Source organism: Haemaphysalis longicornis, unplaced genomic scaffold, assembly GCF_048455015.1.
Source record: "Haemaphysalis longicornis isolate Haplotype H1 unplaced genomic scaffold, Haemaphysalis longicornis Haplotype H1 scaffold_3, whole genome shotgun sequence".
Taxonomy (NCBI): domain Eukaryota; kingdom Metazoa; phylum Arthropoda; class Arachnida; order Ixodida; family Ixodidae; genus Haemaphysalis; species Haemaphysalis longicornis.
This window is the reverse complement of record NW_027526335.1, coordinates 105410840-105547891: the sequence shown is the minus strand read 5'-3', so window position 1 is coordinate 105547891 and position 137052 is coordinate 105410840. Positions and strand designations below refer to the sequence as shown.

Sequence of the window (137052 nt, the reverse complement as noted above, 5' to 3'; positions counted from 1 at the left end):
TGCTGAAGCTGTCAAGGGGATTAACTATGATCAAGGGATGTCCTCCAGATAGAGATGAAGCACGCAAACGAATTAAGACGAGAAATTATGGCTAAGTTATAGATGATGCACTCTCTTAACTCCTTAAAGGAGCCATGAAGACAAAATACAAGTTGGGTTTATTAGAAAGGCTGCTTTGTTCTGATAAAAATGATACCGATTTCATCGCAAACTTCCAAAAAATAACGGAGATATTAAAGAAAACGTGTGAAGCTGTGGCGACTAGCTAGCCAGTTTCCAGCAACTTTTGTATGACGTCACACAATCTTGTAAAGGCGATTGACGGTGGTCGAACTAATCAATCGCCAGGACACATGACTGGACAATTGTAGTGGGGCCGCTATTCGTTTGATCGAATCACTCGAACACTAACGTGCACCTAACCCACTGAAAATTATGTTTTTAGTGCTGGCCCATATGACGTCACTCGCGCCGATAACACGTCACGGTGGCGCGAAATTTGAAAGTTCTGAAGTTTTTCTCGCGTTTTTATCGGTTAAAAAACGTATTTCGTGGCCGTAATGGAGCTGAGTGAGGTACTGAAGCCTAACTCTTCAAAGTTAAACAAAGTTGTATTTTCTCTTCATGGACCCTGTAAACGCATCCGCATACACGCACAGTAAAATGGTCGCTTATGGGCTTGCTCAGCTGCAACCGTCGACGATATACAAGTAGCCTTCCGCTCTCCCGCCTCCTTCCCCTCTCACGCCGTTCTCACCCTTTTCTCTCTTCTCAAAACAAATGCAATGGAATTGTGCTCAGATTGGTCCAACTTTCCCTCATAAGCCCACCAAGAATGCGCGCCATCTGTTGGGACTTTTTCTTTCGATTGTTCTCGCCACCCCATGAGGAAACGTTTGTTTTATTTGTTAATTGTACCTCGTTTTCCTTTACGTCCGTTTTTACCGTGTTTTAATACGCTTTCACTAAAATTGCCCACGCACATTATTTAAAGCAACGGAGCCAGTCAGTTATATACTTAAGTTTTGCCTCCAACATGTTTTCTTTGTTGAGCAATGTACATACGTATATGACGTCGCAAGGTACATTGTTTCAGTACTTTTTAATGGTCTTACCTAGATGTACCTCTTGTTGAAGAATTATTTCAGGTTTTGGTCGGGCGACCAATCGGCAAACACGCGACAATATCGACAGACAGACAGACAGACAGACAGACAGACAGACAGACAGACAGACAGACAGACAGACAGACAGACAGACAGACCAAAGAATTTTTGTGTGTAGGTAGCCTGATAAGACTACCGTCTTTAAAAACCAAGAAGTGTTCAGCATAAAATGACGCAAGCGGAGTGGGATCGGCTTGAGACGATTAACAGGGCAACTTTGCGCACCATTACTGGCCTCCCCCGCCTAATGCCCATTCCACAGCTGAAAACAGAAGCCCAGCTAAACACGCTAGATGAGGTGATTCATCAGCGTCGTATCGCACGCCTGCTGAAACGAGGACAATTGTTCCTGATGCAGCAACTCTCCCCGCGTTTATGGGCAAGCGGCTTGCTAGAATGCCAGCCTTGCCATTAGGCCACCCTGGCTATGCCATCAGGCGACTGGCAACAAGCCTCTGACAAAGCTACATGTCCGAACTCTGTCTTTCCCCAGCCCCCAGACTCCGTCCTTCATGTCCCTGACTAGGTGCCTGCGACAAAACCGCTGGTTGTCCAGGCTTTCGTGGACGCTGGGCCACGCACTACTGCGTCGTCATCACGACGTCGACGTGTTTCTCTTAACGTGCCTTAAACAAAGCTGCGTATGGAGACACTCCGTGCTCTACCTATCCTGTTTACGGAACTTGCTTCCATTCGGGATGATCTGCAGGCGCTTGCGTCGATAGAGGAGTAAAGCTGGAAATTTCCACTGACTCAACGGCAGCGATTCGTGATTCACGTCGCGTTACGCGCTGTATGCCCGCGTGAATTCACGCAATTATGGACACTATCCATGCCGTCTATGTGTTTTGTGGATTCGCCAGGACACGCTTCCTGCCCACACAGCGGTGGATCGCGACTGCCACCGTAGAGACCTCCAATGGAGAGACCTCCACTTGTTCCAGTGTCCACCATAGAAGAACTGCTTGTGGAAATGGAGAACCTTCCCCCCCCCCCCACGCGGGCTCTGCTTCCCCCGAATGGAACAGACATCCACAGTGGGCTTGCTCGCTGGAAGGAGGTCCTGGTGCGGAGGCTTCGATTGGGGTGGCCGTGAACGCCTGGACTGTCCGCTATAACGCGCCATATGCGGACACCTGCTCCTTATTCGTGCTTCCTGAGTCATAAGAGCAGGCGCTTAACACCTGTTGTAGACTTGTCCAGCCCTTACAAACACATTTAATAAACGCCCCCGAGTCACAGTGCTCCATGATGGGATGCCCCCAAATGTTAGGCGCTGGGGGACCTCAGCACCGGTCTCTCTTTGCATTTTTGCGTGAAACAGGTGCGATGTTGTACCTTTAAGAATTTTCTCTTATGCAGCCCTCAGTACTTGAGAAAGTTATTGAATACGCACTAACCAGTGGTCTTTACAAGCTGGTGTAATAACCTGGACCGACACCTCTAAAAATCGTCGCACCTATCTCTTCACGGTTTCTGCGAACTATATGTTCACGGACTTTACAATGCTATCCACCATATAAGGTGATTGAACCTTGAACATTGCTCTTTTTTTTTCGATTATTCCCTCCCTTCCTTCATGTCCCTTTCCTTCCCCAACAGGGCATTCATGCCCCCTCTGATAATAAAGGCATTCCTCCTCCTCCTTATGCAGCAGGGGAATTTCTCGCAAAAATGAAGGGAGCTCCTGTGCACGTGGACTCGTAATGTTGTCGCTGGACAGAAGTAAACAATGCCTCATGGCGCCACATCCCACCATTCACGACGACGAAAGAGTAGCTGGCGCGTACCATGAGCGGTCGCTCTCATGGCCGCCTTGTACTTAAAGGGACCCTGCAACACTTACCATCGACTACTCGGAATGCATTTTGGGGTAAAGTCTCAGCAACCTCCTCCGGCAAGAATTATGAAAATCCGTTCACTATCACCGAAACTACGCGCGATGAAAAATCGCGCATAAATGTTCCCTCTCAACTCAACCGCGGACAACGCGACGAAAGCTGCGTGCTCTCTCCCGGAGAGGGGGTGGCGCGCGGCGTTTTGTTCGGCGGCCTTCGATATGTCACAGGCCGGGGAGTTTAGTCCACGACCGGCTTTATAAAACTATTTATAAAGCCGGTCGTGGTTTAGTCCTTTTCCCCGCAACGTGGACGGGTCTATTTCCGGTCTGGTGCCACAAAAAAGCAGGCATGGTGGCCTGCTCGCAAGCAAGCGCTCAGGCTGGTAGGGCGTTTTTGGAGCAATAAACGTTTGACGTCGAGTGGGCTCGTTGAAAGTGGAATATTTAGTTCGTCCCTCAAACTCGGCGCGCACTCAACACAAAAGAAACACCAAAAGCATGCGGACAGGTTCAGACATAGAAGAGGTTCATACACAGCGCCGACGACGGCTGATCGTCACAGGAAATGCCAGAATTTAGCCACGAAGTTGACCAGCGACAGCCAATAGGACAGCCAGGACAGCCATGACCCGATTGACGTCTCAGAGGCCATGCCAGGGGTGCATAATGAGGAGAATCGAAGAGAGCGCGGTTGGTTTTTCCGCGTCTTTCACGGCGATTTTCGCGCTTTGCCATTATGCCATTATGCCATTACTTAACCACTTGTTTCTTCTATCATTCAGAAATTCACAGTAGCTATTGTGATCTGGACCAACTCTCCGGGAGGATGCTCTCCTTCTCGATTGTGTGCACAATACAGCTGCTCCCTTCCGACTTTTTAAAAAGTGGGATGGGCGCGTAAATCTAATAAAACAAATTCCTACGCTCAGGAACAAGTCGCCCCGTGCACCTCTAGCTCTGTCGGTAAAGGTCTCTGCGAAAGAGAAGGAAAAAAGGTGAACAGACAGCAAGAGAAGTGCATAGTGGTAAATTTTATGAGCTCTAATTATTAGTCGTCCGAAGGTACGTGCCAGCTTACCAAGCACATCATCATCATCATTCTGACGAGCATCAGCATCATCATCCCCTAAACAACAAGGAAGAGGCCTCAAGCACTCGCGCTCTACAGAAGTCGGTGAGGATGTCGTCGAACGAAGGTAAGAGGGATCCGATCGGCTCTGGATGCCGACGTTGTTTTAAGTGCTAATTCATGGCCATGCTTATTTCATTTGTTCACTTGCAGCGGACACGACTGAGGAGTAAGTACCTCTTGATATAAGAGAGAAAGAGAAAAGTCTTCAATGTAGGCAAGGCGGGCCGGTTGGGGGAAGCTGGTTAAATGATGGGGTAAGGAGAAGAGGGCTCTAGAATTGAGAGGGTCTTCGTCTTGTCGTGAGTCTTCTTGGAGGAGGAAGAGTTATTTGGAGGTGTCAAGGCGGCTAGAGAGTCCGAACAGTATGGTTAGGTGAAGCCGGAGCTTCGACGGAATGGGGACTTTGGGCATCGTGGGATCGTTAAGGAGGGTGGCGAAATTTCGAATGCGAGTTCATATGGGGCAAAACCAAACGAGATGGTGCACGTCAGCTTTGGTGGAAGAATCGAACTGCGGTATATGTCACCAGTGAAGATGTCGGCCTGAAAGTATTGAGGCTGCACTGGATGGTTGGTGATCTGCGCGTAAGATACAATTCCTTGACGAAAATGTACAATTACTTTAACTTTACGATTAAGTAACGTGTCGCCTTGTGGGCATTTCATAAGCCTCAGGTTTACACTCGACTTCCCTGTAGCTCTAAGCTATGTTGCGGTGTTACCGATAATAGCCACGTCTTACACTTCAAATTTTAATTTTGAGTAATTCGATTGTCATGAGAAGCTGAACATTTCAGTTGCTACGCCACACTGTAACTCTAGAAGGAGAAGCTTATGCTGATGATTCAAGGAAGGAACCTTAGCGATTCGGGAGCTGAGCCATTGAGATGCGCTGTAGACTCTTCCAGTGATGTGTAAACCAGTGTATTGCAAATCAATAGCTTTTGAGTTTGTCGCGCGATGGAGTTATCCATCTCAGAGATTATTTCGAACAAACTGCTATGCACAGCCATTCCAATGGAATTTCTGATCACTCACGACTGTGTAACAAGCAAGCAGTCGACATCGATACAAGATAGTAGAAGCGCTCGTAATCGCGAGGCTTGTTTCACTAAAATACTACGTCTGACGTAGTGATCGCTGTCGGACATAGCACTTCTATGAATAAGGGAAATAACGCTTGCAGTACAACTCACACTCCTTTCGGATTAGGCCAGAATTTGTTCCCTGGCAATTTTTTTTTCTGCTTAACTCAATGATGTCAGCCTGCATCCAGAGGCTAAAGATAATGGCGATTCTGAGTCACGCTTCTTGTGTTTAGAAACACGATGAGTAAGCACCGTCATCGCCACTAATCTGTGGATGTTTACTGCACGCCTCAACCCGCATCATCCGAAACCATTCTTCGTCCCTAATTCTTTCGTCTTGTTCTCTCAGGGAATTTTGTGTCTTCGCTTATTTCCCACCCGTTACCCAGCCGGATCACCTGCTGTCAGCCCTTCGCGTTACAAGTTCAGTCGAACGTCTCTTCTCTTCCTTACTTTGAGCTAAAATGAATTCTACAGGACGTCGTTCCGTAATCCATGTCACTGCAGGGTCTCAGTTGCCTTATGAGGTTCTTAGTATGACCTTAATATTATACCATTAATGAACTACGCACTGACTGTACACCATTGTCTACAGTGAGAGGCGGAGCCTACGAACCTCTCCTCGGCTTGACCCTGTATCGTTAGGTGAGGTTGCGGTGAGGTCTGAGGTGGCGAACTCCAGAGTGAGTGAGATCGGTGGTGCTGACCTCAATACCAGCTTACGAGCTTGAGACTGAGAAAGGTCGAAGTTTACGCTGAGGGCAAGATGGGCTCCACGTATAGAACGCTTATCTTTCAGCCTGGATGCTCGGTAAATCATGCGGGCTCTGAGAAATCACAACAATATTTTTGGACAAACACTTCAAAAGTGTGTTTCATGGGTTTCAATACTGGAGCCCAGTATTTGTGACTATTCTTTTAAGGGCATGCATGGAGGGTCCCTGAACGCTGTATGCTTATTTGCGCAATCTTTAGACCTCCGCCGTTATGTTTTTGTTTGTCAAAGATAATTGTCCTAGTTAGGAAATGCTTTCGGATATCTACAGTACTCAGCAAGACTCACGAAACGATTTGACCGAAATTGATGGTATGCGTTTAGTAAGTTACAGTAAACTTGGCTGTGTCATAAAAGGGGAAACGTTCTCTCATGAGGGGCCCGTCACATTTGTGCACAAAAATAGCCATTGAACAGGCTTATGTGCTTGATGCTGAGGTGACGACAAGTTTGCCGTCAGCTTATTTAAAAATAAGTGCAGGTTAAAGGGAGATACCAAAAAGATGTTTGGGTTTTTTGTTAGGTCAACGCCAATGGGGTTGTTTGCCCGGCTGTGTTTGAGAATGTCCGATTCTACTTATATATTAAGTTCTTTTTCCTCTCGAAGCTCAGTGAGCACAGTGATACAAACAACACACTTCTAAATATGCGCACCAACCGGGAAGAGTTATCACGGACGCAACAGCGAAAGCTGTCGTAAAATGTGTTTTTGAAAACGGAATCTTCGCATTTGGTCGTCATAGCAAATTTTGCGTCTCAAGCTTCTCAAACAAAGTTCAAATCCCTTCCATTTAGTATTAGAAAGGGCATTGCTTATGTGCGATGTGCGATATTATGGGAATAAGCGTGGTGTTAAAAAAAATTTTAAATACAACTGGTCCAAATTGGAAACATCCATGCCTCATAAAGGCTGTTCGCCCTTGCCATTGGAGCGAGAAAAGCGAGCGATGCGACAGGAGCGACTGTCCCCTCGATGTTCCCACCTCCACACGACACCCGCGATGACGGCGACGTCTATTGCTTTTTGTTGCTGTTTCTAGATTTTAGAAACACAGGTAAATGTGAAAAAAAAAAAAAAAAATTCACGCATATCCACAAAGTTAATGATGGCGAGTGGGCGAAGCTGGGGATCGTTCTTACCGTAAATCACCCGTGGCATTGCCCACTCGCGCATGTAAATAAGTGACAACGCGTGTGTACGGTATATACAAGTCCAATCCAATCCAATACAATATAATTCAATTTAATCCAATCCAATCCACTCTATTTCAATCCATTTCAATTCATTTCAATCCAATCCAATCCAAATATCCAATCCAATCCAATCCCATGCTCCTCGAGCATGCGCAACACTGTGTACACGGTCGCCAAGCCCCGGACAAATTGAGGTCCTAAGGTGCTTCGCCCCTAATAAACCTTTCGGCACGGCAACGACCATCACCGGATAGATAGCAAGAACCACATTCGGGTAGCAGACACAGAAGCTCATACGAGTGGCAGGGGTGTCGCATACATTACTTCGATGGGTCACTGAAGTGACACTGGGCATTGGGGCAATGGGGCAATGGGGCACTGGAGTGAATTCGTCAATTACTGTTTGTGACTCCATTGTGCAGTTTAATCCATCTGACCAATTAGTTGACTAGTACTTAGCGGGTGTCTAGAGCTTTCATTTATCTGTAACGGCAAGCACGAGAGAGAACGCCGAGCGCCACTCACGGCATCCGCACACCCTACAGTAATGATGTCGCATCAATAAACAATGTATTTTATGGCTGTCGCAATGCCTAAAATCCCGATTTTCAGCCATTTTATGGTGATCATCGACTTTTTTGTTGACGCAAAATGTTTCACAGGGTAAAGATATGCTAGCAATCCGCTCAATTTGGAACTGCACGTTTGCCAGTATTTCACCACAGCGACGTCGGCAAATCAGTGGGGAGAATGGTGCTAGGTAAACAGCGCTTTCTAACTTTCTAACTTTCTAATTTCTCTTAAAAAAAACGCACATTAGTAGTCTATTTATTTATTTATTTATTTATTTATTTATTTACAGCGTACTACGAGCAACGGGTTGTACAGGCTGGAGCGGGACTGTTGCAGGGAAGTTAGACCAATTGTACAATTCCTAGTGGAGAAACAACACGGAAGCAAGGCAATGCAAATTTCTTTTGAAACATGTCATAAAGAAAGAGCACTAGAAAAATTATCAGACCTTTCTTTTATACATTTCAGCCCGCTTTCCGGAGAGAGATCGGGTGATAAAAAGGGGATGGGGGCGAGGGGAAGTGAATTTTGGTCGTAGGCACAAATGTTCCACAAACTGTAACACCGTCGTTGCGCTAGACGAACATTATTTACCACACAATCTCACCCTTTAAATGACGGAAATTTCAAAGGTGGAGCGGGATTCGCTGGACAGCAGAACTTAGGATACATATGGCAAAAAAAAATACAAAAAAGATGCGTCGGCCGGGAATCGAACCCGGGCCACCCGCGTGGCAGGCGAGTATTCTACCACTGAACCACCGACGCCGACGCTTCCCGCTCCAAAACACTGAGCTCCGCTCGAATGAAGGAAAATATCGCCGCAGCCGGTTTCCCAGTGTCTGGCCAAATGTAGGTCACCGCAGTGCTTGGCAATGATGTGGACGCGAGCTGCACCACCGCCTTCAATTTATCAACTTTGAAGAATGTGCTATATGACATTTTACTCTGTACTATATCAAAAACTACTCTTGTGGCTTAGCAGTCGTCGCAAAAGTATTTTCATCTTTCTAGACTAGCAGTAGCAATTGACATTTACAAGGCATGCCATCAGGCGCGTAGCCAGGATTTTTTTTCAAGGAGGGGGGGGGGGGGGGGTTAAAGTTATTCTCAAGCCCCACCCCCCCTCCCCCCGCCCCTCGACAGAACAAAAATCGCGGTAGTTTGTAAGCGTCCCTAAAGGCCAAGACAAAATAAATGATTTGTTCATTAAATAGACTCCCTTGTCCGGATAGCAATGATACCAATCTTATCGCAAGCTTCAAAGGAATAGTCGAGATATTTTTAGCAGTCCGTTCGTTACGTTCGTTACGTTCGACTGCGCATGCGCGCGCACGTACCGGGCTCTTTCCGTATAGTGAGACGGAAAACGTGTTTTAGCACTCCGTAGCGTCGTACCGTTCGTTCCGTGTGACGACTGATTAGCCGAGTTGTTGCAAAAATCCACACGCTAAAAATACGTAAATAAAGAACGCAGTTTCCCCTAAAGCATTGCAAATCTAAAATAAATCGCGCTCGGCCGGACGCATTGTGAGGCAGGGGCTGCGGCGGCGGCGGCGACGGCACCAGAGCGAGCGCAGGTGACGACATGGTCGCGCGCCGTTCACGCGGAGGAATGGCCTTGGCCTTGCCCGATTGAAGCGCTAGACACATGTACGATTGGTACACGCGATTCGTATGCGACTGATCGTTACGACTGTCACAACGGCTAGTCGTACGCGTCAGTTTGAGACACATGGCCCGATGCGGGTGTGCGATGCCTCGTCGGCGCCGTTCCGCCCACTGTTTTTGCTCCATGGTCAACTACGACGATCGCTGAGCTGAATTTGTAGATTCCGCGCGTTTGTACGCAAGAAATGGATAAAGCAGGCAATCGTGAAGCGTTTTCTGCATCGGAAAAAGTCCGCGCACACGCCGGTCGCGCCTGCCAGCTCGGCACACTCAGCGGCTCGAACCGGCGCAGACCACGGTAGCAACCGCTTGTCGCTGCTCTTCCGAATCAATCTGATCACTAAAACGAAGTTCCACCTGCGAGAAAGTAGGTGTTAGTGTGGTGAAAAATTGTGCTAGGGATTGTTCTCAGGGCTTATTTTGAAAGCGGCGATCAGATATATCTGCCGCGATGCAAGCCTATGCTGACCGGCCGTGGATGCCGCGGCGCGCGGTGCACCGATATCGGCCGAGAGATGGCGATACCTGCGCGGAAGCATCGAAACAGGCTACGCAGATGTCTCGGTCACCGGTCGCTCCCGGCAGTTGTAGCTCAAATAAAGTTTCACATGCGAGAAAGGGGATGATAGTGTGGTGAAAAGTTGTGTTACGGATTGTCATTCGCAGTTGCACAGATAGCGGCGATCAAATATTTGCCAGGACGCTAAGCCTAAAGTTTCCAACACCCGAGCCGACCAGAGCAACGCAAGCCGGTTGCGGGATGCGGTAACACGGAAGCAGAGCGCCGGGAGAGACGCGGGCCGCGTACGGAACAAATGGCGCATGCGCAGTCGGTTCCCGGTAAACCCGGTAGCAACGTAACGAACGTAACGAACGGACTGCTAAAACTCTATTAGAGAGTTTTAGCAGTCCGTTCGTTACGTTCGTTACGTAACGAACGGACTGCTAAAACTAAACCTAAGAAGCAGTGGCGAATCCCCAGCCACTTTCCGGCAATTTCTTTATGACGTCACAGGATCCGTTTGGTACGATTGGCGCCCAACGACCTAAACCACCGTCAAAAAACATGATCGCGCGATTGTGGAAGGGTCTCTAGTTCAATTGATCCTATGATGTGAATTTTAACGTGGTGCTAACACATTCATAACTACGTCTTAGTGCTGGCCTAAACTACATCACTGCTGCCGATCACTGCAGCGCGAAATTTGCAATCTTTTTATATGTGTTGCCTTGCTTCGGTTGAAAAACATCTGTAACTGGAATGGAGCTGAGTGAGTCACCAAAGGCTAGTGCTTCCAAATTCAACAAGGTCGTCTTCAAATGGGCTGTGTAATGTCTCGCTCATGATATTGGTGTTGATTATAATGGTATTTTAGTGCCAGGTGCAGTTGTAAACGGGGAAAAAATCAGCAGACCATGTGGTGCAAATCTGCGCCCGTGATACGTACGGGACTTATACTGCACGCACGGGCACCTTGTGCAGACATTGCATTGAATGACCATAGTTTCATGTGATTACTTGCTTTATTTCAACGTGTGTGGTATGATGAGTGTGACATCCGCAATAAAACGGCTAGGTCTTAAGAATTAGTTTTTTTATTCAGTTGCTGTTGTCCAAAATGCAGAAGAAAATTTTTTGCTTATGAGCATTTTACGCCCGTACAGCAGCTTCCAGTGTAAGGCCGATGGAGCTCATTTTGTGCAGCCCACATCGAATCTATGCACTTACGTTATGTGTAGCGCTGGTCTGATTGCACGAACATGGATTATCCCTCACGCAAAGCGGAATAATTCAGCCAACGGTATTGTCAAGCCTTGTCAGTTGAAATTTTCACTTTTGTTTTGATTCTGTGACGCAGTCCACCTCGTAGCTTCTAAAGACGCCGGGCGGACATGAGAAGCTGGTTCTTTGTAACAACGTCAATCTGGATAACATTTCTGTACAGCCCAAATGTAGACTCTGCTGTAATGAGTTCCCCCTTGGTGTTTTAAAATGCTTGCATTATTCTCTGTCAAATTTTCAATGCTTCGTGCATAAATGCCCTATAGTCTGCCTGAAGGCGGGTGCTATCCAGCAACTTTTCTGGGGCTGCCATCCCCTTTAGTTGTAGGTACCACTCCTGGATAAGGTAGAGCAATTCACTGCAAATTTCACTATTCAATGCTATATAGAACTTTAAATTTAGCAAGAACAAATAATAATGCAAAGACGGCGTTGTCTGACCATACTCTTGCGGTTGGTCATATTCTACGAAAGTTGAGCAAAATCTTGCTGCGTTTGAAATTTCGTCGTGAGATCTGAGGAAAGAATATAATGAGGTCCTATCATTCTGGTTTGAAACATTAATGAAAGAACATACTGTTTAGAGGACGCGTGCGCTGGCTTTGTTCAGCCGAGTACACACTGTCGGTTTTAAAGCTAAACAATAAAACAGCATGGGCGGGAATGTATAGGGCGCATAGGAATTTTGTAGTTTTCGTTAGCGGCACGGGAAATGTAAACTATGTTGGGAAGCTCCTTGGTCCACCAGAAAACGGAGCATTGGGCAGTTGTACAGAGCCAGCATGACCTTCGGGCGTGGGTCGATGCTGGAAACAAGTTAGCATTTTGTTGCCAGCAGTGCACCAAGAAAACATGCGTATGGGCATGGCCCCGCGTACATAAATGCTACAGACTACCATGTTTCAGCACGAAACGGACAGTAATAGTAGAGTTAAGGCACTCGCTTGGTTGACAGCGACCGTGATGTTCAAACTGAAGCATGGTTTCAGGCTACGACATAATTTATTGGCAAAAAATTGCAAAGTCTACGGAGATAATTCGTGTTTACGGTGATGATTCCTCGGTCACTTTGGTTACTTAAGTAATGCTGACTGTTGCTCAGAATCTAGGCAGAATCACATCAGCGCGCACCCGTATGTGGGGAAAGGGGGAGGGGGGGGGGGGAGCGCGGAAGTGTGCGGGTGTTCTTTGAAGGGACTGTGGTCTGTAGCCTGTTTTTTAAAATGACTACATCATGCCAAATCGATTGAGCATTGAAGGAACGACACTCTTGAGCCCACAACACTTCAAAGAAAGGCCATAAAAAGGGCAAGGAAAATTCTACTAGAAAGACACGTTCGTTTCTTCGGGTCTAGGCTCACTCGTCACAAGTCCACTCGTCATAGGCCAACTCGTCACAGGTAAACTGGTCAGGAATGCCAACTCGTCACAGGGAATTTCACACGAGGAATTCTCGTATCACCGGAATATTCGTCACACGGAAAACTCGCATTACGAGCTTGTTTTGGAACGTTGAAGCGATGTTTCCGCCTGCCATATATACGTCGTCCATTTAAAAATGATGTAGGGTAGCGAGTGTTCTTTGAAAGTTTTTGACGTAGGAAGAGGTAAATATGCCATCATACCGAGTTATTATATTGAAATGACAATAGAATGCAAATTTGTGTTACATGGCAGGCATAAAAAGTAAACAAATTGTTATAAATGATGCGGTGAACATATCGTACACGAAATAAAAAAATGTTTATTGCACTCGCTTTATACTGTTGTACTATTTGTACTATTGCACTGTTGTCTCGCTGTCTCGTTGTGTAGGCGCCTTCAACGCTGGGTTCCGACGTTGTTCACTTCGTCAGTATCGGAAGCGGATGTTGCGGGCAATATTCGGAAGCACATTGACTGGGGTTCAGCCGGCGTGATCAGCCAGGATTCTTGCGATGCGATCGTTGACATCTTGGTATTTGCGTGCAAGCCGTGGGGGGTGCTGTCCGACGATGACTACTACTACCACCGTGAAAAGCGACAACGGAGCATGTTAACAAAAGGCCTCACAAGACTTTTTTGGCTTGGGCTGGCCCGAATATGTATTTAGTGCAGTGAAATAAAGATTATTATTATTAAAAAAAAAACAATTACCCGCCGCGGTGGCGCCGTGGATATGACGTTGGGCTGTTGAGCCCAAGGAAGCGGGTTCGATTCCGGGCCGCGGCGGCCGCTTTCCTGATGGAGGCGAAAAGCGAAAACGTTCGTGTGTTTGAGATTTAGACGCACGCACATTAAACATACCCAGGTGGTCAAAATGAATTCCGAGCCCTCCACTACGGCGCGCCCCGTCACCTGTTTTAGCGTCGGCGCGTTAAACCTCCACAATCAATCAAATCAACAAATAAACAGTTCCAAACCTAATGCAATGCCTGGTGGTGTGCCCTTCAGTGTTTACATAGAAAGAAATCCTCCAGTTTAACTATCGTTAAAGACTTTCGCGAATTAGTGCAAGCTTCGCCATTTTTTTTTTTTTTCGCAGACTGAAAGTGGGGGTGCGGGTTGTATTCAAGGGCAGGTTATACACGCGAAAATACGGACGTACACCGCCTCAACACCCCTGACGATCACCACTTGAAGTGCAGGTCGCCCTGACCTCTCCACGCCCCCCCCCCCCCCCCCCCCCCCTCCCTCCAAAGAAAAAAAATAGCTCTTTATGCACACCTGCTGGTCACACAGACCTCCACACGCCCTCCTAAACAGCCGTAACGAATTTACCATTGTAGAAACCAGCCTCAGACCAGCTTTCAACTCCAATTTACGGTCAGGGCTTCCAGGCTTTTGTTCACCCTGTCGCGGTGTAACGAAATCCATGCGATGAAACGGCGCCTTGCACAAGAGTTCCCATCTCGAGATGGCACTGTACCAAAGGGCCGGTGTGACGAGTTGGCCTATGTCGAGTTTTCCGGTGACGAGTGGGCTTGTGACGAGTGGGCTCGTTCCCGTTTCTTCGCCAGCAGTACGAAAGCCCTTCACTTGCTCACACTGCTATGGTGATTTTAAAATTGGGCGTAGCAGTGGATGCACGCGTCGGTATGTAACGGGGCAACAAAAGTCGCGATGACGGGCACACCATGCAACAGCGGCTACGTTACATGGAGTCGCGTGCCTGTAAATGAAGCAAACTACTAGAACTGCAGCGAGAACAAATATATTTTTAACTCTTCATGCACTTCCCGGACAGTGGTAACTCTTCATGTACGTAATGCTGTCCCGATACGCTCTGAGTAACCCTCGCCAACTTTGTGCACCATGGATATTCAGGTGGATATGAGTTGAATTTACGTTTTCCCTCGTTCAAAGTTACCTATCCGCTTCATCGTGGGCGCTCCTTTCAACAATCAATTCAAACGCAAATATTGCATTTTAAATAAAACGAGATACAATTTTTTTGGCTCGCAGACATAAATGTACTGTGACATCGTGTAAATATTAGGAAGCGATAATTTAAACATTAAAGGACTTTAGGGATAACGCAAGGATAAATCAATGGTCAGGGGAAGAAAATGACTTACAATTGGGGTCTCTGTTGTGCGTTGGCACTTCGCAAAGCCATATCGCCGTTGTGACTCCGGCCCCTGAATATACACTGCTCTGGGCAGCCTCCGCCCAGGGAAAAAGCGACCGTGGACGCAACGGAGGGGCTTTAGTTGTGACCGAGGTCGAAGATGGCCATCGGGTATTTGTTACTGTCGCGACCGCTGTCTGCAGGGCTGGTGACCGTCGTGCCTTCACGTTGAGGATTAAGTCGGGAACTCGGGCGGCGAGCCGCAGTGTGCCGCAGAAAATGACTGTCTGCAACACCGCTTTCAGAAGGGGTCACGCAGTGCGCGCAAGCTCAGACCAAAGAGTTATCCGGGAACGAGCCCACTTGTCACAAGCCCGCTCGTCACCGGAAAACTGGTCATAGGCCAACTCGTCACACCGGCCTTTTGGTACAGTGCCATCTCGAGATAGGAACTCTCATGCAAGGCGCCTTTTCGTCGCATGGATTTCGTTACAACGCCGCCGGGTGAACAAAAGCCTGGAAGCCCTGACCGGAAATTGGCGTTGAAATCATGTCTGAGGCTGGTTTCTACAATGGTGAATTCGCTGCGGCTGTTGTTTTGTGGGGAGGTCTGTGCGACCAGCAGTGTGCATAAAAAGGTGTTTTTTTTTTATTTGAGGGGAAGAGGGGGGGGGGGAGAGGTCAGTGCGACCTGTACTTCAAGGGCTGGTCAGGGGTTTCGAGGTCCTGTACTCTCGTATTTTCGCGCGTATCACCTGCCCTTGCATACAACTCGCACCCACTTTAAGTCTGGGAATAATAAAAAAAAATAAAAATTGGCGAAGCTTCCACTAACTCCCGCAGGGCTTGAACCATAGTTAAGCTGGATTTTTTTTCTATGTAAACACTGAAGGACACAGTTTTTTTTTATTTGATTGATTGTGGGTGTTTAACGCGCCGACGCAACGCAGGCGGTGCGGCGCTCCGTAGTGGAGGGCGCCGAATTCATTTTGACCTCCTGGGAATATTTAGTGGGCGTGCGCCGAAATGTCGAACACACGGGCGTTTTCGCTTTTCGTCTCCACCAGAAAAGCGGCCGCCGAGGCCGGGAATTGAACCCGCCTCCTTGGGCTCAACAGCACAACGTCATATCCATTGAGCTTTGTTGACTTTTTCTGCGTGTTATTTAATGCAAATTTGAATGCAATTATCCTTTGATATAATTACTCGGTATTCACAGCATATTCACCTAACTTCCTACGTCAAAAACTTTGAAAGCACACTCGCTCGCCTACATCACTTTTTAAATGGGTGACGTATATAGCAGGCGGAAACATCGCTTTAACGTTCCAAAACAAGTTCGTAATGCGAGTTTCCCGTGTGACGAATATTCCGGTGATACGAGAATTCCTCGTACAAAATGCCATGTGACGAGTTGGCATTCCTGACCAGTTTACCTGTGACGAGTTGGCCTATGACGAGTGGACTTGCCTCGAGTTGGCCTAGACCCGAATTATCCCCTGAACGAGCCCACTCGTCACAAGCCCACTCGTCACCGGAAAACTCGTCATAGGCCAACTGGTCACACCGGCCTTTTCGTACAGTGCCATCTCGAGACAGGAACTCTCGTTCAAGGCGCCTTTTCGTCGCATGGATTCCGTCGCACCGCGGCCGGGTGAACGAAAACCTGGAAGCCCTGACCAGAAATTGGCGTTGAAAGTCGGTCTGAGGCTGTTTTCTGCAATTGTAAATTCGTTACGGCAGTTTAGGAGGGCGTTGGGAGGTCTGTGCGACTAGCAGGTGTGCGTCAAGAGCTGTTTTTTTTTCTTTTGTGGGGAAGGGGGGAGCGGGGCAGAGGCCAGCGCGACCTGCACTTGAGATGGTCTAATCCCGTATTTTCGTGCGTATAACCTGCCGTTGCTACAACCCGCACCCCCGCTTTCAGTCTGCGAATAAAAAAATAACAATTGTCGTAGCTTGCACTAACTCCCGCAAGGATTGAACCATAGCTAAATTGGAGGATTTTTTTCCATGTAAACACTGAAGGGCACACCACCACGCATTGCATTAGGTTTGAAATTGTTTATTTGATGATTTCATTGATTCTGTGTGTTTAACACGCTGACGCTACGCAGGCGATGACGCGCGCCGTAGTGGAGGGCTCCGAATTCATTTTGATCACCTGGGGATCTTCAATGTGCGTGCACCGAAATGTCGAAGATACGGGCGTTTTCGCATTTCACCTCCATCCCAAAAGCGGCCGCTGCAATCGAACCTGCCTGCTTGGGCTCAACAGCAAAACATCATATCCGTTGAGCTTTGTTTCCTTTTTCTGCATGATGTTTAATACAAATTCGAATGCAATTACCATTCTAATATAATTAACTCGGTATGACGGCATATTTACCTAACTTCCAACGTCAAAAACTCTGAAAGCACACTCGATCGCCTACATCATTTTTAAATGGATGACGTATAGCAGGCATAAACATCGCTTTAACGTTCCAAAACAAGCTCGTAATGCGAGTTTTCCGTGTGATCAATATTCCGGTGATACGAGAATTCCTCGTACGAAATGCCCTGTGACGAGTTGGCATTCCTGACCAGTTTACCTGTGACGAGTTGGCCTATGACGAGTGGACTTGTGACGAGTGGGCCTAGACCCATTATCCCACGTCAACACCCTTCTGGGCTCCACAGAAACGTAAAAACGAAAGAAGGAAGGGAGGACGCACGGAAGAAGGGCATACTTTGCCGCACCCAGCTAAAGCACACATTTCGCCCAATACCCTGACCCATCGCTTGCTTCGGTTAACTTGCCACCGGTTGACTGTCTGCCACCGCCGCTTGCACGTGGTTCTGCTTACACACACAAAGATCTTTTCCCTTACCGGCCTTCATCGTACCAGTCTTCACCCATCAATGGCTGGTGGTCTTTCTTTTTCTACGCTTCCAGTTAGTGCGGACCACTCTTTGCTTCCCCGGCCTCCTCTGCTGAGAACGACTCAGCCGGCCAATTATTCTCTGTGTGGTGACACACACAAAGGGACACAACGCACCCGTTAAGCATCCCGTGGGCTGAGCTTACCCGAGGGCGCCATCGCTTTTGGAGCTGCACCCCTCCGCAATTTTCATGACGCGGACGCTTCGTTTTGTGTAAGAACCAATGCGTTAGGACAGGTGTTGAGTCGGGAATGTTTTTAATAGTGGCACGTCGGAAGGTTATGCGCCTTTGTTCACAGGCGACGTACTAACAGGCAGCACGGCGCGGGCCGGAAAAATTTCGGGGAGGGGGTGGGGGCTGAAGCCCGCTCAGCCCTCACCCCACCCGTGTCTGCGCCGCGTGCCTTCAGGTGACTCATCCACGTACACCCTGGTAGAGAGCTTGCGAGGAATTTTTCCCAGGCCTGTGTTGGCCGATCTTAACAAGTCTTGTACCGAGTGGACTAGTCGGGCTAGAGGGGCGAAAGGCGCCGCGGAAGGAAGCACTTTGCTTACAGTCTTTTTTTTTTATTTCGGGGGCCCCGAAAGCCGCAAGAAAATCACCGTCATTCATAATTTTCTCTTGCTACGAGCCTAGTTCGCCGATTTGGTGAAAAGGAGGCACTATGCGTGGCGCCGTGGGCAGAATATGGTTCCTTAAAAACTACGGAGTGAGGAGGGGGGGGGGGGTTCAGTGAAAATTTCGGGGGGGGGGGGGTTGAACCCCCCCCCCCCCCTTCACTACGCCACGGCATGCCATTGGCATCTACAATGGCATGCCGTGCCATTGGCATCCTTTTCACTGCTTTGCACTACTTAGCAAAGAATGCTTGCAGATAAAGATAACAGAGTGTGGGTGCGAAGTCGCGGAAAGCACGGTTCGTTTCTGGTGCAGATGTCGGTTGAGCAACTGTCAGACGCCAGCGCATACAATTGTTCTTCAGAAGTTTCTTTATGGCCATCTTCATGGTTGAATAAAATCTTATTGCGTTGCATTCTTTGCCGAGTACCCCCCCAGCCAGGAGCGTGTAACGCCCTGCATTTCCACAAAAATGCAGATTGCGCGAAAGTTCCAAATGCAATCGTTAGAATAGCGTAAGGGGAGATATAATTGGCAGAACAAAATTTTGCTATAAAAATAACAAAAATATAAAAAGGTTACGGAGAATGTCAAGACGTATACCGCATGGCATTTCCACATCAATGTAGATGTCTCGGTAGTTTCACATGTAATCATTATCATCGCGTAAATTGAGACGATTGGTAAACGAAATTTTGAAAATAAAAGAATAAGAAAAATATAAAATTATTACGGAACGTGGCGAACCGTATAACACCCTGCATTTAAGTTCCAAATGTAATCGTTAGAATAACGTAAATGGAGACAATTCGTAGAGCGAAATTTTGAAAAAACTAGAAAATAACAAAAATACGAAAAATTACGGAAAATGTCAAAACGTATACGGCATGGTATTTCCAGAATAATGAAGATTTCACGAAAGTTTCACCTGTAATTGTTATAATTGCGTAAATGGAGATAGTTGGTTGAACAAAATTTTGGAAAACTAAAAAATAAGAAAGACATAAAGTAATTCCGGAAATGGCGAACCGTGTAACGCCCTGCATTTACACAATATTGCAGATTTCGCCAAAGATCCAAATGTAATCGTTAGAATAACGAAAATTCAGATAATTGGTCGAGATATATTTTTGAAAAACTAAAAAATAAAGAATATTGAAAAATATGGAAAATGTCAAAACGTATACCGCATGGCATTTCCACAATAACGTAGATTTCGCGGAAGTTTCATCTTTAATCGTTATAATAGCGTGATTGGAGATAATTGGTCGGACAGGATTTAGAAAAAACAAAAAAACAAAAATTAGTCTGGAAAAAACGTGCACTCAAGACAGGCGTCATAAGAATGCTACACATTAGTAGATAATTCTCTGAATTTCTGCAGAATTTTTTTCATTGGTATGACTCCACTCACACTTGAATTGTAGGACGCACAAGGCAGTGGAACAATTTTTAATACCTATCCCAAAAGCGACCAACTGTATACCATCCGTCATTTTTCAATAATACAGTACTGACGTGTTCGGTACGTAAGGAGTAATTCTTTCATATTTTGAGCGTGTCATTATATTCCTATTGTTTTCGGGAATTACGATTGCGTTATCGTATTCCTGAACCGCCTCACTAACGTCGCGCCATATATTCTCCCAACTCGAACCGACACCGACAAACTCCATCGCCTCATTCGTAAAGCAACAAAACAAGCTTTGGGTCTCCCGATGAGCACGTCTACAGCCAAACTGCTTAGCATGGGGCTCCACAATACCACAGAGTAGCTCATCGAAGGACACCTTTCCAGTCAACGCCTTCGACTTGCCCAAACCAAAGCAGGCTGTGCGGTCCTTCGAAATATTCAATGGTAATGCCCTGACCAGACGCACCTGGTCAACGTCCCCGACACTTGGTGCCAGTCTATTTTTGTGCGCCCCATTCCCAGAAATATGCACCCGGACATCCACCCTGATCGTAGAAAAGCCCGTAGCAAAGCCCACGAAAAACTTCACAGCAGGCGATCCGACGTAATCTACGCAGATGCGGGCAGTTACCCAGATAACCAAACTGTGGTGGCAGTGGTAACATCCAAGAACGCCCTCATCACCACCGCTTCAATTCGGACAACTTCCTCCCTGGACGCTGAAGAGTTAGCTAGTGCGCTCGCCTTTACCCAAGCCACCTCCAAGATTATATTGACGGACTCGCAAGCCGCCTGCAGCAGGCTCTTGTCGGGACGGGTTTCCTCCGCCACATGCCGACTTTTGAATGAACATCCGCCTGCCCATCGGGTAGACATTGTGACTCTGCACCGACGGGCAACAATTTTGCTCATCAACAGGCTCGAGACCTTACTCACCGAGCCGCTGAGACCGGGGATGTTTCCGCACCTTTCCTCACCTACCAAGAAATCACCCAGTACTACAGAACCACGAGGCAGACATTCCCCAGTCCTCACACATCTTTGAACAAAAGCCAAGAAACCACACTCAGACAAATTCAAGGAGGCACTTCTCCTCACCCCATCCGTATGCATTTACTCTTTCCTACACAGTACTCTGATAAGTGTAAATTCTACCACGAACCAGGAACTCTGGCACACATATTATTTGACTGCACAAAAAACTCGGACCTTCCGGCCTTGAACCCGTCGCCTTCCCCTGAGCAGTGGGAGATACTGCTGTCCAGCTGTCGACCCGAGGACCAGCTCCTGCTTGTGACCAGGGCTACGGCAGCCTGGACAGCACATGGGCTCCTGGACTGAGGAACCACTCTCGCATTATTGCGTAATAAAGTTCTCTCTCTCTCTCTCTCTCTCTCTCTCTCTCTCTCTCTCTCTCTCTCTCTCTCTCTCTCTCTCTCTCTCTCTCTCTCTCTCTCTCTCCTGAACTGACTTTTAACGAAGACTTAAGGGGCGCATAATTGACGCTCTCGCTTGGCTACCAAAGTAACTAATGGTTGCTTTGCTGTCACTTGGTACAGATAACATTGCACACATAGTTTCAATTAACACCGTAATCGGTATTGATGCATTAAAATTTTCGCGCTAGACGACCTTCAATGTCTCCGGAGCATACAGCGAGTTTCATTGTAAATAACATCGATAGTTCTCTTACCATGGGCAGTTAAACTCTAGATAATTAAGCAGGGGTATACCTTCCCTCCCACCCATGGTTTAGCAACGTCGAACCTGGGAGGAAAACTTCACGTAAAGCATTGTTATTTCTTTCGGAAGCATAAGCCCGACAGTAACCACCCACTGCGCCCCGTTGTCCGCACCAGTACCCACCAGGTGGAGGTGAAGCGGGGCCGGCAGAACCCGTGCTTCCTGTGCATGGGCACCTGCATTCTGGTCACGGCCATCGTCGTTGTGGTCGTCGCTGCGGGCCTGCACTTCTTCTGCAAGACCGGTGAGTGCATTACATGCGCGCCGACGGGGGAGGCCGCTCCGAGCGCGCTTCGATGTGTAAACAAAGCTTCAAAATGCGATGATGACAGACAGACAAAGTGACGCCCTGCCTTACAACGTCATCATCGTGTCGTGGATGTATTTTAAATCAGACAATGTTATTTATGCCCGGCTGCCAGCGTAAAATTAGTCTGCACGCGTGCTTGCGTGCGTGCGCGTGGGCGCGCGCGTGTGCGTGTGTGTGTGTGTGTGTGTGTCCGTGTCTTTGTCTGTGCCTGCGTGTGCGTGTGCGTGTGCGTGCGTGGGCATGGGGGCGTGGGCATGTGTGTGTGCACGTGCCCACGTGCCCACGTGCGCGTGTGTATGTAGTTTATCTTTATTAATAAGCTTTTAATAAGTTATTATTAATATTTTATTATAAGTATTATTATTAAGCTATCAATAAGTTATAAATAAGTTAATAATCTCGCCACAACACTACAGAAAAATATTCCACTACAATTTGACGCTTAGGGGCGTTGAGATAAATACATTTCGCTCAGAAGCGGTGAAGGGGAGAACGGATATAATGTTATTATGTTAACGGGACCCTCCAACACTGCAAATAAATGGCCCCACTTGTTCCTTCACGCCTGGGGGTACTGCAAAAGCTAAAGGTACCGCTTACTGAGTTATTTGCTCGTTGATGCAGATACGTCTTGCAGTTTCTGCGTTGCCGCTGTTGCGATTTTCTTAAACGTCGGTATCGAAAGCGTTCATTGCTGCAACTAAAGGCAAGCCAGCGAATAGTTGCGATTCAGCTGAGTGATGTCTTTCGAGCGCGCAAACAATGCCCAGATAGAAAAGGAGAGAAATGTTTCGAAGAAGTTCCTGAGTTATATGATGAGTAGTCATATTTGCCGACGGTATTTGATGTGGTTGTTGGCGACGTTCTCAAAGCATTTCAGATCTTAACAAGAAATTGAAAAACGGGCGGGCTAGGGGGTCTTCTTGAACATCCTCAAAAAACCGCTACCAAGTAAAGCTCCTGAGTTAAGAGGAAGCCAAGGTCCGGAGTCCTCAATGAGTTCTCTGACAGCGCTCAGCAACTGAGATTGACGACAGAAGGAGAGCGAATTTCAGCATATTCTAAGCCAAAGAAGCGGGCCACACAGTTCTGTCATTCGTTTTGCCTCCCAGAAATCTATTAGACCCCCTTCCTTCAGTTAAACACGCACGCGTGCCATTGAAAACGTTTCCGTGTTTTTTTTTATCTTGCGAACTTATGCTCGAAGTGAGGCGTCTATTATTGCGCAAACTATCAATGGGGCACGTCATGTCAGCATTTCCGTGTCTACGCCTCAACAGAGCGAGTGACAGAAGAGCACTGAACGAGTGTTTCTCCACCGGATCCGATACTACGTGTGCTCACAAAAGGACAATACCTGTGTCGACTCACATATGCACAGGCGTTGTGAAACCGGTTGCGGATGAATTCTTTTGTTTGTGTAGAGCTGAATTGAAACCTCGGACGTCGGCGTCGGTGGTTCAGTGGTAGAATACTCGCCTGCCACGCGGGTGGCCCGGGTTCGATTCCCTGCCGACGCAGGTCGCTCTTTTTTGTGCATATGCTCTTCCTGCCAATTTCATGGAAGACTGAACTTCATCGCTGTAAAAAAGGGGGAAGGAAAAGAAAACCGTCTCGCATTCTCTTTTTGGGTTGATATATACGTTTATGAGGTGCATCATAACCATTTATTCGGTCAAGTTATTCGGCAAAGTTGTAGGCAGCCGGCAGTGACGGAGAGAGCGGTCACACCAGAAGTGACCTAATTAAAGAAACTCGTTTTTAAATGTGACGAGGAACGGCATCCAGTTCTGCTGCCTTGCATCGGCGTCGGTGGTTTAGTGGTAGAATACTCGCCTGCCACGCGGATGGCCCGGGTTCGATTCCCGGCCGACGCAGGTCGCTCTTTTTTGTGCGTATGCTCTTCCTGCCAAAGTCGGGGAAGCCCTTACTACATCGCTGTAAAAGAGGGGGAGGAGAATGCGAACTGTCTGGCATTTGCTTTTTGGGTTAACAGATATGTTTATGATGAGCATCTTACCCATAACAGGATATTCGGTCAAAAGATTCGTCAAAGTCGTAGGCAGCGCGCAGCGACGGAGAGCTCGGTCACACGAGAAGTGACCTAATTAAAGGAACTCGTTTTGAAATCAGACGAAGAACGGTATCCAGTTCTGCTGCCTTCCATCGGCGTCGGTTGTTCAGTGGTAGAATACTCGCCTGCCACGCGGGTGGCCCGGGTTTGATTCCCGGCCGACGCATCTACATTTTTGCGTGGTTTTTTATTTGCGTCCGAGCTCTGCAGTGAAGCCAATTGCGCAGGATATATTTTTAACAAATTCGCAGTCTTTCACAGAAATACATTGTCGGTATGTTCATTGTACAAAATCGACACGCAAAAAATAGGCTCCTCTCCTCCCGCTTCCCTCTCTGATGATGTTGAGGTTCGGCAGATCTCATGACGCGGTAGTTGAAGCCAGGAGCAGGAGACTGCGACACCGGTTTGACAGGAAAGGATAATGAACTTTTACAGTGCAGGACGGAACATAAGGGTAATGTTATACACTAACCTGGAAAGGTAAACCTAACAAAAGCTACGAACGAGAGTTCGACGGAAACAAACTAGCCTAAAGAGTGACTAATGGTCCTACAGAAAACGGAAATATTTCAAGGCTCTCTCGACGTGAAACAAACTAACGTAAAGAGTGACTAATGTTCCCACAGAAAACAGAAATATGTCAAGGATATCTCGACGCGAAAGGCTCAGTCTCATGTGGTTGATGCACACTGGGCCGTCGTTGAGGAGCTTGAAGTCGCGAGCTATGCAGGGGTCTCCAGAGGTAACAGCCACGGATCAGGGCAGCGGCTGCCGACGAAGCGAGAGCCAGCAGAGGATATGCAGTTGCACTGTCGGTGGAAGAAAATAGGGACTGGAGATGTAGCCACTAGAAGGTGTTGTACATGGCCAGGAAACGACTAAATCGGGGGGAATAGAAATGCTATCAAATTGTATCCGTTCAGCAGGGATATTTCGGTGCACTAAAACAGCTGTAGCATGATTATTATTGCTCTGAAAAGCCCTGTAACCTGGGAGCTTGGCCATTGTACCTACTACTTGTAAGGCTATCACATTGGGGGGAGATTCGGCTGACTGTATGACGTGATGTCTGGGCGTCTTATACCGGCGGTCCCAGAGCATCTGGGTCTTCGCCGTCCTGACGGCAGGCTTCTGGTACCCTTGGACTTGTCTCGAACATCGAGCCCACCAGGCGGTCCATCTTCAAAGCCGACATCTTCTTCCACTTCATCTTCTTCCTTCGGTTACCTACGCCCGATTACCGCATTGTTATTCTCAATGATATTGATTCCAGTTCCTTGTTCACTGGAATATGACGACACCTTGCGTTAGTCCTTTCCTTCTTTCCTTTCCGTCGTTGTTTCTTGCACATTATCGCACAGGCATTTATGACTCCCACTACCCCTCCGCTCCTTAATCCTCTTAGCGGTTCTGTCGTGCGCACTTTCACCAGGGTTTCACAAACACTTGACTCGGAGTAAGACGCTTAACAGGGACAGACGAAATGAAAAGCCGCAGAAGCGGACTAAGAAAATTAATCGCGTTTAAAAGAAAGTGCGGAATATATTAGACCTCTCTGGGCATTCAATTCTCAGTAGATGAATTTCGCTGGTACATTTTTTGGTGTGTATTGATGCCACTACGTTCCCAATAAATAATCGTACGGATTTGCAATAATACTCATTTACACGGAAGAATATAGAAATAATTGTGTTATGCTAAAGTTTCTAGCGATGACTTGCGGATAGAGAATATCTGGCTACAACAGAAACAAAACAAAAAAGCACTTCAGCTTGTTTGGTGATGGCAAACGTGCTGTATACAGCGCTAAAAAATCAGGAACAGAAAAACAGTCCTGACGTGCAAACTTCTAGTGTTTTATTCCACATATTTCAAATCATATCAAAATATATCAAAACATATCAAATATATATCAAATATATCAAAACATATAAAAAATAAATTAAAACATATTTCAAATCCGTAATGACAGAAAGTGGTTTTCGCAAACAGCGCGTATACTCAAGCCTCACATAGTCCCAACAATCGGTGTTCAGTCTCACTTTCTTCTACACGTGGTTCGTTTCGGTCTGGATTTTTTTTTGTAAAGTTTTATGCTGCAAACATGGTGTGCTGTTTTTGGTAAATACGTTTAACACACAAAAAATAATTTATTAACGGTCCTGTGGTGTTTGAAATACTAGTACGTTGGCGAGTAGAGCAAATATTTCGACCCCAAATAGCCGAAGCCTGCCATTAGGCAATATTTATGTTGAATGTAAAGATGTAAAGACGCCAGTGGAGTTTGAGCATGAACAACAAAATAAATGACAAGTACGTTCTGCCAGTTGTGCGCGAAATTAAACCTTCTAGTACATGTTTCGGAAATTTATTGACGGTTATAAAAGCCGTATAAAAGAAAGATATACGTAGAGTGTGGCTAGATAACATCGGACTAGCACCCAAACTTCTCGCGGAACTTCCAATCATGAGTGGTAGTTTGGATAAAAATAACTCGCCACTCTTTAAGGAAGTAGCAGGAAAGCTTTCGTTGTGCCTAAGTCGCTATACAAATATTAGGAAACCAAGATAAACTAAGTAACGTTGATTGTGTAAATTGAAAACACCCCCTTTTTCGTAGAAATGATAAGTGTAAAACTGTGTGGTGCACCAGTAAATGTCTAATTAACATGAATCATGTCATGGGTTTTCGATTGTTTGCAAACCTTATTGTCCAGAAAGGTCGTACCACTGCCGATTAAGACTGGACTCTGCGCTGCACGCATTTGTATTATGGCGGTTGTGGCTGCCTTTTAAAGCAAAGCTTTCTACCTATACCAGTCGTGGCGTGCGCGACAAGAAACTCCCAACACGGCGGTGGAGGGGGAGGGAGGTTTTCACTCACGGAAAACAGTGTAGATGGTGCAGGGAATGATTACCCAGCGTTCCCCGAGCGCAGGTGCCTGCGCCCACCGACGGGCGCGTCGGCGGAACGGCGTTCTCTTCTGCTTTAGTGACGGTTGTTTTGGTCCTGTTCTGGCGCAGCTTCGCGTCCACTGCGCGCTTTCTTCGCACGGCTTGAATAACTTGTTCGACAGCACCTACTCGGTGACCCGGACCCGACGGAAATAAGTTGTCGTACGGCAAAGATACGTTAAGGATTGGTTTACAGGGCCGGAAAATAAAATGTAGAGAGCACATACAGACATCTGGCCGCTAGAGACACTCTACCTTTTGCGCACTGCTTGCCACGGATGGGACTCCGTTTTCTAAATTGGGGAATACCATTTCGGTCGTGTTTTAAGAGGTATTACAAAAGGCGAAAGGAGCAACTGGTTCTGATAAATCTCGATTATAAAAGTTCCCTCAGCTTTCTCACAATTCTTAAACTTACTAAACTAACTAGTTTAAATCCGTATAAATGGGAATCACTAAGCTCACATGCCGAATTGCTTCTGTGTCTGCGCTTGTGTCGCGCGGTGGGGTAGCCCCAAGCTAGCACATCAGGATGGCTAAGTTTCGCTGTCTCACCCTTCGAAAGACGCTCCTCTCCGTTTTCTTTCTGCCGACGCACGACCGGGCTACAGCGGCCAGAGTTACTTGATATACGAGTTACGAACTCCTCATAGGCCCCATGTATCAAAAAGTAGCCCTACTATTAGTCCACTGTTTTGGGTTTTCCATACAGTGGCGCGATCTGTTGGTGTCAAAATAAGTTATACAACATGCTTCGCCACTCGACCACCTTGGAGAAAAATGGTATTTGGGTGAATGTGTTCAACCATGCAGGCATTTTATATGCATTCGAAGCAAGAGTTGCGAAAAAAAAAAAAAAATCGACCGTGGGGTCAACGAGATGCGCCGTCGCTTGCGTATTGTCGTCTGCTGCGCGTCATCTGCGGTCTTCCGGCGGCATAAACAACGGTTAAAAATTCGCTTCGGCGGTTTTACGTAAGCTTGAAAGGAGTATATAGAGCCACTTAATCAGCTACTGGATTTATTTTGGCACAAGGTGTGCTGTAGGCCGAGCGAGAACTACAAATTTAGTACTTCAGGTTCGACCTATGTTGTGCCCACAAAAACGCCAATTGGTCGAGGCAGGCAATGAATAACTTTGGAATACACGAAATTAAAGAATTATGCACCTTTAAAAGAAAGTTAAACTTTAAAGTGTCAGTTTGAATAATTAGTGTTTTTTTGATAGTGCGTACGGTGGCCACGGTGGCTCCACCTTACGCACGATCCAAAGTTGAGGTGGTCCAGTTGCGGGCCGTTTTTTGAGGCGGAGTTTCGCAACTGCCTAAATCCAAGAGCTGTGACAGGGGAGGCGTCCGCCGCTCCAGCCCGGCCGTGGCCGACGCTGCTGCGTTCGGGACGCCGCCCACGTTAATTCCAGGTAACGGCTGGCAGAATCTCTGGTTTCACTCTTTGTGCAGCCACGTATGTGAACTCAAGTGACTTCGAATGGACAATTATGGGTGTCGTTTAAAGCTTTGCTTTCTAATCACCTTGACAGTGCTGATTGGAGCCAATATTTGTAAACATCCCTACCTCTTTGGTAGGCAAGGAGATCAGTCCAAACGACAATACTCGTTCACTCACCCCATGCTCATCTTTTTACAGCTGCCTATTCAAGCGCCAATGCGACCGGTAAGTGTTGGCTTGGCACGGGGCCGCTGCAGAGCATGACGCCAGACATACGCGGTGGCGCTAACGTTGGTACTGACTGTCATCTACGTTGCGACGGTTGCAAAAGTGTGGACATCGGACGGCAAATGCCTGCACTGTCCTACTCACTCGTTGCAAACTTTATGCAGGTTCATTGCACACTGAGCATGTTTCTTGCGAGAAAATAGTTTTCTTCTCAAAGAGATTTCACAGAGCCATCCAGAGCTCACGGACCCTGCAGTTGCATAGTTTGTCACCTCTTCAACTGTGCCTTCCAGAATTGTGTTTATATTTATTTAAAGAACCGCTGTGGTGGCGCACTGATGAACGCGTTCTGCTGCGGAGCCCAAGGACGCCGCTCCATCCCGACCGCTGTGACTGCTTTTCTGATGGAGGCGAAAAACGAAAACGCTCGTTTGCAGATATTTTGGCGCACGTTAAAGATCCCCGGCAGTTCAAAAGTAATCTGGAGCCCTCCCAGGTGCAACTTCGCCCAGGCGCAACTTCGATGGCTTAAACCCCACAATATCCAATCAATCAAATTTATTTAAATAAGCTCGGGCTGTCTTCAAAATGCAATAAACATGCATTATGTAGCAGTTAGAAGTTACTCCTGGAAATATTAACGAAGAGCCAAAATGTGCTGTGCCAAGCAACCCTTTATGATGTGCTTGATGAAAGTAGATAACCATGCTCACGTCGTTTCCCAATTAAAACCTTTCATCTGTTGTGCTTAACTTTACATTTCGAAATTTACATGAAAACATTGGGAGAAAAATATATGTAGAGTGATCAAGAAGGTAACGTTAGCCAATAGAGGCTAATTGTTAAATATGATTTTTCCCGTTCAACTGTTCACCTCTAACAGTAGCGCAGTGCCGTTACATAACGTTAGTTAGTCAAACGCTCCGCTTATTGTGTATTAAAAAAAAACACGCTCGAGTGACAGTTCAGGAGGTTATAATCACCGAGATTTCCATTACATGTCTGAAATGTGATGAACAAACTACCGCAATGTGCTTGCAATCTATTTCGCACGAAAATATCATTATTTGGGTTACATGCAGAACGCTTAAGATAGTGTGACCTGTCTTACAAAAAAAGCATGAACTTTTGCATAATACTTGTGCTTTAGTAGCAATATTTCTTTTTTACCTCGGGCTCAAGAACAAGAGTGGATGAACGTTGTATAGGATCTGTACAGGACAAAAATGTACACTGGAAACGAATTGGAATACATCGCGAACAATTGAAAGTGTCTTTATTTAAGTGCCTAATTTTGATCCCATAAATTAAAATTCTTTGATCAATACAACAGTACGCTGAATCAATTATAGTAAGATGCCTGAGAGTCCCGCTATGTTTTTTATGGCGAAAGGCTTAAACGGCCCATTAATTGGCGTCCGGCGTCCGTAACAGAAAACGAAGCGTTCCATAGAACTTGTAAAGAGAATAAAGAACATATTTTGGTTGGCATGCGATGTGAACCCAGGTTTAGAGAGTGGGATCTGACTGCGTAACCATTGCGTAACCATTGCGCTAGCTCGCCGTCCTACCCGAGTGAAACATGAGTTAGCCTGGCGTGGATAAATTTATGAATAATGAACGACACGTGATTACTGGTATAGGACAAGGTTTGATTATAATTGATGGTAAGGATTATTAAGGTGATTTAAGCTAGACAAAGGTAGGGATTAGTCTGGGTTGAGATGGGTCAAGGGGGATTAGGTAGATGAACGACAATTAAGGGGAAAAGCGCCAGGTCCAAACACACGCGTTTGGACCTCGTGTTTTTGTACACCCTTGATTGCTCTCTGGTGTCCATGCACAGACGGGTGCCAAGCACCGCCCCTGTTGACCGCCTGCGACGCCGACACGGAGCCGTTCGCCTTTTACCGCGACCACAAAATTCGCGCGTGCTTGGCGCGCTGGCAGCTGGATCCTGGATGCTTGCGGGGGAGCAACCGCTTCACCAGTGCCACTGAGTGCCGACAGCGCTGCGAGCCGCTGAGCGCCGGTGTGCGCCAGGGTGAGAAACCGCGCTGCCTCTCCTTCTCCTGTCATGCGGAATTTCCGCGCATGCAGTAATGTGTTCTGGAGCGCAAGCGGCATCATTTCGAAATGATGCCGCTTGTCTGTAAAAACTGTGCGCGCGTGTGCAGCTCGGTGAATCGTGAAATGATGCGGTTGAAGTAACTTACGGTGTATGCTTTGCGCTTTCTAAGAATGTGAGGGCGAAAGCCTGTAGTTTGGCCTTCTATTAATCTGCTGTTGAACCTTCTCTTGATCCTTACGGCCACGCCCATCCCCACTTTACCAGCCCCTTGAAGAGCACCATCCCAAGGTCGTTCCAGTCAATAGCCATCACCAGAAGTTTCGTATTCGCACCTTTCGGAACCGTCCCCGTTTAAGTAGGCTGGCGTTGCCCGTGCGGCAGCGGCTTACCCCTCTTTGGCGCGGCTGCTTTCCTTTCCGGGCGCGCGCTGGGCTGCCCTTTCTCAGAGCCCTCCTCCAATCTTCCTCTTGCACTGTTGTTTTGTTTTCCTGACACGTGATCCGGGCTCATGGCGACCCGGATCCCGCGATTTCAACTTTTTTAGACCATCTATTTTCTTTACCTCAGAACGCGCGCGACTGAAACAGAGATTTAAAAGAAAGAGATTTAACAGAGAGCTTGCCTTAACAAGAAACATTAAACGATGTTATGTTGTGACCCTGATGTATTCAGTCTCATTGCTTGGTACGCCTGCCATCTTGCCTTTATTGATAGAACTGTTTGGTCAAGAAAAGAGAACCTTATTAAACTTTTGCTCAAGCGTGCATTGGCAGGGGCCACATCGTCATGGCGACTTTCGACCCGTCTGCTCCTAGTAAGGTTGTGATGTCCAACGTCACGAAGCAGCTGTGCATGTGCGTTGCTTGTCAGCTATGAATCTAGCCAAGAATATTGTCACGGGGCATACGCGAACTACATCTTACCCCGGTAGTCCCCGGGCAGTGTGAATTACTGGAATTTTCGCTCCTTCAGTAAGAAAACTTCTGGGCTGAAAAAAAAATGCAAAAAATGTCTGTTATGCAAAACCTTAAAAAACACACTATAAAACGATTGAGAAGGGACGTGCGCATCATTCTGATCAATGTCATCATTCGAGCTGTGGGAACTACAAATATTGTTCTAATTGCAGTGCATCGGTTTGAAAGAGGCGCAGTGCGCGGTCATGACAATAATTAGTGGACATCGTATTCCTTGTTTGTCCGCGAGCCATTTTTTGTCTCGTCTATGTGTTACTGAGTGAAAGAAGTGTAGTTGCTAATAATTGCCGCAGTGTCGGAATTTGTTTCGAGATATGCGGAAAACCAAGACACTATGCCGACATGAAGAGGTGGCTTTTAAATATTCATGCCTTTCCTGAAATTATCCAGCTTTTCTATTTTTCATTTGCTCAGAGATGGCAGCTGACATTGCTGTATGTTTAGTAGACTTCCATTAGGCCAAACCGCGGATAGTCCGAACACATTTTCAGTTTTTAGATGCGACGCTCAGAGCATCTCTTGTAGGCGGCCCTGTCCTTCATGCGTGCGCCCGTTGTCCGCGTGCGACCGTTGTTGTCCGCAGCCACTCTCCCCATCTCCTCTCTGATAGCGAACACTCTCTCGCGAGGGGCATTGGATTGGATTCGATTGGATTGGATTGAATCGGCTTGGCTTGGCTTGGATTGGATTGGATTAAAGTGGATTGTGTTACGTCATAGCCGCGGCACTCTCTCTCTCTCCGCGGTCTCCTCTCCTTCGGACGCGCTGCGCATATAACCGGTGTGCCGCTCTCCGGCGGCCTTTCGGTCGACGGTTGCTCTCCGCTTGCGCTTGAACCCCCTCATCGTCGCATCACACCAGGGTTCCCGCGAGGGGAGGTGGGCGTAATTTTTTTATCATCTCTAATTAACGTGTTTGTATGCTTTCCATCTACAAACGCCTCCGCACCAGTTTGCGTTTTTGCGAGTACATGCATTATTTGTAATCACTGCACTTGTAGTAACGCGTGCTCACGTTGGCGACTCCCAGCTGCCGCTCCCGAATGCATGGCACCCGTGGAGGCATCAACGTGCTCGGACGACGACTTTCGCGACCGCGAGTACTCGTTCTTCTTCGACGGCGGCAACTGCAGCCTCCAAACGGGCGCCAAATGCCTCTACGGAGCAAACCGGTTCACCTCTGCCGAAGAGTGCTACAAATCCTGCGTAGTTACTGGTAACACTAAAAAGGTTTCACGTCCGTAGGCACTCAAGGGCGGATAAAAATAGGGAATGAAATAAGCGAGTCGCAATAACAGTTCGACAATGACGATCACGGCGGATACGATTGCAATCTGTGTGAAGTCCGGTTAGGGACTCCTAAATTTTTCGTACGATTCGCTCGAAGGCGCTCTAACTAAAGCCCCTCCATCACAAAAGCAGTATGGAGGGGCTTGTGTATTAACCGCTATTTCTTTGCGTTCAGTTTGTTCATATTTGCCAGCACCGGAATATTATTTTTTGCAATGCTTACCACAGCATTAGGATCCAAACTGTGAATGCGTCCCTCGAAGGGCACCTAATTAACTTGTATATATATCAATTGCAATGTGAAGGTGCCGGAAGTAATTTTAAGGGAAAAAACTCATACATGACTGAAACAAGGAAGTAAACAAATGAACGCAGAGCGCATGTGTTTCTGTAAATAAGAGGACAATCGCTGCATGAGAACGTAGTCAGTTGCTGTACGAACTGTACCCAGTTCCGGAAATTTTCCTTACAGACCATTTTGACCTGTTCATCATGTGAACCGCCATTTTATCAGTGGTCTGTGCTTGGCCCACTCGACAGGGTGATGTAAATGCCTACACGCCACACAGTCCAGAAGCAGGGTGATTCTATACAGACTGTCTAGGACGTCTCCCCACTTAGAAATGATTTACACTTTTAAAGGGGAATTTCCCTTTCCAAAATACCACGCCTGCACCCTCGCAAAAAAGCACCAGAAAACGGCCTTTTAAAGTGTGTTATAAACGACAAAGCAACCCGCAAAATGGTATATTGTTTTTCTAGGATGTAAGGGTGTTACTTATGCTATACACGCTTGAAGGGGTGTTTTCGTGTGGTTATGCTAGGGTGTGAGGGCGTTCGTTTTTGAAAAGGAAATTCCCCCTTGATGTTTGAAATCGCAGTGCACAGCACATGGGCTCGAGTTTATTAGGGAGCAAGGGTGTTAGTACACTGTACACTGTAGTGCGCGTCAGGCTTGTCTAGGGCAAGCGAGCGTGCGGCTCCCGAGCACGCTGGCGACATCTGCTGATAGTGGCTGGGTTGGAGATAGCTTGCTATTGCGCGTGCGTGGATCTCAGACAGGTTCGGTTCGGTCGTCTCAATCTTAGAGACGCCACGCCCCACAAGGGGCGCTTTTATTCTGCAGTGCCAATCGTAGGCGGTGACACGAGGTAAGCGCGTAATTTGACGCGGTGCATTATCTGTGCAGCCGTTACTGAATCGCTCAAAAGTTTCGACGGAAAGCGCTGCACTGCGTTCTTGTTGCGTGCTTTTCGTTTGCTAAACGCGAGATTCAGAAGATTAGCGGAGGTCGTTTTGTAGTATTGCATAACCGCGTCGAACGACGCGTCTATCTGGCCTGTCAACGCTCCCAGCTGCCACTGTGAAAGACTAGCGCCCCTCGAGGGTGGTGGCGTCTGCAAATTCGAGCGGCACATGCGAAATGACGACCGGCCTGACCCTGTCCGAGATCGGCGCACGCGCAATGGCACGCTATCTCTAACCCAGCAGCTATCAGCAGATGTTGCCAGCACGCTCCGAAGCCGCGCGCTCGCTTGCCCTAACAAGCCTGACGCGCACTGTACACCCTGAAGAGTGTTCTGTGATATAAACTCTTGCTAAGGTTAGCGACAGGAAAAGTCCCCGCAGGGGTTGCAATCATTTTACAGTGCACGAATACATGGACACTACAGCTCAAACGGCACACAATGGGGGTCTCATCAGGGCACCCGGTTACACGCAGGGGAGCCCGGGTGTCGTGTGCCCCGCATGCAGCGGGCGTGCCCCCTGCGGCAGAAGCGGTTCGGCTTCTACTTCGACCGCTCGCTCTCTGCCTGCGTCGCCTGGCGAACAGCGTGCCTGGCACCACCCAACCGGCACGCCTCGTACTCCGCCTGCAGCGAGGCCTGCGAGCAGAACCTTCTCAAGAAGATCATCGGGGGATGAGCCATGCAGTGCCGTACCAGTTTGGGCACTAGTGCGGCCACACGGGTCTTCTTTAACTGGAATAACACTACATGTTTGTTTTCGCACTCTTTGTTTCTCCAGTTTGCCTTAAGCGTGACTCATTTCTATCTCGGTTTCAGGGGAAGGATAAGGTGTCATAAGGTTTTCTTCAAGAAAACATGGTCGCCTGCATTTGCTTATCACTCGGAGTGAGGAGAGACGGAAAACTGGAACAGCTGATGATCATTGTTGTGGCGTTGATCATCCAAGGTTGGTGGCGTAACATATACTACACTGGAATGCTATCACCTCCAGCTGCTTTTCTTGCTCGGATCACAAGACAGCGCTGGTTCTTTAGGACACAGAAGTTCCTTGACTGTTGTTCGCTTCACTGCAAAGCTAGGGGAATATAAAAAAAAAGCAAAAAGGAAGGATGATGCGTCGGCCGGGAATCGAACCCGGGCCACCCGCGTGGCAGGCGAGTATTCTACCACTGAACCACCGACGCCGACGCTGAGGACTCCAAATCGGCACCGCTGGAATATACGTAACTCTTCCGCAATCCCCGCCCATATGTAGGCCACCACACTACTTTTCCTCTTGCGAGCGCACAGGGTTTCAAGGAGGGCGGCATTAGTGGAAGAGTAGGGAGAGGAAGGTATAGAGGAGGAAAGTGGAGTTGGTGCGGGTGGGAGTGAGGGAGGTAAGGTGGGGAAGCGGGAGGCGGGACAGGGAGGGGGCGAAATGACGTGAAATCTGTTTGTCAACATCAATATATCACTCACCCAGATTCCATTGCCGCCGTCGACGTGTTCGATAAGGAACACTGCTATCCACACAATCAAGGTCTACGTACACGACGGCTATTTATTGAAGATAAATGATGCGGTGTTTGCTTCACTGCAAAGCTAGGAGAATATAAAAAAAAAAAACAAAAAGAAAGGACGATGCGTCGGCCGGGAATCGAACCCGGGCCACCCGCGTTGCAGGCGAGTATTCTACCACTAACCCACGGACACCTTTTTTCTTTCTTTATTACATGGGAGAATACGCTTTATTACATGGAGTAATACATTTATTGCACGGAGGAATACATAGTCAAACAAACAAAAGAATACACTGAAGGTATGAGAAGCACATATACATCAAAATTCAAGCACACACACACAAGCGTTCAAAAGAGGGAACCAGTCAGGTGGTCAGTCAAGTGAACTATACACACAATGTACAAATGCCACAGTTTCTCGAAAATATGACTTAGTTGATATTGGTGGCTCAGCATGCCTATCACATAAGCGGCATCGCCACATACTGTACGAACCAATCAACACAAACATTTCATGAGGTGGCTCACCAGGATAGTCGAATGGCAAAAATCGGATAGAGAAAGGCGTAATATCCATGTCTTTTCTGCGCGTTCGCTGCAAAATGTCCCAGAAAAAGACAGCATCTCTGCAATCTACAAAACAGTGATCAATTGTCTCTCGTCAAGAACAGAGCCGACAGTCTGTCGACCAAGCTATAAACAGACCCCGGTCTTTCATCCAAGCTTTAACAGGGTGCATGCCAGTGTGTACTTTAAAGAAAAATGTTGTAACAGAGTGTGTAAAATGTGTGAACCACCGACGCCGGCGTTTCGCAATGCGTATCAGCTCTGCAGGGATACGTGGAAATCCATCCGTAACCCGTTTCGGAACGTAGATAGCCGCAGGTATTGCCGTTTTATGAGCGCATGGAGTATCGGAGGCGGCGGAGGGACCCTCGTTCTGTGCTCTTCTGCTGCCCGCTCTTTTGACGAATTAATGCGAACGTTTTGCCGATATGCCCCATCTATTATTGATCACGCTATAATTAACACTTCACTTCAGGGTTTACTTACAACACCTAAGATGCTCACAAGAAAAAAACCGGGAGTCTTATTTTCAGGGCATGATTACGGACTTTGGAGAAATAAAGAGATCCAATTTATTACCGTGAGGCTAAATCAACGGGGCTGCAAAACTATTCGGGCCGTTGGTTCGGTTTAGAATATGATGAAATCTGCTTCGCTTCACTATCCCCGAGACTCCGCACTTACCTCCCATACGTCTCCATTGGATCTCCGCCCACTCGGTCCTGGAGGGGAACGAGGGGGCTCATGAGCTCACCAACCAGCCGTCAGATCATCCTGCCACTCCTCCTCTCTCAGCACCCCGCCTTAGTGTTCAAGATACCCTGACTCGCTACAAGGACACTAGACGCATTTATCCGCACCCGCACTCCTCACTCACTCGACACCAAGCTACCATATTGCGGCAAATCCAGACGAACACCCTCCCTTCGCCCGCACTGTACAGCAGAATATATCCTACGTTATAAAGCCCGTTCTGTCTTTCCTGCGGAGACTGGACAAACATGCAACACATTCTATGGCATGCCCCACTATGCAGGCCAACAGTTTTATTCGCGACGAGTCAGGCTGGGATGCCGCGCTGCTCAGCCCCGACAAGGACATCCAGATGGCTCTCGTGACTCTGGCGATCTGTGCGGGTCCTCCAGGGCTTCAGCGAGGCACGCCACCACATTTACCTCATTCATGAACGGCCCGGCCATAGACGCCACCGTCGGATCCAAGCTGGATTCGGCTTCCGACCACCTGAGAAATTATCGGGCAACTAAATAAAGTATCTCTCTCTCTCTCTCTCTCTCTCTCTCTCTCTCTCTCTCTCTCTCTCTCTCTCTCTCTCTCTCTCTCTCTCTCTCTCTCTCTCTCTCTCTCTCTCTCTCTCTCTCTCTCTCTCTTCCACCTCAGTTGCTCAGCGGTGTCAGAGGTCTTTTTCAGGACTCAGGACCTCTGCTTTCCTTTCTTTTGAAATATCTGCAGTACAAGTTTGCACAGTTTATTGAGGACGTATAGAGGGACCCTGCAACACATTTTTTTTTAATCTGAGATGCTTTCTAAACAAAGAACCCCATCCAGTTCTCAGAGAAAGGGGTTACAAGTACCCCAAGATATAATTCTCTGCCCATCATATAACGTAGTTACATGCTCAATTCCCTCTGCACTATTTTTCCTTGTTTCCTGGCTTCCAATAACGTCATTTGAGCGATGTCTGTCTGCCGAATCCCGCCCCGGCAATGGGCGCGCGCGTGACATCGGTGTTTCCAGTGACGTCCGCTACTGTCGGTGGGGGCGCCACACATCGCCAACGAAAGCGGCTTTACCTAGCGTCCTATCTCACGTATGCGGAAACTAATACTACTACAAGTGACCGGAAAGACGACTCCGCAATTTTTAATAGTGTGAACTCGTGGAATTCAGGTCAGTATTTAGTAATCGTGGTTTAAGACAGGCGCGATGATGCCGCCGCATCAGCTGCAGTGCAGTGGCCATAAGTTGTTTGGAAAGACGGCGATACAGCCTGTTGCATGCGAATTCGGTTAAAAAAGTCCACTAGGTTGGTGCTGCTATATGAAAATGTATGACTGCTGGCATTTATTACCGTAAATTTTTCGAAGCTATTCTGAAGCGAAATATAAAAAACAGGCATAACTTAAACTTGACCAACGTAAGTTCAGCTGCCCAGGAGCTCAAGCTGAGTCACCGTGCGGGCTATGTCTCAGAAATTCGAAAAATTATAGCCCAGCGATTGCATTTACTAAAAAATGCGTTGCCAGATGGTACGACCTTCACGACATAGCTGTGTGGAGAGTGGAATTCATTTATTGAGTCCTGAGGTTTAGTAGTGAGCAGCCGTCTTCAAAGGCGCGAAGTTTTTTCGGGTTTGTAAAAACATTGAGCTTCTGCTAGGCACTCACTGCCTCCGGCAATCCTGGTGGTGTCCTTGACCACGTGTTTCCCAGGGGGATTGATTCGTCACTGAATGGTTATAAATACGCCTACTATTTATACAAGCACTCGCGACTGCTTCGCTTTTCGTCGACCCCGATATATGCGTGCAATTCGCCAGTTTTTTATTTCAGTATACTAACCTGAAAGTGGTGCTGACTAGGAACAGAAACATTAAGTTGCGAAAAATATTTTCTATCACAAATTGCTAATTACGTGCACTAAATGCAAGTTGCGGTTGGAACCAAAGATTTACTGGGTAGTACGAACCCGCGGCCAAGCCATAAAATATGCCAGGTATTCATAACAAACCTACTTAGGTCACTGCCTGAAAACTGGACTAGAGATGTCGGCTGCTCCCCGGTAAGCTTACTGAAGATGTTACAAAAGCCTTCTTACGACCCTGCCCACTAACCAGCTCTTCTGATGAATATAGATTTTCATCCTCTGCCTCCTCCTTCCCCTTCTAATCATCCTCTTTCCCGCGAAGTTTTCTGCCTGCAAGACCCAACCGGTGAACCATCTGGGAAAGAGATTTACACTTATTTCATGTAACGATCAGTTTACTACTTCGTCACAAGTGTGCCCGGTATAAAGAAAAATTGCCGCACTATAAACAATTCGGTCGAAGGCCTCCGGAAGGCGTTTGAAGCGGTATTACTATGCCTAAATTTTCAGCAACCATGGGGATACATCTAAATGTTGCCCATTTTTTGCCCTGATAGTGTTTTGCAGCAATGTACCTGTAATCAAATTTCTTGCGCCTTAATTTAGAGTAGTCAACCATAGATATCAGAAAGTAAGAATGCTAAGGCCCGTTAGTGGAATTTTAAAAAAAACGCTATTAAATGAAGACGAGGAAAGATCCAGTGACAATTGTAAAACGCGCAGTGACAAGTAGGCGATATAATACGTCAATGCATCTAAAATTTTTGCGATTGTTTGCATCCCGCAAATAACAGAGGCTGTGGTCCTTCCTGTTGGTTTTTTGATGATCGCGCATTGTGTGAGACATCAACAACAACAACAAAAAACGGTTCGTCGACGTTTTCAATACGCCGCATGCTGCCAAGTTGCGCTAAGCGAAAACGAAATGCAGCGATGTGTCTACTTTGGCAATGCCGGATATTCTGCGACGCTCACGAATCACCGCATAATTAAAAAGTGACAATGTTACCAACTACAGCACGTGAGTTGTTGTTAATCACGGCGGATTCGCAGCTACACGACAAGGAGAATTTGAGGCGGCAACGGCGGCAGAGGCGGCTTTTCGTTGTTTTCGTGCCCGTTGGCACTCCTGCTCGGGTCGATGCTTGTTCAATTCCCGCTCTGCTTCTTCAAAGCGAACGACTTGCGTCTGCCTCTTAGCGAGTTAAAACCTGGAAGACCTCCAGCTTTATTCTAGCGGACAAACATACAGCTGTCCGTTACCCTCCCGCGTCGAAGGCACCTTACTGCGTGCGTAACACACCAACTCAGACCCAAACCGCTTGATTGCGGAAGACAGCTTACAGGGTACATTGAGCAATGAGACTTACATGTTTAAATCTCCCACCAGCAAAACGGGCAGCATGTCATCGGTAGCGGAATGAAGACCAGCTGTGCGTGTGTGCCATTCCTTCCACCCGACCAACCCGTGTCGCATAAACCAGCCAACGGTGATGGGCGAATACTTGTCGTGACATACATCGGCGAAAATGTCACTCGGAAAGCTTTTCAAGCTGAAGAAGAAATATGGACTCACGCCCGGCGTTACACCGGGCAAGTTGCTCTTCATCAAGGAATGGTTGAGGGGGGGTGGGGGTGCGTATGCAGCTACTCGGCGAGCTGGAATTTGAGGCGGCAAAGGCGACGGCGTCTTTCGGTCCTTTTCACTACCCATGCGCGCTTTGTTCATTCTTCGAAATCATCTGATAACGGCGCCATCGCAACCTGGAATCAGCTCTGCTCAAATAAATGCAAGGCTCAACCTTTGTTCATATGTCCAACCTTTGTTCACAGCTCTAGTCCATTTGCACACAAAGTGGAGATGTTGCGAGTGTTCTGAGAGAGAGAGAGAGAGAGAGAGAGAGAGAGAGAGAGAGATGGGGAGGAATGGGAGAGGACCGAGTGCAGAGGAGGATGGAGGAAGTGAAAGAGGGGTGGGTTGGGCGGGAAAAGAAAAGGTTGGGGCAGTGAGAAAGGAAAGGGTGCGTAATGAATTCGGTTGGTAAGCACAAATTTTGTGCGCGTTCCGTATCGCACTGCCGCCGCCGACACGTCCGATGGACAACGTTATTACATTATTAGGGCGAAAGCACTAGTTGACTATGTTCGTTGAAAATCCATCGTCACAAAACATGTCCTACTGCCCAAAGCCTTAGTGTTGCTTTCTTTTTGAACGGCTCCGGAGCTACGTTTTGGACCCGCCGCGGTGGCTCAGTGGCTAAGGCGTTGCGCTGCTGAGCACAAGGTCGCGGGTTCGATTCCCGGCCGCGGCGGCCGCTTTTCTGATGGAGGCGAAAAGCAAAAACGCCCGTGTGTACGAGATTTCGGCGCACGTTAAAGATCCCCAGGTGGTCAAAATTAATCCGGAGCCCTCCACTACGGCGCGCCTCATCGCCTACGTTGCGTCGGCGCGTTAAACCCCACAATCAATCAATCAATCAATCGAGCTACGTTTTGGCCGGAAGTCCAGGCATGCGTACATCACCAGCCGTAACCTCTGTAATCGGTGTATAATACCATTTACAGAGCTCCCGCCTCGGCTCAGCCAGGGTTGGATGTGATATATCGCTCGCCGTTGCTTGTCTTCAAGAACGCGTTTCTCGCCGTTGCCTCCTATGCGGCCGGAGTGCATCGGCGATCGCCAGAGCAGCTTTATGGGCGAATTGTGCAAAAAGTTTCGGATGTCGCTGTTCACGGGAACTTGTCGGACAGCTAGATCGAAACTTGTCGGACGACTAGAGATGATTCCCGAAAAATGGCGCTTTATCTTACTCCGTGGTTCTTGCGAGCTGCTTGCTTGGTCCGCTTTATTTTGTGGCTATCAGTACATCATGAAGATTAATATCGTGTCATTTAAGAGATACATGTACCCAGTTGATGGCATTGTTTTCTCTCCTTTGTAAAGTTGTAATTGGGAGTAGCGGAGTTGTGGTGTTTCTACACAGCCCCGCTGGCCACCAACCTTAATGAAGTGGCATGACTTCTCAACGTTTAATTCTTGATCATCAGTTATACATCGCTTTACTCAGTTGGCTAAAAACTCAGGAAAGCTTTTTACTCACGCGCAAGGCTTGAATGGCGAAGCTGTTGTAGCTGAGAATCGCCGGGCATATAGTTAAGTTTCAGTATCATTCTTTGTTTGCATAGTTGCGGCGCTTGTAATCGTCGTCATATGCATCGAACAGGACGTCGTCTTCTTTGCGGCGAGTGATAGACGCAACGTCATTCTCAGCATCGTAGACTTCCACCATCTGTTCGTGACCGACTCGAGGCAGCGGTGGTGGAATCTGCAAGTCGTCTCGGGAAGGCGTGGCACCCTCGTAGCCGTGTCTCTAATTATCCATAATGGCTTCTAGAGAATGCGGCGGCCGCGGTGACCTCTCCCAAGCAGGGTGTCTTTTAACGTTTAGTATAATCGCTGAAGGTTTTATTTTACATGTGCGGTAGCGCTTGACGACAGCGCTGGAGTTTTCCCTTTTTTTTTTTTTGCAAAAGCCACTGCGCGAGCCTGGGAATCGGCGGTAGCCGCGACGCACGCTCTCTAGAACGCTCAGCATTTTCTTGGTATTTTTTCCTGCAACGGCGAGCTTATACGGCCAGTAACGACCGCTCATCTGTTAAAAGAGCGGCATCCATATTTCCCCGTGGCCAGAACCTGTCAAAATTTCCATTTGGCAACATGCAGCCAGAAATCCCACATCAAAATTTCAGTTGGCCGCGAACGCGGGTGTGCGCCAGCCCAACCAGTCTACTGGCTGAGTTGCGGAGGAGGTATGTACCTCCCGCACGTCATCATTAACAGCAACGCGTCATGTGACTGGGAAGCGAGAGTTTATTCCCGTTGGGGGTAAAAGCCCGCCATTTCCTGCACGCACGCAGTGCAATCTATTGGTTCACTTTGAACACTCGCACTCTTGCTTCGACCAGCTCCTAGAAGACCCCGTCGTCGTCCTCAGTAGCCCAATGGGTAGAACCAAGAGTTTTTGCGCGAACGCCCGCGTATTTAAAAACGCTTCCCTCCCCCCTCTACCCCGTGGCATGAGCTATCTGACTTCGCGCGATGCAGAACGTTAATTAAACGAGTTCATAGGCTGGACCCCGAACCTAAAGCGACCTAAAGGATACCAATTCATAAATATTATTAAGGAAATCAACACGTATAATTGATCCTAGCGTTTTTGCGCATGCTGCGCCGTCCTTTATCGGAACCCACCTCTGGCACTGTTCCCATTTCACTCTAAGCGCTCCCATTTTCTGTGCCTCACGCGTTCCATGAAACATTGAGATCTGAAGCTTTGGCCTAAATAAGGGGAACCATGTGAAGCAATTCGAGTGAACGATAGCACGTCCAACAGGGAAAGCTTCCCGCTTTCATGGTCGGAGTAGGATCCCAAGAAATTATTTTAAGAGTCTCAGGTCAGAGTAGAGTGACATTTTGAAGCGGCCAACTAGTGCCAGTAGATTGAGGTCTACAGCAAACAACATTGTTGCTTTTACAGCGATCTTTATTTCGATCAAGATACAGACGTTGGACAGTGTATACCGTAAATCAAAAGAATTTATCTTCAATAATACAACACATACCATAATGGCGATTTCTTTTTTTCAGGTGAGCGTCGAGACAGGAACGCGTAGACACGGAAACACGGTATTCATAATAGTACTAAGTTGCCGGTAAAATAAAAACACCTTCGAATGAGTCACCCGCTAAGTCATTGGAATTAAGTAACATGGATAAAACGCCGGGTGAAAGCGCGCTAAATTTATTCTCGTCAAAGTATTATTCGATTGCCCTCCTTTTCAGCAGTCCCCAGCGCCGAGTGGTGGCTGCGTCTAGAATGCGCCGGCGAGCCTCTTGAAGAAGTTTTTCTCGCAGGTGTCAGCGCAGGCGGCGAGTGACTCGTGGCGGTTGGGCCCGGCCAGACAGGCCGTTCGCCAGGGTATGCAAGCGGACAGCGCGCGGTCGTAGTGGAAGCCAAAGCGCTTCTGGCTGGACCGGCATGACGCGAGGAACCGTGGAACACGGCAGGAAGGATCGCCTGCGGTCAAGAAAGGGTGCCAGTACGACCCAGCGAGGAACGTGTTAAAAAAAACTAAAAGCGCGGGAAACAAAATCTGTCTCGCTTAAACAGATCTGGTCTGGTCTCGTTTGCACTTGCAAACCTGGTTGTCACGAGCAGAGGGTCTGTTCGATTTGCATGGTTTTGAAAACATGCAAACCATGTTTGAAAGATAGGCTGCGTAATGATTGGATTCAGCCTGTCGCTTGCGCTGAAGCGCACACAGAGACGGCCCGGCCGGCGCGCCACCCATGGAGAGCCTGGGCGACCAAGCGCCGCCGAAGCAACCGTTAAGCTCTCACATCGTCACGTGGTACCGCAGCGGCGAGGCTCTGAGTGAGCGCAGCTGCGAACCAGCGAAGCTGTTTAGCACGCGACATACAGGCGACCAAGAATTTCGGTGAAGGATACAGGCAGATTTTATTGCTGTCTAGCGTGGACGATGGTCATCCCTAAAAAAAGACACATTAATTAGCGAACACATGTTTACTTTATGTATTTATTTATTTATTTATTTATTTATTTATTTATTATTTATTTATTTATTTATTTATTTATTTATTTATTTATTTATCATGATATCCACAGCGCCAATGTCAGCATTAAACGAGGGGGGGGGGGCATACGATAAAAAGCACCGAGTACAGGTCTGTAAAAAACAAAATCAAACAGTAACAAAAGACGTAACCAAACTTTTGTTCAACGGCGAACAAAGACCACATACAATATTGAAATGAATTACCTCATCTGCAGGCATGTGCCGAAAGTTTCGCTCGACGTAAATTACAACTCCCCTTGAGTTAGATTATTTCAGTCCGATTTTTATTCTGTTCTAGTCCGAAATTATTACAGACACCTCGGAAAAAAAGGACATTTTAAACAGATTTGTTCTACATAAAATTTCTTTTTCTGTAAGTGAATGATCCATTCTGGATGAGATATAGTCTAGATTTTGTAAGTAATTGCCGCGGTTTATTCCAGTTTTCAGTTAAATATGCTGTGAAAAAGCTTCAGTCGGAGCATTTATCTGCGGTCATGCAAAGATTGTCACCCCAGAGAATTTTTGAAATTCCTAGTATACTGAAATTCCTAGTACAGTCATGCAAACAAATATGAACAGACAAAATTTGAATCATTTCTATCCGCTCTATATCTGTGACTGCCCAAGGGTCCCAGAGTGTGCACCCGTATTCGAGTACAGGTTGGATGTAAGTCTTGTGCAACACTGCCATTGTGTTGAACGGAAAATGTAGTCTACTGACCTTAAAAATGGCGTCTCTCGATAACTAATCTACTCAAGATTTCTATCCAAGTGGTGAGACGCTTAAGTTTAAGTTCGAAATCACGCTTTGAACGGCTTGCGACTTCGGTAGAGACCGCTTTCTAATAGCGCACCCAACGAAAACTTCGTTTTCGTTGGTAGTCGGCGATGGTGTTGCCTGCTACCCGCGAGTCAGCCGGGACCCACACGAGCTCTATGGCTCTTCCCGATGGCTTGCACTTGGATAGAATGGCTCGGGCCGCGGAGGAGATTACCCCCCTGCGGAAGCTTCCGTACGCTGTCATTGAGTCGGTGACCACGGTGTCCACGCACGGCAGTGCGAGTGCCAGGGCCACGGCCACTTCCTCGGCAACTGCGGGGTCTGCTGTCTTCAGGGACGCGCTGACGATCAGCCGGTTTCTGGACGTAACTACCGCCGCTGCACGGTCGCTGTGTTTTCGGAGCGAGGCGTCCGCGTAGAGGACCCTGGGGTTCTCTTCCAGCTTCCGGGACATTCCTTTTGCCCGCGTGGTGCGCCTCTCGTCGTCCTTGCCCGGCGTCATGTTCCGGGGAAGGGGTTTGGTCTGAATGCTCACCTTCCAGTCTTCCGGAAGGGCTGCCTTGATGGGTACTGGCTCGATCTGCCAACCTATCTCGCGTAGGACGGCTCGTCCGTGCTCCGTGGGACTGAGCCGGATTCTCTGATTCGAAAGGTGGGCTTCAATGAGCTCCTCTACCGTGTTGTGGGCGCCCATGCCTAGCAGCCTTTGCGTGGACGAGTATATGGGAATGCCGAGTGCTTGCTTCGTTGCCTTGCGAAGCATCGTGTTTAGGGTGTCCCTATTCGCCTTCGTCAGGTGGAGATACGGGACGGAGTAGGTAACCCGCGACACGACGAACGCGCGTACCAGGCGCATGGCATCGTCCTCTTTCAGGCCTCGGTTTCTGTTAGATACCCTCAGAATCATACTGAGTATCTGTTGGGATGTAGTCTTGTTCTTTTTGACGGCGGCGTGTGCCTTCCCGTCGCTCTGAAGTAGTAGGCCGAGAATCCGAATCTGCTGAGTTGGCTTGTAACATCGAGATTACAAACAAATCGGAAAGCAATACGCTTTGCAACTCCCTATAACGCTTGCTACGCACCACACGTTCACGCAGGTAGTAACAAGAAAGCGAAAGAAATTACTAAAATATCGAATTGGGAATATTTTCTTACAAGTGAGCCTATACAATATTTTAGATAGCAAAATTTAAAGCCGCGGGCATAAAAACCCGGTTGAGAATAACCCACGAAAACTGATGGATGACTTGATCCTGTTCTCCCATGAAAGGAATGCTAGAATTACGCTGCGTTGTTTGTGTAGTCATATTTGCCGTATGACGAGGAATCGTGAATTTATTACGAAATCAATATAAATAAAATTTGAACTTCCGAGGAGGAACTGTCCAATAGAACCTTAAGCCGCTCTGGTAGACACCAAGCCTCTCTAAAGTCAGTTTTGCTACTACAAACATGCATTGGTATGAAGACCTTTCTGCGGCATTATATAAGCGGTTTCGCGCCAATGTAGGAATGATTTGGGGTCTTTTATATACATCTGTAAGGCCCCACGTATCCCTAATAGAACAATATTCTGAGCCTCTTTAACTTTGGCTTTACCTCTATACCCAAATGTTCTGCTGACACAACCTTTCTCGCGAAAAGTATGATATGTCTTGTATAAACATTTAAGGCCCTACACCCCAACCCCATTACGGGCGAGGCTCCTCAGGTGCTCGGGCGGCTGGCGTCTCATGTGGTCACGGTACTAAAACACCGGGACACTCGTTTTCCAACGCCTCGCACTAGAACGTAACGCGTACAGAAAGAACACAGAGGGACATTCGTTTTTAAAAGCCTCGCGCTACAACACTTCGTGCTTTAAAGACACGAGATGTTTATAGCAAAGCTGTATACTTCCACCCCCCAACGGTGGGCAAAAACGCCAACGCGCCAAGGCCTAAGATGCTGAGTGCTCAACATCGAAACCGCATTATACGTTCCATCATACCTTCGAAATCTCATCATACATCAAAACCGCATCATCGAAGCTGCATCATACACTTATACACTGCGTGCTTCTCCCCTCCCCAGGTTATTTCCTTTTTTTTTTACACGAGCTTGCTAAAACGTCGGATCTTGCCCCCAATAAAAAAAGATCGGCGTGGGTTATGATAAATGAGAGGAAGGGAGGACCTTCGACTGCTAAAGGTGTTACATCTCTGACAGAGGCTCGCTCTGAAAGCGCCGGGACTTGGTCATAATACCTAAAGTTATTTTTTTTTAAATCGGCTTGACTACCAGACGCAAATGCTTTGCTGAGACAACCTTTTTCAGTGGCATTATAAGAAGCCTTGTACAGTACCTTGACGGTCTTAGGGAGTCACATTAAATACCTCCATAACTTCACAGCCTTTTACAGAGCGGTATACACCGAGACCCTTTGGTGCATATCCACTACTACACGCAAAAGCATTACTGGGAAAACATGTTTAGGTAACCATAAGATGTCTGATATCAACAATAGCCCAATCACCTTTAATAACAGCTCATAACCATAACAGCTCACGTAGGCGTGTGTAGCATAATACACCGAGCTCCTTAAAAGTTGATTTCAGAACTGTACACAGATGAACTGCTAAGAAGACATTTTTTCATGGGCAATGTAAGGAGTCTGACTTCAAAATGCGAAGCCCAAGCGCATATTGTTAATAATATTTTTAGATGCGGTGTAATCCTACAAATCCTTCAAAATCAGGCTCTCCGGATCGTTAATTTTGCTCCTTTTCGGTCTCATTCCATGCCCTTCTATACATTTACCTAGGCGTGCTTCCGGTAAACAAATTATTCATCTTAAATCTGGCTTCATTTATGTATCGCCTTGTCCATAATCACATATTCATCGAAGGATTGCCACGGGAGCATCTCATAAACACAAATAACCCTCGATTCTCTGCCCGCAACAATTTTCTTGAGGCCAAAAGTGCGTACAAACTACGGCAAACATACCGCGAAATTCGCTGGTGTGTCGACATGGAACAATATACCGGAAGAAATTAAGCCCAATTACACATTACATTTTTTTCGTAAATTGTTTAAATTATATCTTCTTAGAGAACTACACGTCTACTAAACTATTTGTGTTTTTTCTTTGTATAATTGCGCTTCCAGATTATATGTGTGGCAATTCTAAATGAAGCGTTATTGCAGGGTTTCTTTTCGATGTCTTGTTTTTGCTTGTTTTGCTTATGTTCTAGGATGTTCTAAAACCTGTTCCACTGCTTGCTGAGTTTTGTTCTATTAAAACTACGTTATGTAACCAGGCCCCCCCCCCCCACAGGTTTCAAATTCGGGACCTCTATGTTTCTGTACTCGCTTATGTTATCCAAAAAAGTGAAATTAACTTGAACTTGAAGTGCGGTATATGTTAAAGACAGACAAAAGGGATTCCTCCGTGAGTCCACATAAAAATGCCGCCCATAGAAAACGCAAGTTAAGCCTTTGTTGTGGCCCGGCATGAGAAAATGAAGTCTTTTCTTGTGTTATGGCAGTTCTAAGTGTTCTGTGTCGTCGCTATTTTGTTGTCAGAATAGCGTTTTATTTTGTAGGCTGACCCGTAAGCAAATGACTGGTCATTCTGTTCAGACATGCACCGTCAACTCCTCGGCAGCGTTGAAGTTGTAAAAAAAAAATGAACCAATAAAAATAAATGCTAGTTCTCACTCCGTGGGCTCGAGCGCCACCAATAACTAAATTCGGCTCGTTTAAACCGCACAGATCCAGTTAGCTCAGGGGCTGATATTTGCGCTGTGCCATTGAACTGGAAATAACATTTTATGGCCGACAGGACCAGCGAAGAGGCATTTGTGACTTCAATTGGAGATATTGCTCGGCTTTTCCTGCACAGCGCTGTTTTATCTTGCAAGATGAATTTCGCGTAAGACAAAACCCTATTTTGTAGCAAAAATATGTTTTGTGGGAACCTCTCGGGGAAAATAACACTAACATATGTAATATTGAGCGCCAGTCGGTTTTCGCCCGTAAAGGAAAGAGCACCGCCAAGTCACTGACGAGAATAGCGGTGACCTATATACGGCCAGACGTTACGAAACGGCTACGTGGAGATTTGATTTCTTCGGAGTCAGTGGCGTCGGTGGTTCAGTGGTAGAATACTCGCCTGCCACGCGGGTGGCCCGGGTTCGATTCCCGGCCGACGCAGTTTTTTTCTCTTCTGGCTTTTATTGTGCAAGTGTGGCGAACCCGGCACGTTTATTGTTTCGCCACATTTTTTTAGCGTAAACGCCACTGCCGCTTACCTAACACAAGGCAGCGAAGCGGTTAGTTCCTTGTCTCTGATAACTCGATGCCAGCAACGTTCGCAGTAAGAACCTACTGGCACGCTTCCAAGTACATATATCTTTCTCTTGGCTTTTCGGCCTCGCTCCTATCACTTCCAGCTGTTTTCAACACCCGATCAAAAAAAGCATTTTTGCCATAACCAGCCTGAACACTAATTATACATAGACCTTTCGAAATACAAAAGCCTTTACAAGCTACTAGCACAGCTGGCAGGCTTGTGCTGGTCAACATTATTTAGCGCAAGCCAAGTGAAGGGCATATTCTAAGCAGAAGAAAAGTGAACGAAAAAGAAAAGCATTATAGCGTTTTAAAATAAAAATATACGTTGGATTCGTTTTTGCCAAAATAAAAAAAAAAAGGGATTCAAAGTGGCGTCGCAGAGAGGCGAGGCAAGAGCGTACAAATAACAACACCCGTCGGAACGACGGGTGCCGAGTCTAACAAATTCAACATGTTAAGATACTGGCTCACGCAACGTGCTCGAGCGCAACCGATAATTACACCCGGCTGGTTTAGACCCCACAGATCAGGTTAACTCTGAAAGGTATGCGTTTTATCGAGAAAAGAACTGAAAAATTAGCAGTGGCTTAGCTGGGCTATGCCAGGATATACGTAGCGTGAGTTAAGTTTCCGCTGGGTATTTTTAGCTTTCGTGGTTGTCTAGGATTAGCTTATCATGCTTACTGCTAATTCAATGACACAGGCACGGTATACGCATTATGTGACACATGTAGATTTATCAAGCGGCTCCGGCGCAGTGTCACCAATCGCCTCAGAGCTAAGCTTGTTCCATAGGCTCACGCCGGTGTTGCTGCGACGTACTTGCCATCGGTTCCACACCCGGCCACCGCTCGCATGATCATCAAGTGGACCGGGCCGCCACGTGCGAAACGGTGGTCGGCGAAAACGCTGGGCGCGTGGGGTGTGCGAGAGACGCCGGGCAACGGGCAACGTTCTGTGCGCCGTGTGACGTCACTGCTCCTCGCGCATGCGCAGCACGGCTCTCCAGGAGCCACGCGAAACTGCTCAACCTTGGCCAGTGTAGCTCATGCTGCAAAAAACTACCACGCGCTTCCGCTGTCGGCGTGAGCCACATTGGCGGCGGAGGCCTGACCACAACGTGACCTACGGCGCTGCTGTTAGTGTCTATGTTTCATCGTTCAGTCGTCTTGGTAGTTGCGAACGTTTCCCCGTTTGTCGTTATATATAGCCTACTTGTTCATGTGTTCCCGTTACTTCTTCGCATACAACAAGGACGCCTAGAAGTGAATTGAAGCTCGTGAAAATTAACTCATATAGCCATACCATGGATACCTGTATTTATCAAACGACAGTAGTAAACCCTTACGACAGGTGTATTTACAATACTGCGTCGCATCCCCTGAACTGTTCTCGTAGGGATCGCCTGCAATTTTTTTCAAATCGGCCGCGCTATGCAGTGAAGCGATTCTTGGCATTATTTTTCGAAATTTGTGCCGTTAAAACAACCGTCGTTAGTGCACGAATTATCCGATCTTGTTTCAAAAATGAAGAAATCAGGCCGATAAGAGAAACGAATGTCAAAATGGAATAAAGAACTCAGACGTACACCACCCGGATACCTCCCAGATGGTGTCACCTGGGACGCTGGATTGGCTCTCAGTTTCTTGGAGGAAAACAAGACATGCAACCTATACGAGATCTCAAAATATAAAATGAAGAACTGAAGCGAGATGTAAAAAACAACTTTGGGTTTGAACAAACCGGGTAAGGATGTCAACTGTATTGCTCTTTGTTTCATTGGTGGCGTCGCTATTCCTGGAACTGATATAAAAATGCATGACATGATAGCATTAAAACGAAGACCAGCGTTTGCAGGCCTCAAAGATTTTTTTATTTCAATAAAATGAGGTGATTGCTTATTCGCCAATGCCTCTTCTTTAATAAGGATTTCATTTGTCATGGAGGGCAGTTCTGGCAAGCAACACAGCAGTCTTTTCGATAAATCACATGATGCATTCGTGTGACAGGTTCGTCAAGTTCCAGAGAGAAAAACGCATCCCCTCATCCTGTAGCCTGTTGTGAGGGCGACCTATGCGCTATACACGCTAACTGTCAAGCATAGCTGACGCACTCCAGCGTATCGGGCTGCCCAGCCACACCCTGATGGACCTGCTTCTCCCGACGGGCACCAACTCCATCCGGCGGGAAGCCTTCCTCGAGGAGACCGACCACACCAAACGGCTGTAGCCCAGTGCCTTCCGGCCAGCCTTACGCACTCCTTATCTCTTTCTTTCTTTCTCTCCCTCTTTCTCGGTGCCTATTTGTTCTCACCTATTCCCTCTCATTCCCTCTCTCCCCTTCCCCCGCACTGGATTGTTAGCTGGTGAACTCCCAAATCAGTTCAAAATATCGCCAGTACACTTTTTTTCACTTTCTATTTCAATAAATGTGTTACAACTTGCCCTAAAGCACAGCTTGGACGCATAAAAAAAGCTTGCGTCGGCCGGGAATCGAACCCGGGCCACCCGCGTGGCAGGCGAGTATTCTACCACTGAACCACCGACGCCGACGGCTTCACGCGTAAAGAAAGTCCACGCACAGCCGGTTTCGGTGCGGCGGCCGTTATGTAGGTCAGTACAGTTTCGGTCAGTGTGGTCAGGCGCTGCCCGCTGCACGCAACTTGCAGATTCCATGACGCCTGAGATGGCAGTGATAGAACATTTAGAAAGAAGAACGGTGCGGTTCTGGCCTAATAAATGATCGAAGCAGATTTTACTGCATTATAATACGGAAACTGCGATAGGTGGTCAAGCTCGGGTGATAGGAACTGACGAGTCAAAGTTTCCAGCGCTGCAATCTGGAAGATCGCTGCATTGTTTCTTTTGAAGGAGAGTGAAAGTTGGCCCCTACAATATCTTCGGCCTTTGCCTGTTTGGGGCAGAACTGGTGAATTTTCGATTTGTATTTTTTCTAGTATACTACAGAATCTTATTTCCTGGTAATACCCTTGCATGTGAATAGAACATCATTGTGTCGACGTCGGATTCCTGCTTGGGGATCTTAGCATTTTTCTTCTTTAAAACTGCTAAATCTGCTAAAGATTTTAAATTCTGCTGCCCCTGCATATTAAACGCTAGCAGAAAACTCGCCAGCGCGATATATTTTGGCTACAAGTCGCACTTCATAAGGTCCCAAAAATATTTTAGCGTACTACATCGAAGGTGGTTAATATTTTCCAGGTCATTCTGTGGCCGCATGTTCATATGGGCGTGGACGTCTGATTGTGAATACTTGTCCGAAAAACATCTTTCAGTGTTCGAGACAGGCTTTCTTGGCATGGCTTGTTCCCATGCACGGCATAAGCATGCTGTGTACTCGACGAAAGCATTCAATAAAATGGCGTAGCTTTGTTTGAGGAAGTGCGCATATGCTTCAAAACGGCTGCAGCTGATTCAGAGAAAATACACAATAGTCCACAACATAGGCAACCAGAAAAACTGCGTGTAGTGTTGCACGTGAGAATAGATATAAATACTATAAGAAACGGTGATGTTGAATCATTTCATCTCGAGGGAGGTTTCCTGGCAGCTGTGAACTACTCAGTGATTTAGGGACGTATCCTTACTCCCTCCTCCACTCCATCTGCTCGCTTCACTCGGCTGAGTGGAGGATTCAGCAAATCTTATGCGCGGGAAAATCGATTTCAAGGATCTTCTCCACTAGAGGCAAGAGTGGAGGAACGATTCATAACACCAGGGTGAAGCTTTCTGGGGCAAAACTTTTTACATCAAAACTTTCACGCGGGAAATGAAATATAATCGCAACAAATGCATAAATCATCACAAACATCTATTCAAAATACACATCGACTTGAAAAGAACACGATGTAGTGTGGGTTGCAGAAGTTTGTATTCCACTTCAGCAGCAGCCGAAAGGCGTCCCATCGGCATCAGATGAGTACGAGTCTTTAACCATACACATGCTTTCTTTCTACGTTTTAACTGCACACCTGTTCGTTGCCTCTGCCACGCCCACGCGCGCTTAATCCGCAGAAAGACCCAATTTTCTGGACGCATAATACAGGACTTTTTGATCCCCTCTATCCGTAAGTCCCGTGGTACTGGTTAAGGGCAACTAAACTTGCGAATATATGCATGGTAGCAATTATTACAACGAATAAGAAACGTAAAGGTAAATGTGGTACTATCAAGTAATACGTCCTTCAATCAATCGGATACCTTTATCATACTCATCTCTTCCCGTCCCTTCAGATCTTTTCCTCCTCCTCCTCATCTATGTTCGCAGCTTTCTCACGGCACGCACGGCAATCCTCCAAATCGGACACATCTCATCAGACACCTTGAATTTGCCATCGATAGGTACGCAGCAAGGGGCTGTGTTATCACCCATGCTCTTTAATCTGGCCGTGCTAAATATCCACCCAAAATTACAGAAAGTTCCCCGTCTGCGCTTCAGTATGTGCGCCGATGACATTACTCTCTAAGTGATAGGTGGCGGCGATGCGCACATTAAAGAGACTCTGCAAAATTGTGAAAATATTGTAGTTAAACAAGCAGAGTTAGCACGCGTTACGTGTTCACGTAACAAGTCCCACCTGCTCGTTTTGCCACCAAAAAGAGGCGCCCGCACAACGTCAGATATCTTCATCTCCATTAGTGGTTATTCAGACGCGGAAGTTCACACAATAAAAGTTCTCGGTCTCCTTATACAACGGAATTGAACCAATGCACAATTTGTCACCCAGTTAACTAAGCATGTTGTACAAACAATTGGTCGCATTAAAAGGATTGCCAACAGCCGGCATGGGTTGTGTGAGAGTGATAGATTGCGATTCATTTAGGACTTCGTAATCAGCAGAATAACATACTCCCTCCCCTACCTTCATGCCAGCGCTGCTGAGCTGCAGAAAATCAATTGCCTAATCAGAAAAGCCAACAAAGCGGCACTTCAGATATCCCTGTACTCTTCCACTGCCAGATTAGACCGTCTGGGTATCCATAATAATGCCGAGGAGCTTGTGGAGGCGCACCTGACAGGACCAATAGCTCACGATTATCCATTACCTCAACCGGTCTGCACATCCTAGACCGAATTACAGTTCGCACCCCTTTCCCTGCCCTACCACGGCGAAGGAGGCGGCAATTGCACTCGCCCTGTCACAAAGGCCGACCCCCACGATCGTAATCTCTAATTCAAAGACGGCCGTTCAAAATTTCTCCCGTGGTATCATTCCGCCAATGGCACTCGAAATTATCGCTCAAAATCCTCCAAGTTCCCCGGTAGAACTGCTATACCCTGGCGCACTCGGGACTCGGGGGGAACGAGGCGGCCCATGACGCGGCTCGCGGATTCACAATCCGAGCGGGAACCAACCCAGTTCCTTACCACGGGGTACAATCCACCAGAGACCGCCTACTTACGTATCATGACATACTCACGCATTACCGCCTCGCCCACCGAAAAGACCCCCCCCCCCCCCCCCCCCCCCCGCACTGGCGACTTCTGCAGGTTCAATCCTTTCCCTGCAGGGCGGTGCTCCATCACATCCACCCTTCCCTCTACCCCTCCCCTCATTGCCCCTCATGTGGCGTGCGCGCCACACTTCTCCACTCTATGTGGGCCTGTCCATCCAATCCCTTCCTTTAATCACCCGTGACGAGCAATGGGAGGGTACGCTGGGTAGCACCGACCCGGGCGTTCAGATCGCCTTGGTGGAACGTGCTGCCATCGTCGCCGCCGACCTCCAACCGGCGGCCACCACGCTTCCCTAACCCCAGTCGCTCAATAAAAGTCTTTCTCTCTCCCTCCTCCTCCACTTAGCCGCTGGTGTCCCACTCACTCTACAATACCCACACCATACTTCTCTACATTTCTGTGATTGTGCATACTAATTTTCCACTCATCTAAATTTCCAGCAATCTCGCTCAACCATATACTCCTCCTTTCCCAATATCCCCCCCCCCTGCAATCGTCTATATATCCTCCATTTTTCCCTTTCCTCATATCTTTACTATCCTCTTCCCTTACCTTCTCGCTTAAGTTTTCCTCAACATTTTCTACTTTCATGTCCCTTCTGTCCCTCTTCCCTTCGTATCTCTCATATCACCCCTCACGTTACATCCTCTCCTCCAATCGCCTTCACCCGGCGGCCGCTTTTCTGATGGAGGCGAAAAGCAAAAACGCCCGTGTGTACGAGATTTCGGAGCACGATAAAGATCCCCAGGTGGTCAAAATTAATCCGGAGCCCTCCACTACGGCGCGCTTCATCGCCTGCGTTGCGTCGGCGCGTTAAACCCCTCAATCAATCAATCAAATCAATCAATCGCCTTCACCACCATCCATTATCTTTCCTCTCGCTCGTAGCAACCGCTTGCCTACTGCCACTCGTCCACGCCCACCTCACTATTCCCTTACCTTCTCTCCCCAACCTCATACACATCCGGTACACTTTCTTTCGCTTTTTCTTCCCTGTATCTCTTTTCATCTCCCTATCCAACCCTTCACTTGAACTCTCATTTCCCTCTTTAGCCTATAATCCTATCTCCATCACCAATTCCATTTCCCTACCCCCCCCCCCCCCCTTAATTAATCCATTCCGGAAATTCCCCTTTCCACTACCCTCTGGTTTGCACCTTCTTCTTCCTCACCGTTTTCTGTTATTGTAACTCTTTATATCCTTCCTACGTTTCCCTTGCAAATTCCAGTGGGCCAGTAACCCGTAGTATAGGAGACTTTCAGTAAATTTTGGATCATTCGAATTACAGAGAGAGACTAAATTTTTGGTGTCTAATAGCCCAAGAATGGCCACCGCCTGTTAGGAAAATTTATGCACGTTTAAGTAACATTTTCACACAGCGAGTTTTGCGACAACTTTTAGGAAGAGGTCACTGTAGCTTATGCACACACCTTTTCGTTCTTGAGCTCATTTTACAAGAATCCGCCGCCTTGGAAGGAAATTCAATCTAAAATACTGCTTTTTTCTGCAAGCTACCGGTACCGGAGTGGCTTCTGTTAATTACCATGCAAGAATAAAAAAAGCTGGTACGCACTTGGTTTGCGTTCGTGTTAGCAGATATCTAACAAAATCACCACAAGTAAGGTCCTACTTAGTTTAGAAGAGAGGAAAGGGTGAAAGTATTAACTATTCCCACTCCAATTCAATTCTAATGTTCTTTTAAAAGCTGATTGAAATGCTAAAGGCGGTAAGAAGTATAAAAATAAATTTAACTGACTCCCACGATGTTATGTCGCACTTCCCTCCTTTCTTCACTTTCATTCTGTTTATATGCTGCTTCTGAACTTCGCTGTTATATTTTCTATCAAAAAAGAGTAACACGGATTATAAAAACTGTAGAGTAAGTAAGATAGAAAGAAGAATCATATAATAGAAAAAAAATCACAGGTAGAGCAGTTTGTGGACATTAGAATCAGCACAATAAGTTAAGAGAACAGACCGTAAAATTATATGCATGCATTGGTGGTTTGGAAACGGTGCAAATTATATGTCACATATGTTTAGTTTTTATGGTCTTCTCTAATTATTTATTCTACTGAAACTGCTTGAAAAACAGAGCGGAAATCTTCGATGAAGTAGAGGACAGCCAAAGCCCTTGTGGTTGTCCTCTACTTTGTCCAAGGTTTTTGCGCTGTTTTTCAAGCAATGCTTACCCCACTAAGCCAACGACCAGCTTTGTTCTTTCGAAATAATGAATAATTTACTAAAAATTGTTTCGTGTGGTGTCGCGAAATTTAACATTTTTTGTAGCCACTAACTTAGCCTGTCAGTATACACTGAACCGCGGGCGAGAAATATTTATTTATTTATTTATTTATTTATTTAGAGTACCTTTCAGGCCCTGACAGGACATTGAGTAAGGGGGATACATAAAAAAAAGTGCGAAATTAACAAGATTTAGAAATGCACAAAAAAGGAACACAACCCACGAACAAATTAGGTTAGAAATTGGCCGTAAAAGAGTAGAAGTAGAAACGGAAAATGCAAAGATAACAAGTGATATATCATGCGCCAACAAAGAACAACGTGGACCTCTTAAAAAAAAAAGGCAAGAAAAAACTGAACAAAACCCGCATTATTTATCTTGCTCATTGCTGCAGCATTTTTAATACCATTGCGACGTAAATAAACACCTTTATCACCTTTTTCTTGCAGCAACTCACGTGTTTCGACCATCACTAGAGTGTTACAAGCGAAGTCAGTTACGAAGAGAACGCGTCATTTGAACTCTTCGTATAGTGACCGCAATAACACCTGGTTCCAGCGTCAGTTTCCTCGGCACTATATTGCTTTGAGGAACTATAACAAGCTATGCAGCCGTGCACGGCGCGGCCACGTCTTTTCCAACAACTGCGCTGACCTACATTTGGCCAGACGTTGGGAAACCGGCTGCGGATACATTTGCATTCATCCGAATGGAGCTAAGTGGATTTGAAGCTCAGTGCATCGGCGTCGGTGGTTCAGTGGTAGAACAATAAAAAAAAAAAAAAAAAGTGGTTCAGTGGTAGAATACTCGCCTGCCACGCGGGTGGCCCGGGTTCGATTCCCGGCCGACGCAGTTCTCTTTTATTTTAGAAATTTTCCCGGCTGGGCTCTTAAAGGGACACTGAAGTGATTTGTAAACATTGCGGGATTACTAGCGCAAATTGTAGTTCGGAGTCCGTAGGCATTGTTTCGACCACTCTGGCCGCGTTTACGCGAATTTATTTAGTAGAAAAATCAATTCGAAAATGCTGTCCTCCTCTCTTTACGCTCGCCCATTTTCTGTGGCGTTTTCGTGTGACGTCAGCAGGATATGAGCTGGAAAATGGCTGCGCTACTGCACGGTTCGCCGACCAGCCGACCTACCGATCGAGTCAGTCGGCCCAGCGTTTCGTCCGCCGGCCGCCGACGGGTCGTCGCTATTCGCTCGCTCAATTGAAACTAAGCCACAACACCTTTGTGAATGAAAGAATGTGCCTTTCCTTACTTTGTTAGTTTGTAAACTGTGTCAAACTCAGCGTCCGGGTAGCTCCACACAAGCGCTGCACAAGTGCACATGCGACGCTTCGCTGACTTTACGCTAGTAGGAAAATCTAAGGCCAATTGAAGGCGGGAGAAGAGTCAGCGAAGTCAATATAGGTACTAAGAAAATAAAACCACCTGAAACTTTTACCGTACAGCGCAAAACTAGGGAGCAGGAAGCACTTTTTGCGCTGGGTAAACAAGCACAGCGGTCAGCAGCACGACCGCACATCTGCGAACGCTTTTCCGTCAAAGAAATGCAATTGCTAGAAGTGAGATATTGTGGAAGTTTGGGGGACACTTACTGCAGGAGTGATATACAACAAATAGTCACATAAAGTACTTAAAATGCTTAAAATAAATAAAAGTGTAAACTGGTCATACATTATAAACCTTGTATATCCAAACCAGCCGGTGCCGGCTCCTGGCCTACCGGTCTGAGGCGCTGGAATTAGTTTTGAAAGTCGCAAGTTCGAATCCCCGATGGTACATGTATTTTTTTTTTGTAAGTTGATTTTTTCGTATGCGGCCGATCTTTTCTGAACTGAGTTCACCATATTTGGACCGTAACGTTCACTGCTCCACGAGCGAGATCGCAGAACGCGCGCATACTGACAATGACGCGCTAGCGAGTTCTCGTTGGCGTGCTGTTGCCACAAGCACCGACTGCTTGCGGGCAGTGGGCCCAGGCCTGAATCAGCACACCCTTGGCCTGGTGCGAACTAGCTTTTTACGAACAGACATGAGTGAGGCAATCTCCGAATATGCGGGAAAAGCGCATGGCATTTGAGAGTCTGCGGTGACGCGGAGGACGCGTTCATCCACTGCGTAGGCCTCGTCTAGTGATTTCTACGATTCCAAGCCGCCCTGGGAGGTTTATCTTAGACATTTGACAGCCGACAACATGGCAGAAGTGCGGTACGGCGATAATTGAGAAATCGAGAATGCCCATCCAACAACGCCATCAGATGTCAAGCATGTTGTTTTACAGAACCGAAACCGAAATCGAAACTTTTGATTGCTAACCTTGGGCATCGTCCAATCACGGTGCCTCCCCCTCCTGACGTCACAGCCTTTAGTTGGTGCGGCCATAGAGTTTCTCATTAACTCACCTAGAGTGGAATCTGGCGCTAGCGTCAACGTGATTCGGCGGAGGCGCTCTACGCCTCCATGAGTGCCGCCATAGTGTGTAGTTCGGCCGGAAGTTCGGCGTGGCTTGGCCGGCAACGACTTTGTGGCTACGCAAATTGAGTTTTTGTTTAAAAAATTGCTGCCAAAAGTGCCGCTGTTAACAAATTTTATTTTGTATAAGACACCGTGTTAGAGGGCTTATGTTTCCAAACAAATTTGGGTGTTACAAAGAAAAAAAAAGCAGAAGTGCTGTTTTTGCCTCACGCCACCAGATACAGCGGGCCGTACCGGATTTATTTTTAAATTATTACATACTCCAAACTGGGTGAGCTTTTCTTTGATTTTTTTCTAATATTTTGCTGAAAAAAATGTTTAGATTGTCTGAAACTGTGCTCTTGCTTCCTCTCAATACAGTATTATTGTCGTATGCTACGTGTTTCAGCAGGCGGTCGTGGGCAGAACAGATGCAACGTAGAGATACAGGAATGGTGGAATCGCGTCGTATTTATTTGCTTTGTCCAAGCAGATTTAAAGAAACTTAGAGGCGATGCCTATTACCGCAAGTAAGTCTTCAAGCACGCGCGATGAAATTGCATGAATGCGTTAAATGGCAAATAAATCCTGGCTTGTCGAGTAGCTATGTGTTGTCTCATTGCGCTTGGCCAAGGCAGTGAATGCTTCAAGGGGTAAGTAAACGCAGCGGCGGCGACGAGCGATGCGAAAATCGTAACTGAATGTGTGCAGAAAACGGATAGTGTGGGCTAACATAGCTTATTTAGTGGCTGTAGTGTGCGCGGCGGCGGCAAGCGGTATGAACAGGCCGCTGGGACGTTCGCTCGCTTTTTGCTGGCCAGAAGCAGCCCACAAGCGAGCGGCAGCGGCGATATAGTGAACTGCGGCGACGAGCGACGACGACAGAGGACATTGGCGGCAGTGTATTAATTTTTTTTCGCTTGTCGCTGTCACCCAGTACTCTCTGCTGTTGTACCTTTTGAGTTACGTTTTCGGCGTCGCTTGTCGCCGTCACTGCATGTGGTCACCCCTTCATCTTAAAAACTCGCCGCTAACGCGAGCACATGCGTTAAGTGCTAATCACGCTGTTATATAGTCATATCTGTGATAGCCATTGAATGCCAGAAATTGGCATCCCGAAAACGGAAACGCACACCGAAAACAGAACTAACAAGCACTTCAGAGCCGAGAAGCCTAATCCATAGTCCTTTGTACTAGCCACTGGCTGCCAATCCGATTCGCACACTACCCACAATTCCCATGTCGGCGTGCGATCGCAGCGACACTTTCCGCTCTAGGTAATATTGAGAAACTCTATGGGTGCGGCCGCCGCAAACCGCGCATAGTAGTTTTTCTTCTTTCGCGCTTTGTAAAATAATTACCGATTTGTCAACCGGATAAACGATGAATAGTGTGTTAATTTGAGCCAGTCTACACAGTGCAAGCAAAAACGGGAGCTTGGCAAATTCACTTCAGTGTCCCTTTAAGTGGAGAAAAAGCCCCCTCCCTCCCTCCTGCACTGGAGCCGCTTGATAGCTGTTTCACGTGGCTCCTGGAGAGACGTGGGTAGTGTGCGAATCGGATTGGCAGAAAGTGGCTAGTACAAAGGGCTATGGATTGGGCTTCTCGGCTCGGAAGTGCTTGTTAGTTCTGTTTTCGGTATGCTTTTCCGTTTTCGGGGTTCCACTTTCTGGCATTCAATGGCTATCACAGATATGTCTAAATAACAGCGTGATTAGCACTTAAGCATGTGCTCGCGTTAGCGGCGAGTTTCTTAAGATGAAGGGGTGACCACATGCAGTGACGGCGACAAGCGACGCCGAAAACGTAACTCAAGAGGTACAACAGCAGAGTACACTGGATGACAGCGACAAGCGAAAAAAAATTAATATACTGCCGCCAATGTCCTCTGTCGTCGTCGCCACAGTTCACTGTATCGCCTCTGCCGCTCGCTTGTGGGCTGCTTCTGGCCAGAAAAAGCGAGCGAGGGTCCCAGCGGCCTGTTATATACCGCATCATACCGCTTGCCGCCGCCGCCCACACTACAGCCACAAAATAAGCTATGCTAGTCCACACTATCCGTTTTCTGCACACATTCAGTTACGATTTTCGCATCGCTCGTCGCCGCCGCTGCGTTTACTTACTCCTTGAAGCATGCACTGCCTTGGGCAGGCGCAATCAGGCAACACACATAGATACTCGACAAGCCAGTATTTATTTGCCATTTAACGCATTCATGAAATTTCATAATGCTTTCGCGCGTGCTTGAAGACTTACTTGCGGTAAGAGGCTCCGCCTCTAAGTTTATTTATATCTGCCTGGACAAAGCAAATAAATACGACGCGATTGCATCATTCTTGCATCTCTATGTTGCATCTGCTTCGCCTGCCAAAACGCGTAGCATAAGATAATGATACTGTATTGAGAGAAAGCAAGAACAGAGTTGAGGACAACCTAAATATTTTATCAGCTTAGTATTACAAGAAACCAAAGAAAACCTCATCCAGTTTGGAGTATGTAATAATTTAAAAATATATCCGGCAACGCCCGTTGTACCTGGCGGCGTGATACATATGCAGGACTCTTGTTTTCTTGTTTTTTCTAACACTCAAATTCAGTTCTTAATTTAAGCACTGGAACACAGCATTTTATACAAAGTAAAATTTGTTAACAGCGGCACTTTTGACAGCAATTTTTTTAAACAAAACTCAATTTGCGTAGCCACAAAGTCGTTGCCGGCCATGTGTCGCGCGTCTCACGCGGCAGAGAAACGAGGCTCGGTTTGAGGCATTCGATTTCCACACAATATATTTACATTACTAAAACCTCAAACGAATGCGATCATAACAAACTCACAAGCATATCACACTGCACCAAAAAGAAACACGCACAAACTCACACTATCAAAAATCTACTCAAATAGTAAGTAGAGCACATTAACTGTCTGCCAAATTCAAACAAGTCCCACCCTGTAGCACGTCGAAGCCGCTGCTATTCCGATGACGTGTCCCGGTGGATAGGCTTCCCCGTTGCCGAAAGTCGCAGCACGTCGCGACGGCCCGTGCTGGTCGTCAGTGGTCCGGATTACCGTGGTGCGATGCCACGGCTTCGCTGAGCAGCGCGGCTCAGCAGGCGGCCAGCAGTGCGAAGCTGCTGGTAATAGGTGGTCCCGAGCTGCCCGCTGCCCAACGGTGCGATGCCGCTGGTGCGTTTTGGGGCACGGCCCGAACTTGCCACCGTTCCTCCCAAGACCTCGTTCCACCCTGTTGTTGTTGTTGTTGTTGCGCCTTTAGGTATGGCACATACCCAATCAGGGGATCGGCCAATCAACAGAGGATGGTTAAAATGAATGGAATTCTTTTCTAATCACGCGACTTTCAGGAAAGATAATTTAGACCGGTTTGAGAAATTTTTGAGAAAAAAGGGGAAAAAAAAACCTGAAAAATCAAAGCGAGGGTGACCAATCGCAATCATAAAGAGAATCGTTTTGAATTTTCAATGTAGCGCAGGAGGGCAGAGCATACATCCCGGCGGCAGAACCCCGTTTCGGATGCCCCGAACGATAGAATAGCCGGCACTGTTAGGGATACCCCCAAACTGTTAAGCGGCACCTCCAGGGACTGACGTCTGACTCGGGAAAAACGTCGGCATGTCAAAAGGAAGTGATCGACAGACTCGTCTTCGTTGCAATAGCTGCACAGAGCTGTTGGCGCCAGACGAGACCTGTGCAAATACCTATTTAACTTGGGTACTCGACAACGTAAGGCTGTAATAATCACCTCTAAGTTGCGTGAAGGGCACCATTCAGGTTTCCATGAAAATTTAAGATGATTGAAATCCCTTAATGATAATAAAACCGATTCTTGCTGTACTTGGAGTTTCAGCATCCTACGGTACCTAGCTGCTGTTATTAAAGGTGTCGGCTCTACGACGTCTACTACAGGCCCAGAAAGTGCTACCCTTGCTAGAGAGTCGGCAGTCTCGTTGAATGTGATCCCTGCATGACCAGGAACCCAAAGAAGGTGAATTTCAGTGAAGTGAGGTGGAAGGAGTGACCGAAACGTCCGCAGAAGGGGAGTGTCTTTAGGGGAAGAAAGGGCTAGGCATACAGAAAAGGAATCGGAAATTATCATTGGAGATGTAATTGACACATCCAGCTTTCGTAGCGCCAGGACAATTGCCAGGAATTCCGCAAAGAATATGGGGATAAAATCACGCAGACGAACCGAAAAGGTCCAGTTAAGGGAAAGGGAAAATATTCCGATACCGGATTTTTCTTCTCGTTGAGAGGCATCTGTATAAATTATAGCACCTGGCTGCATAGAGGCCAAATAATCTTCGAGAAGGCGATTGAGTAGCCGGGCTGGTAAAAGTTTAGCATTTTTGGGGAAAATGTTCCGGAAATTGATAGAAAGAGGTGAACTCCTGTCAGTATATGGAATAATCTGATTTATTGCTACACCCAATGGAGAAAGGAAGCTCTGTATCAAAGTGCTTTGTGGACATAAGGACCTGGGCCATTGGTGCACCATAAACGCACTTGGCTCTGCAATAAAGATAAACTGCTCCCTGTTCACCTCAGAGCTATAAGCTCTCAGAAAAGTTTCAACCGTCAGAATCCGGAACCTATCAAGCAGAGGAGGAACGCGCGCTTCCAAGTAAACTACTGCATTTGCTGCATTCTTAGGCAACCCTAAACAGCAGCGAAGAGCCTGGCGCTCCAGAATAACCAGACGATGAAGCTTATACGCCGCGCACCCAGAGAATAACACGCACCCAAACTCTAAAATGGGGCGAACGTACATTTTATATATCATAAGAAGGGTCTCTCTGCGCATGCCCTTCTTTCTATGACTGAGACTTCTCAACATCCCAACAGCACGTGCACCTTTGGCCTCAATGAGGGCTATATGTGGGGTCCAGTCAAGTTCACTGGTGTAAATAATCCCGAGGTACTTTAAAGAAGGAACCTGAGGAATTATGCACTGTCGGTAACTGAGAGTAATGTTAACAGGACCTGAGATTGGAAAAACTAATAAGGAACATTTGTTCACATTCATAGAGAGACAAATACTGTCCAACCACGAGGCAATAATATTCAGATAAGACTGCAATAATTTGTAAAGAGATTGAATGTCAGGTGCTGATGCAAAAAACGCAATATCGTCGGCATATACATATGTAGAAACACCAGAAACCACCGGAATAGCGCTTACAAGGATGTTAAAAAGGACAGGGGAAAGGACCGCCCCTTGCGGTACGCCCCTAGACTGTGGCCGCTGTGAGGAGGTAACATTAAATTTTACACAACTGAACTGCCTGTCTCTCAGAAATTCACAAATCCAAGCTATGATATACCTTGGGAAGTTTAAGACTTGTAACCGGGACAACAACACAGGGTATTCGACGCTATCAAAAGCTTTTGCTACATCTAGGGTTACTAGGGCCGAAAACTGGTTAGTGCGACGGGCAAGTTTAATCCGGCTTTCAAGGTCCATATGCGCACTCCAAATCGAACACCTAGGGCGGAAACCAATTTGTCTTGGGCTAAAGATTCTAGAACTGGACACCAATTGCATTATGCGCTGCTGCAAAATCCGCTCGATTAATTTAACCACATTAGATGTCAACGCAATAGGCCTGACGTTTTCAATCGAGAGGCCCTGACCAGCATTCTTAAGTACCGGAAGTATTCTGGCGAGACGCCAGACATCGGGGATCCATGCATGTCGAATAGAATAATTGATCATGTTAAGAAAATGATTGGGAGCCTCGTCAAATAATAACTTCAGCATTTCAGTTGTAATGCCATCTGGGCCAGGAGCTGCAGCAGTCAATTTAGTCATGACGTCAGCGAGCTCTGATAGCGTTACCTCTATGAAGTCGTCTACCACGTCTGGCGGAGTAAATGACATCGCTAAGAAGGATGAAAAACGAGCTTGAAGCCCATCAGCTATCGACTCTAGGGACTCTGAGAGCTCACCTGACGATAGCACCACGGAGTCTGTATTATCTGGAGAGGGTACTGCTTTCCGCGATCGAAGAAAGCGAAAAAGCGCACGCTTATTGTTAGGCTTGGAGAGACACAGAGATCGATCTGTGTCATAAGTCTGTTTAGCATTAGAAACAGCGCGTTTGAATACCGCTGAAAAATATTTGTAGTTGCACCAGTTAAGCGGGGATAGGTTATGGCAAAGTTTCTTCCAGGCCGCCTTTCTACGTCTAAAGCAGCGCGAACATTCTTCGTCCCACCAGGGACTCGGCAATACTGACTACTTCGACATCACTTCAAATAATGACGACTGAGCTGAAGAGGAAAGGGCTGAACAAAGGCCTGTCGCACATTCAGCTTCATTTTGTGTGACCAGAGAGGACAGGGACTCCTTCAGAGAGGTTTGAAACCTTTTATAGTTAACAAAAGAACGGCTCTGGCGGTTAACGGAACGGATGGGACACCCAATGTCAAAAACTATTGGGATGTGGTCACTACTCGACCCGCCATCAACGGTCGACCAAGAAGGCACTGAAACACATCGAGAAGATATAGTTAAATCCAAAACAGATTGCGTTTGTCCCTTATGGTAGGTTGGAGAATCCGAATTTATGCATGTTAAGTTGTTATCTGTAATCCAATCCAACAAGCGATTACCGCAAGAATCCGTCCGGAAGCCCCAAGTAACGTGGTGGGAATTAAAGTCTCCTGCAAAGATAATGGGAGGTACAGCCGAAGCAATAGCCAAATCAAGTGGTTCGGAATCAACGACGCCACTAGGAAAGTACACGTTGGCCAATGAGAAGGGGAGGCAACCAGGTAGCTTTAATTCCAGCACTAAAATTTCACAGTCTGGGCGTTGAAGTTGGAAGGACACCTTCGCGGTGTGGGCAAACTTTGTAGATATCAAACTTATCAGACCGCCACCTCGGGTTGGCCTGTCTAGTCGAAAAGTGCGGTAATTATAAAGTCCAAATTTTTGGTTGCTACTAAGCCAGGTTTCCTGTAGCAAGATTACGTCTGGGGAAAATTGGGAGCACAAACAAAGTAAATCCGCAAAGCCTGCCGAAACGGAGCGACAATTCCACTGAACGACTTTTAGGACCCCTATGATTCAGAGAGACCAGCTGCAGCAACTGCAGCTTGTAATATCTGATTCTTGGGCTTTGAAACAGATTTACCTTTCTTGGATTTCGCTTTTGGCTGCACTTCCAGGGTTTCGGTACTAGGTGATCCGGAACGTTTACTAGACTGAAGAACAGTCTCCATAGGCCAAGCCTGAAGCTCCATGTCCGAGTCTGAAGAGGGCGAAAGGGGAGGAATATACTCGTTGTCGGCCGTAGGACCACGAACAGACGAAGTACCAGCCTCAGCGTAAGTAGGATGTTCCGAACCACGCACCGAAGTAGCAAGAGTAGACGATACTTTAACAGAATCCGAGGCAAGATTAGCTGCTGAGAGCAGCGGACCTTCAGGGACGGTGGAAACTTTCTGTATCACTTGGGGAGAGGAGGTACACAAAAGGGGAGCGGGCTGCAAATGTGGCGCCAGCTGAGTCACCACTGTGCGAGACACGCACTCGATTATGGTGGAAGTTAACTGGGTGATTACTGAAGAGACACCCTTCTCAACAGCCGCTGCTACAACGGAAGCAAAAGCTGGATCAGCGAGGGAAGACTGTTGGAGCTTGGCAACGGCTTGTTCAACCGCTGCAACAATGGTATTCACTACGGCTGCGTCAGCGAGTGATGGAGAGTGTTTGGCCGTAACTCCAGCATAACCATGTGTCCTTTCTTTGACAATGGCAACAGCATCCCCGCGCGAGCAGCGACGCTTACCCATGACCTCGACAACTTGGACTTCTTGAGCTCTCGCAGGGCAATTAGAATAGTCAGCTGGGTGTGCCGCTCCACACAAACAACATTTGGCATCTTGGGCAGTACATAGCTCGACAGAATGGCTCTCACCGCATGCGCGACACCGGGGAGACGATTTGCATGCCTTGGATGTGTGGCCAAAACGCCAACAGTTGTGGCACTGAAGAGGCCGGGGAGAGAGAGGTTCCACACGGTAAATGAGAGGCCATACTTTAATCTCCGATGGACATTGCGTCCCAACAAATGTAGCAATGACAGATTCTGTTGGCACCCTGTTTTTCTCAACAACACGGCTGCAACGGTAAACTGAGGTGACTCCCGCTACCGAAAACTGCTCTAGTACCTCCTGAGGTGTCATCTGAACATCAACACCTCGAACGATGCCCTTCACGCAAGCAAGGTGAGGGGGGATAAATGCACTCACCTGAACAGAGGTAAACATTGTACATTTCAAGAGGTCAGCGACACAGGTCTCGTCTGACGATCGGCACAAGACGCCACCTTTGCCAAACGGGCGGACCTCCGTAATGTGCTCGAACTTCTCAGTAGCCGCTCGAAGTGCCGCCTGTACAGCCCGCGGGTTTTTCAGCCGGATGAATCCGCCACTTACTGGCACTAAGGCCACGGGGATGCTGCCCACCCCACTGCGCTTTAGGGCTTCCAATTGCATGTCCTGCGGACGAATCGAGGCCGCCCAGGGGGAACTCCCCCGGCCAGGAGACTCAAAAGACATCCAGGCGCGGAAACCAGCAACCTGGAAGAAAAGAAAAGACCAAAAGAATGGCGGGAGACAACCGCTAATCCGCCTGAAGGTTGGCCGATCACCTGAACCAGGAAAGCGAAAAACCATGCAGCTTAGAAGCAAGCGACCACGCAGACCAAGCACCTGCTCCTTCCCCCCTAGTTTTTCTTCACCCTGTCTACTCCAACTTCGTCCTCCTCCTCTTCACCTCGCATTCTGTCGTGTGATGCTCCCATTTGCTGGTCCAGCCAACCTCCTCCTCCTCTTAATCACTGTGTGCTAGTTCTTCATTGGACACTTCCAAATCCTTCTCGACATCTCGTACTCTGATTCTTCTTTCTCTTCGTCTTTTTTCCCATCATCTTCTCGGGACAATCCCCCTTCGGGTATGAGCTCTTCTTACCACATGACACCATGCCACGCCGAACTTCCGGCCGAACTACACACTATGGCGGCACTCATGGAGGCGTAGAGCACCTTCGCCGAATCACGTTGACGCTAGCGCCAGATTCCACTCTAGGTGAGTTAGTGAGAAACTCTATGACTGGATTAGACTGGGCTGGATTGGATTGGTTTGGAAATCGTTTTAGCAACAGTATACCATGATAATCAGCTAATCCTAGATAACCAGGAAACCTAGAAATAACCAGCTGAACCTTAGCTCACGCTACGTATATCCTGGCATAGCCGAGCTAAGCCAGAGCTAATTTTTATTGACACTGCTCTGTCTGAAACATGTCTACGGCCATGAAAAAAAAAAAAAAGACAGACGGCCGGGTATTTGCTCGCGCAAATGTCGTCGAAAGACGACTTGTCGCCTGCCGCCCGAGCCACTTAACATCCTATCCGCTCTCAACCTCCCATCTCTCGCACATTTGCCCTCCCTTCTGAGTGTCCCCATCATAAATGCAGTGGAGTTCGGTTCAAAGTAATGTTCTCGCATTCACTCTGCTGACGCGCCTCCCTCTGGGACCCTTTGTTTCTATCCATTGTGCAACTGCTCGAGCTCTTTCCGTTTTCTCTTTCCTGTTATTTTACCTCTCTTAACTCCCATATTTAACGCGCGTTTTATTTATCGTGTTAAAAACACTTCAACGTGTATTTTTATTAAAATATCGCTGCATTAATTGTGGGTTACGAACTTGCATTTTGCCTTGAATATGTCTGCGTTCTCTTTTGCGCAGAATAAAGCGATATAGATGACCCATGCCAGTAGATTTAGTAGATTGGAACAATCTTGACTGTATATACCTCGTGTTTAAGTATTCCTTTTGTTGTTTTTCATGTGGTCGGTTGAATCGGGGGACAGAGAGAGCGAGAGAGAGAGAGAGAGAGAGAGAGAGAGAGAGAGAGAGAGAGAGAGAGAGAGAGAGAGAGAGAGAGAGAGAGAGAGAGAGATGAAACGTTTATTAGGAAAAAAGAAGGTGGCGCGATTGTCTTTGGGGTGGTGCCCTCCTTCCAGGGCCCCAGACTCTTCTGCTCCTCTCCAGGCTCGAAGAATTAAGTCCTTCTGAATCCCGAAGTCGGAGCTGGCCAGAGCTGCCTCCCATAGCGCGACCGTATTTTTTGGATAGCAGGGATTTGTTAGTATAAGTGTTCGTCTGATTACGATGAGAGGCGCGGGGCATATTCATACGCAAGCATCCATCCCCACACACCTGGAGTGCTTGCGAATGAACCCACCCTTCCCCTGTGAAATGAAAGACCATTAAAGTATGTACAGTGTTGTAGTCATCATCATCCCATTCGTCGTCGTCGTCCGAATACACAGCTGCGTAGGACAAATAGGCAAAGCGAGGAGCCTATGGGACGTCATCATGCCTCTTGACGATTCTTCTCGCCATACTGCGGGCAGTGCATCACTACACCTCGGGAGGAGGGGTACCACGATCCCGTTACGCAGGAAACACAATGACATATTACTCAATCATTTGTCTCCCCATCCACGTATTTTTTTTCGGGCGAAGTGGCTTTGCGATGTCTGTCCTGTCTCCGTCCCACCCGCGGGTACAGAAGAGGCCCATTATATAGGCTTAGTGGGCGGAGGAATCACCATACTAGTCGCTCCCCCGCTCTTCAGATTACTTCACTGTAAAATGATTTACACCCTTAAGGGTGTAAATTACTGTCTATAAATAACACCCTTACACTCCATGAAAAAAAAAGCAAAGAAAGACATCCTTACGGGTATTTTGTCGCTTATAACACCCTTAGTCATTCACCCAGCCGTTTTTCACCCCGTCACGTCACCGTCACGTCATGTAAAGCGGTGGCAGAAGTGATGAGGCGAGCCATGGTTAAGGGTGATGAACGATCTATTTACACACCGTCTATGTACAAGGTGACCATGGGTGAGACCAAGCCAGGCAACATGCCCCACCCAGCTTCGTCGTCGTCGCAGATGGTCGTGCGTGACGCTACACGCCGCTATCGTCTTCCTCGTCTTTGGTGGCGTAACATCCAGCCAATCAGAAAACTTAAATTTTGAGGGCTAAATTTAGCGGAAAGTGAGCACATGTAAAAATCCAGGCCATCATGTACTTTTGCATTGCAGCAATTGTAGTCACCTTGTATCGTATATATCACGACATTTGCTGTACTTATCAGATTAATCCCGCACAATTCTAGGCTAAACTGATCACCAGGCAAAAGACCCTGTATTTTGACAGAGAGCTCCAGCAGCTCCCATACGAAGGCTACTCCGTTACGTCTCCGTCGCGGTTTTTTGACGTGACGGAGCCGTGACGGAGAAGGCGTGGCTGTGTGGGTGAGGCCTTAAAACACCACCGAAAACAAGAATACATCTTCTTAAGGGGTGTTTTATTGTTAATTCCACCCTTGCAAAGTGTTTCCTTTCCTTTTTTTGTGTTAAGGGTGTTAATTGAAGACAAAAAGAGTGGAAATCATTTTAAAGTGTTGGAAACAGTATATCCAACGACTAAGAGCGCGTCCTTATGATTCCGTATGATGATGATGGTGGTAGTCATGATGGTAGGGATGATGGTGGTGATGAGGATGACGAAGGCGGCGATTATGAATGATGAAGATTGTTATATTGTAAATTGCTTGTGGCCAGACGTGCATCATACTATATGATTTGTTTTAGTTGGGGTGGGGAGTAAGCTGCTCACAAAAATGATTGTGAGAATCTAGCGACATATCTGGGCCCTCGTATTAAAGCCAGCTTGTAAGAAAGATAGTTTAACTGCGAGGAACTCAAGAAACAACCGAAGTAAGGCTGAGTCTGAATCCATAAAGGCAAGTTCCGGGTTGACCGGCTCACTGCCTGACAATAGAACGCCCAACGCAAACAAATACACATAGACCTGGAGGCTTGAAATTTTGGGAGTACAATTGTTACGTGGCGTGGCTGCTCATTATGGACAACTTTTTATTGCGTACGCATTCTTTGCCGAGCACTCCCCAGAGCGGTTTAACGCCGCACATTTGCACAAAGATGGCTAATTGCCGAAGTTAACGCATTCCATCGTTCTAACTGTGTAAATAGAAATGCTTTGTCGAATGCAATTAAAAATACAAAAGACAAGGTATTCAAAGGCAGAAAACTAAAAAACAAAAACAAAATTGCTTTCACGATATAAAAAATGCTTATCTTCTATCACGCGTTCACACAGCGAAGACAATAATTAAAAAGCCCGACGAAACAAATCCAGCATTAAAAAAAAATCGGCAAAAAGCACCGACCATGTGGAAACCCAGTATTTCGGCAGAATTACATATTTGGCGAAGTTAACCATTTTACCGTTACGTTAGTGTCAATGCACACAATTTGTTGAATGAAAGAAAAAGAAACACACGAGGAGCAGAGCAGCAGCCCGTGGGAATGCTCACGCATTGGTAGACTACTCTCGAAATTTCTGAACATTTCGTTCATTGCACTCCAGGGGGAGCCCAATGTGCTAAATGGGTTATAGCGAATTCGTGGGATGGATATTTATGTTGCTAGTGAAGACATCAAACCCTTTATTTTGCTGATATTTAAAACTTGCACAAATGTGTAAAACTTGATCTCTGGGCTTTGCCCCAAAACAACACGTCATATATGGTTAATCTGGATTTCTGATCAACGTGGAGATTTTTACACACTCGTCGATAAGCCTCACATGCGCTGAGATACCGAAGGGATTTTTAGTGACGAATATTATTCATCCATTAGCCTAAACATAATATAACTAATTTTCTCTAACAATTTAAACCACAGAAAGAGCGATTCTGAATGGGGATGCTGGATTTACAGCGTTAAGAGATGGGTACTCCCTTAATTGCTGTTTTTTTTTCAGCGACATGACTGACTGTCTAAAATACACGCAACAACATAGGCTAACAGGCGAGTCGTGTTTACGGTGCACCCGCCTTCTTTTGACACTGCAGAAAGGATCATTTTCAGTGTGTTGTCAGCAATACAGGCTTAAAAGGTGAAGACAACCACCTCAGCCAATTTTTCGTCCGGAATTTGAGGAGTTGCAGTGTATTTTTCCGTCCAGGCGAAGTGGATAAAGGGTTTATAGTTCCAGTGGAACGAGGGATTGCAAGCGGGACCTTTACAACTTCTCTTATTAGCGTGTCAACGTTGTGCAACCAAGGCAAAGCGTTGCCAGGTAACTCACGTGAGCGTTGTCGCTGCGAACATACCAAGCGCATCGTCCGCAACCATTCTTCCCTCCACCGTTGCCCTTTACCCAGTACTGGGACTACTTCGGAGCCAGACGCGGCTGTTGCATGTGGCAATTCAGAGCGCGACTACTCCGCGGATTGCACTTAAAGAACACTGAAGACAAAATCGAAGTTGGTCCAAATAGATGGATCGGCATCCACAGAAAACAAATATACCCGCTTTGGGGGCCGTACCTTGAAAATAATCGCGTAAATAATGAAAAAAAAATGAACCTATCAGTCGCTCAGCAGCATTGATAGAGAGAGAGAGAGAAAGAGAAAAAACTTCTTTATTTAGCAGAGCCTTGTGAGAGTGGAGCCTTCTTGCAGGTAGCCATGTGCCGTCCTTGATGCTACCGCTCTCTCAACCAGCAGGAGCGTATCGCAAAAGAGGGAGCTGGACAGCAGCGTCTTCTAGTGCTCGGGGGAATGGGGAAGGGGGGAGGTGGCAAATCAGGGTTCCGGGTGCATTCAAGTATAATGTGCCGAAGTGTTCCTGATTGAGTACAGAATTTGCATTGGACTTGGTGTTGATTTGGAAGCATAAGGGGTATCAGTGTTGGGTGGGGATACGTGTTTGTTTGCACAAGTCTGAGCGTAGTTTCTTGGGTCTTTGTTAGTTGCGGGCGGGGCAACGCAAGTGTTCTGCGATAGAGTTTGTAGTGCTCTGTAATTTCCTGGTACGTCGTGAGTGGCATAGGTTCATGTGAGTCCTCCGCGGCCTGGTCGACGAAACCTTGAGGTGGGCTTGATCATCGCCCTCCATGGATGAGTGGGCCGGCGCCCACACCACTTCTACTACCCTGTCTGGTGGCTTGATTGACAGTATGCGGTATGTCATTGGAGCCACCCAGCCCGACGTGAGACTCCTGCATACTTCTTGTGAGTCAAATTATGACACTTGCCTTCGTTTGTGAGAGAGCTAAGGCTACGGCTAGTTCTTCGTTTCTTTTGTTGAGGCTCGCGGCAGGGTTGCCTCGGCGACGAGGTCTGTCTTTGTTGTCACCACCACTACTGTGGCTTGTCTTCTGGGATATGCGGCTGCATCTGTGTAGACCACTGTGAGCAGAGATTCATATTTTTTGCCCAGAGCTTTGGCTCTTGCTTCTAGCCTACCCTTATGGTGAACAGGATGCATATTCTTCGGTAGTGGGCGGATTATGATGTGCTTCCGGCATTTCTCCGGCATTTCCTTTGCTGAGACAGCGTCCCCCACTGGCATAAATTTTAACACGCGAGGACCTTCCGGCCCTTTGGGTTTGTGCGAGGCGAGCTTTTTGGTTGGACAGGGGACCTTCAATTAGCTCATCGACTGTGTTGTGTCGCCCAAAGCTAAATTGCCGCTCTGTGGACACGCTTATTGGAATGCCCAGAGCTTGTTTTGTTGCTTGTTGCTTTCCTGATGACGGCGTTAAGTTTGTCGGTTTCTCTCTTGTTTAAAACTGCATACGGCACTGAGCAAGTTATTCTTGAGAGGATGAAAGCCTGGACGAGACGAAGTGTGTCTTTCTCTGTCAAGCCTCTTTGTCGGTTGGTGACTCTTCTTATCATGTGTAAAACCTGTTCGGATGTTTTTGTAAGCCGCTGTATCATTTGGTCGTTATTCGCGTCCGATTGTATCAGAAGACGTAGAATTTTGAGTGATGTGCAGGGTTTGATGACCTGTTCCTCAAGGGACACCTGGATGTCATCATCTTCTCGTTTGCACCGGCGGCGCCGAACCACAAGAAGTTCTGACTTTCGGGGGGAGCAAGTCAATCCGCATTCCTTCGCATACTGGTTGACCGTATCGGCGGCGAGTTGCAAAATGTCCTGCAGACCCCTAATGAACTAGTCCCCGTCCACAGGGTTACATCGTCTACATAGAGAGCGTGTCTTAGGTTCGGTATAGTCTGCAGTCGCCCCGGGAGGCCCATGAGCGCGATGTTGAACGATAGCGGAGACAGGACTGAGCCTTGAAGGGTCCCCCGACAGCCAAGGGTGATGGGGTCCGAGGTGACGTCCTCGATCTTGATTATGGCTTTTCGGTAGGACAGGAAGTCGACAATATAGTCGTGTCTTCTTGCCGAAGCCTGTGTTGTTCAGGTTCCGGAGGATTGCCTCGTGTGCCACGTTGTCGAAGGCCCCCTTCAGATCAAGTGCGACGATCGCCCGCGGGGAGTGACGAGTGGCGGGGACGAGAATCTCCTCCTTCAGTTGAATAAGGACATCCTGGGTGTTGAGGTGTCTTCTGAATCCGAACATTGTGACCGGCATCTGCTTGGTCTCGTCCAGGTGTTTCTGGAGGCGCTTCAGTATTATCTTTTCCATACTTTTGCCTACGCAGGACGTAAAAGAAATTGGCCGCAAGTTTTCGATGCATAATGACTTCCCCGGTTTTGGTAAAATGCGGATTTCCGCCGTCTTCCATTGTGCTGGACTTTCCCTCTCAGTCCAAACATTGTTGAAGTGGTCCGTGAGTGTTTCAAGGGCTTGGTCGTCAAAGTTTACCAGAATTTTGTAGGGGACCTGTTGTAGTCCTAGGGCGCTGCTTTTTCTGCTTTCGGCGATGGCTGCTTTAACTTCGTAGAGCTGTATCTTTTTTTCGAGTTCGGCGTTCGGGTTCCCAGTGTATAAAGGAGGGGTGAAGTTACGTTTCGTCTTCAGGTATTTGCGTCCCAGATCTTGCAGAAGTTGGTCCGTAGTTCCCTGGTATGCGCTGAGTGTGTGGGTCATGCTACGATCTGATTCGCCTTTGCTCTTCGGCGGGTCGGCTAAGTGACGCAGCAGCTGCCAGGTTTTCCTCGTGGATAGCGTGCCCTGGAGTCCATCCCAAAACTTGAGCCAATTTTCTGTGCATAGGGCTGCTGCGTACTCTCTCGCTTGCTTGTTTATCTCAGCTATTTTCTTGCGGAGCTTGCGGAGCTTGCGGTTATGCGCTGCTTTTTCTAGCTTCTTGTGAGACTGTGATGGGCCTCCAAGAGGTGGTTAGGTTCCGGTCTGCAGAGGGATTCTTGTATGTGGTGGTAATGACTTGGGTATGCGTCGTCATGTCTGAGACGATCTGCAGCACCCAATCCTGGTACGAGAGTTCTGTGCATTCCTCCCGAGATATTCTGGTCTTGCGAAATCGTTCCTAGTCGGTAATGCGGGCTGCACCGATTTGGGCTTTATAATTTCATCCTTTAATTACAAGACGGATAATATATTGGTCTGATCCAAGGTTAGTTTCAGTAGTCATCCACGAGACGTCGAGTGAACCTGCGAGCAACGAGAGGTCTGGGTTCTTGTCTCTTGACGTACTGATGCCAAGTCTGGTTGTGGTGTCAGGCTAATTCAGGAGGAACAAGTGTTTTTGGTTGAGTATATTCACTATCGCCTGTCCTTTATTGGGGTTCTTGTACCCCCCCCGTCCGGTGTGGAGCATTAAAATAACCAGGTGTAAGTGTGGGGTGGTTCATTTGTAATGCTACGGCTTCCTGTACTTCGGGTTTCCTGGGCGAGGGGCGGCAGTAGTTGTTAAGAATAAATAGGTTGGTCCTTTCCTTCGTTGAGCGCGAGTGGATCTCCACAAGCGCATGCTCACAGTTCCTCTGTGGGGTAAGATGCTGTGTCGCCGAAAGGCTGCTCCGCGCGAGCGTTGCTGTTGCTTTCCCGGACGGGTCGGCGTATTTTATATATCCAGGCAATCTGGTGTTTCCATTCGTTTCTTGGATGGCTATTATATCTGGTTGTGCGTTCAAGGATAACACGTATTGTAGAAGTGCACCCGTCTTGTCTTTTATGCCGTGACAATTTCATTGCAGAACTGCCGTTGCGTCGGGCTTATTGTTTCGTGGCGGCATCGTGAGGTCCAATGGTATCCCTGTATTCCGGTCTTGAATACCTTGTGTATGGGGTGGGATGCTTATTTGCGCGGTAGTTAGTACTGTCAACTCGTTCGGCGCGTGCAAAGCCAGCTTCCAGCCATTTTTTTTGCGATAGTATGCCCGTTGGCATAAATACTATGCTACAAGTATACGTTAACTCCCGTTTCGCGAACAAACGCAAGGAGGGAGCGGTGGTGGGGTTCCCATATCCACCGATGGAGGTCCAGTGGTCTGCCAGGGTGGAGGCCTGTGCCTCGAAGGTGTCGTGTTCTGGCCGCTTGCAATGAAGGGCACGTCCACAGCAAATGTTCTGTGTCGGCATCTTCGGCAGGAGCCGTGCAAAAGGGGCAGTTCTGGTCGAACGGGGCATGGTAGCGTGGTGGCCACTCCCGGGTAACAGCGGGAGAGAGGGCTACACCAACACGAAGTCTTCGCAGCAAGACCTCCCAGCGAGCGAGTCGGCTAGGGAGGTCCGTTCCACACGGTGGAATTAGAGCTCGTGTGGCGCGACGAAGATCTTCTTTCCTTTGTAAAAACTGTCCTGGGGTATCTAATGTCAGTAAAGGCAATGGTCGTGGAACAAATGCAGTTAGGCAGGCACCATCCGCCGCAATGTGAGCGGGAAGCGTATTTCGCCGGACCCACGAGAGCCGCAGAGGGCAGGGGTACGTATTCAGTATGTCATGAACATCCCTCGAGATAGCCGAGTTGTTATTCACTCGACGTAAATCACGTATGGCCGCCGTGGAGTCTGTATAAATTTGTAAAGTAGTACCTCCAGGGGCGTGATGAAGAGCAGGAGTTAGTGCTTGCAAGCCGTCCTGGATGGCCGTAAGCTCAGCCAGCATAGACGACAGGGTGCGGCGTGTTTCGTAGAAGCACGTTTGACAGGCCTCTGGGTGGGAAGGACATTGTAGTGTTGTTGTCACCACGTAGTCCTTGGCTCCAGCGTCTACAAATGCCTGCACCACCTGGGGTTGAGACTCAGCCGCCAGTTCTTGTGCGACCGCGAAAAGCGTATCAGTATGTCCGTTGCATCGATTGTGAAGTCGCGTTAGTGGCCTGTTGTCGGTCACCTGGTGGTATAGCCAAGGTGGCCTGGTAACGACGCAGGCTGTAGGTGTGGGTAGTGAACGACCCATATAATTTCCTAACGCCGCTGCCTCAGCAACAAAGGTGAGTTTATGCATGCGGGCGGACCGACGCTGATGGACAAGCTCATCCAAGGTGTTAACTTGAGCTTCAGCCTGAAGAGCAGGGATCGGTGTTATCCTAGGGAGGCAGGTAATTGCACGAATTGCGGCTCGGTTAATTGCCTCAAGTTGAGCCCACTCCGCCTGGTTCAGGTGTTGGAATTGTGCCTGGTAAACAAGCCGAGGCTGGAGTACAGACCGCACCAATAGACGGGCCATTTCGGAACAGGAGCCACCAGACTTCTGTGAGATGCGTCGGATGAGGTGGAGCATCTGTCCCGCTTTTTGGCGAGCTGAACGTATCCACATAGACGCTGACCCAGACGCATAAATTTCTAATCCAAGCACGTGAAGTGAGGTGGCAGTGCGTACTGGTCGCCCGCAGAGTTGCAATGCGATTGGAGACATCGCCAGTCGGCGACGGCCCCAAGCACTGGCCACAGGCAGAATAGCTGTCTTTTCGACGGAAAGTGTCAGTCCAGCATATTCGCACCATTTCTGCGTGTCAGACAAGGCTTGTTGGTGCCGAGTCAGGTCTGAGTGTACAGTCTTCCAGCCATTCGATGCGAACTATGTGGTTTTGCACTTCCAGCCTGACATTGTTTAGGCCTTGTTTGAAAGCTCGTATGTCCTGTCCGAAAGCATTAAATTGGGCGTTCATGTCATCGGTCAGTGATTTGGCGACGTCGATCATAGCTGTTTGGAACCACGGAGGTTGTGTCGTTTGTTCGTCGTACTGTGTCCGGCTGGTTTCGGCGGCTGGGGGGTTCGACGTTGGCCTTGGTGTCTCAGTGTTTGGATGTAGTGAGAGGCTTGTGTCCATTGACGCATCATGCTGTTTGTCCTGTCTATTCGGCCTCTTGCGCTTTTCAATTGCGTTGGCGGATTGAGCTTGTTCGACTGCTTCTAGGTGGGCTTGGAGAGTGGCTATGAGTGCGTGCTGTTCTGCAATCTGTGCGCGTTGCTGCTCGAGTTGCGATTGAAGTTGTGCGCATTTCTGGCACCCTGTGTAAGAGGGTTTGTTTTGGTCGAGGCGGAATTATTCTGGCGAAAGGGGAAAAGTAGGAGATGCTACATCTGCCCAGCTCACCTGTTTGTTCGCCGCGCTCGGGCCGGATGCTCTGTTCCTTGACGTGGATCTGGACTGGGAACCCAAGCTGCTGTTGCGCCTCCTCCTGTCCGGGGTGGTACACCGGTCACGTGGCCGTCCCCGCTGCTCGTACTGGTCCTTCCTGGAAGCCTGCTCCTCCACTCGACGTTTCCCCAACTCCCTCATCCGAAGCAGGTAGGGCTCCTTGAACCGCTTGCGGCAACCCTTGGCCGCTGTCAGGTGGGAGCCGCCGCACAGGTTGCACTTGGGCTCGCAGGTGTGACCCAGCTGGGGATCCCGGAGGCCACACTTGTGGCAGACGATCACACTTGGCTGTGGGCAAGCCATGGCTCAATGACTGGACTCGTGGCATTGCGTCCAAACGGGTAAAGTCTTCTTGTACAAGGAGCAGGGGTATTCTGCCCCGTACAGTGTGACGTATTACGGGGCCCTGGTTCCGGCGAAGGAGAGAACGATGATCGGAGATTGACCAAGTCGGCAACAAGCGTAGATTTCGAACTGAGTTTGGTCAATGTTGGCTAGAATCTCTGCTTCGGTGAAACGCACCGGTACGCCTCGAATTATACTCTTGGCGGAATCGTCTGGCGCCAGTCCGTAGAGTGGGACAACATGAGTAGAATTCCCAACCTTGATTTGGGTGATGTGGCTCAAGGCGTTGGCTGCTTCTCTCGATGGCGTGCTTATAGTTGCGATGTTCTGCATGGTGTCGAGGCGCACCCTAATGTAGGCCTGGCGCCACGTGAAGTTAATTGCGTTGAGCAGAGATAGCGAAATTTCTGCATTTTCCACGTTCCCGAGCTTGAGGCTATCTTGTCGGCGAAGCACTAGCTTAAAGTCATCTCTAGGAGTTGGGTTGGGTCGGGGAGTGGTTTTACGTATGAGCGGGAGAGCCTGAGTTGCGGGCGAAACGGCCGCTGAACCAGCCCCACTGTCGACCTTGCGCCGCCGTCGCCGCTGGGCTTTGGTGGCGACGTCGATCCAACTTGCTGTACAGTCTGATGAGGATTCTGGGTGTTCACCTCTCTGGAGTCTTGCAGCATCGCAGTGTCTTCGGTCGCGCTGGCGTTGAGGCTAGGGGAGGCTGGAACGCGCTCCCCGTCGTCGGCGGACAAGGTCTGCATATGGTCGTTCTCGTACTTGGCCTACTTGCTGTGGTTAGGCCTAGCTCACTCGCCCGATGGAAGTGGCCGAAGCTCTGTCAAAAATACACCCCCAATATCCAAAGCGGTGTCCACAGGTGCGCTACATCGAGGTGAATCTGATGGAAACACCGAAGTTCAACCGGAGTTCGTTATTTCGCTCACTTGGATAAAAAACTCCCGAGCCCATACGAGGTGCAACTGGTCGCTGCGGCAGCAGGTGGACGAGAACGGTGCACACAATCTCTCAAAGGAGCGCGTCAAATCTTTCTTTGCGAGTTAACTTTCATAAGGCATAATCGATTTTAAATGTACCTTACGTATAATTCAATCCGTGCTGATATTCGCAAGCTGCCAAGCCGCGGTACCGGTGGCGATTGCTATTGTTATTTCAGGTTCCGCGTAGTCACATGTCTGTTATCTCTCTGTTTACATTATGACCGAACGTAGCGCGTCGGCCTTCCACTGTTCCGATCTTCCGTGGACGGTAATTTGTGTCTGGCCATCGCCTCGTGTATTTTTAAAATACAGGAGGCGATGGTCTGACCCAGAGCCTTAGAAGGCTCTGGTCTGACCAAGTTTTTCGCGCCCTCACGTAGCACTGTCTGCCTGAACGCAGTTTTGTGCCCATGCCGTTGGCCGAAGCTGTGTGTGTGTTGTGGTCGCTTCACGATGAACTTCGACTGCGTGATCCTGCCGGTGGACTGTGTTTACTATATTTGAATTATCAGTAGCCACTATGCAATCTGGCACAAGTTGTGTATTGTGTGAGCGATTTTTATAAGATCCTTCACGACTTGCGCCGGGATGAAGTGACTTGTTCTCCCCAGAAATCGAAAGAAGCGACCCTTACGACGAAAAAAGGGCCATCGATCGCCTGTTAATTTCGCGCTTACACCTCAAAGCGTATGCAGTGACGCTGCGTTCGTTCGAAACCATTTCTTGATTGTCTTGAAGTTGAATAAAATGTGTGCGTCAAACCGGGTCTTTTGATTCAGGGCATTGTGTGCTGCTTTGCTTCCACTACGGTGCGTACATAGGTAAAATGATATTTGTATCACGTTATACACGTGTTTCATTCCATACTGGCACCAAGGCGCTGTTAGCAGTAGTTTGGGAGCTCGCAAAAGCTCTAGGTACACTTCTGGCAGATAGGCTAATAGGCAACTCGCTTCGCAAAACATTCAACATACGGCGGAATATGTGTTACCATATCAGGACGAAAAATATTTACCGTTGCACGCTGTCACAAGTTCAGCTAACAGATGGCGCCAAGATGTTAAGTCGAGTGCATCGAAGTGACAAAAAACCCGATTATACCTAACGAGAATGCAAATAAAAGAGCGCCCCTATCGTTGGTCTCAGCGCGGTAGCTCTGTCCGCCAAACATTTTGTAGGAAAAGTAAACGGCTGCGGGGCACATTCGAATTGTTTGACCACCATTAACGTCCCATGTGGCACCATGATTGACGCACACAGAGTGGCAAGTTAGGAAAGAGTGGGGCGGACAGGTTATTTTGTTGTATGCTCCGACGGCGTGATTCCGATCTTTCGCCGCCGAATAAACGCTGAGAGGGCTTCGCGGCCGTTCAACTTTCGTCTGTCTCCAACTTGCTATTTGCCTTCAGTGTCCTTTTTAGCGACAGTATGGTGAAGAGGTAGGCGTATAACCCGCCGTGGTGGCTTAGTGGCTAAGGCGTTGTGCCGGTGAGCCCAAGGACGGGGGTTCGATTCCCGACCGCAGCGCCCGCTTTTCTGGCGGGGGCGAAAAGTTAGAACGCCAGCGTGCTCGAGATTTCGGCTCACGTTAAAAATCCCCAGGTGGACAAAGTTACTCCGGAGCCCTCCACCACGGCTCGCCCCATCGCCTGTGCAGCGTCGGCGTGTTAACCCTCAAAATAAATCAACCATGTGAGCCTATCTATACGTGTTCCGGCTTACGTGACATTATCTCCTCCTGTTTGCGCAGCGTATTGCCTCTATTGCCTGTATCGTCTAGCAGTACAGTACACTCTCGATAAACGGAACTTCAAGGGACCGGAAAAATTAGTTCCGTTTAACAGGAGTTCCGTTTACTGAGAGAGATGTTCTAAGGTGCAAATTTATGTGCGTACACACTTCTAAGGGCATTTCATGGAACTCTAACCATTAGAAAGTGACTGTAGCTGATAGTTTTCAGAAAGCAAGAAAACTACAAGAAGCGCAGGCACAGCATTCACAAAGTTGATTTGGCAACAATGAGTCGCAGTGCACTACAAAATGCGTCAATTATTTTTGTTTGAGTCCTTGCTACTGCATTTTCACGGAGGCTAGAGGCCTCAACTTCGCGAGTGCTTACGAGCCACCGAATTTAGAAGACGGCAACGTGGAAATGAAGGACGAATGGCACAACGATGGCACGAACGAGGCGACAGGAGGTGAGCCCTGTAGCCTCGGCGTCTAGAATCGAGACCGAACGACTGGAACAAGAACTGCGATGTTGCATTCGTTGCGCTAACACGGCTAACCACTTACGAGACAAGGCTTACGAGGCCAACAAGGCTAAAAAAGCATGGAGGAAGAAAAAAAAAACAAGAACGAAACAGCCGGAACCCTAAAAAGCTGATTATCATGCCAGTGGATTTCACAAGAGGTTCCATTTCTGGTTCCGTTTACACGGTGATGCGGAAATTTTAGTTCCGATTAACAAGAGTTTTTTTACGATATCTGAATACAAAACCCACCAAATTCCAGGCAACTGTTTCGTTTAAGCGGCAATTCCGTTTAAGCGATTTCGGTTTATCGAGATTCTACTGTATTTTCATAGTTTCGGTGAGTAAGGCCAAAATCGACGTCATGATACGGAGGATGCACAAGCGAGCGCTGGGTTTGAGCGAGTCAACGAGTACAAGGAGACTCCTGCAACTAGGCACCCACAACACGGTCGATGAGCTCATCGAGGCGCAACTGGAGGCGCAGCGAGAGCGGCTATCGTCAACCAAGACAGGCAGAACCATTCTTGAGACACTGGGCCAAGGACACCGAGCCATGGGAAGACAACTGCAAGAACTCGACCCAGAAACGCGCGCAAACATACGCATGAGCCCCATACCGACGAATGTACACCCAGAATACAACCGAGAAAGGAGAAGGGCGAGGGCCAAGTACATCGTCGAACAACACGGCGACGACCCGAGAACGAGATACGTCGACGCGGCGGACTACGGCAAAGGCAGATACGTCGCGGTCACGATCAATGCAAGAACAGGAAGAAAAGCCATGGCAGCGAGCGCAAGGTGCGAGAACGCCACGGAGGCCGAGGAAATCGCCATAGCCCCGGCAATGACCGAAGCCGACTGCGACACAATATTGAGTGACTCCCAAGAAGCCGTCCGAAACCTGGCGAACGGACGCGTAAGCAGCAAAGCAATCAAGATCATCAAGAAGTCGGGTACCCGAGAAGGCCGGAGAGTAGAAGTCAGGTGGATTCCGGCGCACGCGGGCGAATGCTCGTCGCACGCACCGAACCACAACGAGACGGCCCACAGGGAGGCGCGCGCACTAACACACCGCGCCCCCAGAGTGGAAAGCCGCCCCGAGTGGGAATGGTGGACAGAGACCAAAGATAGGGCCCGAGGTTACGGTGAAGCATTAAAAAACGCGCGACTGTCCAGAAGAGAATATCCCCCGCCCCATCGGGCCCTGAGCCGCGAAGAGGCGACGATTCTCAGACAGCTACAGACGGCGTCGGTCACTTCGCCGGCGGCACTACACCGCATGTACCCAGAGGAGTACACATGCAGCCTATGCGAGGTATGCAAAAAGGGGCCGGCCAACCGGTGGCACATCATGTGGGACTGCGCCACCGACCCAGAAGGCGCCAGCTTCGAAGATTACCCGGCACAACTACAGGAAGCCATCGAATCAAGAGACAAGACGAAGCAAGAGTGGGCCATCCAGCAGGTCTTCACTGCACTCGAAAAGCACGGACTCCGTAAAGGGGCCTGCGCCAATTAGGGTAGCGAAGAAGATGCGACGACCGGCCACGTCGGGACGGGGGTCATAACAAACCCCCGCCCACTACAGGATCGATGTGAATAAAGTCCTTTCCAGTCCAGTCCAGTCCAGACTGGCCAAGTATTGTCGACTGATACCGATGCTCGATATCGCGCTTGTAGACCATTGTAAAAGCGCAAACGGCACTGAGCTCAACCTGCGTCCGTTGATCCCGAAGGGGTGGCTAAACATAGATAACCACAAAGAACTACGGGCACTTTCTGGCTGCTCGAGCCCTACCCCTCGCGTTTACCCAGTGAAGGAACTCTCAATTCGTTAACACGTTAGAAAGAACAGCGCAAGGACGCGGACGACAGAACGTAAAAAAGACAGTACAAGCGCTGCTTTTACTAGGAACTGACTCCTTCTGTAGCAAAGTAACCGAGGGCTGACTGACGCACGTGTCGCCTCTTTTCGCTATCATGTAAGCTTCAAAAATTTCGCGCGTGCGCGCTCCCAAGTAGTGCTTAAGACCCTTGGTGTTCTCAAAAAGCGGTGGGGTGCACCAACACTTCTCCTGGTGCCGACGCGTAAGGCATACGCGTGCTCCCTCAGGCGTTCGTTGAGACATCTCCCCATATGTTTAACGTACACTGCACCGCACCTGAGAGGGTGCGGTGCAGTGTACGGTCTGTCGTCCGCGTCCTTCCGCTGTTCTTTCTAACGATGTATAGCCAACTATAGTTGGCCAACTATAGTTGGCTATAGCCCAAACCCAAGCCTTACTTAGCAATGACACAAAACGCTTTGCTTTCGTTTCATAATAAGCCGTTACTAATTTGTGGAATTGATTTCTTCCGAGCGCGTGTAATCATGATCCTGATAGTTCTTATTGGTATTAAACTTGTATAATTGGAACTTTGATGGCTTCCGTAACACACGCGGGAATCGGCCGGTGATTTCGACTGCACTGCTGTGTATCCCGATCGTGAAATCATGATAGGTGCAAAAGTTTCGAAATGCAATACGTGCATCGCATGCTGACAGCCACAAACAATCATTTGGCTTCCATCTTTTATATCAAACGCGCAGTTACAAGATCTCTTGCTTAGTCAAAACCATTTTTTTAAATTCACGGCATCCGTTCAACCGCGCAAGTCTCCCAGACATTGACGATAATTTCTGAAAGCAGCCTGTTCTCTCTATTAACTTTTTACGACAAGAAAAATTACAACAAGAAAGCGACCACGGCTCATAATAAAGCTGTATGAGTGCTAAATCTGCTCTTGAAATCAGAGTCCACCCACAAAAAATAAAAAAGAATGCGTCGGCCGGGAATCGAACCCAGGCCACCCGCGTGCAGCGAGTATTCTACCACTGAACCACCGACGCTTTTTTTTTGTTTAGTTCCCTTCCTTGACAGGATGACAAAACAAAAACACACGTAACTGATAATGTGTACACTCAATACTCAATACAAACACTAGAACTGCAGCCCTTCTTGGGCAAGCGGGGTGATTTCAATATTCTTTCACTACCAACAATGCTTCAATTGTGGGTAGCCACTCTGGTTTAGAGGGCTGAAATTTCTGTATCTGCACGAAAGAACCTATTGACTCTTTGAAGCAGTGTCTGATGATTCTGGCATCTGGGTCGGAGTAGCGTACCGCCATCCGGTTTCTCCAGATGCTATGTAGTCCATACAGCATAATTGTGTCAAGCGGCACACCGTCCTCATTTTCATCGTTCAAAAACCTAATACCGTAAGCACCCCCAGGCAAATCTTTTTTGAGCGTTCGCTGGAGGATACCCCAAAAGAACACCCACCCCCAACAGTCCAAGAACACGTGCTCAATTGTTTCTGGCTTTCGACACAGAAAACAGTGCACACCCCATGGCACAAACCATCCCTTTTCCTCCATCCAGGTCTTTACTTGCAGTGTTCCAGTATGGAGTTTAAAAAAGAAAGATTTCACTCCACCTGGGACCGTCATTCTTTTCACCCGCTTAAGTACATCTCTCTCAGGCCTTAGATTACACTTGCTGCGGTATATTGGCACTGGCAATACACTCTCCACGATATCCTTGTACAGTTTCTTCCGACTCACCCCGCTTAAGTACTCTAAAGAAAAACGCACTGAAAGAAAACGGTATGACCACACCATTTCCTTAAAAAATCCACGTACAGTTCCCCTCATGTACTCAGAGCACACAACAAATTCAGGCAAAAGTCTTCCAAGTCGCAGCTGATAAACCGTCCTAAGAAACGCGTCCGACATTTTTCATTTGAGGCAATATCAAGGCGGTTTAGGAATGCCCTTCTAAATGTAGGTCTTGTTTCAGTGGCGCAGCTGGGCCTGGTCCCGTTTTATTAATACTGATCAGTTTGACGATCTGCTAAACTACAACCACTAGCGAGGCGCAAAACAATGCAGCTGAATCCTTTCCAACGGTCTTCCCACTCAGGAAACTGCCATACGATGGCTGTTTGACTGTACCAGGAAACGATTTTGAATAGCAGGAATTGTTTGCGCAAACATTTCATCTCCTGTGTCAATCTCAACTTGAACGGGGGTCGTCTTAATCCCTACTGGCCTGCTGCCAATTTGCAAACTCGCTAATTGGATGCAGCGGTGCAGGGCATGCTGATAACACTGGCAAGAAAAGCAGTGACCTAGATTAGATAATATAACGGGAGCTACAAAGCCGGCTTTCCGTAGGTTCGTGACCGAAGGCAAAGCCGTCGGCGTCGGTGGTTCAGCCCACCTATTTTTGCCATTCGACTATCCTGGTGAGCCACCTTATGACATGTTCGTGTTGATTGGTTTGTACAATCTGTGGCGATGCCGCTTATGTGATAGGCATGCTGAGCCACCAAGATCAACTAAGTCTTATTTCCGAGAAACTGTGGCATTTGTACATAGTGTGTATAGTTCGCTTGATCAACCACCTGACTGGTTCCCTCTTTTGAACGCTCGTGTGTGTTTGCCTGAATTTTGATGTATATTTGCTTCTCATAACTTCAGGGTATAATTTTGTTTTCTTGTATTCGTCGTACTGCAACGTCCGAGCGTATTTTCCTATGTAATAAAGAAAAAAAAAGGCGTTGGTGGTTCAGTGGTAGAATACTCGCCTGCCACGCGGGTGGCCCGGGTTCGATTCCCGGCCGACGCAGATTTTTTTTTTGTTGATTCCCCTTCCGTTCCGTCTTCTAAAACTACTCACCGCCCCCAATTCATTCGCGAAAGGCATTCAGGACGCACCGGATTGTCAACGTCGGTGCATATGCTGTTCGAATTGCAAGGGACCCAGTCGAAACAGATGACAAGAAAAGATTCTGTAGTTTTGTCTTATTTTCGCGTGTCGTACTCTCGTGTTGTCGTATTCTTGTCACGTCGCGATTCTGATGCTCTGTCGTGTGTGGTATTCCTGTCCCGATTTTGATGTTCCGTCGTGCCGAATTCCTGTCCTGTCGTTATCTAGATGCTCTATCAGTAGTTGCACATGGTTTGAATGTTATTGCACATTGTGAAGTGTAGCGTAAGTGGCAGTACTGTTGTGACTACAGAAATGTTTGTCTTTGAGAAAATTGACTTTGTTGTTGCGACAATAATGTGTGTCGTAACAACAGGCTTTGTCGTAGCAACAAGATTTCTGTCATCACAACATAGTTTTTTTGTCGTACGACAGGAATACTTGTTTGGTTTTTGCGGTATTCCTTTTGTGATTTTAGGCTGGACAGTGTCGCAGCAGCGCGTGGTCCCTTATTGTGCATACTACCCATCTTCCTATCTACCTTACGCCAATTTTGAAAAAGAAAGAGCAGAGTGCACCCTTTCCCTAATGTTGGCTGCGAAATATATGTTACTTTTTTAGTAAAAAAACTCTTGCTTGCTCATGTCGTACGGATGCTGCGTGAATATTACCGAAAACAAGTTTCAAGAGCAAGAATGTTTCGTGCGACCATTCATCCCTTTGCCGGTCCCAATGAAATCAGCGGGTATGGAAATGATTGCTGGCCAACTGCCCCAGTACAAGTGAAGGAGAGTGCAAGCAGCTAACAAAGATTGTTCCACAATCGAATACATATTACGAGCGAAAAAAAATAGTCGGAAAATTCAGAACATTGGGCGATCGCACTTGGCGTTCGCTGTGGGTGATTAATTCACGTCAAAACCAATAAGCCCAACTTTCAGCCTTAACTGCACTTCAACTCTAGGGGCCAAAGTGACGAGCAGTGACCCCGTGACCCCTACGATAGCAGACACAAACTCTCCTTCCACACCGGCCTTGAATCGGCGGCCGAGTCGCCAGGCAGCTGGACGGCAGTTTAGAAGGCGGCGGAGCGTCGCGCGCAAGACGATCAGAGCGGAAGAGGATGTTGTCGGCACTGCTCCAAGAAAGGCGGCGCGCGCCCGACTCTGAAGGCGCCACACGTATACAGTCGGCATGAGAGCTCGGGGTGCGCAAGACGTGATAAGACTGTGCGGTAGAGGCTCAGAGCTCGGGGCGCGCAAGACGTGATAAGAAGACTCTGTGCGGTAGAGTCGAAACAGCTATCGGCGGCCGTGGCTTTTCAACATCGGTTGTGGCAATTCGCCGTGAGGACTAAACTTCTTGACGCCCGGTGCATATGCTACATCACATGGATGGACAATAACATCGTCGGGACCATCTCCCTCCTTTGTTGGTGCGAACGTTGTTTATTGCGGTGTGACAGTGTTCTGCCCCTGCGTAGGAGCGGGAAATGACGGTGTGCAATGCTGGAATGACAATGGTGCGGATGTAACGAAGCGCGCCAGTTCGGTACGATGGTAGCAGTTCTTCTCAGTGTCATGATTATGCGTCAAGGGCTCGCGCTGGGTTTCGGTGGTGTGGACCAATGGCTTACGCGCCAATTCTTTGATGAATTGGCGCGTAATTCTTTTGCGCATAATTGGCGCGTAATTCCTTGAGATTACTTTTTGTTGCTGTTTCATTGTTAATTCTATAGCTCCGGTAAAATTCGTACGAAATGCGGAAAGGCGGGATTCTCAGGGTGGATATACCAATGAAATAAACCTATAAGAATTGTCTGTGATATCGTGAATTTGTATATGATACTTTTTCATGGAGTTGGCAACTTTCGAACGCACACCACAGCCAGAACAACTGCGCTGTAGCAAAAAGGTATGACTCCACACTTTAAAAAAAAAAAAAACTTTCATCTTGTATGAACTTCGTATTCCGTTTGGTGGACCACAATGGTACCCTGAAGTGGTATAGCCCGACAAAAAAAATCATCCGAAAACAACATTCGCAATACGTTCCCCCATTAGCTGCTATTTCGTTTTGGTTGGGTGTTTGTAGTGCAGCTAATCCTGAAGATCGCATGACAGTCATGACAGAGACGGCACCAGATGTCTTGCCGCAACTGGTGCCTTATTTTATACTGTGGGCGTGGCTCGGTGTAAGAAAAAAGTGTCATGCCGTGACGTGAGGCTATAGGTGAAATTATGCTATTTTAAGACGGTCGTAACCCTTTAATCCAGTACATAAATCCTCTATTTTGCGTAGAAACGTTCAGTAACCGAATACATCAGATATTTCAAATAAGCGGCCGTCAGCCGAACATTGGGCGGGGTTGTTTCATTTATGTTTTTGTCTACTTCAATAGCAACCCTCATACCCTTTGTATTGCTGCTGCTATGGCGGAGCATTGTGCATTGTTTCGTATGCAGTTGCAAGAATATTGAACAATGCGTGAATTCTTGCCAAGCTTTGTGAAACTTTTGCCCCGCAATGCTTCGCTGCAGCAGTACTGGACACAGAGTACAAGTCAGAACGATAAAGTCGCGGTTAACTGCTGTCCAAGCTGTTGGTAAGAGGACAGAAAACAATGCAACCACAAGTGTGTTCGTAAACACTCACTGACTCACTCACTCACTCACTCACTCACTCACTCACTCACTCACTCACTCACTCACTCACTCACTCACTCACTCACTCACTCACTCACTCACTCACTCACTCACTCACTCACTCACTCACTCACTCACTCACTCACTCACTCACTCACTCACTCACTCAACCTACGCTGCGTGAAGTGGGTCACACGGCACAAGGAGGAGGATCATGCCGCCCCTCGTCTCTTGCCCACATTTGTAAAGAGCGGGATATCCGCCACTGACTCTTACGGACGTAACCTTGATACCGGACATCATTCCGCCCCTGTAGGTTATAAGGAGGTGGTCTTTATGGTAATTAAGATCTGTCGTGACATAAGGTCGAAAGGAAAAAAGTTCCTTGAAACCAGCCAAAAGTCATACTTTAATTTTTTTCCTTTTCAAGAACGTTCACCCACCTCCCCTCTTATTATCATTGTAATCAGCTGATTTATTGCCTACTGCAGGATGAAGGCTTCTTCTTTTAATTCCCGCTAATACACTGCGCTGCCCTAATTCATTCTTTGCCGCCAAAAGTTTGTTTCATCCCGCCATAAAATTATTGGTCTCCTCGTTCGTTTAGTCTCGCCCCTATGATTAGAGACGCATAGGTAGTGGAATAAATCAGATTTGTCTTAAAATAGCGCAACAGCCTAACACCTTAACTGTCTTTGTGATTTCTGGCTTTATCTGCAACATCTTAGCCGTAGGGTGCAACAAGCGGGTTTGATTTGTGGTGCAGGTGTTGTTAGCATACGTACGTATGTTACCTACAGACAATAATTTTTGCTATAGACAGGCATACATCTCACCTTGCGATCTGTCAAACACAAATCTATATAGAACAACCTTTCATTGTATGTGATTAAAATGTAGCAGTTATTCTTTTTGTCTGCGGAGGTACGACTACAAATAAGTCTAGTAATATTGAGAACTAATTGCGAACAGTTTTTTTTCTAGAAAAAATTTAAGCGCATGTTGGACAACGACGAAGGAGAGACACCACGAAGCGCTTTGTCCTTTTCCGCATGCGCTATGAATTTTTTAACAGTGCAACACCAGCTTGTCCATGAACCTATATACTAGTAATTAATTTGTTCAAAAACAGCCTAGTAAACCATTTCTTTTCGTTTTATTTTTGAAAACACGTGAAAAACAACCGAAATGTCAGAACAACCGACTACACCGAGACGGGTCTCAGTCTAGTTCCAAATAATGGGCATTCTTGGGTCGACTCTTGGTTATACCACGTAAAAGGCACGTGACGAACACTACTGGAGGATGCCACCGAGGCGCATGGTTCTCGAAGCCGGCAAAGGTCACACCAAGAAACGACGAAGGCTACGTCCCACCGATATCTTTGCGGGAAATGGTGGAAACTTCAGTTCGAGCTGAGTACCACCCCGCTTTTACAAGTGTAAAAGGATGGACGTGTATTTGCAACGTGTATTACGGCATGAGGGCACACTGATTTTTTTTTCATGGTGCGGCAGAATTTTCATTCAGGGGCGCTTTAAATTGACAAGTTACATGCAGCGGGGCAGAGCATACTTACGGCACTGACAAAAGACGCAGTGGCCTAGATACTATAACCGGCTTTACAGAACCGGCTGTGCGTAGGTTTGCTTCTAACGCGGAAAACGTCGGCGTCGGTGGTTCAGTGGTAGAATACTCGCCTGCCACGCGGGTGGCCCGGGTTCGATTCCCGGCCGACGCAAGGTTCTTATTTTTTTTCTTTAACAGCGGAAGTGTTGCAAAAGCTGTTAGTGCGCCGTTACAGGAAAAAAATGCAAAGAGAATGCTGTACGCTCGTGACCGCATCCCTCTAGGCATCCGCCGAGCGTTCCCGGCACGCGCAGAGGCTTTAGCAAAAAAAAACTAAAAATAAATAAAAAACAGGCATAAAACCACGATGCGTGAGAAAATAAAATGCCAAGCGCGCATGAGCGCGTGCCTCGCTGTGGACGCCGACTCTCTGGCTCGCTCAGTGGCTTTAACAAAGAAAAAAAAAAGGAATTCCAGTGCTATCGTCAAGCGGTACCGCGCCTGTAATGCTTGGCATGACGGACACGACCATATCGATGCATGTGACGATGACTACTACTAGCACAGCGCAAAGCAACGACCGAACATGTAAATAAACAATTTCAAACTTCCACAAATGCGTGGTAATTTGTCCTTCCGTGCTCACGTATAAATAAATCCTGCAGCTTCGCTATGGTTTAAGCCTTGCGAGACTTAGTGCACGCTTCGCCAGTTCAGCTTGAGGAGGTCTACAATGATTGGGATTATTTGCAGCCTCTTCGGCGCATATGACGACGATTACTAGCACCACAACTATACAAGTGAACAATGATACTGAAGCTTAACCATGTGTCCGGCAATGCTCACCTGCAACAGCTTGGCTATTCAAATCTTGCGCGTGAGTGCAAGCTTCCCTGAATTTTTTTCGTAAGCATCCCTTCTGCGATGTTAAGCGTACCATATATATCTCACAACTCGCTTTAACCGCCGCTCATAAATAGCGCTTCATTTCTTATGGGTGGATAAGAGGGTCTGTAGGACTGCTCTTTTGGGTGAAAAGCTCCTGCAATTCCATTGCCAGATGTGGTAGTCTTCACGTATCTTCTTCCAAGTCATCGTCATCAGGGAGAGGGGCGGAGCAGGTGGGGTCAGAGAATGATTTGGCGTATTTGGGAGGTAATTGTTCCTTCATGCATGTAAGGAGTTCCATATGGAGGGCAGTAATTGAGTCTTGCATTGCTGTCTGGGTGGCTACGATGGTTTAGTGGAGGTTTAGGTACTCTTGTCCTTGTGTCTCAAAAGCTAGTGCTAGATGGGGGGATTTTGTCTGATTTGTCATAACCCGTTTCTGACGAAGGGGCTTTGCATTTGACAGGTGGCGTTTGGGTGGGGACGGTGGTAGGGTCGAGGTTGGGCTGGTGGGGCGAGTAGAGGGGGTTTGGAATGGCTGTGTTGCTGCTGGCGGTGTAGTGCGTTTTCTTGTCGAAGGCGGGTGGCCTCTACTCGAAGTGACTGTATTTCCTTGATGAGTGCTTCGTATTGTGAGGGGACGGTGGGTGTGGTAGTTGTGTTTGCGTGAGGGAGGGTTGAGGGAGGGAGCATACCCCGGGAGCTCACCTGAGTTGAAGTGCAGCTGCTGGTGGGTCCTGCTGTTGGCGTGAGGACTTGGCTGTAGGTCTTCGATGAGTGGGAAGGGGTGAGGGGTGCCGTGCCGGATGCAGTTGGGGAGTTTTTGGCTCGGTCCGACTGCGAGTTCCGCTCTGGGGGTCGTTTCTGGGTGCGTCGCAGCTGGCACCTTTTGGCGCAGCCTGCTGCTCCCGTGATGTGGCCTTCTCCGCAGAGAATGCATGACGGCTTGCAGGGGGGCTGTTCGGCGGGGTTGGTGGTGCCGGAAGTGGTGCAGCGTGGGGTTGGTGGCAAGTTTGGGCAAACGTCCCTCCTGTGTCCGGGGGTCCAGCAGTTGAAACATGCCTCAGACTTGCGTTTGAAGGGGCAGCAGCGGAGGAGAGCGGCTCTGTAGCGTACCCAGTAAGGAACAAGGGTGCCGTTGAAAAGTACTTGAACAAGGTGAGTTTTGTGCAGGCGTTTGACGTCGTGTATTTGCAGAGCCAGGTTGTTGTCCACAAGACTGCGTAGGATGGTGTCCGGGTCGTCAGAGAGCGGTAGGTCAAAGAGCACGCCGACGGTGGTGTTGGCGGGGGAAGGCATATGGTTGGCGAGGGGATACGTGGCGTCTTGATAGCGCAGGGAGGAGAATGTAAGGTATTTAAGGGCTCTATCTTCTGAAGGGGTGCCAACTTCATCATACTCAGTATGATGAAGTTGGAACGGTGGTGTATTCGGAGTTAATCTTCCGGCGTCGAGCTGGACGACGCCGAACGACGCCAGACGCTCCCCGCGGGCGCATCTTAGTATGCTCGGTATTTTTTTTAATTATCTTTTGCGAGCTCGTCACGCGGCGCAAGCCCATGCGCAAGACCGAATGATACCGGGCGCTCCTCATGAGGACCCCGCTCAGGTGCCCCTGCATTGTTTTTTTTGTGTGAATACAACCGGACCAAGATCAAGCTTAAACAGGTCTGCTGTTTGAAGTCCGAACCCCTGTCATCATAGAGCAGTAGCTTAACCAACTGGGCCAACTAGGAGAATGGCTACGTGTAGTGCCAGAGAGAAGTAATCGACAACTCGAACTGACTGAATTAAGTGGCAGCTTTCCTCGCAATTTAGAAGCTTCCCCGGAAAGGCTCGGCACACATGTTTTTATGCCCATTTCAATCATAACACACATGTTGTAATCTTGCAGTCCCCGACATAGTTTTCGGACCCCAATTTCCTGACTGCCAAGCGTTTTTTTGGAACCCGTGCTTTTTTATTTATATTTTTTGGACCGAATGTCTGTCTGCACATACTACTTGTGGTCCGTGCGATGTCAAAAGAAATACGGGTCGTCGACTGTGTGGCTACCTTGGACAATAGTGCATTGTTATACCTACACCGGCACCAATTTCGGACGCAGACTGCAGTTATTTGAAGTTGAAAGAAACCAGGTTTTTAAACGCAATGCTTTACGGGCAGGAAGCTATGTCCAAGAGCAGTAACATGCTAAAAATCACTCTATGGTATACTCGGTAATTTCTCTACAATTACCCGGCAAAAGCGGACGCCCGGCGACAACTTCTACATGCTTCCTTTTGTCCTATACGCTGGGGTTGGGTGTGAGAGTGATACATGTTGGAACCTATAAAAGATACGGGTACGAATTCAAAAAGATTGTAATATACTGCAGGACTTAAGGAGCCTGTAGAAAGCACAGAATCACGGTAGTGAAGGTTTTTTTGTAATTCTGTTGTGCGAAAGTCTAAGAAGCCCAGAATCAGATTGATTTTTTGCCTGTAAAAGCTGTGTTTTAATGCAAATACATAGGGCAATCTTCGGTGAAACACGAAAGAGGTAGGCATCGAATATGAACCACGTGGTGCCTCAAGCTGACGAGAGCGAAGGTTGCTCAGAAGGCAGTGTTTACGCTAACAGAAAGCAACAAATCACTGATGGCAGATATTTTCTTGATGATGGTTTCCGCTACATGCTACATCGATACAGTTTAGTCTCTCACGGTGGAATTAAGAATAAGAGTAAATGTATTTCTGCCGTTTACCAGGCCAAGTGCATGCTGTACTTTCTTGAAAAGGCGCCAAGATTTCTCTTCACAGCACTAGACACGTTGATAACTTGCCCTTAGCGGCGCAACACGCGTTCACGCGAAGAAAAAACTGCGATGACCTACATTCCGGCAGACATTGCGAAAGTGGCTGTGAATACACTTTTGTTCTATTTCCCGACCATCGGCGTCGGTGGTTCAGTGGTAGAATACTCGCCTGCCACGCGGGTGGCCCGGGTTCGATTCCCGGCTGACGCAGGTCACTCTTTTTTGTTCATACGCTCTTCCTGCCAAAGTCGTGGAAGCCCTTACTGCATCGCTGTAAAAGAGCGGGAAGAGAATGCAAACTATCTGGCGTTTGCTTTTTGTGTTAACAGGTATGTTTATGATGTGCATCTTACCCATTACAGCATGTTCGGTCAAATGATTCGTCAAAGTCGTAGGCAGCAGGCAGTGACCGAGAGTTCGGTCACACCAGAAGTGACCTAATTAAAGAAACTCGTTTTGAAACCAGACGAGGAACGGTATCCAGTTCTGCTGCCTTGCATCGGCGTCGGTGGTTCAGTGGTAGAATACTCGCCTGCCACGCGGGTGGCCCGGGTTCGATTCCCGGCCGACGCAGGTGACTCTTTTTTGTCATACGCTCTTCCTGCCAAAGTCGTGGAAGCCCTTACTGCATCGCTGTAAAAGAGCGGAAAGAGAATGCAAACTATCTGGCGTTTGCTTTTTGTGTTAACAGGTATGTTTATGATGTGCATCTTTCCCATTACAGCATGTTCGGTCAAATGATTCGTCAAAGTCGTAGGCAGCAGGCAGTGACCGAGAGTTCGGTCACACCAGAAATGACCTAATTAAAGAAACTCGTTTTGAAATCAGACGAGGAACGGTAAGCAGTTCTGCTGCTTTGCATCGGCGTTGGTGGTTCAGTGGTAGAATACTCGCCTGCCACGCGGGTGGCCCGGGTTTGATTCCCGGCTGACGCAGGTCACTCTTTTTTGTTCATACGCTCTTCCTGCCAAAGTCGTGGAAGCCCTTACTGCATCGCTGTAAAAGAGCGGGAAGAGAATGCAAACTATCTGGCGTTGGCTTTTTGGGTTAACAGGTATGATTATGATGTGCATCTTACCCATTACAGCATGTTCGGTCAAATGATTCGTCAAAGTCGTAGGCACCAGGCAGTGACCGAGAGTTCGGTCACACGAGAAGTGACCTAATTAAAGAAACTCGTTTTGAAACCAGACGAGGAACGGTATCCAGTTCTGCTGCCTTGCATCGGCGTCGGTGGTTCAGTGGTAGAATACTCGCCTGCCACGCGGGTGGCCCGGGTTCGATTCCCGGCCGACGCAGGTCACTCTTTTTTGTTCATACGCTCTTCCTGCCAAAGTCGTGGAAGCCCTTACTGCATCGCTGTAAAAGAGCGGGAAGAGAATGCGAACTATCTGGCGTTTGCTTTTTGGGTTAACAGGTGTGTTTCTGATGCGCGTCATACCCATTACGGGAAATTCGGTCGAATGATCCGTCAAAGTCGTAGGCAGCAGGCAGTGACCGAGAGTTCGGTCACACCAGAAGTGACCTAATTAAAGAAACTCGTTTTGAAACCAGACGAGGAACGGTATCCAGTTCTGCTGCCTTGCATCGGCGTCGGTGGTTCAGTGGTAGAATACTCGCCTGCCACGCGGGTGGCCCGGGTTCGATTCCCGGCCGACGCAGGTCACTCTTTTTTGTTCATACGCTCTTCCTGCCAAAGTCGTGTAAGCCCTTACTGCATCGCTGTAAAAGAGCGGGAAGAGAATGCAAACTATCTGGCGTTTGCTTTTTGGGTTAACAGGTGTGTTTCTGATGTGCATCTTACCCATTACAGCATGTTCGGTCAAATGATTCGTCAAAGTTGTAGGCAGCAGGCAGTGACCGAGAGTTCGGTCACACCAGAAGTGACCTAATTAAAGAAACTCGTTTTGAAACCAGACGAGGAACGGTATCCAGTTCTGCTGCCTTGCATCGGCGTCGGTGGTTCAGTGGTAGAATACTCGCCTGCCACGCGGGTGGCCCGGGTTCGATTCCCGGCCGACGCAGGTCACTCTTTTTTGTTCATACGCTCTTCCTGCCAAAGTCGTGGAAGCCCTTACTGCATCGCTGTAAAAGAGCGGGAAGAGAATGCAAACTATCTGGCGTTTGCTTTTTGGGTTAACAGGTGTGTTTCTGATGCGCGTCATACCCATTACGGGAAATTCGGTCGAATGATCCGTCAAAGTCGTAGGCAGCAGGCAGTGACCGAGAGTTCGGTCACACCAGAAGTGACCTAATTAAAGAAACTCGTTTTGAAACCAGACGAGGAACGGTATCCAGTTCTGCTGCCTTGCATCGGCGTCGGTGGTTCAGTGGTAGAATACTCGCCTGCCACGCGGGTGGCCCGGGTTCGATTCCCGGCCGACGCAGGTCACTCTTTTTTGTTCATACGCTCTTCCTGCCAAAGTCGTGTAAGCCCTTACTGCATCGCTGTAAAAGAGCGGGAAGAGAATGCAAACTATCTGGCGTTTGCTTTTTGGGTTAACAGGTGTGTTTCTGATGTGCATCTTACCCATTACAGCATGTTCGGTCAAATGATTCGTCAAAGTCGTAGGCAGCAGGCAGTGACCGAGAGTTCGGTCACACCAGAAGTGACCTAATTAAAGAAACTCGTTTTGAAACCAGACGAGGAACGGTATCCAGTTCTGCTGCCTTGCATCGGCGTCGGTGGTTCAGTGGTAGAATACTCGCCTGCCACGCGGGTGGCCCGGGTTCGATTCCCGGCCGACGCAGGTCACTCTTTTTTGTTCATACGCTCTTCCTGCCAAAGTCGTGGAAGCCCTTACTGCATCGCTGTAAAAGAGCGGAAAGAGAATGCAAACTATCTGGCGTTTGCTTTTTGTGTTAACAGGTATGTTTATGATGTGCATCTTACCCATTACAGCATGTTCGGTCAAATGATTCGTCAAAGTCGTAGGCAGCAGGCAGTGACCGAGAGTTCGGTCACACCAGAAGTGACCTAATTAAAGAAACTCGTTTTGAAACCAGACGAGGAACGGTATCCAGTTCTGCTGCCTTGCATCGGCGTCGGTGGTTCAGTGGTAGAATACTCGCCTGCCACGCGGGTGGCCCGGGTTCGATTCCCGGCCGACGCAGGTGACTCTTTTTTGTCATACGCTCTTCCTGCCAAAGTCGTGGAAGCCCTTACTGCATCGCTGTAAAAGAGCGGAAAGAGAATGCAAACTATCTGGCGTTTGCTTTTTGTGTTAACAGGTATGTTTATGATGTGCATCTTTCCCATTACAGCATGTTCGGTCAAATGATTCGTCAAAGTCGTAGGCAGCAGGCAGTGACCGAGAGTTCGGTCACACCAGAAATGACCTAATTAAAGAAACTCGTTTTGAAATCAGACGAGGAACGGTAAGCAGTTCTGCTGCTTTGCATCGGCGTTGGTGGTTCAGTGGTAGAATACTCGCCTGCCACGCGGGTGGCCCGGGTTTGATTCCCGGCTGACGCAGGTCACTCTTTTTTGTTCATACGCTCTTCCTGCCAAAGTCGTGGAAGCCCTTACTGCATCGCTGTAAAAGAGCGGGAAGAGAATGCAAACTATCTGGCGTTGGCTTTTTGGGTTAACAGGTATGATTATGATGTGCATCTTACCCATTACAGCATGTTCGGTCAAATGATTCGTCAAAGTCGTAGGCAGCAGGCAGTGACCGAGAGTTCGGTCACACGAGAAGTGACCTAATTAAAGAAACTCGTTTTGAAATCAGACGAGGAACGGTAAGCAGTTCTGCTGCCTTGCATCGGCGTCGGTGGTTCAGTGGTAGAATACTCGCCTGCCACGCGGGTGGCCCGGGTTCGATTTCCGGCCGACGCAGGTCACTCTTTTTTGTTCATACGCTCTTCCTGCCAAAGTCGTGGAAGCCCTTACTGCATCGCTGTAAAAGAGCGGGAAGAGAATGCAAACTATCTGGCGTTTGTTTTTTGTGTTAACAGGTATGTTTATGATGTGCATCTTGCCCATTACAGCATGTTCGGTCAAATGATTCGTCAAAGTCGTAGGCAGCAGGCAGTGACCGAGAGTTCGGTCACACCAGAAGTGACCTAATTGAAGAAACTCGTTTTGAAATCAGACGAGGAACGGTATCCAGTTCTGCCGCCTCGCATCGGCGTCGGTGGTTCAGTGGTAGAATACTCGCCTGCCACGCGGGTGGCCCGGGTTCGATTCCCGGCCGACGCAGGTGACTCTTTTTTGTCATACGCTCTTCCTGCCAAAGTCGTGGAAGCCCTTACTGCATCGCTGTAAAAGAGCGGAAAGAGAATGCAAACTATCTGGCGTTTGCTTTTTGTGTTAACAGGTATGTTTATGATGTGCATCTTTCCCATTACAGCATGTTCGGTCAAATGATTCGTCAAAGTCGTAGGCAGCAGGCAGTGACCGAGAGTTCGGTCACACCAGAAATGACCTAATTAAAGAAACTCGTTTTGAAATCAGACGAGGAACGGTAAGCAGTTCTGCTGCTTTGCATCGGCGTTGGTGGTTCAGTGGTAGAATACTCGCCTGCCACGCGGGTGGCCCGGGTTTGATTCCCGGCTGACGCAGGTCACTCTTTTTTGTTCATACGCTCTTCCTGCCAAAGTCGTGGAAGCCCTTACTGCATCGCTGTAAAAGAGCGGGAAGAGAATGCAAACTATCTGGCGTTGGCTTTTTGGGTTAACAGGTATGATTATGATGTGCATCTTACCCATTACAGCATGTTCGGTCAAATGATTCGTCAAAGTCGTAGGCAGCAGGCAGTGACCGAGAGTTCGGTCACACGAGAAGTGACCTAATTAAAGAAACTCGTTTTGAAATCAGACGAGGAACGGTAAGCAGTTCTGCTGCCTTGCATCGGCGTCGGTGGTTCAGTGGTAGAATACTCGCCTGCCACGCGGGTGGCCCGGGTTCGATTTCCGGCCGACGCAGGTCACTCTTTTTTGTTCATACGCTCTTCCTGCCAAAGTCGTGGAAGCCCTTACTGCATCGCTGTAAAAGAGCGGGAAGAGAATGCAAACTATCTGGCGTTTGTTTTTTGTGTTAACAGGTATGTTTATGATGTGCATCTTGCCCATTACAGCATGTTCGGTCAAATGATTCGTCAAAGTCGTAGGCAGCAGGCAGTGACCGAGAGTTCGGTCACACCAGAAGTGACCTAATTGAAGAAACTCGTTTTGAAATCAGACGAGGAACGGTATCCAGTTCTGCCGCCTCGCATCGGCGTCGGTGGTTCAGTGGTAGAATACTCGCCTGCCACGCGGGTGGCCCGGGTTCGATTCCCGGCCGACGCAGGTCACTCTTTTTTGTTCATACGCTCTTCCTGCCAAAGTCGTGGAAGCCTTTACTGCATCGCTGTAAAAGAGCGGGAAGAGAATGCAAACTATCTGGCGTTTGCTTTTTGGGTTAACAGGTATGTTTATGATGTACATCTTACCCATTACAGCATGTTCGGTCAAATGATTCGTCAAAGTCGTAGGCAGCAGGCAGTGACCGAGAGTTCGGTCACACCAGAAGGGACCTAATTAAAGAAACTCGTTTTGAAATCAGACGAGGAACGGTATCCAGTTCAGCCGCCTTGCATCGGCGTCGGTGGTTCAGATTCTACTTCCGGCCACCGAAGCGTGCGGACGCAGAATCATGAGCTCCAGCGGAGCGGCGATAGCGGCTCAGCCGAGCCGCGGAAACAGGCCAACGGGAAGCGATAACGAGGAGTACCAGATTATTCTGCTGCAACTGCCCACCGGACGCATCGTTTTAAACACGGTGTTTTTGCACGGCGACGTGAAGGCCAGACCTTTTAAGGTCGAAGATTTTCGGGATGCGCTCGCACGGACTGGTCTGCTCCCCGAGGTTGTCGCGTTGGGGGCATACCAGATAAACCATGTGTGGGCAGTAACGTTCAGCAGCGCCGAAGCAACGAAGAAGATGCTCGCGGTCACGGAACTTCAAGTAAAGGGCCGGCGCTGCGTCGTCATCGACCCGCAAGATCAACAGGTCAGACTGAAGTTGCACTGGCTGCTTCATGGCGTCGCCGACGACGACATCCGGGCTGCCTTTGCGTCGTACGGCAAAGTGACCGAAGTGAACCGGGAGCGGTGGCGCGTCCAGGGCGTCACCGACAAGGGTTCTACGACGAGGACGGTGCTGCTGAAGTTGAAAAGAGGCCTCAAGGTTGACAACCTGCCGCACCAGATAAAGGTTGCAGGGGAGCTCGCCCTCGTCGTGGCACCGGGACGCCCCATGCAGTGCCTTCGCTGCAACGGCCAGGGCCATGTGCGGCGGGACTGCAAGGTGCCCCGTTGTTCCAAGTGTCGGCGTTTTGGTCACGTCGAGACGCAGTGCGTGCCCTCGTACGCGTCAGTGACGGGACCCGCTGACAGCGAGGGTGCTACCGACCACCTTATGGACGCCATCGAGGCAGAGGAAGCAGCCAAATGCGCTGGTGGTGGCGAGCCCTCCGAAAATACCACCGTGACCCCAAGGGAAGCCTGCCTCACCCAGGAAGTGAAAACCCCCGAGGCCACCCCAGCAGCAACGGCACCACCAGAGGAGGTCTTGGGTGAACGTGACCAAAAGTGCTCGACACCCGAGCCCCCCGCTGCACTGGTGGGGCAACACCCAGAGAAGATGGACACCGACGGAGCAGCGGCAGGGTCAGCCAAACGCCCCCACGTTGACGCTGCTGACGAGAACGACAACGTGGGTAAGAAGAACAGCGAGGAGCCGCCGGCGAAAACAACGCAGATACGGCGCCCGTCGTTCAGACCCAAGCCCACCATACCGCCCGAAAGGAAACCCCCGGAAACGCGCCCCCAACAGCTCAACGCAAGGGACAGCGCAGCAGCGGGCGGTAGCGCGTAGCCAGCTCAAGACGCGAAAGGTAAGCGCCATGCTCTCCGCCTCTCATTGAACGAAACTGTCTGACGACCTCGCCCTTAACGTAGCTACACTCAACGTCAGGGGATTGGCTGGGAAAAGAAAACAGAGCCAAGTGTACCGGCTGTTAACCGAGCATGACGTTGATGTGTTGGCGGTTCAGGAAACGAAGGTGCAGGGGGAGGCAGAGACTGAGAGCATGGTGCGGCGTTTCACGTCGAGGTACTTCGCATGTGTTAGTCACGCAGTCGGCACTTCGGCGGGTTGCGTGCTTTTTGTGCGAAAGCTACCGGGCTTAGCTGTCCAAACCGTGACGTCGTGCTTGTCAGGCCGATTAGTGGTGTGCGATTACTCCTTTCGCAGTGTCGAGTGGCGCGTTTTGTGCATTTATGCCCCCAATTCTGGGGACGAACGTGCCGACTTTTTTGTTAGTATTAGGCAGCACCTTACCACTGATCGGCAAATAATACTATTAGGGGATTTCAATTGCGTCTTAACGGCACGCGACAAGACAAGTAAAAGGCCGTTCAAGGACGTCAGCACTGCTTTGTTGTCTGAGCATATTGTGGAATTCGGTCTGGAGGATGTTGCCGAATGTTTGGAGGGCGCAAGAAGTGTGCAATACACGCACTTTCAAGGCGCTAGCCACGCCCGACTGGACCGGATTTACGTATCCTTGGAAACGGTCGCAATGTGCAGCAATTACAGTGTTTTGCCATTGTCTTTCAGCGATCATTGTCTGGTCGCGTGCAGAATAGGGCACAAAAAACGGCGGAACAATTTTATATGGGAATTATGGAAGTTAAATAAAAAGATCTTAAAAGACGAAAATTTCAGCAACATAGTAAAGGACCAAATTAGCAAAATCGAACAGGCCAGCCAAAATAATATCTTGGAAACGTGGGAACTAACAAAAGAAGCGTCAAAAATTAAAGCGATCGAATAGGCCAGCTGCATAAGGTTCGAACAAAATGAAAAGGAAACGTTGCTCCGAGAATTGCTAAAAACACTGACAGAGCAAGAGGGCAAACAGCCGGGCGTGTACAAAGACGATATCAGGCAAACAAAACAAAAGCTAGAAATAATCGACGAAGAGCGCTATCACGGAGCGCTTGTATGAGCAAGAGCGGTCCAGGCGATAGCGGGGGGAAAGACCTACAAAGCGGGCCTTGGGGCTCGAGAAAGCGCATGCTCGTCGTAATCATATAACCGAGATTGAATGGAACGGCGAAACTTCAGGGGATAGCAAGCACATCGAGCGTGCCTTTTTTGAGCACTATCAGTCGCTTTTTGCCTTTCGCTCTGCCGATGTTGAAAGCTTCAAGAAAGAATTCCTCAGCAACATGCCTAAGCTTGACGACGAAACGAAGGAGTGGCTACAACAACCAATAGCATTGAAGGAAGTTGAAGACGCCATTGACAATTTAAACCCAGGCAAATCGCCAGGCCCTGATGGTTTGACTGCGGCGTTTTACAAAGAATTTAAGAGTGAACTATCACCGGTATTAGCTGTGGTTTTTAATGAATCGTTTAAGTTGAAATCACTGCCACCTTCTTACGGAACTGCTCACACGGTGTTAATTTTTAAAACAGAAGATGTTGGAAAACTTAAGCAGGTTGCGTCTTATAGGCCCATTTCACTTACGAACGTGGACTATAAAATATTTATGAAGATACTAGCAAGTAGGCTCCAGGGAGTGATACATAAAATAGTCGGTCCTCATCAGACTTGCGGCATACGGGGAAGGTCCATTTGCACCAATATACATAAGGCAAGGTGTGTGCTTGAGTGTTCCGATGCCATGCATGTAGGAGTCGTTGTGCTTCAGCTAGACCTTGAAAAGGCCTTTGATTGTGTATCACACGAAGTATTGTTCTCTATTTTGGACTATATCAACGTCGGTTCTGTTATCAAAGAGGGGGTAGCATTGGCGTACCGGAATTGCACCACGCGGTTAGTTGTGAACAAAGCATTGGGAGCGCCCATTAACGTGCAACGCTCTGTACGCCAGGGCTGCCCCCTCAGTCCACTTTTGTTCTGCATTTATATTGAAACATTGTGTTTACGTATCCTCACAGACGTCGAAATTCGAGGGTTCCGAGTGCATGAGGCCGAGGTAAAAGTATTGGCTTATGCAGACGACATTACGGTATTCTGTGAGAACAAAGACAGTATCAGTAAAGTAGTTGAGATAACAAAACAGTTTAGTACAATGACAGGGAGCCTTGTAAATTGGGGAAAGTGCCTGGGGTTCTGGCATGGAGAATGGCAATCAACCCCTGACACTTTCGCCAACGTAAGCTGGGTAACAACACCCGTAAAGTACCTGGGAGCCCCGCTACAGTTTTATAAAGATAGTGAGCCGTATTGGCACGAACTAGCACAGGAGACTCGAGCAAAGGCAGACAAGTGGAGGGGGGCGTGTTTGTCAACCTTTGCTAGGGCAACAGTGTGCAACCTGTTTTTCGTTAGTAAACTGTGGTACGTGATGCAAGTGCTGCACTGTTCGCGTACAAATGTGCAAAAGCTGCATCGGGTCCTTGCTGTATTCGTGTGGGCCTCGAATTGGGAGAGGTGCAGCCGCACCAACCTGTTCAGGCGAATCAAAGATGGGGGTCTGGGATTGGCGCACTTATTTGTGCGACAGCTTGTAAATAGATGTCTGTTTGTAAGGGATGTAAGGGACCCCTTTCTGAGGACAGTATGTCAGGTAAGGTTGGGCAGGCTTCTGCCTGACTTTGTTGTAACCACTGGGCATATGCATGGAGGCATTTTTGGTTTTTTCAAAGAAGTCGTTGGAAGTGTAAATTTTTTGAACGCGCGGTTTTCAAAAGAATACTTAAGTACGGTAAAAAGGAAAAACCTGTGTAACGATATTGTGGATACCGTGTTCCCTGTGCCAATGTACAGAGCTATGTACTCTGGAGGCCCAGGCAAGGACGTCCTTAAGAGGGTGAAAAAGATGTAAATTCAGCAAGGGGTCAAGTCTTTTTTCTTTAGGCTGCATACAGGTACATTATTAGTAAGAACATTTATGGAACAGAGGGGGCTATTTGTACCATGGGGGACAGACTGTTTTAGATGTAAATTACCAGAGACAATCGACCACGTGTTTTTGCATTGTTGTGAGGGGGTGTATTTATGGGATGTTCTACAAAGGACATTACGAAAAGACTTTCCGTTAAACCCTCACGGTATACGATTTCTTGCAGTGGACAATGAGGCTGGAGGGCCTTATGATTTAGTAATGGTACTGGGCCTCCATAGCATATGGCGCTCGCGCACAGCAAGACTGTATAATGATGTTGATGCCCGTTTTGCACTACAGTATTTCAAAGAGAGTGTTGGTCGCTTTGTCCAAATTATTAAGTCTCGGGAGTTATTCCCGGTTTGGCTGCCAGAAATGGAGCAGCTGACAAAGATCAGGCTTTTTTAATGACAACGCCAGCCCGTTATTCGCTGGCAGCCCCATTTTTCCTGAGTTGAGTGTTTTATTGTGATGATCTGTAATGTTTTGTGTGTTGTCAAAACCAGGCAATAAAGAAAAAAAAGCGTCGGTGGTTCAGTGGTAGAATACTCGCCTGCCACGCGGGTGGCCCGGGTTCGATTCCCGGCCGACGCAGGTCACTCTTTTTTGTTCATACGCTCTTCCTGCCAAAGTCGGGGAAGCCCTTACTGCATCGCTGTAAAAGAGCGGGAAGAGAATGCAAACTATCTGGCGTTTGCTTTTTGTGTTAACAGGTATGTTTGTGATGTGCATCTTACCCATTACAGCATGTTCGGTCAAATGATTCGTCAAAGTCGTAGGCAGCAGGCAGTGACCGAGAATTCGGTCACACCAGAAGTGACCTAATTAAAGAAACTCGTTTTGAAATCAGACGAGGAACGGTATCCAGTTCCGCCGCCTTGCATCGGCGTCGGTGGTTGAGGATTCTGCTTCCGGCTGCGCTTGCGTACGGACGCAGGATGTCTGGCTCCTCGGGAGCGGTAAATGCGGCCGAGCTTGGCCGCGGAAACAGGCCTTCGGGAACTGACAACCAGGATTATCAAGTTATGCTGCCTCAACTGCCAACAGGAAAGTTTGTTTTGAACACTGTTTTTTTGCACGGTGACGTGAAAGCCAGGGCTTTCCGCGTAGAAGATTTCCGAGATACGCTCACTCATTTGGCGCTGCTCCCAGACGTTATCGCTCTGGGGGCGTACCAAATGAATCACGTATGGGCGGTTACCTTCAGTAATGCCGATGCCGTGAAGAAAATTCTTGCGGCCGACGATGTGAAAGTCAAGCAGCGGAAGTGTCTAGTGATCGACCCGCACAACCTCGACGTAAGGATTAAGCTCCATTGGCTTCTACATGGGGTGCCCGACGATGAGGTGCGCACGGCGTTTCTGCCCTATGGCAAAGTGACGGACATCTCAAGAGAGCGGTGGCGTGTTTTCGGCGTCACCGACAAAGGCTCGACGACTCGATTTGTGACCTTGAAGCTCAAAGTGGGCCTGACACCGGACGACATACCGCACCAGTTACGCGTAGGCGGCGACATGGCACTTGTGATTGTTCCAGGAAGGGCACCGCTGTGTCTTCGGTGTCAACTACAGGGACACGTTCGGCGCGAGTGCCGCGTACCACGGTGCTCACGCTGCCGGCGTTACGGTCACACGGAGGAGGCGTGTTTGAAAACTTACGCAAATGTGGCAGCACCGGGTGGGAGCTCGGAAAAGTCCGAGCTCCTAATGGATGAAGACGACGCTGAGGAGGCCGCCAAAGGATTGCAAGACCAAGATACACCGGTGACAGAGCCAGATAAACCGCCAGAATCTGATGAAAACCTGAATGCACGTGGTGGCGGTGCACAGAAATGTTCGCCCGATTTTCCACCATTACCTGACGCAAGCGCGAAGGGAGGTGGAAACGCCCCTGCGCCGGCAACGTGGGATACCCCAGCAGAGAGTGTAGAAATCATGGACACAAGCCTGGACGCCAGCAAACTACGCACCAGCAACAGTGTTGCGAAAAGACCACACGGAAGCAACGAGGAAGGAGAACGTGAAAACGAGGCGGCGGCATCCGGTGAACCACCACCTAAATCGACGGTCGTGCGTCGTCCATCCTTCAAGCCGAAACCGAACGTTCCACCAGACCGGAGACAGTTGAACGAACCGACGACGTAGAAACAATTGCTGTGCTTGTGGTGCGCTGCGTGATGGGACTTGATAACGAAAATTACTAGAGGCCGTCCTTCTGAGGTATGGTTTCTTCTTTTTCACGAACACGATTGCAGCGCTACATGGGAAACTTGCTTTTCCCTATGAGCATTATTGTGTTTTTTGGTGCTTTTAAAAGGGGCACGACCGAACCGTATGCTCTCGTACGTACATAAATGGCCCTAAATCTAGAGACAACAATGCGTGTAGCCACAATAAACGTAAGAGGGCTATGCGCAAAAAAGCGGCAATATCAGCTAAGTAGGCTCTGCATGGAAAATAATCTGGACATCATTGCGGTACAGGAAACAAAAATAGACAACGAAGAGCAAACGGAGCGGATGGTCCTATCATTTACGTCCCGATATTATGTTTGCATATCCCATGCAGTTGGTCTATCTGGTGGCTGTGCCCTTTCCCTTAACAAATCGATGGGCAATGTGATTGAAAATGTAGTTTCATGTGAAACTGGACGGCTTATTGTCTGTGACTTTACTTTTTCTGGCTTAAGTTTCCGAGCTATATGCCTTTATGCGCCTAACAAAGCAACTGAACGTAAAGTGTTTTTTGAGCGCATTGAGTGTTACCTCGATGATGACAAAAATGTTCTTGTGTTGGGTGACTACAATTGTGTTTGCCATGCGAAAGATAGAGCAGGAACTGCCACAGTCCGTGATGCGAGCGCTGAATTACTAAACACTATTGTAACCGAACACAACTTAGAGGATATTGGCGGTATTATGTCAGAAGGACGACCCGTGCAGTATACCCACCACCAAAATAACAGCCATGCACGATTAGATCGAGCATATATATCAGCCAACCTTGCGCATGCGTGTACCAACTATGGAGTTAAACACGTCTCGTTTAGCGATCACAGTTTAGTGATGTTCACATTGGGGAGGGCTTCAAAAAAGCATAAATTCAACTGGGAATTCTGGAAGTTTAACGATAAACTTTTGCAGGAAGAAACATTTACAGATAAAGTTAAAGAAAAGATGCTGAAGCTCGTTCAAGCACAGGAAAATGAAGTAATACCATTGTGGGAACTTTTTAAACAAGAGGTTAAGATGCATGCGATTGAAATGGCGTGCGCAAAGCGTCAAAGCGAGAAAATGAAAGAGAAAGAATTACAGTGCCAGCTCGATTTCTTGCTGAGCAGAAGCGCAGCGCAGTGTAATGATAGCACTGAGGCTATTAGAGAAGTTAAACGACAACTAGAACTTATCGATCAGGAAAGATACCACGGCGCTATAATACGGGCAAGGACTGAGAAGCTGTGGCTAGGCGAAACGCCGACGAAACGGGCACTTGGCGAAGAAAAGAGATACGCGACGCAAAACGAAATAAAAGCGGTGCGATATGCGGGTGACGTCACAGAAGATGGAGAAACAATACAACGCGCATTTGAGGAGTACTACGGGGAGTTACTGCGACGGCCGAAGCTTATCAAAGACGGGTTTAAAACAGAGTTTCTTCCATTCATGCCCATGCTTGATGAAGAAGTTAAAACGAACCTTGAAGTTCCTATCACCTTAGGGGAAATTGAACGAGCTATAGACGAGCTTACACCCGGGAAGTCACCAGGGCCAGATGGCCTAGGTGCCACATTTTATAAATTTTTTAAATATGAAGTATCTCAGGTGTTGCACCGAGTTATTAATGAAGCGTATGAACACAAAGAAATGCCTCCGTCGTTTAGAAAAACGCATGTAGTTCTAATCCCAAAGACTGATGATCCTACCCAATTATTATCTGTAGAAGCATATCGGCCAACTAGTCTAACAAACGTTGACTATAAAATATTTATGAAGGTTCTAGCGAGCAGATTGCAGAGTGTAATGAAGGAAATTGTTGGACCACATCAAACATGTGGAATAAAAGGACGGACGATAATGACAAACGTCCACCTGGTCAGAAGCGTCCTCGAGTGCGTTGATGTGCTAGGAGGGCGTGCGGCCATACTGCAATTAGACTTGCAAAAGGCGTTTGACCGCGTCGCCCATGAGATCATGTTTGCTATCCTTGAACACGTAAACGTAGGATCTGTCATATTACAAGGTGTGAAAATGTCATACGCGAATAGCTCTGCGAATCTCATAGTAAACAAAAGGTTAGGTCAAAGCTTGGATGTTCAGTCATCTGTAAAACAAGGATGCCCCTTAAGCGCCTTACTTTTCGCCATATACATTGAACCTTTCTGTCGGAAAATTTTACACGACGAGAAAATACAAGGATTTAGGATACACGAAAATGAAGTCAAAATTCTATTGTATGCTGACGACATAGCAATCATCTGCAGTGACAAAGAAAGTGTCAGCATAGCGGTCAAACAAGCATCACGGTTCTGCGAGCTTACGGCAAGTGCGATAAATTGGAACAAATCTATAGGTATTTGGCACGGTACCTGGGATACTACACCCGAGTATTTTGAGAAATTACATTGGACCACCACACCTGCCAAGTACCTGGGTGTACCACTGGATCAATACAAAGAACCGACGGAGTACTGGGCCAAAGAAACCGAGAAAACTCGAAATAAAGCACAGAAATGGGGCGGGAGGGACTTGTCAATGTTCGCCCGAGCCACCGTCTGCAACATTTTTTTAGTTGCTAAGATTTGGTATGTGCTCCAAGCCCTGTGCATGTCAAGGAAAAGTGTGCAGAAACTGCACCGAGTATTTGCGGTATTTATTTGGCATTCTGAATGGGAACGAACAAGCCGCACTAATTTATTTCTTTCTCTTAAGCCCGGAGGATTGGGTTTGACTCATTTATTTTTGAGACAGGTCGTTTCGAGGTTTCTTTTTCTGAGAGATCAAGCTGATCCCACTTTGCGTGCAATAATTCAGATAAGGTTGCGAGATGCCCTACCTAATTTTGTTATTTCGACTGTTGCTGTAAAGCCGGTGGCTATACGAGGATTCCTTAGGGATGTAGTGTGGGCATTTAAATTTCTGAATGCCCGTTTTTCTCTGCAGTATTTAAGTGTTGTTCCACGAAGAACATTGTACAAAGCTATTATTGATGTTTCTTTGCCTGTTCCCCTTTATCGCTGTATATATGACGGAGGAAAGGCCAAGGATGTTTTAAAACGGATCAAAAAGATGCCGATCAAGGCATCGAGCAAGAGCTTCTTTTTTCAACTTCATAGTGGCACACTCCCTGTCAAACCATGGCTTAAGGATAAAGGAATATTTGTAGGCGGGAACATCAACTGCAGAATATGTAATAAGCCAGAAACAACAGAACACATCTTTCTTGATTGTTCTGATGCTCGCTTTCACTGGGACATACTTCAGCGGACACTTAAAAAAGACTTGCCTGTCACTTATTATGGTATCCGTTTCCTACCCGTGGACAAGGCCGAAAGTGTTCCCTATGACATGTTTATGGTACTGAGCCTTCATAGTTTATGGAGGACTAGAATGGCAGACAGACATGCTGAATTGGATGCTCGACCAGCGAGAGAGTATTTTGTGGAAAATATTTCTTACATACGAGAAGTGTACAGGACTTTAAACGAGCGTCCTGAGTGGCTTCCCGTGCTCGATGATCTGGCCACGCTAAAGCGATTTTAAAAACACCATTGCCGCTAATTAGTGGTTGGTATTTTACCCCTTTTGAATGTATTGTTTGTATTATGACTTGTGTAATGTGAACGTTTCAGGCAAAACGGCAATAAAGAAAAAAAAAGCGTCGGTGGTTCAGTGGTAGAATACTCGCCTGCCACGCGGGTGGCCCGGGTTCGATTCGCCGACGCAGGTCACTCTTTTTTGTTCATACGCTCTTCCTGCCAAAGTCGGGGAAGCCCTTACTGCATCGCTGTAAAAGAGCGGGAGGAGAATGCAAACTATCTGGCGTTTGCTTTTTGGGTTAACAGGTATGTTTATGATGTGCATCTTACCCATTACATCATGTTCGGTCAAATGATTCGTCAAAGTCGTAGGCAGCAGGCAGTGACCGAGAGTTCGGTCACATCAGAAGTGACCTAATTAAAGAAACTCGTTTTGAAATCAGACGAGGAACGGTATGCAGTTCTGCTGCCTTGCATCGGCGTCGGTGGTTCAGTGGTAGAATACTCGCCTGCCACGCGGGTGGCCCGGGTTCGATTCGCCGACGCAGGTCACTCTTTTTTGTTCATACGCTCTTCCTGCCAAAGTCGGGGAAGCCGTTACTGCATCGCTGTAAAAGAGCGGGAGGAGAATGCAAACTATCTGGCGTTTGCTTTTTGGGTTAACAGGTATGTTTATGATGTGCATCTTACCCATTACATCATGTTCGGTCAAATGATTCGTCAAAGTCGTAGGCAGCAGGCAGTGACCGAGAGTTCGGTCACATCAGAAGTGACCTAATTAAAGAAACTCGTTTTGAAATCAGACGAGGAACGGTATGCAGTTCTGCTGCCTTGCATCGGCGTCGGTGGTTCAGTGGTAGAATACTCGCCTGCCACGCGGGTGGCCCGGGTTCGATTCCCGGCCGACGCAGCTCGCTCTTTTTTGTTCATACGCTCTTCCTGCCAAAGTCGTGGAAGCCCTTACTGCATCGCTGTAAAAGAGCGGGAAGAGAATGCAAACTATCTGGCGTTTGCTTTTTGGGTTAACGAGTATGTTTATGATGTGCATCTTACCCATTACAGCATGTTCGGTCAAATGATCCGTCAAAGTCGTAGGCAGCAGGCAGTGACCGAGAGTTCGGTCACACCAGAAGTGACCTAATTAAAGAAACGCGTTTTGAAATCAGACGAGGAACGGTAAGCAGTTCTGCTGCCTTGTATCGGCGTCGGTGGTTCAGTGGTAGAATACTCGCCTGCCACGCGGGTGGCCCGGGTTCGATTTCCGGCCGACGCAGGTCACTCTTTTTTGTTCATACGCTCTTCCTGCCAAAGTCGGGGAAGCCCTTACTGCATCGCTGTAAAAGAGCGGGAGGAGAATGCAAACTATCTGGCGTTTGCTTTTTGGGTTAACAGGTATGTTTATGATGTGCATCTTACCCATTACATCATGTTCGGTCAAATGATTCGTCAAAGTCGTAGGCAGCAGGCAGTGACCGAGAGTTCGGTCACATCAGAAGTGACCTAATTAAAGAAACGCGTTTTGAAATCAGACGAGGAACGGTAAGCAGTTCTGCTGCCTTGTATCGGCGTCGGTGGTTCAGTGGTAGAATACTCGCCTGCCACGCGGGTGGCCCGGGTTCGATTTCCGGCCGACGCAGGTCACTCTTTTTTGTTCATACGCTCTTCGTGCCAGAGTCGTGGAAGCCCTTACTGCATCGCTGTAAAAGAGCGGGAAGAGAATGCAAACTATCTAGCGTTTGCTTTTTGGGTTAACAGGTATGTTTATGATGTGCATCTTACCCATTACAGCATGTTCGGTCAAATGATCCGTCAAAGTCGTAGGCAGCAGGCAGTGACCGAGAGTTCGGTCACACCAGAAGTGACCTAATTAAAGAAACGCGTTTTGAAATCAGACGAGGAACGGTAAGCAGTTCTGCTGCCTTGTATCGGCGTCGGTGGTTCAGTGGTAGAATACTCGCCTGCCACGCGGGTGGCCCGGGTTCGATTTCCGGCCGACGCAGGTCACTCTTTTTTTGTTCATACGCTCTTCCTGCCAAAGTCGGGGAAGCCCTTACTGCATCGCTTTAAAAGAGCGGGAGGAGAATGCAAACTATCTGGCGTTTGCTTTTTGGGTTAACAGGTATGTTTATGATGTGCATCTTACCCATTACATCATGTTCGGTCAAATGATTCGTCAAAGTCGTAGGCAGCAGGCAGTGACCGAGAGTTCGGTCACATCAGAAGTGACCTAATTAAAGAAACGCGTTTTGAAATCAGACGAGGAATGGTAAGCAGTTCTGCTGCCTTGTATCGGCGTCGGTGGTTCAGTGGTAGAATACTCGCCTGCCACGCGGGTGGCCCGGGTTCGATTTCCGGCCGACGCAGGTCACTCTTTTTTGTTCATACGCTCTTCCTGCCAAAGTCGTGGAAGCTCTTACTGCATCGCTGTAAAAGAGCGGGAAGAGAATGCAAACTATCTGGCGTTTGCTTTTTGTGTTAACAGGTATGTTTGTGATGTGCCTCTTACCCATTACAGCATGTTCGGTCAAATGATTCGTCAAAGTCGTAGGCAGCAGGCAGTGACCGAGAATTCGGTCACACCAGAAGTGACCTAATTAAAGAAACTCGTTTTGAAATCAGACGAGGAACGGTATCCAGTTCTGCCGCCTTGCATCGGCGTCGGTGGTTCAGTGGTAGAATACTCGCCTGCCACGCGGGTGGCCCGGGTTCGATTCCCGGCCGACGCAGGTCACTCTTTTTTGTTCATACGCTCTTCCTGCCAAAGTCGGGGAAGCCCTTACTGCATCGCTGTAAAAGAGCGGGAAGAGAATGCAAACTATCTGGCGTTTGCTTTTTGTGTTAACAGGTATGTTTGTGATGTGCATCTTACCCATTACAGCATGTTCGGTCAAATGATTCGTCAAAGTCGTAGGCAGCAGGCAGTGACCGAGAATTCGGTCACACCAGAAGTGACCTAATTAAAGAAACTCGTTTTGAAATCAGACGAGGAACGGTATCCAGTTCTGCCGCCTTGCATCGGCGTCGGTGGTTCAGTGGTAGAATACTCGCCTGCCACGCGGGTGGCCCGGGTTCGATTTCCGGCCGACGCAGGTCACTCTTTTTTGTTCATACGCTCTTCCTGCCAGAGTCGTGGAAGCCCTTACTGCATCGCTGTAAAAGAGCGGGAAGAGAATGCAAACTTTCTAGCGTTTGCTTTTTGGGTTAACAGGTATGTTTATGATGTGCATCTTACCCATTACAGCATGTTCGGTCAAATGATCCGTCAAAGTCGTAGGCAGCAGGCAGTGACCGAGAGTTCGGTCACACCAGAAGTGACCTAATTAAAGAAACGCGTTTTGAAATCAGACGAGGAACGGTAAGCAGTTCTGCTGCCTTGCATCGGCGTCGGTGGTTCAGTGGTAGAATACTCGCCTGCCACGCGGGTGGCCCGGGTTCGATTTCCGGCCGACGCAGGTCACTCTTTTTTGTTCATACGCTCTTCCTGCCAAAGTCGGGGAAGCCCTTACTGCATCGCTGTAAAAGAGCGGGAAGAGAATGCAAACTATCTAGCGTTTGCTTTTTGGGTTAACAGGTATGTTTATGATGTGCATCTTACCCATTACAGCATGTTCGGTCAAATGATCCGTCAAAGTCGTAGGCAGCAGGCAGTGACCGAGAGTTCGGTCACAAAAGAAGTGACCTAATTAAAGAAACTCCTTTTGAAATCAGACGAGGAACGGTATGCAGTTCTGCTGCCTTGCATCGGCGTCGGTGGTTCAGTAGTAGAATACTCGCCTGCCACGCGGGTGGCCCGGGTTCGATTCCCGGCCGACGCAGGTCACTCTTTTTTGTTCATACGCTCTTCCTGCCAAAGTCGGGGAAGCCCTTACTGCATCGCTGTAAAAGAGCTGGTAGAGAATGCAAACTATCTAGCGTTTGCTTTTTGGGTTAACAGGTATGTTTATGATGTGCATCTTACCCATTACAGCATGTTCGGTCAAATGATCCGTCAAAGTCGTAGGCAGCAGGCAGTGACCGAGAGTTCGGTCACAAAAGAAGTGACCTAATTAAAGAAACTCGTTTTGAAATCAGACGAGGAACGGTATGCAGTTCTGCTGCCTTGCATCGGCGTCGGTGGTTCAGTGGTATAATACTCGCCTGCCACGCGGGTGGCCCGGGTTCGATTTCCGGCCGACGCAGGTCACTCTTTTTTGTTCATACGCTCTTCCTGCCAAAGTCGTGGAAGCCCTTACTGCATCGCTGTAAAAGAGCGGGAAGAGAATGCAAATTATCTGGCGTTTGCTTTTTGGGTTAACAGGTATGTTTATGATGTGCATCTTACCCATTACAGCATGTTCGGTCAAATGATCCGTCAAAGTCGTAGGGAGCAGGCAGTGACCGAGGGTTCGGTCACAAAAGAAGTGACCTAATTAAAGAAACTCGTTTTGAAATCAGACGAGGAACGGTATGCAGTTCTGCTGCCTTGCATCGGCGTCGGTGGTTCAGTGGTATAATACTCGCCTGCCACGCGGGTGGCCCGGGTTCGATTTCCGGCCGACGCAGGTCACTCTTTTTTGTTCATACGCTCTTCCTGCCAAAGTCGTGGAAGCCCTTACTGCATCGCTGTAAAAGAGCGGGAAGAGAATGCAAACTATCTGGCGTTTGCTTTTTGTGTTAACAGGTATGTTTGTGATGTGCATCTTACCCATTACAGCATGTTCGGTCAAATGATTCGTCAAAGTCGTAGGCAGCAGGCAGTGACCGAGAATTCGGTCACACCAGAAGTGACCTAATTAAAGAAACTCGTTTTGAAATCAGACGAGGAACGGTATCCAGTTCTGCGGCCTTGCATCGGCGTCGGTGGTTCAGTGGTAGAATACTCGCCTGCCACGCGGGTGGCCCGGGTTCGATTTCCGTCCGACGCAGGTCACTCTTTTTTGTTCGTACGCTCTTCCTGCCAGAGTCGTGGAAGCCCTTACTGCATCGCTGTAAAAGAGCGGGAAGAGAATGCAAACTTTCTAGCGTTTGCTTTTTGGGTTAACAGGTATGTTTATGATGTGCATCTTACCCATTACAGCATGTTCGGTCAAATGATCCGTCAAAGTCGTAGGCAGCAGGCAGTGACCGAGAGTTCGGTCACACCAGAAGTGACCTAATTAAAGAAACGCGTTTTGAAATCAGACGAGGAACGGTAAGCAGTTCTGCTGCCTTGCATCGGCGTCGGTGGTTCAGTGGTAGAATACTCGCCTGCCACGCGGGTGGCCCGGGTTCGATTTCCGGCCGACGCAGGTCACTCTTTTTTGTTCATACGCTCTTCCTGCCAAAGTCGGGGAAGCCCTTACTGCATCGCTGTAAAAGAGCGCGAAGAGAATGCAAATTATCTGGCGTTTGATTTTTGGGTTAACAGGTATGTTTATGATGTGCATCTTACCCATTACAGCATGTTCGGTCAAATGATCCATCAAAATCGTAGGCAGCAGGCAGTGACCGAGAGTTCGGTCACAAAAGAAGTGACCTAATTAAAGAAACTCGTTTTGAAATCAGACGAGGAACGGTATGCAGTTCTGCTGCCTTGCATCGGCGTCGGTGGTTCAGTGGTATAATACTCGCCTGCCACGCGGGTGGCCCGGGTTCGATTCCCGGCCGACGCAGGTCACTCTTTTTTGTTCATACGCTCTTCCTGCCAAAGTCGGGGAAGCCCTTACTGCATCGCTGTAAAAGAGCGGGAAGAGAATGCAAATTATCTGGCGTTTGATTTTTGGGTTAACAGGTATGTTTATGATGTGCATCTTACCCATTACAGCATGTTCGGTCAAATGATCCGTCAAAATCGTAGGCAGCAGGCAGTGACCGAGAGTTCGGTCACAAAAGAAGTGACCTAATTAAAGAAACTCGTTTTGAAATCAGACGAGGAACGGTATGCAGTTCTGCTGCCTTGCATCGGCGTCGGTGGTTCAGTGGTATAATACTCGCCTGCCACGCGGGTGGCCCGAGTTCGATTCCCGGCCGACGCAGGTCACTCTTTTTTGTTCATACGCTCTTCCTGCCAAAGTCGTGGAAGCCCTTACTGCATCGCTGTAAAAGAGCGGGAAGAGAATGAAAACTATCTGGCGTTTGCTTTTTGTGTTAACAGGTATGTTTGTGATGTGCATCTTACCCATTACAGCATGTTCGGTCAAATGATTCGTCAAAGTCGTAGGCAGCAGGCAGTGACCAAGAATTCGGTCACACCAGAAGTGACCTAATTAAAGAAACTCGTTTTGAAATCATACGAGGAACGGTATCCAGTTCTGCCGCCTTGCATCGGCTTCGGTGGTTCAGTGGTAGAATACTCGCCTGCCACGCGGGTGGCCCGGGTTCGATTTCCGGCCGACGCAGGTCACTCTTTTTTGTTCATACGCTCTTCCTGCCAAAGTCGTGGAAGCCCTTACTGCATCGCTGTAAAAGAGCGGGAAGAGAATGCAAACTATCTAGCGTTTGCTTTTTGGGTTAACAGGTATGTTTATGATGTGCATCTTACCCATTACAGCATGTTCGGTCAAATGATCCGTCAAAGTCGTAGGCAGCAGGCAGTGACCGAGAGTTCGGTCACAAAAGAAGTGACCTAATTAAAGAAACTCGTTTTGAAATCAGACGAGGAACGGTATGCAGTTCTGCTGCCTTGCATCGGCGTCGGTGGTTCAGTGGTAGAATACTCGCCTGCCACGCGGGTGGCCCGGGTTCGATTCCCGGCCGACGCAGGTCACTCTTTTTTGTTCATACGCTCTTCCTGCCAAAGTCGGGGAAGCCCTTACTGCATCGCTGTAAAAGAGCGGGAAGAGAATGCAAATTATCTGGCGTTTGATTTTTGGGTTAACAGGTATGTTTATGATGTGCATCTTACCCATTACAGCATGTTCGGTCAAATGATCCGTCAAAATCGTAGGCAGCAGGCAGTGACCGAGAGTTCGGTCACAAAAGAAGTGACCTAATTAAAGAAACTCGTTTTGAAATCAGACGAGGAACGGTATGCAGTTCTGCTGCCTTGCATCGGCGTCGGTGGTTCAGTGGTATAATACTCGCCTGCCACGCGGGTGGCCCGGGTTCGATTCCCGGCCGACGCAGGTCACTCTTTTTTGTTCATACGCTCTTCCTGCCAAAGTCGGGGAAGCCCTTACTGCATCGCTGTAAAAGAGCGGGAAGAGAATGCAAATTATCTGGCGTTTGATTTTTGGGTTAACAGGTATGTTTATGATGTGCATCTTACCCATTACAGCATGTTCGGTCAAATGATCCGTCAAAATCGTAGGCAGCAGGCAGTGACCGAGAGTTCGGTCACAAAAGAAGTGACCTAATTAAAGAAACTCGTTTTGAAATCAGACGAGGAACGGTATGCAGTTCTGCTGCCTTGCATCGGCGTCGGTGGTTCAGTGGTATAATACTCGCCTGCCACGCGGGTGGCCCGGGTTCGATTCCCGGCCGACGCAGGTCACTCTTTTTTGTTCATACGCTCTTCCTGCCAAAGTCGTGGAAGCCCTTACTGCATCGCTGTAAAAGAGCGGGAAGAGAATGAAAACTATCTGGCGTTTGCTTTTTGTGTTAACAGGTATGTTTGTGATGTGCATCTTACCCATTACAGCATGTTCGGTCAAATGATTCGTCAAAGTCGTAGGCAGCAGGCAGTGACCAAGAATTCGGTCACACCAGAAGTGACCTAATTAAAGAAACTCGTTTTGAAATCATACGAGGAACGGTATCCAGTTCTGCCGCCTTGCATCGGCTTCGGTGGTTCAGTGGTAGAATACTCGCCTGCCACGCGGGTGGCCCGGGTTCGATTTCCGGCCGACCCAGGTCACTCTTTTTTGTTCATACGCTCTTCGTGCCAGAGTCGTGGAAGCCCTTACTGCATCGCTGTAAAAGAGCGGGAAGAGAATGCAAACTATCTAGCGTTTGCTTTTTGGGTTAACAGGTATGTTTATGATGTGCATCTTACCCATTACAGCATGTTCGGTCAAATGATCCGTCAAAGTCGTAGGCAGCAGGCAGTGACCGAGAGTTCGGTCACACCAGAAGTGACCTAATTAAAGAAACGCGTTTTGAAATCAGACGAGGAACGGTAAGCAGTTCTGCTGCCTTGCATCGGCGTCGGTGGTTCAGTGGTAGAATACTCGCCTGCCACGCGGGTGGCCCGGGTTCGATTCCCGGCCGACGCAGGTCACTCTTTTTTGTTCATACGCTCTTCCTGCCAAAGTCGGGGAAGCCCTTACTGCATCGCTGTAAAAGAGCGGGAAGAGAATGCAAACTATCTGGCGTTTGCTTTTTGTGTTAACAGGTATGTTTGTGATGTGCATCTTACCCATTACAGCATGTTCGGTCAAATGATTCGTCAAAATCGTGGGCAGCAGGCAGTGACCGAGAATTCTGTCACACCAGAAGTGACCTAATTAAAGAAACTCGTTTTGTAATCAGACGAGGAACGGTATCCAGTTCTGCTGCCTTTCGTCGGCGTCGGTGGTTCAGTGGGGGATTCTGCTTCCAGTTGCGCCAGCATGCGGTCGCAGAATGTCGAGCTCCGCCCAAGGAGCGGCTTCAGCGGGCCTTTCGGCCCGCGGTAACAGGATTTTTGCCCAGGATTCCCAGGACTACCAAGTACTTTTGCCCCAGTTTCCTACAGGACAGTCGGTGCTAAACACGGTGTTTCTGCATGCGGACATGCGTGCCCGCCCCTATCGTGTCGAGGATTTCCGCGACACGTTGGCTGGTCTGGCGCTGCTCCCCGATGTTTTGGCATTGGAGGCGTATCAGATGAGTCACGTCTGGGCGGTGACGTTTAAGTCAGCGGAAGGTGTGAAGAAAATTTTGGAAGCAAGCGACATCAAGGTAAGGGACAGGCGCTGCCTTGTTATCGACCCGAGCAACCAGGAAGCGCGTGTGAAGCTACATTGGCTTCTGTGCAACGTGCCGGACGAGGTAGTGCGCGCTGCGCTGGCGCCTTACGGGCGTGTCGGTGAGGTTCGCAGAGTGCGTTGGCGAGTTGACGGAATTCAAGATAAAGGTTCCACGCTGCGGTCGGTGACCCTTAAACTGAAGGCCGGAGTGACTCTGGAAGACCTGCCGCACGAGCTACGCGTGGCGGGCGACAAGGCCCTCGTCGTCATCACCGGGAGGGCCCCGCAGTGTTCGCGCTGCAACATGAAGGGCCACGTTCGCCGGGAGTGTAAGGTGCCACGTTGTTCGGCGTGCCGTCGCTACGGGCACGAAGCGGCAGCCTGTGTCAAGTCCTACGCTAGCGTCACCGGGCCTTCGAAGGACGAGGACCTCCGCGAAAACCTCATGGACGAGGCAGACGGGGAGGAGACCGCAGCAGGAGTCACTGGCGAGGCGGCAAAGGAGCAGACGCCTGCGGAACAGGTCGAGGCCGAGGCTGGCCAGCGCGGTCCTGAAAAGGAGCCGCCCGGTCAGCCGAAGACGCATCCCCAACACACCGCGCCAAAGGAGGTTGGCTGCCCCGGAGCGGCAAGCCAGGGGACGACGGCGGCGTCGTCTACAGTAGAGGACGTCATGCAAATGGACCTCAGTGGTGCCGCCGCAAAGCGGCAGCGAGAGGGCAACGACACAGGACAAGGCGACGGTCTCCCCGGCAGCGAGGAGCCGCCTACCAAGGCGGTTATAGTGAGACGTTCGAGCTTCAAGCCGAAGCCCAACGTCCCCCCAGACCGCACAAAGCCCCCGGCTAGGACCACCTAGTCACCATGATGCTTCCAAAGGTAGTCGGCAACTGTTTGATCTGTGTCTGGTGTTGCACTGCTCTACCGAAGCGCGAGCGAACTAAACTGAACTGCGTAGGTGGGTCCAGGGAGTACTTTTGCAGCGTCTCCGGTGACTTTGTTGCCCGTAAAGTGCCTTTCGGTGTGTTTTTTAGGGTGGGGAAGGGGGGAGGGGCAAGTATAGCACCGTGTTTAGGGGTGCCAGTAAAGCGCTTAGAGTGTTTGCAGTTTAATGTGTGTATGTATGAGTGTATGTATGAGCGTATGTATGAGTGTTTCATTTCCTTTTTGGTTGTAGTTGCGTTTTGGAATGCGGGTGAGTTCTTTAGTGTCTGAGGGGTGCTTTTTATTGGAATGTACGGACTTAAGTGTTACACGGTAATCCCCGTCGCTTTCTTGGAATGGTTTATTTAAGCAAGCCTATACGCATAGCCACGCTAAATGTCAGGGGGCTTGTGGATCGGAGACGTCAAAGTCAGTTGCACCGCCTTCTTGTAGACGAGGATCTGGATATTCTCGCTTTGCAAGAAACCAAGGTCGAGAGAGAGGATCAGACGGACCGTATGGTGCGGCCATTCATCTCGCGTTATGACGTCTGTGTTTCTCACGCAGTCAGGTTCTCAGGGGGTTGCGCACTGTTAATACGGCGTAGTTTAGGGGCCACCCTGAATACCGTCACTGCGTCTGATTCGGTGCGGTTGGTTGTGTGTGATTTGGCCTTGTTATCAAATGAATGGCGGGTTATTTACATGTACATGTACGGCCCCACCAAAGCCGCCGAAAGGAAGTTGTTTTTTGAGGAAATTAGAAAGTGGTGTGAGAGAGACCGGATGGTAATTTTACTGGGTGACTTTAACTGCGTGTGTTCTGCACGCGACAAAAGTAGCCCGTCACCTTTTAGAGATGCTAGTACGGCGGTACTAAGTGATATTGTAGCGGACTTCGCCCTAGAAGACGTTGGTGATAGCGTCGGTAGTAATGGCCCCGTGCGCTACACGCATTTCCAAGGCAATAGCCATGCGCGTCTTGATAGGGTGTACTTATCGCTTGAGCTACTGCCGCAGTGTGAAGAATACCGTGTGATACCTGTCTCGTTCAGCGATCACTGTTTGGTATCTTTAACGCTCGGTAGGAGCGCGAAGCGGCGAAATACCTTTTGTTGGGGCTTATGGAAGATGAACAATAAGTTAGTCGAAGACGGAACTTTCGTGGAGGCAGTAAATACATGCGCACGAAAAATTTTCGGTAGTGATGAAGAAGTGAACTTCATTTTTAAATGGGAACTCTTCAAACAAGAAGTAAAAATGAAAGCCCTGGAAAGATCGGGGGCAATGAAAAATAAAGATAAATGCAAAGGAGCCCTGCTACGAAGTAGCCTTGATGTTTTTGTTACCGAAGAATGTAAGTCGCCCGGTACGTTCAAGGACGACATTCGAACACTGAAGGTGCAGCTTGAAGAATTAGATAAGGAAAAGTATCACGGCGCACTTGTACGCGCAAGGGCTGAACAGTCCCTACTAAGTGAAACGCCTACCAAAAGGGCACTCAGTTCAGAGAAAAGATACGCGCGCAGAAATACGATAGCGGAAATAGAGTACGATTGCGTAAAGTGTAATGACCAGGCAAGCATCGAGCGTAGTTTCTGTGACTACTATGAGAAGTTGTTCGCGCGTCCGACTATCGATGCTGTCCAGTTCCAAAAGGAATTTATGTGTTTGTTGGCGCGCCTGAGCGAAGAAACAGCAGCAGGTCTTGAAAGTGATATAACAGTAGATGAAATAAGGAGAGCCATTGACGAGCTGAGCCCAGGGAAGACCCCGGGTCCGGATGGACTGAGCTCAGCCTTTTATAAAATGTTCAAGGAGGATCTAAGCCCTGTTTTGCGTAAAGTTTACGCCGAGTCTTACAAAACCGGAGACCTACCTCCGTCCTTTCTTGTGTCCCACACAGTCTTTATACCGAAATCGGAGGACGATAATAAACTGAGGGAAATATCTGCCTATCGCCCAATCAGTTTAACCAACGTTGATTATAAGATATTAATTTAAGTATTAGCTAGCCGCTTGCAGAGTGTAATAAGAGACATTGTTGGACCACACCATACTTGTGGAATAAAGGGACGGGGGCAGCTTGGAATCAAGGGAGAGGCGGTGAACGTGCCCATCGACGTATCGAAGGTTGTTCGGTGCCTTCCTCGCATGGTACCCGAGGACGTTGCGTTCGACGTTCGCATTTCTGCATCCTCACAATCCCCCTCGGGGAGGTGCGGGGGAATTTTTTGTGTATATATTGAAGCGTTTTGTTTAAGCATCATAAGAAGTGAGAGCGTCAACGGGTTTCGATTAGAGTCAGCTGAAGTGCGTGTCTTGGCCTACGCTGATGACATTGCCCTTTTTTGTGTTGATAGAAGCAGCATCAGCGTTGCTGTAAACGCTCTAAAACGGTTTTGTAAATATAGTGCCAGTGGAGTAAACTGGCAAAAGTGTTTAGGATTTTGGGATGGGGACTGGGAAAGCGCGCCTAGTGTGTTTGAATGTATCAGCTGGCAGACGACGCCCGCTAAGTACTTGGGAGTGCCCCTGGAAAACTATGAAGACAGTGATGACCCTTACTGGCGCAGACAGACCGCTGAATTGCGCGAAAAAGCTGAGAAATGGAAAGGAAGTGGACTTTCCATGTTTGCTAGAGCATCAGTATGCAACATATTTTTGATGAGCAAACTGTGGTACGTACTTCAGGTGCTGCACTGTTCGCGTTCACATGTAAGCCCTGCACCGGGTGTTTGCAGTGATGATCTGGGAATCGACATGGAAAAATGGACGAGCCGCACGAATCTCTTTCGGCGCGTGCGTCAGGGGGGGGGGGGGGGGGGGGGGGGGGGACTTTCTTTGTCCCATTTGTTTTTGCGGCAAGTCGCCAATCGTTTTTTGTTCTTTCGTGACGTGAACGATCATTTCCTGCGTACAGTGTGTCAGCTGAAGTTATCAAGGGCATTACCTGAATTTGTTGTTACGTCTGCCCACTTTTCTGTCGGAGTAATCAAGGGCTACTTCCGTGAAGTCATTCAAGCGACCCGGTTTTTGCGTGCACGTTTCAGTACAGAGTACTTATCTAGTGTCACGCGGAAAGAGTTGTACCGTGATTTGCTTGACACTGCATTATCTGTGCCGTTGTATAGGTCAATGTACCGTGCAGGGCCAGAACAGGACGTGCTCAAACGTGTAAAACGAATGGCGGTACCGCCATGGGTTAAGTCATTCTTTTTTAAACTGCATGCGGGTGTCCTCCCTGTAAAAACGTGGCAGAAAGAGAAGGGTTTGTACATGCCATGGGGGGTTTAATGCTACCCGTGTAAGGAACCCGAAACGGTAGAACATGTGTTCCTCGAGTGCTGGGATGCGATATTTTTTTGGGACGTGCTTCAGCGGACTTTAAAAAAGGACTTCCCTCTGGACGCACATGGGATCAGGTTCCTGCCCATTGAGAGCGACAACGAGGTACCATATGACCTTGTCATGGTCCTGGCTTTGCACGGCATTTGGAAGTCGCGTATGGCGATCCGTCATCGCGACGTTGATGCCAAACGCTCAAAAGAGTATTTTGCTGATACTATGCGATTGATGATTGAAGTGTGGAGGGCTGAACCTGACCCTCCAGAGTGGCTGTCCGTGATGGAGTCGCTAGCGGACCTGAAGCAATTTTAACCGCTTTCTGCTAGCAAGGTTTTTGGCTACCAGTTTTTATCGTTATCTTGTTTTTGGTTTGTTTGGTTCAAGTGCTGTGTCAAAATATGACAATAAAGAAAAAAAAAGCGTCGGTGGTTCAGTGGTAGAATACTCGCCTGCCACGCGGGTGGCCCGGGTTCGATTCCCGGCCGACGCAGGTCACTCTTTTTTGTTCATACGCTCTTCCTGCAAAAGTCTGGGAAGCCCTTACTGCATCGCTGTAAAAGAAGGGTAAGAGAATGCAAACTATCTGGCATTTGCTTTTTGGGTTAAGAGGTATGTTTATGATGTTCATCTTACCCATTACAGGATATTCGGTCAAATGATTCGTCAAAGTCGTAGGCAGCAGGCAGTGACCGAGAGTTCGGTCACACCAGAAGGGACCTAATTAAAGAAACTCGTTTTGAAATCAGACGAGGAACGGTATCCAGTTCTGCTGCCTTGCATCGGCGTCGGTGGTTCAGTGGTAGAATACTCGCCTGCCACGCGCGTGGCCCGGGTTCGACTCCCAGCCGACGCAGGTCGCTCTTTTTTGTTCATACGCTCTTCCTGCCAAAGTCGTGGAAGCCCTTACTGCATCGCTGTAAAAGAGCGGGAAGAGAATGCAAACTATCTGGCGTTTGCTTTTTGGGTTAACAGGTGTGTTTCTGATGCGCGTCATACCCCTTACGGGAAATTCGGTCGAATGATCCGTCAAAGTCGTAGGCAGCAGGCAGTGACCGAGAGTTCGGTCACACCAGAAGTGACCTAATTAAAGAAACTAGTTTTGAAACCAGACGAGGAACGGTATCCAGTTCTGCTGCCTTGCATCGGCGTCGGTGGTTCAGTGGTAGAATACTCGCCTGCCACGCGGGTGGCCCGGGTTCGATTCCCGGCCGACGCAGGTCACTCTTTTTTGTTCATACGCTCTTCCTGCCAAAGTCGTGGAAGCCCTTACTGCATCGCTGTAAAAGAGCGGGAAGAGAATGCAAACTATCTGGCGTTTGCTTTTTGGGTTAACAGATGTGTTTCTGATGCGCGTCATACCCATTACGGGAAATTCGGTCGAATGATCCGTCAAAGTCGTAGGCAGCAGGCTGTGACCGAGAGTTCGGTCACACCAGAAGTGACCTAATTAAAGAAACTCGTTTTGAAACCAGACGAGGAACGGTAAGCAGTTCTGCTGCCTTGCATCGGCGTCGGTGGTTCAGTGGTAGAATACTCGCCTGCCACGCGGGTGGCCCGGGTTCGATTCCCGGCCGACGCAGGTCACTCTTTTTTGTTCATACGCTCTTCCTGCCAAAGTTGTGGAAGCCCTTACTGCATCGCTGTAAAAGAGCGGGAAGAGAATGCAAACTATCTGGCGTTTGCTTTTTGGGTTAACAGATGTGTTTCTGATGCGCGTCATACCCATTACGGGAAATTCGGTCGAATGATCCGTCAAAGTCGTAGGCAGCAGGCAGTAACCGAGAGTTCGGTCACACCAGAAGTGACCTAATTAAAGAAACTCGTTTTGAAACCAGACGAGGAACGGTATCCAGTTCTGCTGCCTTGCATCGGCGTCGGTGGTTCAGTGGATTCCACTTCCGGCCACCTAGGTGAGCGGACGTGTGAACATGAGCTCTCCTAGAGCGGATACAGCATCCCGTCAGGGTTGCGGAAACAGGAATGCTGCTAACGAAGACCAGGAGTATCAAGTCATGCTGCCAAGTATCCCATCAGGTCGTTCGGTAAATAATACTGTGTTTTTGCACGGAGACCTCAGGGCCCGGCCTTATCGTGTAGAAGATTTCCGGGACACTTTGATTCATCTGAAGCTGCTCCCAGATGTGCTCGCGCTGGGGGCGTATCAGATGAATCACGTTTGGGCGATAACGTTCAGCAGCGCAGACGCAACAAGGAAAATGGTGCAAGCTAAGGAAGTCACCGTGAAAGGACACCGCTGCGTCGTTATCGACCCCAGCAACCAGGATGTGCGGTTTAAGTTGCATTGGCTGCTGTACAACGTCCCGGACGACGACGTGCGCGTTGCCCTTGCCGCGTACGGCAAGGTTGTCAGCGTGACGAGGGACCGCTGGCGTGTTCACGGCGTCGTCGACAAAGGTTCGACGACTCGCTGGGTGACGCTTCAGCTCAAGCCAGGTGTCAAGGCCGATGACCTACCGCATCAGCTTCGCGTCGCCGGTGACCAAGCCCTGCTTGTGGTGCCTGGACGGGCGCCCATGTGTCTGCGTTGCCACTGCGCCGGTCACGTACGACGTGAGTGCCGTGTGCCGCGCTGTGGTGTTTGTCGTCGGCTTGGCCACGACGATACCCAGTGCGTGAAAACGTACGCGAATGTGGCAGGGCCCGTGACGAACGAGGAAGACTCCGAACTCGTCATGGACGAAGCGGAGGCGGAAGCTGCTGCGGGAGGTGGAGGGGAAACGCCGCCCACCGAACCACCTGTAACACAGGTGGACCCCGCAACGAAGGAACCGGCCCTGCAAGGCGCTCCTGCTCCTGAAGGTGTCACCGGAGAGCGAATCAATGACGGCGACCCAATGGACGAGTCGGGGACGCTGAAAATCAACTCACGCGGCGAGAGTGATAACGACGAAGACAAGTTGGAAGCAGTGGTTAAAAGACCGCGCAAGGAGGACAGCAGCAGCGGTGAGAAGCCTTCGGCTACCACGTCTACGGAACCGGCAAGGGAAACGTTCGCGCGACGGTCTTCCTTCAAGCCGAAACCCAATGTAACAAAGGACCGTGCGGCGGCGGCAACGCCCCCACATTAGCGGGCAACGGCTACGAGTGTTGTGTGTTGAGGCGCTGAACCATGTGAACGTGAACCACCTTCGACGCGGAAAGGCGAGCCCCGAACACGAAGTGCAACAAGTTGGTAAGGTCAAGCATGACTGCAAATATTACTCCGGTCATTGCGCTAAGTGTTCTTGGGGAAAATGTGTCTAGTACCGGTACATTTTATTGGTTGATAAAGTGTTTTGTGTGCCCCTAACCTATTGTCAATGGCCGATAAAAGTCATGCATTGTGTGTGGGCACGCTAAATGTTCGCGGGTTGTCGGCCAGGCGCAGGCAGTACCAGCTTAGTCGACTGCTTCTCGACGAAGGTTTAGATTTGGTGGCCGTTCAGGAGACCAAAGTCGAGAGCCAAGAGCATACAGATCGGATGGTCCAGCCATTTACAACACGATACTACGTTTGTGTGAGCCACGCTATAGGTATGTCCGCTGGTTGCGTAATTTTTGTTAGAAACAGTCTAGGTATTGTGATAGAGGCGGTTGTAACGAGTGAGGTGGGACGGTTTGTTGTTGTTGATTTTTTGTACATTGAATGCCGTTGGCGTATTATTTGTGTTTATGCTCCTAATAAGGAAAATGATCGAAATGTTTTTTTTCAATCAGTAGAACCGTTTTTGAAGTGTGACAGACGTGTAATATTCTTGGGTGATTTTAACTGTGTGTGCTCTACTGAAGATCGTTCCAAGAATTCAGCCACGCGTGATAAGAGTGCTTTGTTGTTGTCCACAATGACTGGTACCCATTGCCTAGAGGATGTAGGACTCACACTCAGGAGCGGAGTTACCCCTCGCTACACGCATTTTCAGCGCGAGTGTAATGCCCGACTCGACCGGGCCTACGTGTCATTAGAGTTAGTTCCACTGATCAGCTCATATGAAGTAAAGCATGTGTCATTTAGTGACCATAGCTTAGTAATGTTCACTGTGGGAGTAAAGAAAAAAATGACCAATTTTAACTGGGACCTGTGGAAGTTCAATACAAAGCTGCTAAATGATGAGAAATTCGTGGAATGTGTAGAGGGACAGTTAGAAAAACTATTGTCATGTCAAACGAACAGCTACAGTGCGATGTGGGAAGAAGTAAAAAGTAATATAAAACTTATGGCAATAGAAAAAGGAAGCATCCTTCGCTATGACGAAAGGAAAAAAGAAAACGAACTGAAAGCACAACTCGTCTATCTCACAGAAATAGAAAGCAGCCAGCCTGGTACGTTTTTAAATGAAATAAAAGACGTGAAAAACCAACTAGAAGTTATAGACACGGAAAGGTATCGGGCCGCAATGATCCGTTCTAGAAGCGAAAAATTGTGGGCGGGCGAAGCACCAAATAAAAGGGCTCTCAGTGATGAAAAAAGATACGCAACAAAAAATGAGATTAAATGCATACAGTATAAGAACCAAGTAACGGATGACAAAAAAATAATTGAACAGGCTTTTATTGAACACTATCACGAATTGTTCGGTAAGAAAAGGCAAACAGAAGAAGGGTTTGCAAATAATTTTCTGATGCGCATGCCCAGATTAGAAGACGAAGTTAGGCAGAGCTTGGAGCAAGTTATAAGCGTGGAAGAGATAAAGGACGCAATCGATGCACTCGCCCCTGGAAAATCGCCCGGACCAGACGGTTTGGGGGCGGAATTTTATAAGGCCTTCAAGCACATGATAGCTCCAATCTTGCACGCCGTTATTGAGGAGTCGTATTCATTAAAGCGTGTGCCCCGGTCTTTCACAACAGCCAATATGGTTTTGATTCCAAAAACGGATGACCCAGAAAAACTCATATCGGTGGGGTCTTATCGTCCGATAAGCCTCACCAATGTAGATTACAAGATCTATATGAAGGTACTAGCAAAAAGAATGCAAACAATCATAAGAGAAGTAGTTGGCCCCCACCAGACGTGCGGTATTAAAGGACGGAATATTGCGACGAATGTGCACGTTGCGCGGAGTGTGCTAGAATGCTGCGACGCGTTTGAGAGCCGAGTAGCTATGATGCAGATAGATTTAGCTAAGGCATTCGACAGGGTATCGCATGAAATATTATTTGATGTGTTAAAGCACGTGAATGTCGGAAGTGTTATTCTAGAAGGGGTAAAAATGGTGTATAACGAATGTACTACCCGCATTGTTATAAATAGGACTCTTACGGAAAGCATACCTGTTCGATCGTCCGTAAGGCAGGGCTGCCCGTTAAGTCCGTTATTATTTGCAATTTATTTGGAGCCTTTCTGTTTAAGTGTCATTAACGATGAAAGTGTAAGGGGCTTTCAACTACATACCAAGGAAGTTAAAATTCTTGCATACGCAGACGACATAGCGGTGTTTTGCACAGACAGTGAAAGTGTATTGAAGGTTGAGGAAAACGTCAGAAAGTACTGCACGCAGACTGGGAGTGCAATAAATTGGGAGAAGAGCGCTGGTTTCTGTCACGGTTGCTGGCAGAGCCCGCCCGAGTACTTTGCAAACATGCGGTGGACAACGCTGCCGACGGCGTACTTGGGAGTGCCACTGGAATGTTACAAAGAAAGTGCGGAATATTGGGCAGGGGAAACGAAAAAAATGAACGAGAAGGTGCAGGCGTGGCAGGGACGAGATTTTTCCATGTTTGCGCGTGCGTTTGTTTGCAATGTGTTTTTAGTTGCTAAAGTTTGGTATGTGTTACAAGTGCTATTCATGTCTCGCGTCAGTGTTCAAAAAATACACAGAGTGTTCGCAACGTTTATTTGGGGATCTAGTTGGGAGCGAACCAGCCGAACCAACTTATTTCGATCGGTGCGGTGCGGAGGGCTTGGCCTTGCCCACCTATTTATTCGGCAACTTGTTTCACGCTTTATTTTCTTGCGTGATCAAAGTGACCCTTTCCTGCGTACTGTTATACAGGTGCGTCTTCAAAGCCACCTGCCTGAATTCATTGTATCATCTACTCAGTGCATGGGATGGTCCGTAACAGGGTACTTGCGTGAAGTTATTTCGTCGTATCGTTTTCTAATAGTTCGATTTTCGAGAGAGTATCTGAGCACAATTACAAGAAAAAAGTTGTACAGTGATTTGGTGGACACATTGTTGCCTGTTCCCCTTTACCGTGCAAACTACATCGGCAAGGAAGGCCAGGATGTGTTGAAAAGGGTGAAAAAAATGCCAGTTAAACCATCAGTTAAGACTTTCTTTTTCAAGCTGCATACAAACACATTGTCAGTTAAAACGTGGTTGCATGAAAAGGGCCTTTTTGTTCCATGGAGCACGGACTGTCGCCTTTGCAAAACACCAGAAACCGTGGAACATGTATTCATTGATTGTTGGGACGCCGTGTTTCACTGGGATGTCTTGAAGAGAACCCTAAAGAAAGAACTGCCTATCAGTGCACACGGTATCCGCTACTTACCGGTTGATAACACAGAAATGCCAGTCGACCTGATAATGCTATTGAGCCTCCACGCAATGTGGAAAACGAGAACAGCAGTAGATAATGCAGATTTGCATGCACGCCCGGTACGGCAAAACTTCATTGAAAGTGTGTGTTATATACGTGATGTTTTTCAAGCCCAAAACGACCCCCCTGAGTGGACAAAAGTTCTGGATGAATTGGCGTGCCTAAAAACCTTCTAGGCACTACATTCCGGCCAGTGTGTGGCTGATGTGTCTGGTGTGTATTTATATTTTGTTCTGGAAAGTGAACAGGCAATAAAGAAAAAAAAAGCGTCGGTGGTTCAGTGGTAGAATACTCGCCTGCCACGCGGGTGGCCCGGGTTCGATTCCCGGCCGACGCAGGTGACTCTTTTTTGTTCATACGCTCTTCCTGCCAAAGTCGTGGAAGCCCTTACTGCATCGCTGTAAAAGAGCGGGAAGAGAATGCAAACTATCTGGCGTTTGCTTTTTGGGTTAACAGATGTGTTTCTGATGCGCGTCATACCCATTACGGGAAATTCGGTCGAATGATCCGTCAAAGTCGTAGGCAGCAGGCTGTGACCGAGAGTTCGGTCACACCAGAAGTGACCTAATTAAAGAAACTCGTTTTGAAACCAGACGAGGAACGGTAAGCAGTTCTGCTGCCTTGCATCGGCGTCGGTGGTTCAGTGGTAGAATACTCGCCTGCCACGCGGGTGGCCCGGGTTCGATTCCCGGCCGACGGAGGTCACTCTTTTTTGTTCATACGCTCTTCCTGCCAAAGTCGTGGAAGCCCTTACTGCATCGCTGTGAAAGAGCGGGAAGAGAATGCAAACTATCTGGCGTTTGCTTTTTGGGTTAACAGATGTGTTTCTGATGCGCGTCATACCCATTACAGCTTGTTCGGTCAAATGATTCGTCAAAGTCGTAGGCAGCAGGCAGTGACCGAGAGTTCGGTCACACCAGAAGGGACCTAATTAAAGAAACTCGTTTTGAAATCAGACGAGGAACGGTATCCAGTTCTGCTGCCTTGCATCGGCGTCGGTGGTTCAGTGGTAGAATACTCGCCTGCCACGCGGGTGGCCCGGGTTCGATTCCCGGCTGACGCAGGTCACTCTTTTTTGTTCATACGCTCTTCCTGCCAAAGTCGTGGAAGCCCTTACTGCATCGCTGTGAAAGAGCGGGAAGAGAATGCAAACTATCTGGCGTTTGCTTTTTGGGTTAACAGATGTGTTTCTGATGCGCGTCATACCCATTACGGGAAATTCGGTCGAATGATCCGTCAAAGTCGTAGGCAGCAGGCTGTGACCGAGAGTTCGGTCACACCAGAAGTGACCTAATTAAAGAAACTCGTTTTGAAACCAGACGAGGAACGGTAAGCAGTTCTGCTGCCTTGCATCGGCGTCGGTGGTTCAGTGGTAGAATACTCGCCTGCCACGCGGGTGGCCCGGGTTCGATTCCCGGCCGACGCAGGTCACTCTTTTTTGTTCATACGCTCTTCCTGCCAAAGTCGTGGAAGCCCTTACTGCATCGCTGTGAAAGAGCGGGAAGAGAATGCAAACTATCTGGCGTTTGCTTTTTGGGTTAACAGATGTGTTTCTGATGCGCGTCATACCCATTACAGCTTGTTCGGTCAAATGATTCGTCAAAGTCGTAGGCAGCAGGCAGTGACCGAGAGTTCGGTCACACCAGAAGGGACCTAATTAAAGAAACTCGTTTTGAAATCAGACGAGGAACGGTATCCAGTTCTGCTGCCTTGCATCGGCGTCGGTGGTTCAGTGGTAGAATACTCGCCTGCCACGCGCGTGGCCCGGGTTCGATTCCCAGCCGACGCAGGTCACTCTTTTTTGTTCATACGCTCTTCCTGCCAAAGTCGGGGAAGCCCTTACTGCATCGCTGTAAAAGAGCGGGAAGAGAATGCAAACTATCTGGCGTTTGCTTTTGGCGTGTTGCTCCGTTGCCTAAAGTAAATAACTTAGCTATTCCCTTTAAAACTCCGGCCTGGCCCCAGCCTTCTTTTAATGCTCCGACCTCTAAAAGGGACGCGGGGCGGCTCCGATTTTATCGGTGTTCGGTTCTTCAACTGAAATGTGTTTGCTACGTGGTTTGAGGTTGGCTCCAGTGCTGCTCAACGCAAGCCCAAATCAATAAGCTAACAGTTCACTGTAGCGAATGCAACGCCCCTTCCCCCGACTCTAAAACGTGGCCTTGTTTGCGTGCGGACGGTGGGCGTAGTATCAGACATCACCCCAATTTAGCGCGTCATGAGCTTGTTTCAACATTTTACGAGTGCGTTTTAGACGTTGAAGGTGTGTCATCTGTCGTCGATTGTGTTTTGCTGTGTATGAATACGGCTGCTGTGGGCAAATCTTGTCGTCTTGCCCACTCCCTCCACCCACCCTTCGCGCGCTACTGTGGCAGCATTTCACTGACGGTGGCCTGGGGACTTCGTTCGTTCATTGTTTGATGCTAAGCGTTGTCACCGGAGCACCAAAAGCAAATGAATTCGTGGCTGTGACGCTACCCCACCGGCGAAGTGGACGCCATGGCAGGCATGGTTTGGTGGGGCTTCGGTCGCTACGCCACGCCTACGAATGGGCTGGGTGTGTGTGATTGAAACGAGAACTCGGAGGAAACTGGGGATAGATATTGCACGGCCAAGGTGAACTCCTGACGCTAGTGTTAGCGGCTGCTGCGGCGTGGTTCCTCGTTCACGTTCGCCTTAGAAGGCCTATATCTATCCCAGCAGGGTTTTTTTTTTGTGGAGGAGGACTTTTAAGCCTTTTTTTCGTTTCTACAAAGTACTATGCATTTGCTGGGCAGCCATCTGGCGTCTCGCTCACCATCGCGCGCGAGAAACCGTCAGCCGCGGCGATCGAACAGGCCGAGCTCCTGAGGCCCCCAGAGAGTTTCGAGACGCGTTACTCACGTTCAACGAGGTAGTCACAGACTACCAACTTACGCGAAGAACACTCCCGCTGGCCCACCCTGCTCTCACACACCCACAGTCAGCAGCCTTTAGAATGCTTCAGACAGGTCCCTTCCCAACCAGGAGCCGGTTTAGCTTATTTCACACGGACATTGACCCTCACTGTCCTCTCTGCGACGCAGCTTACTGTAACTTAGACCATATGCTATGGCAGTGCCCGGCGTTACAAGAGGACGCTGAATTCATCACGGAGGAAGAATGGACCATGGCGCTCCACAGCGAAGACTACTACACTCAAATCCGGGCTGTCCAGAAGGTCTGCGTTAGGGCGGAGATCCTAAACCTCCTGCCAACCGCGCAGGTGCGGCCCGTGTCTACTCTGGGCGGTCCTCTGGGCCGCTAGGTTAGACCTTCCGGACCTAATAAAGTTCAATGTCTGTCTGTCTGTCTGGCGTCCAACCCCCTTTGCGACGACTTTGAGGGTGCTTTCCCTCCAGTTGACAGTCAGCCGGTGTGTGCGCAATAGGATTACTGCAGACATGTTTTCCACCTTTTTTTAGGTGGTTCGCCGAACATGGCTTCCGCAGGTTCTACCATGCGTCTGTCCGCCTGGAGCCGGAGCGTACGCTTCAGTTGCGATCCCTCGATGCAACAGAGGTTCCCATCGAGTGGCCGTGCTTCAGTAACCATGCGCTTAATTTATCGTCAGCGCGGCAGATGGTTTCTGTTGAGGCGTTGCGGGTCAAACTATTCTTGCGAAAACTTTACTCGCAGGATAGTACGTAATCAACAGCTTGTTTCTATTATCAGAGGCAATCTTTACGCATTTCAACGATTTTTGTCCAGCGTCTTTGTCGTCTGGCATGAAGCGGAGCATGCAAGGTTTGTGAAAGGAAGAGTTTAGACCGAAAGAAACAGCGTGACACCAGAAAGAAGGCGAATGCACGCAGTCCTTAAAAAAAGGACTGTAGAGAGCTTCGTCAAACAAGAGCTGTGAAGAGCAAAGTGAAATAAATGTAACAAATTTGAAATGCCGTGGTTGTTGCTATTCCTTTCTTCGTAGCACATGTCCAATTAGGTGACTTGCCCGCAATCGGCAGCTTTGAGGAACGAATGGGCTCGGTTTAGAAAATTCACAAAAATGCGAATTGGAAAACTAAAAGTTGTAGAATAATGCGTGACACGTGAAGGTAATGGCACATGAGAAGAACAGGTGCAAACCAGCCGTATAAAGAGGCTGTGATGTGTGCCAGTCTTGATGACGAGATCACTACGAAATGAAAGAGAAGAAACTGACGCAATCACGGTATTACAAAACAGGAGGTGGTCGAAGTAATGCCAAAATTCATGCCTAAAGACAATGAAATAAAAACGAGAGAAAATACGCAAGTGCAATATATCAGTTAAGAATTATTGCAAGTAAAATTATCAGTTGGTAATAAGTATCACAACTACAACGTATCAGTTGTTATTAAGTGTCGCCGCGCTTGCGCCTTCAAATCACGTAAGCAGACTTAAGTGCCCCTAGGAAATTTCGTATCTGAAAGCGGACGGAGAGTTTCGATAACATCAAGCAGCAATTACTTTGAATGTGGCGCGTTTCCATCACCCTCTTTTTTTTTTTTTTGAGTCGGCCTTTGTCACGTGATTGCATTGTCTGCCACCGACGGTAGAAATGGGTCGAAAAAGCTTTTTAGGACGGAAGATTTCAAACGAAAAGCCCATAAGAACGCCTAAAATAAAACAAATTAATGAACTTTGTAGTGAAATACAGAATAATATAATAAAAGAGCGATAAAGTAATGTAGTTGGATTTGCATGCCCCCAGTGCAGCAGGGGAGCGAGATAACGCCGTGAAAAATGCGCCACGCCCTAGCCGCACCTCCTTAAAACCCGCTGCCCTGGACCTGTTACGTCATCCCAATAATCAGCAAATAGCATGAATTGCATTTTTAATGTGCTTGGACTCCGCTTCAAAATATTACCATTACGTTACGTGGGCGTCGAAAGAACTCGTGTTTCCTGAGTTCCGCGCAATCTTGGGCCTTCTGGAATAGCACCCCAGGTACATGTTCAGGACAAACTGCGCCGACACAGCCCAGCCATCATTTTAGTCCGAATACGTTGTCAGCCCGCCTCGGCCAAGTTTTGCGAGAGCTGGTTCACTCGGTTGAGCCTCGATCGTTTATGAAGTCTAGTGTGTGTAGCCTCCCGTATTTCATGGTTTGTAACTTACTTGCGTTCTTCTGCCTGCGGAGAAGAGGCTGGTGGCGATCGACATACGTATGTGAAGGCCTTACATTAGGCCTAAATGTTGTCCCTGGGGATAAGCTCCTACGAAGCCCCGGATGGCCGAGGACTGGCCGCCTGACGTCGGCGTAGGCCAGAACCAAAACAACCCTTACTTAAAATGGCCGCAAATTTATAGACCCCGGACCCTAAGGCATCCATGTGCAACAGCATTAGAAGAACAACTGCCCCCCCCCCCTTTTTTATTTATGATGATAGTTACTGTATACAAACAAACATATCTGTATGTATATATAAGGCTTACGTCACGCTGTGATGTCCAACGCGTCTTCAACTTGTACCGATAGGTCGACGTTTTGTTTGCAAGCCGTAAAGCTCCATTTCAACACCAGCTAACGTTAAGCCTAAAGATAGGACGTTAGTCGTACTTACACTCATTGAGCTCTAACATCGTCTGTTAGCACCCCAGGTGCTTATCGCATTCATCATACATCAAACAGTGCACGTACCGCTTCACTTTGCCGGTTTTCGAAGCGAAAATTAAAGTCTAAGCTAAGGCACATACCTAGAGTGGATGCTGTAATTATAGCAGTGACACATACCCAAAGAGTGGCGCATACCGGTTGGGGGGGGGCATTGGACGACACTTTATACGCCTCGAGCGCGGCCTGTAGGGGCGCCACTGAAATCCCCCTAGCGGCCCGTTTCGAAAGCAGCCGCGGGAGTCCGCGCCCCGCTCCCCAGTGCCGCCGTTGCTTTTGCGGCACGTTCACGACTGAGACTTACCGTTTGCGGGCGTTTGAAATCCATGTTTATGTGGAGCAGTCACTCTGTTCGCAAATGGGGTGTTTTTACGAGAGTGTAAATGTTTCTGACGCGATCTTAGTGTGGTATATTCGGTCTGTATAAGCGCCAGGTGTGTGCCACAGGCCAGCGTCGCGGAACCGGCCTATGATGGAGCCGACTGTAGTTACACTGACCTGAATTTACTAGCCGTGTCTCCGTAACCACCGGTTCCTCAGATGTTCATGCTACGGCTATACACTACAATTTAAATCGGTTTTGTGCGCTTACATAATCACGGAGCACTCATACCTGACAGCACATCAGTTACGTTTGCCAATATTATACCTCAGGTATTTATAACCACAATTTACAAGTCATTCTGTGTTAATTTCGGGAATATTCAACAAAAGTACGATGGAAAATGATTAATTATACTCGG

At 48.2% G+C, this 137052-nt stretch overlaps 2 protein-coding genes and 56 non-coding genes across 58 annotated transcripts; 54 read left to right on the top strand and 4 right to left on the bottom strand.

Moving 5' to 3' along the window:
- Positions 1-8464: 8464 nt before the first annotated feature.
- Positions 8465-8535, bottom strand: Trnag-gcc (transfer RNA glycine (anticodon GCC)). Its single transcript has one exon. It is a non-coding gene; the product is annotated as a tRNA-Gly (tRNA).
- A 14693-nt stretch (positions 8536-23228) lies between these two features.
- On the top strand, positions 23229-23299 carry Trnag-gcc (transfer RNA glycine (anticodon GCC)). Its single transcript has one exon. It is a non-coding gene; the product is annotated as a tRNA-Gly (tRNA).
- Positions 23300-23585: 286 nt separating this feature from the next.
- On the top strand, positions 23586-23656 carry Trnag-gcc (transfer RNA glycine (anticodon GCC)). The gene has a single exon. It is a non-coding gene; the product is annotated as a tRNA-Gly (tRNA).
- A 292-nt stretch (positions 23657-23948) lies between these two features.
- Positions 23949-24019, top strand: Trnag-gcc (transfer RNA glycine (anticodon GCC)). Its single transcript has one exon. It is a non-coding gene; the product is annotated as a tRNA-Gly (tRNA).
- An 8544-nt stretch (positions 24020-32563) lies between these two features.
- Positions 32564-34751, top strand: LOC144175359 (uncharacterized). The gene is made up of 2 exons (XM_077704440.1): positions 32564-32751; positions 34549-34751. The coding sequence occupies exons 1-2, from the start codon at positions 32583-32585 to the stop codon at positions 34749-34751; spliced, it is 372 nt and encodes a 123-aa protein (XP_077560566.1). The 5' UTR covers positions 32564-32582.
- Positions 34752-35188: 437 nt separating this feature from the next.
- On the bottom strand, positions 35189-35259 carry Trnag-gcc (transfer RNA glycine (anticodon GCC)). Its single transcript has one exon. It is a non-coding gene; the product is annotated as a tRNA-Gly (tRNA).
- A 14036-nt stretch (positions 35260-49295) lies between these two features.
- Positions 49296-49366, top strand: Trnag-gcc (transfer RNA glycine (anticodon GCC)). The gene has a single exon. It is a non-coding gene; the product is annotated as a tRNA-Gly (tRNA).
- Positions 49367-51984: 2618 nt separating this feature from the next.
- Trnag-gcc (transfer RNA glycine (anticodon GCC)) lies at positions 51985-52055 on the bottom strand. The gene has a single exon. It is a non-coding gene; the product is annotated as a tRNA-Gly (tRNA).
- A 33491-nt stretch (positions 52056-85546) lies between these two features.
- Trnac-gca (transfer RNA cysteine (anticodon GCA)) lies at positions 85547-85615 on the bottom strand. Its single transcript has one exon. It is a non-coding gene; the product is annotated as a tRNA-Cys (tRNA).
- Positions 85616-87326: 1711 nt separating this feature from the next.
- Positions 87327-87397, top strand: Trnag-gcc (transfer RNA glycine (anticodon GCC)). The gene has a single exon. It is a non-coding gene; the product is annotated as a tRNA-Gly (tRNA).
- Positions 87398-91793: 4396 nt separating this feature from the next.
- On the top strand, positions 91794-91864 carry Trnag-gcc (transfer RNA glycine (anticodon GCC)). The gene has a single exon. It is a non-coding gene; the product is annotated as a tRNA-Gly (tRNA).
- Positions 91865-95516: 3652 nt separating this feature from the next.
- Trnag-gcc (transfer RNA glycine (anticodon GCC)) lies at positions 95517-95587 on the top strand. Its single transcript has one exon. It is a non-coding gene; the product is annotated as a tRNA-Gly (tRNA).
- A 292-nt stretch (positions 95588-95879) lies between these two features.
- Trnag-gcc (transfer RNA glycine (anticodon GCC)) lies at positions 95880-95950 on the top strand. The gene has a single exon. It is a non-coding gene; the product is annotated as a tRNA-Gly (tRNA).
- A 291-nt stretch (positions 95951-96241) lies between these two features.
- On the top strand, positions 96242-96312 carry Trnag-gcc (transfer RNA glycine (anticodon GCC)). Its single transcript has one exon. It is a non-coding gene; the product is annotated as a tRNA-Gly (tRNA).
- Positions 96313-96604: 292 nt separating this feature from the next.
- Trnag-gcc (transfer RNA glycine (anticodon GCC)) lies at positions 96605-96675 on the top strand. Its single transcript has one exon. It is a non-coding gene; the product is annotated as a tRNA-Gly (tRNA).
- A 292-nt stretch (positions 96676-96967) lies between these two features.
- Positions 96968-97038, top strand: Trnag-gcc (transfer RNA glycine (anticodon GCC)). The gene has a single exon. It is a non-coding gene; the product is annotated as a tRNA-Gly (tRNA).
- Positions 97039-97330: 292 nt separating this feature from the next.
- On the top strand, positions 97331-97401 carry Trnag-gcc (transfer RNA glycine (anticodon GCC)). The gene has a single exon. It is a non-coding gene; the product is annotated as a tRNA-Gly (tRNA).
- A 292-nt stretch (positions 97402-97693) lies between these two features.
- On the top strand, positions 97694-97764 carry Trnag-gcc (transfer RNA glycine (anticodon GCC)). The gene has a single exon. It is a non-coding gene; the product is annotated as a tRNA-Gly (tRNA).
- A 292-nt stretch (positions 97765-98056) lies between these two features.
- On the top strand, positions 98057-98127 carry Trnag-gcc (transfer RNA glycine (anticodon GCC)). The gene has a single exon. It is a non-coding gene; the product is annotated as a tRNA-Gly (tRNA).
- Positions 98128-98419: 292 nt separating this feature from the next.
- Positions 98420-98490, top strand: Trnag-gcc (transfer RNA glycine (anticodon GCC)). Its single transcript has one exon. It is a non-coding gene; the product is annotated as a tRNA-Gly (tRNA).
- Positions 98491-98781: 291 nt separating this feature from the next.
- Trnag-gcc (transfer RNA glycine (anticodon GCC)) lies at positions 98782-98852 on the top strand. The gene has a single exon. It is a non-coding gene; the product is annotated as a tRNA-Gly (tRNA).
- Positions 98853-99144: 292 nt separating this feature from the next.
- Positions 99145-99215, top strand: Trnag-gcc (transfer RNA glycine (anticodon GCC)). Its single transcript has one exon. It is a non-coding gene; the product is annotated as a tRNA-Gly (tRNA).
- A 292-nt stretch (positions 99216-99507) lies between these two features.
- Positions 99508-99578, top strand: Trnag-gcc (transfer RNA glycine (anticodon GCC)). The gene has a single exon. It is a non-coding gene; the product is annotated as a tRNA-Gly (tRNA).
- A 291-nt stretch (positions 99579-99869) lies between these two features.
- On the top strand, positions 99870-99940 carry Trnag-gcc (transfer RNA glycine (anticodon GCC)). Its single transcript has one exon. It is a non-coding gene; the product is annotated as a tRNA-Gly (tRNA).
- Positions 99941-100232: 292 nt separating this feature from the next.
- Positions 100233-100303, top strand: Trnag-gcc (transfer RNA glycine (anticodon GCC)). Its single transcript has one exon. It is a non-coding gene; the product is annotated as a tRNA-Gly (tRNA).
- A 292-nt stretch (positions 100304-100595) lies between these two features.
- Positions 100596-100666, top strand: Trnag-gcc (transfer RNA glycine (anticodon GCC)). The gene has a single exon. It is a non-coding gene; the product is annotated as a tRNA-Gly (tRNA).
- A 346-nt stretch (positions 100667-101012) lies between these two features.
- On the top strand, positions 101013-102236 carry LOC144175358 (uncharacterized). The gene has a single exon (XM_077704439.1). It carries the CDS (start codon positions 101013-101015, stop codon positions 102234-102236), a length of 1224 nt encoding a protein of 407 aa, XP_077560565.1.
- A 3567-nt stretch (positions 102237-105803) lies between these two features.
- Positions 105804-105874, top strand: Trnag-gcc (transfer RNA glycine (anticodon GCC)). Its single transcript has one exon. It is a non-coding gene; the product is annotated as a tRNA-Gly (tRNA).
- Positions 105875-111873: 5999 nt separating this feature from the next.
- On the top strand, positions 111874-111944 carry Trnag-gcc (transfer RNA glycine (anticodon GCC)). Its single transcript has one exon. It is a non-coding gene; the product is annotated as a tRNA-Gly (tRNA).
- Positions 111945-112236: 292 nt separating this feature from the next.
- Positions 112237-112307, top strand: Trnag-gcc (transfer RNA glycine (anticodon GCC)). The gene has a single exon. It is a non-coding gene; the product is annotated as a tRNA-Gly (tRNA).
- A 292-nt stretch (positions 112308-112599) lies between these two features.
- On the top strand, positions 112600-112670 carry Trnag-gcc (transfer RNA glycine (anticodon GCC)). Its single transcript has one exon. It is a non-coding gene; the product is annotated as a tRNA-Gly (tRNA).
- Positions 112671-112962: 292 nt separating this feature from the next.
- On the top strand, positions 112963-113033 carry Trnag-gcc (transfer RNA glycine (anticodon GCC)). Its single transcript has one exon. It is a non-coding gene; the product is annotated as a tRNA-Gly (tRNA).
- Positions 113034-113326: 293 nt separating this feature from the next.
- Trnag-gcc (transfer RNA glycine (anticodon GCC)) lies at positions 113327-113397 on the top strand. Its single transcript has one exon. It is a non-coding gene; the product is annotated as a tRNA-Gly (tRNA).
- Positions 113398-113689: 292 nt separating this feature from the next.
- Positions 113690-113760, top strand: Trnag-gcc (transfer RNA glycine (anticodon GCC)). Its single transcript has one exon. It is a non-coding gene; the product is annotated as a tRNA-Gly (tRNA).
- A 292-nt stretch (positions 113761-114052) lies between these two features.
- Trnag-gcc (transfer RNA glycine (anticodon GCC)) lies at positions 114053-114123 on the top strand. Its single transcript has one exon. It is a non-coding gene; the product is annotated as a tRNA-Gly (tRNA).
- A 292-nt stretch (positions 114124-114415) lies between these two features.
- Trnag-gcc (transfer RNA glycine (anticodon GCC)) lies at positions 114416-114486 on the top strand. Its single transcript has one exon. It is a non-coding gene; the product is annotated as a tRNA-Gly (tRNA).
- Positions 114487-114778: 292 nt separating this feature from the next.
- Positions 114779-114849, top strand: Trnag-gcc (transfer RNA glycine (anticodon GCC)). The gene has a single exon. It is a non-coding gene; the product is annotated as a tRNA-Gly (tRNA).
- Positions 114850-115141: 292 nt separating this feature from the next.
- Trnag-gcc (transfer RNA glycine (anticodon GCC)) lies at positions 115142-115212 on the top strand. The gene has a single exon. It is a non-coding gene; the product is annotated as a tRNA-Gly (tRNA).
- A 292-nt stretch (positions 115213-115504) lies between these two features.
- Positions 115505-115575, top strand: Trnag-gcc (transfer RNA glycine (anticodon GCC)). The gene has a single exon. It is a non-coding gene; the product is annotated as a tRNA-Gly (tRNA).
- A 292-nt stretch (positions 115576-115867) lies between these two features.
- Positions 115868-115938, top strand: Trnag-gcc (transfer RNA glycine (anticodon GCC)). The gene has a single exon. It is a non-coding gene; the product is annotated as a tRNA-Gly (tRNA).
- Positions 115939-116230: 292 nt separating this feature from the next.
- Trnag-gcc (transfer RNA glycine (anticodon GCC)) lies at positions 116231-116301 on the top strand. The gene has a single exon. It is a non-coding gene; the product is annotated as a tRNA-Gly (tRNA).
- A 292-nt stretch (positions 116302-116593) lies between these two features.
- Trnag-gcc (transfer RNA glycine (anticodon GCC)) lies at positions 116594-116664 on the top strand. Its single transcript has one exon. It is a non-coding gene; the product is annotated as a tRNA-Gly (tRNA).
- A 292-nt stretch (positions 116665-116956) lies between these two features.
- Trnag-gcc (transfer RNA glycine (anticodon GCC)) lies at positions 116957-117027 on the top strand. The gene has a single exon. It is a non-coding gene; the product is annotated as a tRNA-Gly (tRNA).
- A 292-nt stretch (positions 117028-117319) lies between these two features.
- On the top strand, positions 117320-117390 carry Trnag-gcc (transfer RNA glycine (anticodon GCC)). The gene has a single exon. It is a non-coding gene; the product is annotated as a tRNA-Gly (tRNA).
- Positions 117391-117682: 292 nt separating this feature from the next.
- Trnag-gcc (transfer RNA glycine (anticodon GCC)) lies at positions 117683-117753 on the top strand. The gene has a single exon. It is a non-coding gene; the product is annotated as a tRNA-Gly (tRNA).
- Positions 117754-118045: 292 nt separating this feature from the next.
- Positions 118046-118116, top strand: Trnag-gcc (transfer RNA glycine (anticodon GCC)). The gene has a single exon. It is a non-coding gene; the product is annotated as a tRNA-Gly (tRNA).
- Positions 118117-118408: 292 nt separating this feature from the next.
- On the top strand, positions 118409-118479 carry Trnag-gcc (transfer RNA glycine (anticodon GCC)). The gene has a single exon. It is a non-coding gene; the product is annotated as a tRNA-Gly (tRNA).
- Positions 118480-118770: 291 nt separating this feature from the next.
- On the top strand, positions 118771-118842 carry Trnag-gcc (transfer RNA glycine (anticodon GCC)). Its single transcript has one exon. It is a non-coding gene; the product is annotated as a tRNA-Gly (tRNA).
- A 292-nt stretch (positions 118843-119134) lies between these two features.
- On the top strand, positions 119135-119205 carry Trnag-gcc (transfer RNA glycine (anticodon GCC)). Its single transcript has one exon. It is a non-coding gene; the product is annotated as a tRNA-Gly (tRNA).
- A 5365-nt stretch (positions 119206-124570) lies between these two features.
- Trnag-gcc (transfer RNA glycine (anticodon GCC)) lies at positions 124571-124641 on the top strand. Its single transcript has one exon. It is a non-coding gene; the product is annotated as a tRNA-Gly (tRNA).
- A 292-nt stretch (positions 124642-124933) lies between these two features.
- Trnag-gcc (transfer RNA glycine (anticodon GCC)) lies at positions 124934-125004 on the top strand. Its single transcript has one exon. It is a non-coding gene; the product is annotated as a tRNA-Gly (tRNA).
- A 292-nt stretch (positions 125005-125296) lies between these two features.
- On the top strand, positions 125297-125367 carry Trnag-gcc (transfer RNA glycine (anticodon GCC)). The gene has a single exon. It is a non-coding gene; the product is annotated as a tRNA-Gly (tRNA).
- A 292-nt stretch (positions 125368-125659) lies between these two features.
- Trnag-gcc (transfer RNA glycine (anticodon GCC)) lies at positions 125660-125730 on the top strand. Its single transcript has one exon. It is a non-coding gene; the product is annotated as a tRNA-Gly (tRNA).
- A 5230-nt stretch (positions 125731-130960) lies between these two features.
- Trnag-gcc (transfer RNA glycine (anticodon GCC)) lies at positions 130961-131031 on the top strand. The gene has a single exon. It is a non-coding gene; the product is annotated as a tRNA-Gly (tRNA).
- A 292-nt stretch (positions 131032-131323) lies between these two features.
- On the top strand, positions 131324-131394 carry Trnag-gcc (transfer RNA glycine (anticodon GCC)). The gene has a single exon. It is a non-coding gene; the product is annotated as a tRNA-Gly (tRNA).
- A 292-nt stretch (positions 131395-131686) lies between these two features.
- On the top strand, positions 131687-131757 carry Trnag-gcc (transfer RNA glycine (anticodon GCC)). The gene has a single exon. It is a non-coding gene; the product is annotated as a tRNA-Gly (tRNA).
- A 292-nt stretch (positions 131758-132049) lies between these two features.
- Trnag-gcc (transfer RNA glycine (anticodon GCC)) lies at positions 132050-132120 on the top strand. The gene has a single exon. It is a non-coding gene; the product is annotated as a tRNA-Gly (tRNA).
- Positions 132121-132412: 292 nt separating this feature from the next.
- Trnag-gcc (transfer RNA glycine (anticodon GCC)) lies at positions 132413-132483 on the top strand. The gene has a single exon. It is a non-coding gene; the product is annotated as a tRNA-Gly (tRNA).
- Positions 132484-137052: the final 4569 nt, after the last annotated feature.

Bases quoted from the DNA above. Each gene is read 5' to 3' on its own strand.
- LOC144175359 (XM_077704440.1), top strand. From the start codon at position 32,583: ATGGCACCCGTGGAGGCATCAACGTGCTCGGACGACGACTTTCGCGAC. The intron at 32,752-34,548 runs GTAACACTAAAA...GGTTACACGCAG, and splicing joins CAAATCCTGCGTAGTTACTG to GGGAGCCCGGGTGTCGTGTG.
- LOC144175358 (XM_077704439.1), top strand. From the start codon at position 101,013: ATGAGCTCCAGCGGAGCGGCGATAGCGGCTCAGCCGAGCCGCGGAAAC.